Source organism: Myxine glutinosa, chromosome 1, assembly GCF_964187855.1.
Source record: "Myxine glutinosa chromosome 1, kmMyxGlut1.1, whole genome shotgun sequence".
Lineage (NCBI taxonomy): Eukaryota > Metazoa > Chordata > Myxini > Myxiniformes > Myxinidae > Myxine > Myxine glutinosa.
In genome coordinates, this window is record NC_136261.1 from 64,843,355 (window position 1) to 64,987,533 (window position 144,179).

At 44.2% G+C, this 144,179-nt stretch overlaps 1 protein-coding gene across 2 annotated transcripts; it reads left to right on the top strand.

The window, feature by feature from the left end:
* Window positions 1-20,808: 20,808 nt before the first annotated feature.
* On the top strand, window positions 20,809-101,740 carry LOC137424722 (T-cell surface glycoprotein CD4-like). 2 transcript variants are annotated; one of them, XM_078770907.1, is made up of 8 exons: window positions 20,809-21,081; window positions 43,072-43,419; window positions 43,530-43,760; window positions 43,890-44,159; window positions 44,261-44,500; window positions 94,170-94,277; window positions 101,350-101,405; window positions 101,485-101,740. In XM_078770907.1, exons 1-8 carry the CDS (start codon window positions 20,985-20,987, stop codon window positions 101,599-101,601), a joined length of 1,467 nt encoding a protein of 488 aa, XP_078627033.1. In that variant the 5' UTR covers window positions 20,809-20,984; the 3' UTR covers window positions 101,602-101,740. The 2 variants fall into 2 exon arrangements, with proteins under 2 accessions (XP_078627033.1, XP_078627034.1); XM_078770908.1 differs by lacking the exons at window positions 94,170-94,277; window positions 101,350-101,405; window positions 101,485-101,740 and adding an exon at window positions 85,957-86,104.
* Window positions 101,741-144,179: the final 42,439 nt, after the last annotated feature.

The following is a 144,179-nucleotide window of genomic DNA, read 5'->3' on the forward strand; positions in this document are numbered from 1 at the left end:
CATTTAATATGTCCCCCAATTTTGACTGCATATTCAAACTTTCACTAAATATGTTTTAAAACGTGCCCGTAATTGCATTTTTTTGGTATTTGACCTTTGACCCTTCCCCAGGGCCCCATTGGACCGGGCCAAAATTATTCTGCTCCTGAACCTTCGTGCCATGTGGTGATCATAACTACTAAGTTTGGTGAATTTATACACAACTGTTTAGAAGGATATAGCGTGACAGACGGACAGACAGACAGATGAAGCCGATTACAATATCCACTTTTTTTTTATTTCACGGCGTAGCCCACAGGGCAATTTCGTGGAGAACAACATTTGTCTGTCTGTATATTCTCACAAACGTACACCAATCAGAGCTGAGGATTTGATCACATGACTGGGGGGCACATTTAGTAATGATTACAGTTGCATATTTTACTAAAAAGAAATATAATAACCTCTAGTGGAATGTTTTGGGGTCCCATCGGGTGTCATAACATAGGTAGGAGGTTTCAGAAAATTACTCAATACAATTATGATTTTGAAATGCGATCGACACGGATCTTGTTCCCGAATCCGGAAGTGATCAGATGATGGCGGTTTTCTGGTTTGATAATATCTCAATACAATCGTGATTTAACATTATATCTTGATATATTAATACAATCTTACTATAATTCACCAAATGCCCGTCCGTCTGTTCGAAGGTACTGCAAAAACGGCTGAACCGATCGCAACGATATTTTGGGTGGGTAATCCTGGGACCCCTGGGAGTAAAATAGGCTATATTGTTTTTCCAATTTTTTCCCCCCAATTTTCCAAGTTTTCCAATTTTCCAGTTTTTCCAAACACGATGGAATAATATTTACTGATATGAACAGTGTTGTGGCTTTTGTTGAAATTCTACAAATACTGTTTATTCTATGTACCAGGAGAGAGTAGATCGACTCCTGACGAACTCTTCCGATATAAACGTGCAGCTCCGAAGTAACATGGCAGCGTGTGCAAAGCGACTGAAAAACAGGTGTAGCGGCTGCTTCAGTGTTACAGATTTGGTGCGCACTCTTCATACATAAACGTGCGACTGAGAAAGACGCATAGCGGCCACTTCCGTTTTGCAGAATTCAATCTTTTTTCAAAATGGGCGCCATGTACTGCTTAGATTTTGATGATTTGCTTGTGATATGATTCAACGAATGTTTATATGAATCGTTTAAAATTAAAAAAAGCCTTCAATTTCTGGTAATTTGCCTTTTCATTTGGGCTTCCCAATTGAATCCCCGCCCATAGGGCGAGTTCCGTTGCCAGCAGTATTAATCTGTGATTGGAATGATGAATGATGCTGTTTGGAATGAAAATAGAGAGAACGTGTTGTCAATGCCTGACGTTCGACTGAAGGTGGCACACAAATGTAATATTCATTGGTTCATCGTTTGACTTTCGCCGTTTTTTACCCAAGTCATTCACGAACAGGCTGTCCATGCCTGAAGTCAAAAAAAATTAATACTTACATTATATGCTAACTGTTAACTGGTATCCCCACCCAGGTCATACTATCCTCATCAACTAAAGTATCAAACAAGCCCAGCTACGCCGCTATTAAACTTTCGGTCTTGTTTTCTTTAAAGCTCGTGGATCATTGAATACCCTGCATGAACAAAAGAAACATAAATGGGATAAGATGAGCACTTGATGATTGCATATACAATATACATGTTTGTGGCTGTGTATGCGGTGCTGCGGAATTGTCGATTTACCACTTTACTATTGAGCCTTTTGCAAGATTTATGTTATTTTGGGAACTTTGAGGCTCATAATTGCTTTGGTGGCCACCTGTAAGTCTTGAGGTGAAGGATGCTTCCTGTAAGTCTCGTCCAGCCCGGCTGTGCTGGATGTGGGCCGTACGTTGTTTCCTTTCTCTGATACCATTCTTCAGCCAATGGATTTAACTGCAACTCCATTTACAGAATAGCTTCATCTCACATCATCCATCTGTGCTACATTCCTCTCCAACCCTGTGATTTGTTTTTCATCCATATTGTCGACACCACCTTGCCTCCACCATTCTGCTCCTTATCTCCATTCACTGCAAATTCCTCAAACATCATCCGCCTCTGCTACAACTCTTGTCATCTTTACGCTGCCTTTTCTTCTTCACATCACAATGTTTTTGAATATCTGCTGCCTGTGCAATGCCATTGCCAATCTTCTCTTTGGCGCCATAAACCCTCCCTCCCCATTCCCTGCTCCTTCTATTCCCTTGCTCTCCCCTAGTTCCATATTTTCCCATCCTTGCTACTTCCTCCTTTTTTAAACCAGTTTGTTTATTTAAATGCTTTTGGTTATTTCAAACTTGTAGAAAGCTTTTTAATTGCAAATGTTTATCTCTTGTTTGGGCTTAGTTGCAATAGTTAGAGAAGCCTCTTTGGTGTGCAGGGAAACAAGCTATTGCTGTATTGTTTTGCAATAAATTTTCGTATTTGTTCTTTATTGTTCATTTTTATTTTTACCCTGTTCCTGTATCGTTTTTCAGTTTCTTCATAATTACTTAGATATAGCTGCGTAGCAATTTGCTGTCTCGTTGATCTCGCTCCTACCCTCCCTCCCCTCCATATATATTATCAACCCATCATGTAATCCCTTGCATCATGTAATCTCCATTTTCATAATTCTTATCCAGCCCCAGCACCTTACCTTTGTTTATGTTAAACTGCATCTGCTAATCCTTTGCTCAATCTATGAACGTTTCTAGACTTTTCTGAATCTGAGCAAATAACTATGATTATGATTAACACAAGCATGGATCGGCTCTTTGCACTCGCCTAACCACACATCGCTACAGAGGCACAGGCTTGTTTTAACTGAGGATAATGACCTTTCTGAATTTGAGTTGCTATGTTGTCATGATTTAAACCAATCATTATACAAACATTTCTTTTGTACAAATTTTTTTTTTTTTTGTTTTTTTTTTGTATACAAGATCGAGGCTCGTGAAAGAGCGAACATTACTCACACAGAAAGACAAACAGACACATAAAACAAATAACATCGGGAGCGGTAGACAAGATGGGGAGAGAGGGGGAAGGACACAAACACAACATTTGAGAGCAGGGACCGAGAGACATGGAGACATCGAGAGATCTGTGGGAGGGAGAGGGCTTTGGGGGGGAGGCATGTGAAGGGGGGAGGCATGTGGCGGGGGGGAGGCATGTGAAGGGGGGGGGGGGTGGGAGAGGTATAAACATATGGACACTGCCAGGATTTCCAGGAAAGAAGTTGGAATTTCAAACAAGGTGGATCTGGGGTGAATTAGTGGGGGTAGAAAAGATCAAGGTTATGGATGGGGGAAGATAAGAGATGGTGGTGAACAGCTGTTTTAAAGACCTGGAGGGAGGAGAGGGATTGAAGGGAGTGTGGGAGTTTGTTCCACAGGCGGGAGAAAAGAGGAATGAAAGAGTGAAGGTGAGCAGAGAGCCGAGATTTCGGCAGTTTAACCATCAGAGGGTTGCTGGCAGATCTTGTGCGACCTGTAGGAATATTTGGGGGACAGAGCACAGAGAGAGCTGGGGGAGCAAGGCCGGAGAGGAGTCGGTAGAAGACAGAAAGGCCACCTACCTGCCTGCGGTGAGTGAGTGAAAGGCCCTCAGAGATAGCTTCATCGCGGGAGATTCCAATGATTTTGAAAGCTTTGGATTCAACAGCGTGAAGCCGAGCCAGGTGTGAGGCAGGAGCACCAGCCCATAGGGGAGAACAGTATTCCATTGAGCTGCGGATGAAAGCCTTGTATGTGGTGAGGAGCTCAGGTGTGCTGAGGAAGGACTTCGCACGACGGAGGATGCCCAGTCGGCGACTGGCTTTGGAGGCCAGCTTGGAAATGTGGTTTTCCCAAGAAAGATCATGGCAGATAGTGAGACCCAAAAGCTTGAGTGACAGAACTTCTTGGAGAGGATTGTTGAGAAAGTAGATGGGAGGGTTGTCCAGTCGATCTTTTCGGAGAGACATAGTAAGAGAGTGAGATTTGTCAGGATTGAAAGACATGTTCCACTTGTTTGACCAGTCTGTGATTTTGTCCAGGTCTTCAGAGAGTGAGGAGGCTGCAGACTGCCGATCTGAGGGAAGAGGAAAGGAGCGGCAGAGAGTGGAGTCATCAGCAAAGAGATAGAGAGGATTTTCCAGAGAGTCGGAGAGATCATTGATAAAGACCAGAAAAAGCACAGGGCCCAGCACACTTCCTTGGGGAACTCCAGCCTGAACAGGAAGGGGAGATGAGAGAAATCCATTCAGGGCCACACGTTGACTACGACCAGAGAGGAAGTCCGCAAGCCATGCCTGGAGATTTCCATGGATACCATTACCATATTTGTAATATTGGTGATATTGTGGCGGACACAAAAGCCCACTGGCGTGGTGACATCATTCCGCGCACCAAGTGGGCGGTGGCCACGCACCAGGGGTAGGCGTGGCCTCATGATATACACCGGGCGCCCAGCCCGGAACAGTACAGTGTTACAGTGTGCTCTTACAATAAAGACATTTATATGTTACCGCTTGTCCGCTTCCTCCTTGCTCACAAGCAGCGCGCGTAACGCCACGCTTTACTGGTGACCCTCGACGTTGGATCTGCCGTAGCGATCCTTCCGAACACGACGCCATTGCAATGGCCAACGACAAGGCAATGGCGATTAAACTTCCCGAATTTTGGGAGGCCCAGGCCGAAGTCTGGTTCATTCAAGCCGAAGCCCAATTTCAGCTTCGGCGCCTCACCAACGACGACCTGCGCTACTGCCATGTCGTCGCCTCCCTCGGGCCCGGCACGGCCGCTCGAGTTTTGTCCGTCCTTCGCCACCCACCGGACGGCCACAAGTACGAGGCACTCAAGCGGCTACTCCTAGCCACGTTCGGCCTCACGGACGATGCACGGGCCGACCGCCTCCTGGATCTCCCCGAGCTCGGTGAGACGCGCCCGTCGGTCCGAATGGACCATATGCTGTCACTGTTGGGCGACGAAGCCCCCAGTTCGCTATTCCGGGCACTTTTCCGGCGCCAACTTCCAGCGCATGTTCGCCTCGCGTTGGCCGGGACCGAGCTAACGGAACCCCGAGCATTGGCAGCCCAGGCGGACAGGTACTTCGCCGCTTCGGACACGCGGGCGAGCGTCGGCGTGGCCGTCACGGCCCTCGACGCTGATGTTCAGCAGCATGCTGATACGCACCTCGTGAACGCCGCCATGCCCCGCCCACCGCCGCGGCGAAAACCGCCACCGCGGGGAAACCCGCCAACTCCACCGGCCTGGCGGAGCCAGCCGCGCTCCTCCAGCTCCACCACCTGGTGCTGGTTCCACGCCAAGTTCGGCCACGAAGCTCGGCGGTGTCATCCGCCGTGCTCCTTCAATGGGTCGGGAAACGCCCGGGCCGGCGCTCAATAGTGGCGATGAGCGCCGGCCGTTCGAACAGCCTGCTGTTCATAACGGACACCTTCTCCGGGCACCGTTACCTGTGCGACACGGGAGCGCAGGTGAGTGTCATTCCCGCCGGCACGTCAGACAAGCACGCCGCGGGTGGGGGCCCCGCGCTGCTTGCCGCGAACGGGACGCCCATCCGTACGTACGGAAAACGCTGCCTCTCTCTGCGGTTTGGAGGGCAGGTTTTCCGATGGACGTTCGTCACCGCCGACGTGCCCATGGCACTGCTTGGCGCGGACTTCCTGTGCGCTAATGGGCTCCTGGTCGACGTCAAACGCAGACGTCTTGTCCAGGCCGAGACGTTCAGCTCGCTCGCTTGTGCGTTGCCCAGCTCAACGAGCGGCTTGCCAAGTGGCTTGCCGAACGATTCGGTTCCGGCCACGTTGGTCTGTACGCTTCCGGCAGCGGACGCATTCACCCGCCTCCTCGCAGGCTTCCCGGCCCTCACACGGCCCACCTTCTCGGCGGGGGCCGTCAAGCACGGGGTGGCCCATCACATCCCCACCGTCGGGCCACCGGTCTACGCCCGGCACGCCGCCTCGAGCCGACGAAGCTGGCGGTGGCAAAAGCGGCGTTCGCTACCCTGGAGCGACTCGGCATCGTTCGGCGCTCAGAGAGCGCTTGGGCGTCGCCGCTGCACATCGTGCCAAAGCCTGGCAGGGGATGGCGACCGTGCGGGGACTATCGCCGTCTCAATGACGCCACGACTCCCGACCGCTACCCCGTCCCCCACATTCAGGACTTTTCCGCCCGCTTGGCGGGCAGGTCCTTCTTCTCGAAGGTGGACCTCATACGCGGCTACCATCAGGTCCCCGTCAGGCCGGAGGACGTCCCGAAGACGGCGGTCATCACGCCATTCGGACTCTTCGAGTTCCTGCGCATGCCCTTCGGTCTGAAGAATGCGGCTCAGGCGTTCCAGCGACTGATGGACAGCGTCCTGCGCGACTTGGATTTTGTCTATGTCTACCTGGACGATATCCTCGTCGCCAGCGCGTCCCGCGAAGAGCACCTACGCCACCTCCGCACGCTCTTCGAACGCCTGGGCCAGCATGGCCTGATTGTGAACCCCGCAAAGTGCCGGTTCGGCGCCGCCACAATCGATTTTCTGGGGCACCGTGTCACCAGGCACGGAGCCGTCCCCCTGCCGGCCAAGGTGGAGGCGGTGAAGGGGTTTCCGCGCCCCCGCACGATCAGAGGGCTGCAGGAGTTCCTGGGCATGGTGAACTTTTACCATCGGTTCCTGCCCCGTATCGCCCAACTCCTGCGCCCCCTGCACGAAGCTCTCCGAGGTAAGCCGGGCAAAGGCGACGTTACCTGGACCGAGCAGATGGACACGGCGTTCACGGGCGCGAAGCTCGCCTTGGCTAACGCCACCATGCTCGCGCACCCGGCGCCCGATGCACCGATCGCCCTCACCACCGATGCCTCGGACTACGCGGTGGGCGCGGTGCACGAGCAATGGGTGCGTGGAGCTTGGCAACCGCTGGCGTTCTTTAGCCGGCAGCTTCGCCCGCCCGAACGCCGTTACAGTACCTTCGACCGCGAGTTGCTCGGACTTCACTTGGCGGTCAGGCACTTCCGCCATCTGCTCGAGGGCCGTGCGTTCACTGCCTTCGTCGACCACAAGCCGCTGATCTTCGCGATGGGCAAGGTCACCGAGCCGTGGTCGGCCCGGCAGCAGCGTCACCTCTCGGCCGTGTCCGAGTACACGACGGACATCCAGCACGTCGCGGGGAAGGACAACCCGGTGGCGGATTGCCTTTCCCGGGCCGTCGCCCACGCAGTCCACCTCGGCATCGACTATGCCCGGATGGCAGCGGACCAGGCCGCTGACCCCGATGTCCAGGCCTTGCGGACCGCCGTCACGGGCCTCCGCGTCACCGAGGTGCCGTTCGACGGCGCGGGCGCGGCCCTCTTGTGCGACGTCTCCCTCGGGCGTCCTCGCCCCATCGTGCCCGCGGGCTGGCAGCGCCAGGTGTTTGACGCCATCCACGGCCTGTCCCACCCGGGCGCGAGGGCCTCCCAAAGGCTGATCGCCGACAAGTTCGTCTGGCATGGCCTCCGGAAGGCCGTCCGCGGCTGGGCCAGGACGTGCCTCGCGTGCCAGCGCGCCAAGGTGCACCGGCACACCCAGGCCCCGTTGGCCCCGTTCACGGTGCCGGAACGCCGGTTTGACCACGTCCACGTGGACCTGGTGGGACCTCTGCCCCCCTCGCGGGGTTTCACCTACATCCTCACCATGGTGGACCGCACCACCCGGTGGCCGGAGGCCGTGCCCTTGGCGTCGACAACGGCGGCCGATGTCGCGCAGGCTTTCATCGCCACCTGGGTCGCCCGGTTCGGCGCCCCCTCAGACATCTCATCCGACCGCGGCCCCCAGTTCACCTCGGAGCTCTGGGGGGCAGTTGCGCAGGGGCTCGGGGTCCGGCTGCGCCGAACCACGGCCTACCACCCCCAGGCTAACGGCCTGTGTGAGCGATTTCACCGCTCATTGAAGGCCGCGCTCCGGGCCACCCTCCGCGACGGCGGTTGGGTCGACAGGCTCCCCTGGGTCCTGCTGGGCCTCCGGACGGCGCCCAAGGAGGACCTGCGCGCATCCGCAGCGGAGTTGGTCTTCGGGCAACCGCTGCGGGTGCCGGGCGAGTTCCTCCCCGACTCCACGGCACCATGGTCCGCGGCACAGCAGCGCTCCGCTCTGCAAGAGACCGCCCAGCGGTTCGCCCCGGTGCCAACGGCATGCCACGGGCACCCACCGACGCACGTCGCCCCGGAGCTTCGCACGGCGGAGTACGTCTTCGTCCGCCACGATGCCCATCGGACACCACTGCGGCCCCCGTACGACGGGCCTTTCCGCGTGCTGGAGACCGGGGCGAAGCACTTCACCCTGGACATCGGCGGTACTCCTGACCGCGTTTCGGTAGACCGCCTCAAGCCGGCCCACCTCGATGTGGACCATCCACCGCCAGTGGCCCGACCCCCACGTCGGGGCCGCCCTCCTGCGGGCGGACCCCCGGCACCGCCCAGCCCCGCCGCCACGCCGCCCCCCGGTCCTGCACCCATCCCAGGGGCAGCCAGGGGCATCCCACCTGGCATCCCTGCACCCCGGACGCCGCCGATCGCCAGGGGGCGCTTCGGCCGGGTCATTCGTCTGCCCCGCAAACTGGCCCTCCAGGTGCGCGGGAATTCTGGGGGGGCGCGTGTGGCGGACACAAAAGCCCACTGGCGTGGTGACATCATTCCGCGCACCAAGTGGGCGGTGGCCACGCACCAGGGGTAGGCGTGGCCTCATGATATACACCGGGCGCCCAGCCCGGAACAGTACAGTGTTACAGTGTGCTCTTACAATAAAGACGTTTATATGTTACCGCTTGTCCGCTTCCTCCTTGCTCACAAGCAGCGCGCGTAACGCCGCGCTTTAATATTATTTATTTGTAATATATAAGTAATCAAAAAAGGTTCAAGTGGTTTAAAGCTCGAAATGGTCAAGAGTCCAAGCTGGTCTAAGTTTTTATTAGGAGATGTCAGGGTCTAAAGGGGATTTCAAGGAAATAGGGGATTAAAGGGTCTTTGGGATAATAGAGGTCTTTTGGATCTTCAGGGTCTTTGGGTCATCAGGTTATTTTGGGTCTGCTGGGTCTTTGGGATCTTTAGGGGTCTTGGTGGACTTAAAGTGTCTTCAAAATGATACGGGGTGTCGGCAGGCTAAAGCGTCGAAAGGAAATTTAGAGAAGAAGACGTTTTGGTCACAACTATAATATAACTATAAACGTCTAGCCATTCACACGTCTAGCCAAAGGAAATTGTAATACCCTCTGCCACCAACACCAAGTGGCACTACACGGTACACATATACAAAGAGAATTTATGTCCCTATCCCAGTCCCCGACACCCCCGGATGAGGCCGTGGCCACATAGCCAAAGTTACCCTGCAGCCAAAGTTGTATTTTTATTTGTACACCGAGTAAAGTATATACGTATTTATAGCTGGAGTACTCAGCATTGCTCAAGCGAAAAAGAAAAATTAACGTATTTGAAATGAGGGCAAATATAATGGAAAAGCAATTACATCCAAATCAGGATCCACCACAAATGTCAAATCATAATTTCACCTTTTTGTTGAATATCTGCTGCTGAATGTGCCGTTAATCACGTTTCTGAGTTAAGTGTGATGCGGATTAGGAAGAAGAAGAAGCCTTACTACCAACTTCGTAAACTTCTGGAATTGTTTGATTTATTTGTGTTCAAATGTTTGCGAATTGTTAAGTATTTATTTATGCGAATGTGTGCTTGTAGATAACTGTCATTAATCAAAAAGGTTTCGGTACTATAGAGCGATTTTTTAAAAATCCAAAAAATATCTTTTTTTAAAAAATTATTATTATTATTTTTTTTTTGCCTAAAACACTCCCAGGCACTCACTGAAAGTTTGACGATGATCCATTCAGCCATCTCTGAGAAAAATGGCGACACACACACACACACACACACACACAGACAGACAGACCAACGGCTCTCTTATATAGTAGGAGCAGATCACCCACCCACATGAAATTGGGAATTTTGGTGCAAAAAAATAATGTGTACTGACCGAATAAGTGCGGACGTTTTTCAGTGGAAGAGACAGCGATCGGACCAGATAAAATGCAAAACCTTCCAGCCAAAACTCCATTGGTGCGATAATAACACCCCTACCTCCCCTCGGATGTCCTGTTTTGATGTCCCATCGTTCCTGAGGCCAGGCTTCCACGTACAGATCTTAACTGCTCTTTGATTTGTTAGTTGCTTATTAATGTCCTTTTTTGTATACATGGTCGAGGCTCGTGAAAGAGCTAGTACACTAAACGGATCAGGACACAACAGGACAAAAGGAACAGCAGAGAGCAGCGAACCATCAACAGAAGAGTTGAAGGCAAAGAAAGAGGCAGACTTGGACAAACGAAGGGTGTGGTGAGGAATTGGGGACAGGAGAGGTTGCATGCGGTGGACAAGATAAATACAGAAGGAAACTCTTAGGAGGGAAAACTGGAAATTTGGATGGAGGGGGGATTGGGATGGGTTAACAAGGTTAGAAAATATCATGGATTTGGATTGGGGATGATCTGAGATGGTGGTGAACAGCTGTGTTGAAGACCTGGAGGGAAGAATGAGATTGAAGAGGATGTGGAAGTTGGTTCCACAGGTGGGGAAAAGGAGGAATGAATGAGTGGAGGTGAGCAGTGATCATCGATATAGGTAGTTTCACTAGAAGGGGGTTGATAGTGGTCTTTGTGATCCCAGCAGAGACCCGGGAGACCCGGGGGGGGGGGGGGGGGTGGGGGAGTATGTACCTACAAAGCACGGAAAGGGCATAGGGTGTGTTACATATTTATGTGAATGTATGTGAATTACTATTCCGGGCTTTGCTTATCAATGCACATCGGATTTTTATGTGAAAAAATAAAAAATATTTTTTCACATAAAACCGCTTTTTTGCGCGCAAAAAAAATATTTTGCTATTTTCGGAGAAAAACAAATATTTCGCCCTTTTTCGGGAAAAGTTAAATAAAATGCCCTTTTTGGTCGAAAATGTCTGGCAATGCTAAAAAAGATTAGGGAATTTTTCGAAATTTTTAACTGCGATCGAAATGTTTAACTGCGATCGAAATTTTTAACTGCGATCGATCTCAAAAACAAAACGTTGCGTCCACTTGCGTGCGTTGCATCCCCAGCGTGTACAGCAGTGAGGCGGTGTACTACAGTGAGAGAGTGTACACAAAGTGTGAACAAGTCTCCTATCAAGATGAGTGCTGCTCTTCGTGACAAGTGGCTGAAGGAATTCAACGCTGGCGGCGATGGGGCCACCTTCAAGTACGTGTCGAGTGACACGGCTTTCTGTCGAGCTTGTGAAAAGACTTTCCGGGCGAAGCAGAAGTCTGAGCTGGCCCAACATGTCCGAGGAGACCGCCACAAGAACAACTTGGCCTTGAAGAAGAAGAGGACGGTCACGCAAGCCACCATGGAGGACTTTGGTGGCGGAAAGAGGCACAAGTGCGACGTCGTGGCTCAGGAGCTGTGCCAGGCCATGCTGGCCGCTGGCATCCCATGGTCGAAATTGGAAAACCCTGCCCTGAAATTGGAAAAGTCGTTCCTGCAGAAGCACATCACTCTCCAGATCCCCGATGAAAGCTGGATTCGAAAGCACTACCTCGACAAGTGCTATGACGAGGCCTTGGCGGGGATCCGTGCCGACCTCGGACAGCAGCCCATCTGGCTGTCCGTCGACGAGACGACCGATTCGGCAGGTCGATATGTGGCCAACATCATCGCGGGACGCTTGTCCAAGGAGGGGTACTTTCGTCCCCACCTCGTCCAGTGCATGTTTCTGGAGAAGACCAACTCCGGGGAGATCGTGCGCGCAGTCAATGACACGCTGCGCTATCTTTGGCCTGATTTCAAGCCGGAGTGCCTCAAGGTCCTCGTCAGTGACGCCGCGGCCTATATGATCAAGGCCGGCCATGCCCTGAAGGAACTCTTCCCGGACTTGCTGCATGTGACTTGCGTTGCCCACGCGCTCCACCGTGTCTGCGAGACAGTCCGAGAAATGTTCAAGGATGTCAACGACCTGATTGCCACGACGAAGAAGGTGTTCGTCAAAGCCCCGTCGCGTGTTGTCCTTTGGAAGGAGCAGCAGCCCAATCTTTCTCTCCCCCCGGAGCCCATTCTGACTCGGTGGGGGACGTGGATCTATGCCGCGCTGTTTTACGCCGAGCACTTCGAGGCCGTCAAAGACATTGTGGACCAGCTGAACGATGACGACGCGATGGCAATCCGGAGTGCCAAGGACCTGTTCGGAAAGGCGGACATCAAGCTCAGTTTGGTCTTCTTAAATGCCCACGTGTCGTTCATCCCGAAGATCCTTAAGCAGCTGGAGGAGGCCGGCATGGAGCTGGCCAAGGCCTTCCAGCTCCTTGATCAGGCCAAGGAGGAGCTCGAAAAGATCCGAGGCTGCCGTAAGGAGATCCTGCTCACCAAGTTCAAGGCGGTGCTGCAGCGCAATCCCGACATTGGTGTGCTGAGGACAGTGGCTTTGATCCTGGATGGAGATCAGCACGGATCTGAGGTTGGTGTGCCGGCTGGAGTCAAGCTTGCCGACATCCCCCTCTTGAGGTACTGCCCCATCGTCAGTGTCGACGTGGAAAGGTCCTTCTCCGTCTACAGAAACGTCCTCACCGACCGCCGACACCGCCTCACCAAGGAGAACATAACCAAGATAATGATTTCAAACACCTACTTTAACCGTTCCTAAAAGGGTATTGTCAATTTCTTCTAGGCCTCTACTTATCAAACAATGCGGTTGCAATAAAGGTACCTGAACGTCATTTTTTACCTGTTTACTAGCCCAGAGTGCTTAATGTTGTGCAGGAAAAAGCTTACCATTTTTTGTTCTTTTTTTGACTGATTTCTGAAAAACTTGGTAATAATAAAAAATTAATAAAACCGGGGAAAAAAATATTTCGGGATTTTTTCACATTAAAAAAAAAATCCGCTTTTCAAAACATAAAAGGCCTATTTTCTTAACATAAAAATCCGTAGTCTACTTATCAATGTGTAGTCGATTAAAGGTTGTTGTGATTAAAGGGTCAGGAGCCCTTCTGAGAAAAGGAGACCGGAAACGGAAGAAGAAAAGACACGAGGTCCTGGAGACGCGACGATTCTTCTTCTTCCTCGCCAAGCTCGGACGCGAGCGGTATCGATTGAGCAACGTAAGAGAATCGGCGTTTCAAAGCCCGTCTGGCGAGAGGAGTTACCGGGATGTGTAACTACCCTTTGACACGTCAAGTCACTGTGGGTTAGTGCACGGAACCAAGCAGCTGGCACAGTTTGCCTCACCGTCTACAAGGCCGCTTACGGGTCGCCCCTTGGGCCGCGCGCGCTGGGCAAGCCGCGTGTTGCTGTGCCTGCTTTACTTTACCCGCTTGGCTTGGCCAGGAGGTGCGCGCTGCAGCCGTGGTTCCCGGTACGGGACGTGCCCGGGGAAAGCACGTCAGGAAGGGTCCGTTCAACCGCCCACGTGCGGAGATCGAACTACAGGAGTACGGAGACATTGAGAGAGACATTGACCATGGAGGGAGTCGGGAGTGGGGCTCACGTGAGGAATGTATAAGATGGCCATCTCAGAGTTAATGTAGATGAGTTTACATCTTTGTACTATTGATTGCTGATTGTTGATGGTTGATTGCTCGGGGAATATATCATTGATTATTCCGGATCCTTGGTGTGGGGTTTTTTCTTGGTTGGAATTCATATTGATTGCGTTACGAAAGCGCATACATAATAAATCTTTCTGGCGGAGTTCCCCTCACGGTCCGGGGGTCACCGAGACCAGGTAGTCACCGGGAGGACCACGTAACAGAATTGGGGGCTCGTCCAAATTACGATTTGCGGATTCGCAATTGGGTCTACGTCCGGGATCTAAAATTGTATAAAATAATATATTTATTAATTAAAATTTATTAATGTAGTATTAATTGGTAAATTTTTGGGGAAATTGGGGTAAAGTCTTGGGTGAAGGTTAACAGGTGTTAACGATAGGCACCATGGCGTTTGTGGCACAGAACTTTGCGGTAACCCCGAGTGAGGCACAGTTCCGAGCGTTACTAAAGTCGGACCTCTTGAAATTGGCCAAACATTTTAACTTGGAGGTCCGAACTAATTTGAGGAAGGCAGAGTTGCAGACCACGGTGATACAGTCTATGGTGGGATTAGGAACATGGGACGAGTTAGCCTGGCAGTGGCTACCCGAAGAACCAGAAGACGTTGAGCTCCGGAAACTGGAGTTGCAATTACGGAGCCAGGAACGGATCAAAGAAGAAGAAAGGAAAGCAGAAGAGAGGAGAGAAGAGAAACAAGCAGAGGAAAGGAGAGTGGAACGAGAACTCCAGGAAAGGTTAAAAGAAGAAGAAAGGAAAGCAGAAAAGGAAAGAGCAGAAGAAGAAAGGAAAGCAGAAGAGAGGAGAGAAGAGAAACAAGCAGAGGAAAGGAGAGTGGAACGAGAACTCCAGGAAAGGTTAGAAGGAAGAAAAGCAGAGGAGAGGAGAGCTGCAAGGGACCTCGAAGCAGAGGAGAGAAAAGCGGAAAGGGAATTAAAGGAACATGACATGGAGCTTCAGCAAGAAATTAAATTCAAGGAGCTGGAGTTAATGAGAGAACGGGGAGAGGGACCACCCTTGCTGACGGGGTCGACACCTAGCCAGAACACCTGGGATGTGGGCAGACATGTGAGGCTGGTTCCACCCTTCAGTGAAAAGGAAGTCGCTAAATTTTTTCCACACTTTGAGAAAGTGGCTCGACAGTTAAACTGGCCGGAGGAGGCCTGGACCATACTAGTACAAAGTGTGCTGGTGGGAAAAGCTCAAGAGATTTATTCGGCGCTACCAATGGACCAATGTGCAGATTATGAGGTATTGAAGAAGCACATCCTCAAAGCCTATGAGTTGGTTCCGGAAGCTTACCGGCAAAAATTCAGGAATGCCAGGAAGAGGGAGAGTGAGACCCATGTGGAGTTTGCCAGAGTGAAAGAAAACATGTTTGATCGGTGGTGTGAGTCAAAAGGAGTCGGGAAAGAGTTCGAAACATTGCGTGACTTGATCCTGGTGGAGGAATTTCAACAGTGTGTCCACGAGGACATCAAAGTGTACCTGCAGGAAAAGAAAGTACCGAAGTTGTGGGACGCAGCCACCCTGGCAGATGATTATGCCTTAACACACCGGATAGGGGTCCATGAACCTAACTCCTCGCCTAGATCTCCGCAGGGGAGGTGGGGAACAGCAGGTGTGGAGAACGACAATACATGGCGGCGGCCTCGAGAGGATTATGGGGACAACGCGGATACCCCACCTGTTCGAAATCAGAGGGCTGCGGGCCCAAGACAAACTTATTTTTTGGGGGGCCCGAGGCAGACCACGAGTTTTTCCTCCGGGCCTACTTGCGCTTTTTGCAAGAAACCTGGACACTTGATGTCCAGTTGTTACCTCATGAAAAGGGAAAACCCAGAGCGGAGTCCGACTATTACCACTCCGAATGCGATGGCAAACGTAAGAAATCACCCACAGAAGAGTTACCAACCATTTATTTATGAGGGGTTGGTCTCACTCAAGGGAGACTTGACTAACCCAAGACCGGTTAGGGTTTTGAGGGACACAGGAGCCCATCAATCCTTAATGCTTGAAGGCATTTTGCCATTGTCAAAGAGTACCGCAACTGGTGATAGTGTTCGGTTACAAGGGATTGGTGGCTGTGTTAGTGCCCCACTTCATGTCATCCATTTGGAATCCGATTTGCTGTCAGGAACGGTCACCGTCGGTTTACAAGCCACGCTTCCTGTAGAGGGAGTATCTGTGATTATCGGGAATGATTTGGCCGGGGGGCAAATTTATGTTAACCCGAGGGTTGGTAAAGAGCACAGCAGGGTAAATAACACCCCACCAGCTGGGGATGGCGACAAAAGTTCCAAGTTATTTGTAGGGGGACTGAACTTCAACACAGAGGAAGAAGTTCTGACCTCTGTCTTCAACAGATATGGGCCGCTGGTGGAAGTGCGGGTGGTAAAAGACAGGGAAACGCAACGGTCAAGAGGGTTCGGCTTTGTCACGTTTGCAAGCACAAGAGACGCCAGGGAAGCAGAGAAGAATTGGAATGGTAAGGATTTGGAGGGTCGAACCATAACAGTAGGGAAGGCCTTTCGTAGGCGTCGAGAGGTCTACAGAAGAGGACAACTTGGCAGTAGTTTTGGGGTTGGTAGCAGCCGATATTACTATGGAGGCTCCCAGAGTTACGGCACCTCCCGAAAGAATGAATGTCAGAGCACTGGCCGAGAAAGAGACCGCCAGTCAGGTAACGGCTGGGACAAGGGGTCCCACCGTAACGGTTAGGAGTCTGGAGAAGTTGAAGCACTATATACGGGGGAGCCGCCGAGCCGGGGCTCCTACACGGACTAACCGTGAACGCCACGTTCTTAAAGGCGTCCATGTAAAGAACTTTCCTCCCCGGACTAACCGTGAACTCCACATTCCTTAAGGCGTCCATGTAGGGAATATTCCGCTGGGCCTCCCGAAAAAGTGCTATAGAGAGGTTTAAATTTGGGGGCTTTGGTCACCACCTCTTAACCGTCATTCAAGAGAAACTAGAAGTGGTTGACGCTTGGTCCAGAGGGAATTAATCTAGGGGATCGTGTGAAATTTTGTTGCTTTATTTTTAAGTGATGACTGTGCCCGGGGGGAACTGATGAGTTGGGGGGGGGGGGGGTGAGTTACCTGGTTTGTTTATCCAAGTTGGCCGGCAAAGAAAGTTTTCGCTGGGTTCAAACTTTCTTTCTTGAAGGGGGGGAGTGTTACATATTTATGTGAATGTATGTGAATTACTATTCCGGGCTTTGCTTATCAATGTGTAGCCGATTAAAGGTTGTTGTGATTAAAGGGTCAGGAGCCCTTCTGAGAAAAGGAGACCGGAAACGGAAGAAGAAAAGACACGAGGTCCTGGAGACGCGACGATTCTTCTTCTTCCTCGCCAAGCTCGGACGCGAGCGGTATCGATTGAGCAACGTAAGAGAATCGGCGTTTCAAAGCCCGTCTGGCGAGAGGAGTTACCGGGACGTGTAACTACCTTTTGACACGTCAAGTCACTGTGGCTTAGTGCACGGAACCAAGCAGCTGGCACAGTTCGCCTCACCGTCTACAAGGCCGCTTACGGGTCGCCCCTTGGGCCGCGCGCGCTGGGCAAGCCGCGTGTTGCTGTGCCTGCTTTACTTTACCCGCTTGGCTTGGCCAGGAGGTGCACGCTGCAGCCGTGGTTCCCGGTATGGGACGTGCCCGGGGAAAGCACGTCAGGAAGGGTCCGTTCAACCGCCCACGTGCGGAGATCGAACTACAGGAGTACGGAGACATTGAGAGAGACATTGACCATGGAGGGAGTCGGGAGTGGGGCTCACGTGAGGAATGTATAAGATGGCCATCTTAGAGTTAATGGAGATGAGTTTACATCTTTGTACTATTGATTGCTGATTGTTGATGGTTGATTGCTCGGGGAATATATCATTGATTATTCCGGATCCTTGGTGTGGGGTTTTTTCTTGGTTGGAATTCATATTGATTGCGTTACGAAAGCGCATACATAATAAATCTTTCTGGCGGAGTTCCTCTCACGGTCCGGGGGTCACCGAGACCAGGTAGTCACCGGGAGGACCACGTAACAGGTGCAAGATCAGAAAGGAAGCGGTATAAGTCAGAGAGACGACCGACCTGTCTGTGATGGTGCGGTGATAGGCCGATAGACTCAACTTCACCGTGGGAGATTCCAATAATCTTGAAGGCCAATTGGTTTCCACGGCATCAAGCTGAGCAATATGTGAGGCAGAGGAGTCAGCCCAGAGGGGTGAACAGTACTCCATCAAGCTGCGGATGAAGGCCTTGAAGGTCGTTAGGAGTTTAGGTGGGAGTTTAGGTGTGCCAAGTAAGGATGCTACGGTGGAGGATGCCCAGTTGGCGGCTGGTTTTGGAGGCCAACTTAGATATGTGGTTTGCCCAAAAAAGATCATGGCTGATAGTGAGACCGAGGAGTTTGAATGACTGAACTTTCTCAAGAGGATTGTTGAGAAAGTATATTGGAGGGTTTTTCATAGTCATTTCAGAGAAAGATAGTGAGAGTGTGAGATTTGTCAGGATTGAAAGAGATATTCTAAGTGTTTGACCAGCTAGTGATTTTTTTTAAGGTCTGAAGAGAGGTGAGAGGCTGCAGACTGTCTGTCTGAAGGAGAAGGTATGTCACGGCAGAGGTTAGAGTCATCAGTATACAGATAAAGGGGATTTTCCAGAGAGTCAGAGAGATCATTAATGAAGATCAGGAAAAGGAATGGACCCAGAACACTGCCTTGGGATACTCCATCCTTGAGAGAAGATGAAAGGATTCCGTTGAAATCCACATGTTGACTACGAGAGTAGAGGAAGTTAGCAAGCCATGTGTGGAGCTGGCCATAGATGCCATAGGCAGACAGTTTGAGGAGACATGGCCAGAGAAACAGCCTTGATCTCACGTCTGACATTGAAGGCCTCCATTGTTGGGTGAGTATAAGCAGTATGTCTGAGGTGGAGTGACCTTGTCTGAAACCAAATTGGTGCTCTGATGAGGTTATTGGAGAAAAGAAAAGGAAGGATTTCGTATGAATTGTGATGATGCATTAGCCTTGCTGATGATTGGAAGTAAGCTGATAGGTCCATAGTTAAGGGGATCCGTTTTTGCAACTTTTAACCTCTGCCCCCAAAGGTGGATGGAAGTTATGTTTTCACCCATCTGTCTGCCTGTCTGTCTGTTTTTGAACACACACACACACACATATATATATATATATATATATATATATATATATATATATATATATATATATATATATATATATATATATGTATGTATGTATATATATATATATATATGTATGTATGTATATATATATATATATATATATATATATATATATATATATATAATATATATATATATATATATATATATATATATATATACATATATATATATATATATATATATATATATATCTGTGTGTGTATAAAAGCATGTATATTTCTTCGTTTGTGGGTGGAGGTAAAAAGATCCCATAGGAAAGGTAGCACTGTATAATTTATAGCATGGGCCATTTGATGTGTGGAACAAACCTCAATGTCATAAGTAGGGAAACTGTAACTTAGGGTTGTTTAAACGTTCTTCACGGGGGGGGGGGGGGGGGTGGGGGGGTCAAGCAGTGCTAATTAGTGTAGGGATTAAGGATAGTTTTTCCCAGTGCATGCTTTCCCTCTGTAATCTTTCTTTTACGTTTTGAAACTCCTTTAAACAACAGCAACCACACAAACAAAAAGCCAGGCAGGTTCCCGGACTCAGCCTCACCCTCAATGGACCTCATAAGGAAAGGCCCTGTCCACGAGAGGCAGGGAATCAGGGAGCGGAGTGAAGAGCCTGCAGGCCACATGCCCTGAGCGACGAGGGCTGGGGGTGACGTCAGCGGGAAGCTTCGAGAGCAGAGAGAGTGCAGAGCTGAAGGTACAAAATGCTCGCCATTTTGGTTCAGTTGGGTCGTGGAGTTTGTGCGCTTTGGAGGAGAGCGAGCGGAGAGAGCAGATCAACAGCAGCTCTTTTCTTTGTTGGGCTGGAGGCCATGCTGTACATCCCTATGCGGCGGAGGAGCCTAAAAGACAACCTCTTGACTTTCATCTCACGTTCGTGGTGCCGTCGAGCGTGGCGCTGCAGCCATCTTGTGCCAGGTTCCCACCAAAGGGACATCAAACTCTGAGCCTCGTCCCCAGCTGCCAACCTCGCAGAAGGACCCATTTGGGATGCAGAGCTAAGTGCCGGCACGAAAAAGGACATTTTATTTTCCCCTGTGTGTGTGGTTGAGACAGTGTGTGGAGGATCCTTATAGTCGGGAATTAGTTTTTACCACGAGTTTTATTTCGTCTTTGATTTCTTTTATTAAATTGTTATTGTGGGCATTTTACTGTCGTGTTTACTTGTTTGTGGTTTCAGAATAAACCTGTGTGTTCCGTTCAGCGAAACATCTCGCATTCCTTCATTCCACACGAACCAAGAGCAACCCTCATCTACGCCGGTCGCCTCATTAGTTAAAAGCTGTTTAAACCATCCGTCTCGGCTGATCTTCATCGGCTGAATGAAATCGAAATAGAAAATAGAAAAATCGGCTTCATCGGTTAAATTTATATATAATATAAATAAATTGACTCCTCCTATGCACTTCTAGCCGAAGAAAGCTGCATAACTACAACCATGAAAGGCTACACAAGGTCAGCCCTTTGCTGTTTCAAACTCTTCCCAGAGTCCCTCCACAACTGTAATGACATTTACACACAAGAGAATACCAATGATACATACCCCCTTAGCTGCCGGACTGGTTTCATCGCTTCTTGGAGAGTCATCAGTGACAGCATAGACAAAAAGGGGTCCCATCGAGGATCCCAAGCTGTGGTGAATATACAGTATATAAAAAATTATTACACAAAAGCCTGGTGGTGGTTCAATGGTTAAGGTGGCTGGCTTGGAATGTAAAGGTCCTGAGCTCTAGCCCCTGTCGTGTCATTGAATTAACACCAGGTGGGTTGACTTAGCCTACCATCCTTCCGAGGTCGACAAAATGAGTACGTACCAGCTTTCTGGGAACAGGGGGCATTGCATCCGTGATGTAGCGACACAGCTGAGCCTCCAGAAAATGATGCAGCCAAGCAACCGCAGTCTGCATACAAAGCACGACATTACACAAAAACAGAACTGAAGTCGTCCAGCTATATACTTCCTCTAAACTTCCTGGTTGGGCCAAAGCAACTGGTTGAGCAATCATGGAACATATTACATTACAGACTTGATTCGGCAACTGTGTTGTTCTTCCTTTCGTCTGCTCAAACAGGACAGCCGTTGGAATGCCAGGCTCATTTGGAGATCGAAGTCTTCGAATTAATCTGAACCGACGAAAGAGACTCGATTTATGTTCATGTTGAAATTTAAATTTCATGTTCAAGATCTTCTCATGACAAACTTCAACAATCCTCTTGGTCTTCTTGCTTTGACGTTTCTTCTCCCATGTACGTACATTTTCCCTTCCTTGGTTTGCATTATTATTACATGATATGTGATTGTTTATCATAAAGATATCGTGAAGTTGGATAATTTTATATTTAATTTACAATCCATATTGTCATTAGTTACACATAAACCATGTCATACAAACATTTTGATTCATACAATGTTGCCAAGCACAGCACATATTAAAAGTTGTTGATCACGGTTTGAGATAATACCTGATTATAGTTCATACCAATCCTTTACAAATAACGGACATTCACTGTTTTTTGTTTTCATATGGAAAACACCAAGCGTCCAAGGAATGCTGGTCGTACATGTTGGTTTCCCACTGAGTTCTTGAAAACTCTTTTGATTAAAATATGCGAGCTGTTTGTGTGTTTGGTTCCAGAGGAGATCGCTCAATTAATATAGTTTCATTCCTCTTATCGAATACTAGCTGAAGTATCCGGCACTGCCCGGGGCCGGGGGTGGGGGTGGGGGCGGGAGGGGAAAGGGAGGCGGGAGGAGGCGGAGGAGAAGTGAGAGTAGGAGAGGCTTGTACTGGTATTCTTACATTCTCCATGTGGTAAATACGGCACTGGTGTTTTTACAATCTCCATGTTGTAAATACTGTAGGCTACTGGCTTTCTTACATTCTCCATGTTGTAAATACTGTGCTGGTGTTTTTACGTTCTCCATGTGGTAAACACTGTACTGTAGCGGTTACCGCTGGATGCACACAATCGCCTTGCACCGGCCAGAACACGGCCAGACGCGCCTCTCCCGGGCATGCCCGGACTCACTGTTCCCGGGCACGCCCGAACCTCCCGGGCACGCCCGGTCTTGTCTTTCCCGGGCATGCCCGCTTTCGCCTTTCCAGGGCTCGCCCAGAGCGTCCGGGCATGCCCGCTATCGCCTTTCCAGGGCTCGCCCAGAGCGTCCGGGCATGCCCGCTATCGCCTTTCCAGGGCTCGTCCAGAGCGCCCGGGCACGCCCAGCCTCGACTTGCCAGGCCGCAGCCAAACACGCCCGGGCAGGTCCAGACTCGCCTTTCCAAGGCTCGCCCTTGACACCCGGGCATGCCCGGTATAGCTTTTGCCGGGCAAACCTCCCGACATAAATGTGTATATATATTGCTGCCCGAAAAACGGGCTTGTGAGAATACCTGAGCTGTTTTGTTTCAATAAAGCAACTCGGACGAATTCCGTCTTTGGTCGCGTCAATTCTTTCGACTCGCGTTGGAGCGCAGTTCCTTCATTGGTGACCTACCGACATGGATACGGCAGTGACGCTTAAACTGCCTACCTTCTGGGAGGCTCACGCGGCTGTTTGGTTCGCTCAGGCGGACTCTCAGTTCGCCCTGCGAGGCATCACCGCGGACGACACCCGCTTCCACGATGTTGTGGCGGCGCTCGGTTCCGCCACCGCGGCCCGCGCCTTGAGCCTCCTCGAGCACCCGCCGGCTGCTGACAAATACGACGCGCTGAAGACACTCCTCCTCGACGCTTTCGCCCTCTCACCGGCAGCACGCGCAAGGCGCCTGCTCGCTCTGCCCGAGCTCGGCGACACGCGCCCGTCCGAGCGCCTGGACTATATGCTCTCGTTGCTCGGTGAGCACTCTCCGGATTTTCTGTTCCGCGAGCTGTTCCTTCGCCAGCTGCCTCACCCGGTACGCCTCGCCCTGGCTGGTACGTTGATCACGGATTCCCGCGCCCTCGCCAGGGAAGCCGATAAGATCTCCTCGGCGGGCCAGCACATCGGCGTGGTTACCTGGAGCCCGCCGCTGTCCGAGGCGATGCCCACGACACCCGAGCGCCCTGCGCGGTTGGAGGCCGAACTGCCGGTGCAACTGGCGGCCGCCACGCCGCACCGCCCGCTTCCGACACGACGGCCGGGGCCTCCACCTGACCGGGCGTGGTGTTATTACCATGCCAGGTTCGGACACAAGGCTCAGACGTGCCGGCCCCCGTGCACTTTCGGCAGGTCGGGAAACGGCCGGGCCGGCGTTCTTTCCCAGCCATGAGCGCCGGCCACTCGGGCAACTTGCTGTTTATTCGGGACTAAGCGTCTGGGCGGCGTTTCCTGTGTGACACCGGCGCCCAACTGAGCGTCATACCCGCCTCCGAGCAGGACAGGCGGGACGCCGTTTGCGGCCCCTCTTTGGTCGCTGCTAATGGCTCGGCCATACGCACTTTCGGCCCACGCGTCGTCACCCTCTGCTTCGGCAGCCAGCGTTTTCAATGGACTTTTGTGACCGCCTGCGTCCCCATGGTTTTGCTGGGCGCCGACTTCCTCTGCGAGCACGGGCTGCTGGTCGACGTCAAACGTCGTCGCCTTGTCAACGCCGAGACCTTCAGCTCCCTGGCGTGCACGATGAGCAGCTCCGCGCCGACCGAACTGGCGTGCGCCCTCCCGGCAGCGAACGAGTTCGCTCGCCTGCTCGCGGAATTCCCGGCCCTCACGCGGCCAACGTTTTCGGCCGTCGCGGTGCGGCACGGGATCGAGCACCACATACCCACTACGGGCCCGCCGGTCTACGCCAGGGCCCGCCGCCTCGACCCGGCCAAGCTCGCCGTGGCGAAGGCCGAGCACCTCAGCATCGTGCGGCGCTCCGATAGCGCGTGGGCCTCGCCACTGCACATCGTGCCAAAGCCGGGGGGTGGATGGCGCCCGTGTGGCGACTACCGCCGTCTCAACGACGCTACCACCCCCGACAGGTACCCGATCCCGCATATTCAGGACTTTTCCGCCCGTTTGGCGGGACGGGTCATCTTTTCGAAAATTGACCTGATACGGGGCTACCACCAGGTACCTGTCCGGGCGGCCGACGTCCCGAAGACGGCCGTCATCATGCCGTTCAGCCTGTTCGAATTTTTGCGGATGCCGTTTGGCCTCAAGAACGCGGCCCAGGCGTTCCAGCGCTTGATGGACGGCGTGCTGCGCGACCTGCCGTTTCTTTTCGTCTATCTGGACGATATCCTCGTCACCAGCACGTCCCGCGCCGAGCACCTCCTCCACCTCCGAACACTGTTCGGTCGCCTCAGCGAGCACGGCTTAATTGTCAACCCGGTCAAATGCCACTTCGGCGCGACGACCGTTGACTTTTTGGGCCACCGCATCACCAAGACCGGGGCCGTGCCGCTGCCGACCAAGGTCGAGGCCATCACCACGTTCCCGCGTCCCCGTTCCATCAAGGCCCTCCAAGAGTTCCTCGGCATGGTGAATTTTTATCACCGATTCGTGCCCCGTGCTGCTCAGCTCATGCGGCCCCTTTACGAGGCCCTCCGGGGCAAGCCGGCCAAGCATGACATTGTTTGGTCCGCGGCCATGGACGCGGCCTTCGCCAGCGCCAAACGGGCCCTCGCCGACGCAACGCTGCTGGCTCACCCGGTGCTCAACGCGCCCATCACCCTCACTACGGACGCCTCCAACTACGCGGTGGGCGCCATCCATGAGCAATGGGTGGACGGGGTTTGGCAGCCACTCGCTTTTTTCAGCCGGCAACTCCGGCCGAACGAGTTAAACTACAGCATGTTCGACCGCGAGCTGCTCGGGCTATTCCTGGCCGTTCGCCATTTCCGACACTTCCTGGAGGGCCGCCCGTTCACGGCTTTCGTCGACCACAAGCCATTGGTCTACGCAATGGCTAAGGTCACGGAGCCGTGGTCGGCCCGCCAGCAGCGCCACCTCTCCGCCGTGTCGGAGTTCATCACGGACATCCGGCACGTCGCCGGCAAAGACAACGCGTGGCCGACTGTCTTTCTCGGGCCAGCGCGAACGCGGTCCACCTCGGCGTGGACTTCGTGCTCATGGCGGCCGACCAGACCACCGACGCCTTGGTGCAGGCACTCCGTGCGGTGGACACGGGCCTCCGCCTGGCTGACATTCCCTTCGCAGGCACTGTCCTGCTCTGCGACGTCTCCCAGGGCCAGCCTCGCCCCATCGTGCCCGTTTCCTGGCAGCGCCGCATCTTCGCCTCCATCCACGGCCTTTCTCACCCGGGCCGGAAAGCTTCTCAGAAGCTGGTGTCGGCGCGTTTCGTCTGGCACGGCCTTCGATGAAACATCCGCGACTGGGCCAACGCCTGCACGGCCTGCCAGCGGGTCAAGGTCCACCGCCACACCCAGGCCCCGCTGGCACCTTTCGCCGTGCCTGAACGGCGTTTCGACCACGTCCACGTGGACCTGGTGGGTCCCCTGCCCCCCTCGCGGGGGTTCACCCACCTGCTCACCATGGTGGACAGGACCACCAGGTGGCCGGAGGCCGTGCCCCTCGCCTCCACCACCACCGCCGACGTGGCGGAGGCGTTCATCGCCACCTGGGTCACGCGCTTCGGCGCACCAGCGGACATCTCGTCCGACCGCGGCCCACAGTTCACGTCTGAGCTTTGGGGCGCGGTCGCCCGTTCGTTGGGGGTCACGCTGCACCGCACCACGGCCTACCACCCCCAAGCCAACGGGTTGTGCGAGCGGTTTCACCGCTCCATGAAGGCCGCACTCATGGCCGGCCTTCAGGACGACGGTTGGGCCGACCGGCTGCCGTGGGTCCTTTTGGGCCTTCGCATGGCCCCCAAGGAAGACCTCCAGGCGTCCGCCGCCGAGCTCGTCTACGGCCAGCCGCTCCGCGTCCCGGGCGAATTCGTGCCCGATGCTACCAGTCCCTGGTCCGCCGCTCGCCAGCGCTCGGACCTCCAGGAGGCCGCCCGACGATTTGCCCCCGTGCCGACATCCCGCCACGGTGGCCCCCAGTCCTACGTCCCCCCGGCGCTTCGCACAGCGGAGTACATCTTTGTGCGTCATGACGCGCACCGGGGGCCACTCCGGCCGCCGTACGACGGGCCCTTCCGGGTCCTGCGACGGGGCGACAAGTCTTTCATCGTCGACTTCGGCGGCCGGCCGGACCAGATTTCTGTGGACCGCCTCAAACCGGCGCACATGGACGTCGACCGACCACCACGGTTGGCCGTTCCTCCGCGGCGAGGCCGCCCCCCGTCCACAGTTCCCCCCGCTCGACCACCCACCACCACGTCGGACCCCTCCCCACGACCCTCCAGGCGTCGCTTCGGCCGGGTCATCCGGACCCCCCTTAAATTGACCCTGCCGGTGCAGGTCGATTCTGGAGGGGCGTGTGTAGCGGTTACCGCTGGATGCACACAATCGCCTTGCACCGGCCAGAACACGGCCAGACGCGCCTCTCCCGGGCATGCCCGGACTCACTGTTCCCGGGCACGCCCGAACCTCCCGGGCACGCCCGGTCTCGTCTTTCCCAGGCATGCCCGCTCTCGCCTTTCCAGGGCTCGCCCAGAGCGTCCGGGCATGCCCGCTATCGCCTTTTCAGGGCTCGCCCAGAGCGTCCGGGCATGCCCGCTATCGCCTTTCCAGGGCTCGCCCAGAGCGTCCGGGCATGCCCGCTATCGCCTTTCCAGGGCTCGTGCAGAGCGCCCGGGCACGCCCAGCCTCGACTTGCCAGGCCGCAGCCAAACACACCCGGGCAGGTCCAGACTCGCCATTCCAAGGCTCGCCCTTGACACCCGGGCATGCCCGGTATAGCTTTTGCCGGGCAAACTTCCCGACATAAATGTGTATATATATTGCTGCCCGATAAACGGGCTTGTGAGAATACCTGAGCTGTTTTGTTTCAATAAAGCAACTCGGACGAATTCCGTCTTTGGTCGCGTCAATTCTTTCGACTCGCGTTGGAGCGCAGTTCCTTCAGTACTGGTGTTTTTACATTCTCCATGTTGTAAATACTGTACTGGTGTTTTTACGTTCTCCATGTGGTAAACACTGTACTGGTGTTTTTACATTCTCCATGTTGTAAATACTGTACTGGTGTCACCTTAGAAGTAAATTATTTTCTTGAATACATGCTGGTGAATGTGCCGTTGATCACGTTTCTGAGCTAAGTTTGATGACGTTCAAAAAGAAGAAGACCTACCACCAACTTCGACCCCTTCCGGAATTGTCTGGTTGAACATGAATTGTTGTTTTATTTGTGTTCAAATGTCTTGTAATTGTTTTGTATTTATTTATGTGCATGTGTACTTGTATATATCTGCCATTAATCTAAAGGGCTTCGGCACTACAGAGCGATTTTTAAAAGTCTTTCCACACTCCCTCCTTACTCCCAATTTTTTTTTGGTCCAAAACACTCCCTGGCACCCACTGACAAATGTTACGTGCTCCTCCCCAAACCCCAGTCATGGTGTACCTCCGAGCCCTGAGAGGTGTCACGGCAGAAAGATGTGTTATTCTGTATGTCAAAGATCAATGGTGAAACCACACCAATTGTTACCAACAAACAAGTATTGCATTAAGGTCACACAAGAATAACAGTACAATAACAATATTAATCAATTGTCCAACCAATATATCATTCCTATGATGGTACCATCAGTTTCGTACAATATAACTCACTGTGCCCCAAGTGAGTGAAAATAACATTCCCAATGTCTCTGTCCCAGCTTCAAACCAAAGTCGATCCATGCTCCAGTGATCGTCAGAACGATGTTGTATCGAGACCAGAATCCTGCTCGGTTGACAGTCACACTGCCAAAGATAGGCAAAAGTGTCCTCAAGAGGCGGCTGGGAAATCACACCTTCAGGTATGGACGTTCAACGGCTCCCAATCAGCGAACCGCAAATTCACACTCAAAATCCACGTTACACACACACACACCAGGTTAACGTCTGGATGCGGTGAAATGGTTGAAGCGAGGTGAAAAACCTGGAGCGATGCGAAAATCCAGCGTGAGGCAAAATGGCCAACGGTCCATTCTCGAGACGTAATGACACTCCAATGATTCTCTTCGGAATCAACCGCAAAACCTGTCACGCAGATTTATCTGTCACAGCGATAACAACTCTGTCACAGGAATCCCTTTCCCAGGAAACCCCAAAGTTCGCTAGTGACCCCCGTTCGCCAGCGTTTGCTCCAGACCTCAAAGCAGCTCGGATCCTTCTCGACCTCACTCGCTCCGCCTCCTTTTTCCTCTTCTTCTTCCTCTTCTTCTTCATCCGGTTCCCGATCCGGTTTCCGGTTTCTTTTTAAAACATTAATTTTTTTTACCTTTTGAAAACAGTTATCTCCAATTCACTTATACAATAACAATAACAGTACATGGAACCAAAAATGTTTACAGTGGCTGAGAACCACAACAACGGAAGTGACGAATCCGTAACACAAACCCCTGAAAGTTTGACGAAGATCCGTTCAGCCATCTCTGAGAAAAATGGCGACCGACCGACCGACCGACATACACACACACACACACACACACACACACACACACACACACACACACACACACACACGCACACCTCTTATAGTATAGATTATGCAATGTTCCTTTGCATGTTTAATTGAAGATTGCAAAGAAAACTACAATTGGAAAGTATGAAGCGCTAGTTTATAATTGTTAAACTTATCACCGTTCATCCCAAAAAAGCTTGCTAATAGAAAGTTGATTTATGGAGCCCGTACCCTCCACCCCACCTTCCACATACATACTGTACTTTGGAAATTAGTATCCGCAATTTCCTACCACATTGTCAGAACACTCTCTGTAATTATTAAAGCTTGAAGTAACGAAAAACCCAAATTACAATGTTAATTATGTATCAGTCAGCTCTATACCTTGTATTAATGGAATTTCCCGAGTTCTGCCGTTGTGGATGTTTGCATTATACAGAGCGTATCAAAAAAAAGGTAATCAGAATTCAAGGAGTTAATATGCAAAGGTTATTTATTTTGACAATTTACATGTGGTTTACTAATTAAGAGGAGATCCTCAGCTTTCAATTGATACCTTCCATGCATCATTGCTGTCATAGTGTCACACATGACCGAGTACATGTTCATTGAAAATGACAAGTTCAAATCGCATTTTTACAAGTTTGGCTAATCGATGCAAGTCAGGATAATTGGTGCAAAATGAACGTCAGATGTGAACTTTTCTGAGGAATGATTGGCCTTTATGCACCCACACCTTCAACATGTCCACCTCCCCTTTCAACACAAAGCTCACAGCGGCGGAGCATGCCCTGAACTACTCGTCTCACTATAGCCGGGTCATTGCTCAAAGCATCCACTTCATGTCGAATACGGCCCTGCAATTCGTCAAGATCACAGGGAGGAGTTACGACCACCTTGTTCTTTAAATTTCCCCAAAGGAAATAATCACATGGTGTGAGGTCAGGTGATCTTGGCGGCCATTCCATTGCATGGTTGAGGGCGATGACTCGGTCTCCAAAGAGTTCCCTCAGTCGATCTCGGACAGCGATAAGACAATGTGCTGGGGCGCCGTCTTGGGCCCACCAGAGATATCTGAAGACACCACGAACCTGTCGCTCAAAGTTCTCCTCCAGCTGCGGCAAAACTTCATCATTGATCATCTGCAGATACCTGTCACCATTGACATTCCTTTTAAAGAAAAATGGTCCGATCACCTGACCACTTCCACAAAGTCCGAACCAAACAGTTCACTTTTGTCGATTCATGTTGGTGTCAAAATTAAATTCAGGGGGTTGTCCTGTCGGTGCATATTCAAGATCATTATGGGTATTGACCTTGCCGTCCATGGCGAAAGCAGCTTCGTCGCTTATAACGAGATACCGCCAGAAATTGACATCTGCTTCGCAACGTGCTATCAACCATCTGGCAAGCACCAGCCTCCTGGCAAAATTCCCTGGCATAAGTTGATGCCGGATGTGAATCCGACATGGATGTTGGTGGAGGTCCAGTCTTGTGATTCGGTTGAATGTTGCCGAAGGCAATCCTGTCCCATTTCGTCTTGCGCTGGTATCCCTCGGATGCTCCAAAACTTGCTGCCTTACTGCTGCAATGTTCATTTCCGATCGCCCAGTGCGCCTCCTACCAGAATTCCCCTTGTTGCGGTTGAGGCTAGTGCCATGCTCTTGGTATTTTCTAACATTCACCCAGATGGTTTTGGCTGCTGGAGGCTCCCGTTCTGGGAAACGTTCCCTGAACGCATCACGAGTTCGCTGCAAACTTCCGGTTTGATGAAAGGTTGCAACCACAAAGATCCGCTGTTCAGTCGTAAGTTGAACCATCTTTTCAATGACTCAGACTGTCTCTAAACCCATACACTGTAGGCCCATCTTAAATACCCATCTTAAACAAAGAATGACGCAACCGACGATTACCAGGCCAGCTTAACAATTTTACATAATCAATTTGGCAGTCGACAAGTAATGCGTCCATTTAAAACTGTCTTGCACCGATTAGCCAAACTTGTAAACATGCGATTTGAACTTGTCATTTTCAATGAACATGTACTCGGTCATGTGTGACAGCAATGATGTATGAAAGGCATCAATGGAAAGCTGAGGATCTCCTCATAATTCGTAAACCACATGTACAGACTTGGCATTTAATATGGAATATTTTTTTTGTGGGGGTGAACTTACTTTTCAAGATGACTTCGAACCAAAAGTTCATTGGAATTATGTTGAAATTATTCTAGATTTTGTTAATGTGACCTTTAAAAGAAACAAAAACCACATTTGACATTTTGAAGCAAATAAATTGATCCTTGAAAGTGATGTAAACTGATATCGAACTCAATTCACGGACAGTACTATGTTAAACTTCTGTACGTTTTCCAGAAGTATCTCTTTATTTTGCACATTAGCCAATTTTTTTTTCAACAAAAACAAAAGCTAAATCATGACTGGGATTACGGACAGTAAAATTACAGTTCAGCACTTCATGTAACCCTCACGAGCATTCAGGAGAGCACGTACACGTCGAAACATGCTGTTCACGAGATTTGCCAAGGTTTGGACAGGAATCGCTTGCCATGCAGTGACAATAGCCTGCTGCAATTCACGCACAGAGGTCGGCTGCTGGTCCAAGTTGTCGATTTCACGCGTTAATTCTGCCCACAAGTTCTCTATCGGATTCATATCCGGGGACATGGCAGGCCACCCCATATGCTCTACACCACGGTCAGCAAGAAAGTGTTGGATCATGCGAGCACGATGAGGCTGTGCATTGTCATCTTGGAAGACAAAGTTTCCTCGAAAGGCTGCACGAGCAAATGGAAGCAATGTTTCTTCCAGAATGGCCCTGTACTTGAACTGGTTCAGGTTTCCATTCAGGACAACCAGGTCAGTTTTGCCCCCTGCATGAAAAGCAGCCCAAACGGTCACCCCACCACCTCCAGCTTGGACTCTTGGCACTATACAACCTTCATTGTGGGCTTCATGCACTTGTCTGCGCACTCGGACACGGCCATCTTGACGATTGACCAGAAATCTAGACTCGTCACTGAAGGTCACGTGATTCCAGTGTCCTGGCTGCCATTGACGGTGCTCTCTGGCCCACTGCAATCGGTGCTGGCTGTGTTGTCTGGTCAGGCGTGGCTTTCTCAGGGGACGCCTGGCATGATAGCCTGCTTGAACCAGTCGTTGGTTGACGAGCCTTCTGCATACAGGCACATTTGTCAGTTGCTGCCACTCAGCCCTAAGCCGATTAGCTGACTTGGTACGGCCATTGCAGACTAACCGGTGCAGCTGGCGATCATCTCTCTTTGTGGTTCTGCGTGGACGTCCTGGCCACGGTATTGGAGTACGGACACCCCTCTGAGCATTTCGTTTCAGGATCTTTGACACCTGACCTTGAGTAATGCCATACTGCCGAGCAATAGCACGCTGTTTCATGCCAGAATTTCGTAAAGTCACCACTCCATGACAAACAGCATTGTCGAGTTGACGGACCATCTCCAGAGGAAGCGGCAATAACTTTTGTAGACGTGCAGCAGTTGATTTCCACTAATACAGAACGCAACAACCCTTATATACCCGATTGTGAAGCGAATCGTCAAATGTACCTGTCCTTACATTTTGTCATGCCACCTGTGATATAATCCTGTTATTGACTTCTTGCTGCGAAAAACAATCAGTGACATGGTTCTTTCAACAAAGACATCACCAAAGGGTAAAAGAAACTCGCCAGATTGATATACTGAGTTCAGAAAGTAAACCCGTCAAGAAAAAAAAAAATTCCATATTCAATGCCAAGGCTGTAAATTGTCAAACGAAATAACCTTTGCATATTAACCCCTTGAATTCGGATTACCTTTTTTTGATACGCACTGTAGAAACAGGGTTCCCTAAAAGATAGGTTGGTAAAGGAATCTAAAAAGGGTAAAATTAATGGAAGAATTTGTTCACATTCGCATAGATATGTATGAGTAACTGGGACTGATCAACTCTTGGGGGGTGGGGGAGGGAAGTGGAGGAGGAGGACGACAAGACAGGGTTATCACCATAGTGATGTATATTCTTGCAGTTTTAACCCCTATTGGGGGGGGGGGGGGTTCACATATATATATATATAGTACATTCAGAAAGTATTCAGACCCCTTCACTTTTCTCACATTTTGTTATGTTGCAGCCTTATGCTGAAATCGTTGAAATTCATTTTTTCCCTCATCAATCTACACTCAAAACCCCATAATGACAGAGAAAACAGGATTTTAGAAAGTTTTGCAAATTTATTAAAAATAAAAAACTGAAATATCACATTGACATAAGTATTCATACCCTTTGCTATGACACTTGAAATTTAGCTCAGGTGCCTCCCATTTCTCTTGATCATCTTTGAGATGTTTTTCGACCTTGATTGGAGTCCACCTGTGGTAAATTCAATTGATTGGACATGATTTGGAAAGGCACACACCTGTCTATATAAGGTCTCACAGCTGACAATGCATATCAGAGCAAAAACCAAGCCATGAGTTCGAAGGAACTGCCTTCAGAGCTCAGAGACAGGATTGTGTCGAGGCACAGATCTGGGGAAGCCTACAACAAAATTTCTGCCGCATTGAAGGTTCCCAAGAGCACAGTGGCCTCCATAATTCTTAAATGGAAGAAGTTTGGAACAACCAGGACTCTTCCTAGATCTGGCCGCCCGGCCAAATTCAGCAATCGGGGGAGAAGAGCCTTGGTAAAAGAGGTGACCAAGAACCCGATGGTCACTCTGGCTGAGCTCCAGAGATCCTATGTGGAAATGGGAGAAACTTCCAGAAGGACAACCATCACTGCAACACTCCACCGATCTGGGTTTTATGGCAGAGTGGCCAGACGGAGGCCAAACAGTTCAATCTTGGTTTCATCAGACCAAAGAATCTTGTTTCTCCCAGTCTGAGAGTCCTTTAGGTGCTTTTTTGCAAACTCCAAGTGGGCTTCCATGTGTCTTTCACTGAGGAGAGGCTTGCATGTATGTATGTATGTATGTATGTATGTATGTATGTATGTATGTATGTATGTATGTATGTATGTATGTATGTGTGTCCGCTCTTCACCCATTGGATGGATATCTGAGCTAACGCTAACCACAATTGTAACATGAAATACTTAACCTAAAGCACCCAGAGGACCCAAAAGACAACCACCCACCCCAGACCCCTCTGTCCCCTCTGAGGACCCAAAAGACCCCAAGGACCCGAACACCAATAATACACGGAGGACCCAAAGGACCCAAAGAAACCAAAAGGCCCAGAGGACCCAAAAGACCCCAAATACCAAAAAGACTGAAAAGACCCAATGGACCCCAAAGACCCCAAAAATACCCTGACGACCCCGAAGATCAAAAATACCCCAAAAACTATAAAGACCCCAAAAACCCCATAGACCCCAAAGACCAATATGATTCTGAAGACTGAAATAATTTTGAAGCCCTAAAATACCCCAAAGACGCAAAAGATCCCAAAGATCCTGAAAGACCCTGAAGAAACAAAACACCCCAAAATTCCTTGAAGACCCCAAAGACCAAAAGACTGAAAAGACCCCAAAAGATCCTTAAATACACAAAAGACCCTTAAAGACCAAAAAGTCTGAAAATACCAAAATCGTCTCCCCTGTACAGTCTGCACAGTGATGAGTGGAGTGGAGAGGAGTGAGGGGTTGGAGAGGAGTGAGTGGTTGGAGAAGAGTGAGAGTCGGAGAGGAGAGAGGGAGGGGAGAAGAGAGAAGGAGGAGAGAAGAGAGAAGGAGGAGAGAAGAATGAGAGGGGGGGGGGGAGAGAGGAGTGAGGATTGAGAGGGAGGTAAGGGAATGGGAGAGGAGAGGAGTGAGGGGAAGGAGCGGGGAGTGTGGTGTAGAGAGGAGTGAGGGGTAGAGGAGAGTGAGGGGGAGAGGAGAGTGACGGGTAGAGGTGAGTGAGGGGTGGGGAGGAGTGATGGGTGGATTGGGGTGAGGAGGGGAGTGGAGGGGAGAGGAGGGAAGAGCGGAGAGGAGGGAAGAGCACAGAGGAGGGAGGAGAGGAGGGAAGAGCGGAAAGGAGGGAGAGTTGTGTTCCCTACAAGGGAATTAGTTATTTATTATACTTCGTAAAAGTACTGTGCTTGAAAACTGAAGTTAGGGATCTAACTGTAGTGTAATTATATATTTTTTCATATTCCCAGGGTATATATAATGAGTTTATTTCAGGCGAGTTAACTCTTCCAAATATGTAATTAAACAATACTTCAAAAAACTTTGTAGGTAATAAATTGTATACGTGGACTAACTATGGAATACAATCTCTATATATATATAATGGAGCAAGTGTTTGTGATTATGTATGCATGCATGTATTTATGTATGTATGTCCGTTCTTCACCCATTGGTTGGATGGCTGAGCTAACGCTAACCACAATTTCAACCTGAAATACTTAACCTAAAGCACCCAGAGGACCCAAAAGACCACCACCCACCCCAACCTCCCTCTGTCCCCTCTGAGGACCCAAAAGACCAAGAGGACCCAAACACCAAAAATACACCGAGGACCCAAAGGACCCAGAGAAACTAAAAGAGCCCGAGGACCCAAAAGACCCCAAAGACCAAAATGACTGAAAAGACCAGAAGACCCCAAAAACCCCATAGACCAAAAATACCCTGAAGATGCAAAAGACCCCAAAGACCCTTAAATACCCCAAAATCCTTAAAGTCCAAAATACTGAAAAGACCCCAAAATATCCTTAAATACACGAAAGACCATAAAAACCAAAAAGGCTGAAAATACCCAAAGACCCAAAATACCCTGAACACCCAAAACACCCCAAAGACCCTGAAGACCAAGAAGACTGAAAAGACCCCAAAGACCCTTAAATACCCAAAAGACCCTGAAGGGAAACCTAAATGCAATTTTTTTTTTGCCAAAAACCATTGATTAATTAAACACGGTCCAATTTTAAGGGAATTTTGTTTCTCTTTGCCAATCACAAAGTGCCAAAAAAAGCCCTAGAGTGTCGATTTTCGATATGGCCAGTGACGTCACATTGTGAACTCAGTAGGTATGAGATTATTATGAGATGCGGGTGATGCATCACGGGCGATGAAGGTTGTGGTCAAGTTTCATTGAAATTGTGTGTGTAGTTTCAGAGAAGATAGCAAATACCTATTTTGGGGAACAACCCCATGTACACTCCCTTGGGGCCCGATTTTTTTTTAATGCTGTGAACAAACTTTGGTACAAAAAGGGTGTTGAAGGTTGTGGTCAAGTTTTAACGAAATTGTGTGTGTAGTTTCAGAGAAAAGAGCAAATACCTATTTTTTTTGGAGGGGGTGGGGCAACCCCCCAGTAGACCCCCTCAGGGACCGATTTTTTTCTTAGTGCAGTGAACAAACTTTGGTACATCACAGTATTGTTACGTGCTCCTCCCTGACCTTCTGGTCTCGGTATACCTCCGAACCCTGGGAGGAGCCACGGCAGAAAAATATATATTATTCCGTGTCGAAATCAATAAGGAAACCACACCAATGGTTATAAACAAACCAATAATATATTAAAAATCACACAGGAATAACATCACCAATATGATAGCAAATCCAGACAATCAAAATCTTAAGATGGTACCATCTTATCTAGTACTTATCTCAAACTCACGGCACTCCCCAATGTCTCTATAACTCTCCAAGGTGAAGTTGATTCGCTCCAGCGATCGTGGGAACAATGTCCGATCAAGATCAATCGAGGCGTAGGCGGTCGAAGCGGCACAGAAGTCACGTGGTCCAACACCCAGCAAACTCGCGGTAGAATGGAAAATCCCCAAAGACGTGCGCCGACGTACACGTTCGCCGTTCAATCAGCGAACCGCCGTGTAACCTTCAAAACGCCGCTTTCGCACACATGCATCCCCGGCAGACGGCCGGAGGATGAGAAAAGTTGCCGCGTACCAAAACCTTCTTCGGTGGACGCAGCGTGCGGAGCAGAATGGGGGACGACTCTCACTCGAGCCGGAGCCTCTAGGCAAGGATTCTCCAGAACCTCAATGCCGATACCTGACTATGCAGGTTCCTCAATATTCCGGCGATAACACCTATCGCACGATATTCCTTTCAAGGACTCAAAGTTCACTCGCGATGTACGCTCGACCACGCTAGGTACGGAGCTTCGACACGCCTTTTTTTCCCCGACCTTTGCCTCACGACCTCTTCCTCTTCGCTCCCCCTCTTCCGGGTCACGATCCGGTTTCCTGTCTCATTTTTACCATGAGCGCTTTTAACCTTTTAACCACAATAACCATTTCCCTTAAACAACAATAATCGCCGTTTCCTTCCAACCTCGACAAGAATAATAATACATAACCAGCAATGTTACAAGTGGATGAAAGCCACAACCACGGAAGGGCCGAATCCATAACAGTATGATGAAGGTTGAGGTCAAGTTTCATCGAAATGGTGTGTGTAGTTTGACCCCAAAGTGTGTAGTGTGTAGATATAGTGTGTGTAGTTCCAGAGGAAAAAGCAAATCCCTATTTTGGGGGGTCAAACCTGGATCCACTTTGACCCCCGGTCACCCTGATGTTTTTCATGCCATGATCAAACTTGAGTTGCAAGACACCAAATATAATTTGTGCCAAGTTTGGTCACAATCCCATCAGCGGTTTCGGAGAAGAAGTTTCAATTATTTACGGACAGACGGGTGGATGATGCGCCATCGCATAAGCTCCCCAAAACTACGTTCCAGGTGAACTAAAAATCATCAAAGTGGTATTTAGATAGTGGATGTTGGTAAACTACACGTGCATATATACAGCGCCTTCAGAAAGTATTCACACCCCTTGACTTTTTCATATTTTGTAGTGTCACAACCTGAATTTAAAATTTATTAAATTGAGATTTTTTGGTCACTGATATACACATAATACCCAATAACGTCAAAGTGGATTATATATTTTTTAGAAATTTCTGCAAAACAATTAACAAAACATAGGGGCAATACCCCTGGTGCTCACCTGGTAGAATAAACAGTATACTGCACTGACTAAAGGTATTTTAAACCAATTTCAATGCTTGCTAGAAGACAGGACAGCATGTAGAATCATACTAACATAATCATAAGACTAAACAAACAAATGAAAAACCACTTATTTTGGGGGGGCAACCCCCCCCCCCCCTCCCTTCCCACCCCGTGTACCTCCTCAGACCCCAATTTTTCCAATGCTTTGAACAAAGATTGGTACATCATGGATGATGAAGGTTGTGGTGAAGTTTCATCAAAATTGTATGTGAAGGTTCTGAGAAAAGAGCAAATACCTTTTTGGGGGGGGGGGGGGTGGTCAAAACCTGGACCCATTTTGAGTGGGGGGGGGGGGATATTTTGTATTTAAGGATATTTTGGGGTCTTTTCAGTCTTTTGCTATTTTGGACTTTAAGGATTTTTGGGGTATTTAAGGGTCTTTGGGGTCTTTTGCATCTTCAGGGTATCCCCAAAGGGGCAGATTTTTTAATGCCGTAAACAAACTTTAGTCACAACACAACAAATATCATTTGTGCCAAATTTGGTCGTAATCCCATCAGCGGTTTCGGAGAAGAAGATTCAAATGTTTACGAACTGACGGACGGACGACGCGCCATCGCATAAGGTCCCCTGAACTTTGTTCTAGGTGAGCTAATTAAAAGCTGAAATGTCTTGCGTCAATAAGTATTCAACCCCTTTGCTATGTCACTCCAAATAGAGCTCAGGTACATCCAATTTCCTTTGATCATCTTTTAGATTTCTCTACAACTTGATTGGAGTTCACGTGTGGCCAATTCGATTGATTGGACATGATTTAGAAGGAAACACACCTTTCTATTGAAGGTCCCACAGTTGACAGTTCATGTCAGAGCAGAAACTCTACCATGAAGTCCAAGGAACTGTCCATATAATTCTGGTATTGAATTGTGGGGAGGCATAGATCTGGGGAAGGGTATAAAACAATTTCTGGAGTGTTGAAAGTTCCCAAGAGCACAGTGAGCTCCATCATTAGAAAATAGAAAGCATATTGAACTACTCAGAATCTTCCTTGAGCTGGCTGTCCGAACATACGGAGCAACCGGGCAGAAAGGACCTTGGTCAAGGAGTTGACCAAGAACCAAATGACCATTCTGACAGAACTACAGAGTTCCTTGGCTGAGATGGGAGAACCTGCCGGAAGGACAACAGTTATAACAAAATGAGGTGTATGAGTTGGTTAGGTGACAAGAAGAAGCCGATTCCATTTTGATTTAGGTCCAGATCCAGATCCGGCCTCTCAGTGAGATATAAAACGGAAACTGTTCAGCCTGGCGGAGGTATGTGATCTACCGAGTGCTGTCCAGAGTGCGTGCGTTTGTGCGAGTTCCAGACTCCTCTATACCTTAAGACCCCTTGACACCCTGAAGACCCCTAAAGGCCCGAAGACCATTGAGATTCTTAAGACCCCTCAACCCCTCTTGGACCTCACAATTCCCCTATAACCCTCCAGACCCCCAGGATCACAAGACCCTTAAGACTCAAAGACCTCCCACAACCCCAATACCCTTTCAACCCCTAACACCCCCAATAAACATAAGACTCCTAAGACCCCCAAAACCCTTAAGACCCTCAGAGGGTGGGTATTCCGCTGGTTCTTTTTAAAATTGACAAAATTCAAACATAAAAGCCTGTCCCATGACTTTTGATTTTGATTGCAAAATCATTTGATGTGCCACAATACCCAGACATTATTACACACACATACAAGCAGAACACCCACCCTCTTGGATGGGTAAAGTTTCTGCATTACTTGCTGAAAAAAGTATAGTCTGTGTTTTGAAAGAAGACTATAGACTTGTGTGTGAAGTGCATCTAAAAGGTTAAAGATGGTCTAAAGGGTGTAAAGGTCTCCAGGGTCCAAAGGCATATAGACTGACTAAAATGCTCTATGTGGTCTAAAAGGTATAAAGCTCTAAATGGTCAATGGTCCAAGCAGTCTAAGGGGTGTAAATATGTCTAACAAGGCTTAAGGGTCTGCAGTGTCTAAGGGGTGTTAAGATATAAGCCTCTAAGGGGTCTAAAGGGAGTCATGGGACTAAAGCCCCCCCCCCTTCCCACGCCTCCTCCCCCCAAGCCCTCTCCCTCTCACAAATCTCCCGATGTCCATGCTCTCAAATGTTGTGTTTGTGTGCTTCCCCTTCTCTCCCCATCTTGTCTACCGCTTCCCTTATTATATGTTTTGTGTGTCTGTTTGATTTTTTGTGTAATAAATCTTAGCACTTTCACGAGCCTCGATCCCGCATACAAAAAAAAAAAAAAAGGTGTGTAAAGGTCTAAAGGGTCTGTCGGGTTTAAATGTGTCAAAAGTATCTTAAATGTATAAGGGGTCGAAAGGGGGCAGAGTCTAAAAGGTCTAATGAGGTCTATAAGTTTGAAAGGGTCTGAGGGAGTCTATAGGCCATGGTGTTCTAAAGGGTCTGATGGAGTCTATGGGGTGTTAGGGTTCTTCAGGGTCTCACCAGGTTTAAGGGGTTTAAATGGTCTGGTGGAGTCGATAGGATCTTAGGGTTCTAAGGATTATATATGGTCGTCGGGTTCCTTAAGTTCTTCTGGGTCTTTTGGGTCTTTCGGGTTCTTTGGGTCTTTTGGGTTCTGAAAGTCCTCGGGGTATTTTGGGTCTTAGGAGTCCTCAGGTTTTTTGGGTCTTCGGAGTCCTAAGGGTCTTTTGGGTCATTGGGGTCTTTTGGGTATTTAAGGGTCTTTGCAGTGTTTTGGGTCTTAGAGGTGTTGGGGGGAATCTTAAAGGGTCTTCTAAGGTCTAAGCGGTCTCAGTAGTCTAAAGGGTCGAAAGGTACAGTAGAAGTAAATAATAGACGTACGTAATTAATAGAAGGATGCAACTGAGGTCAAACAGTGCGTAATTAATAGACATATAGTCCCACAGCTTCACGGAAAGACGGACGCCAAGACCGAGCTCCTTTTATATTATAGATGTCCAATCAATTTAATTTGCCACAGGTGGACTCAACTCAAGTTGTAGAGACATCTCATGGATGATCAACGGAAATGGGATGTACCTGAGCTCTATTTGGAGTGTTATAGCAAAGGGGTTGAATACTTATTGACTCAAAAAATTTCAGCTTTTCGTTTTTAATTATTTTGTTGAAAATTCTAAAAAAGGAATTCCCCTTTGACGTTGTGGGTAGATCGGTGTAGATCAGTGTGATGTGTAGATCAGTGACAAAAAAGTCAATTTAATCAATTTTAAATTCAGGCTGTGACACAACAAAATGTGAAAATGTCAAGGGGTGTGAATACTTTCTGAAGGCCCTGTATGGATGTGCTAAATATTGTTGCGGATTTGAGAATCCTGTATTTGTAAATATCACCCTCTGTAAGTAATGTCATTATCTTTGTAAATACCTCCATTTGTGTAAAGGTCAAAGGTCGTCCCCTTAGTTAGTCCATCGCATGCACATAGAAAATCATATACCCTTCTAAATAGTTATTTATTTATTATGTGTTCCAGTTTAAGGCTCTGTTGCCCATTAGTTGACACTGCATTGCACCGAATCGAATAAGACAGATCCCCTTTTTCAAATTCCCCCAAAGCCTTCATTGCCAACTGCATTATTGCCAACTGCATTTGCCGCCATTACGGCGTGGTCAGCTCGGGGAAGAAGGGCGTGCCCGCCCATCATCATCAAGGGTGGAGCCAGAGAGCCCGTGCCCACCAATCGGCACTGCGGAGAGCGACCCGGTAGGCATGCCCTCTTAACCCGCGGTAGGCATGCCTTTGCTTGATCGTGGGAAAAGTCATAAAAGGAGGTTGGGAGGGACTGCTTAAAAAGATGAGCTCAGAGTTGGACACGAGGCAGAGCAGCTCGTTTGAGGGGAAGCTGAGAGGGGTTTTTGAGGGAGGTGCGCTGGACCGCAGACAGATTCTGTGAAGTAGTAAAGGAGCGTCGGAGATGCAGGAGGCGGAGGACGCATGAGACAGCTGACGGTGTGAAACCGAATACGTGGAGCTGCCGGCTCCTCGCTGCCAGCCCGAAGCGGAGCTGTGTGCCGGGTTTCGCCTCGAACCCACAAGCGTGGACCAAAGCGCGAGCTTCGAGCCGAACCTCGACGCCTACCATCTACCTGGACCCTCCTCTGCCGTCCCGTACCATCCCTGCCATACCATCCTTTTGTGTACGTGAGTTTGTCTTGTTTGTTTTGTCCCTGGGGTTTAAGTAAGCCTGTATAGAAAAGTAGAATTGCACTGTGTCTCCTTCTTCTGTAAATTGCTTTCGTTTTCTTTCCTTCTCCCTTGGTTTCTTTGGTTTTGTACAATAGTTAGTAATAAATACCTGTGTTCTTCCTACCTTCATCTTCATGCTCGTCCGATCGTCTTTGTGATTTCCCCCATTGAGTACCTGTGGCGCGATTTCGGCCAACGCTTCGGAATCGGGTTAGTGACTGTTAATAGCTCGAACTCCGGGTTGCTAAAACCGCTCGGCAATTGGAACATCTAAAACCGTGGTTCGAGCGGGAGTCCCTCCCCTGCTTCGTGGTCAGGAGTGGCACTCAGGTCCTTGGGACTTTTCGTTGACCAAATACCCTGGCTGCTCCCGACCGGAAGGAGCGTTGGGACCCCCAGGATTCACGTCGGTCAGTCGCAGACAAGGGGATTAATCCCCCCTTGGTAAGGGGAAAAGGGGCCGACATTGAGATCCGCAACAATATGAAAGGAATAGGTCCAGTCATTGTCGATTGGAGTATTCCGATGGAAGGATTCACATGACTCATAATATCCCACCTCCTCCCATAAATGAGGTCACACCTGTTTGGGACTAATAACGGTCCTCATACTAAACCCTAAGGTACCAAACTACTTACAACCTACCAGCGTGGTGTCCTCCCATTCACTGTTTGCTTCATAATGTCCACACATGTGGGAATTGGGGTTAATGATCTTTGTGACGTGGCAAACGAGTAATCAACACAAATAACCACTCCATTCACGTCTTTATTCACCCGTCGACCTTTTAATATAAATATACAATACTTACTGTTCGAGGAGGTACAGAGAGCTCGTTCGTTCAATCAGAGGAATCGGGTTCTATATTTTTTTTTTAATGCAGAATCGAGGCTCGTGAAAGAGCTAACATTTATCACACAAAAAAAAAATCAAACAGACACACAAAGTATACAATAAGGGGAGTGGTAGACAAGACGGGGAGAGAAGGGGAATCACACAAGTACAGCATTTGAGAGCAGGGACATCGGGAGATCTGTGGGAGGGAGAGGGCTTGGGGGGAGGAGGCGTGGGATGGGGTGTGGATATCTACGCTTCTAGATATTTTGTATCTACGCTAGATATTTTGTACCCATTGAACCACAAGTACCATCGACTCTGCAAAGCTGTTATATAATTACTTGGAGTGGGGAAACAAGAGGGGTTGGAGGGGGTGACATCTTCCAATTTGATCACTTTACATGCACGATTGTGAAAACGATAAAAGAAGAAGAGGAGGACTGTGAATGGTCAAATAATACTTGATTCGTCACATTTTGCTTTCCCGAATAGCGGATGAGGGGGTGATTGGGGTGGGGATTCGTACCTGTTACCCTCCCCCCTAAATGCTGCACTCTTCCATTGGGATTTAAATGTTTTGTTAACTTCGGTGGTTGATATCGATCCGATGATTCAGTTATATTGAAATAAACAAGATTATCAAATCTGTAAATGTTTATAAACAATTATCTGAATAACTCACAATGTTTTCTTGTGTTTTCAGGTGTTGAACACACACGAGCTGTGGAAGAGAAATCCGTGTTTGGAGTTGTGGGTGACGAGGTGACGCTGCCATGTTTGTTCAACAGATCATTGTGGAGAAAAGGGGCTCGGGTGGAATGGTGGAAATACAGCGGCAGCATCATGCACCAAGACTTCCCGGATGAAGGATTCACTTGGCGTGGATATGATAATATGAACATTACCGGTTATGGAGTCAAAGAAGGAGATTTTTCTCTCCTTATCTCACCTGTACGTTCTTATAATTATGGAACATTCACCTGTAACCACGTTAATCGTTCCACTGACAAACGAACCAAACTCGCTGAGGTGAAACTCGTCACTGCTGAAGGTGAATATTTATCATTATGTTTATTAATAAATACAATCATTGAATAAACACATGTGATTAATATAAATTAACGAAGTATTTAGTTAAAATATAATGTTTGTTCTGCACAGTGACGAGGCCGAAGTTCCCGGTAGAGGAAGGTCGTGAAACCACCTTGAGGTGCTCGATCTATGGTGCTGATGGTGACGTGGAGTGGATGAGGGGGCACCTGTCGGTAGGAAAGGGACAGGTAATGAAAGTTTCACAAATGGGGATCACTGATGGGGGTAAATGGACCTGCATCCTCTCCACAATGAACAAAACTCGTCTCACCATCAATCACTTTATCAACGTCTATAAAAGTGAGAGAATTATTTAATTATTGACTTATTATATAATTTATCTTTAGTTTCACTTTTATTCACATTTGTTATTTAACATTAAACATTCAATTTCTCGTGTTATTAAACATCCCATTCCCTCTTTTACAGGATCACGTGATGGTGTAAAGAGATGTATTTTTATAACTCCAGTTAACAGTAACATCACCTTACCAGGTGTGAATCATCACAGCACTCGATGGTATAAAGTGAATGAATCAAAATCTCTGATGAAGGATCGAGATGAACAAACAAATGGGAAATCCACAATCACCGAGGATTTCTCACTTAGAATCTCCGATGTTCGTCCTGAGGACACCAGACATTACGAGTGTCGATCTGATCGGCATATTTATTATATATCGATCATCATCGTCACAGGTAAGCTGCTCCACCTGTAGTTATTGTAACAGAAACATGATGAGTTTCAAATAGGTTTTTATTGTAAAAATAAACAACAACATCTTTACTTTCACCTCCAGCCACAGTGACTCCAGGGAAAAGAGTTTCCAATGGAACTGCAGTGACTTTCAACTGTGAACTTTCACATCCTGTACCTGGTGTGACGTTCGGGTGGCGCCATGTAACGTCTGATCGTGACGTCACAAACCAGCCCAGTTTCACTTTCATATTTGTTCCTGAAGATGCAGGAAAATGGATGTGTGTTCTGTATGGAGAATCAGGAAGAGTTATCACAACAATCTCACAAACAATTACAGAAGGTACGTTTATGGATTTATTGTAAATGGTATAAACACGAGTGTGAACGAACGATTTGTTTATTACCTGCACTCGTGAAGCGAAAAGCAGGGTTCGGCATTCGGGTGCGTGCATTCCGTACGTACGTGTCTGTATGTTTACGTGGTTTGTAGTCGACACAACTACAAACTGTTATTTTTAAAATTGATTTATTCATTCAGTTGGTCCGACTGACACGAAATTTTATCATGTCATCAGTGCCTTCATTATGACGTCATGATTTGACAAGTATAACGCTTCATCCGATCAGATGAATTTTTTTTCTCAGCAACCGTTGGTCTGATGAACACGAAATTTTCACCATAGAAGCACCTCCTCCTGTAGAATAATTTAATGATAATCATGACGTCATAGGTCACGTGGTACAGGCACCATCTTCGAAAAACTGAAAAAAGTTGCACATCTATATCTCCACAACCGCTCTATGGGAAAAAATTGAAACGTGGCTCATTGTAAAGAACTCCGCATGGGGAATAGGTGTTGTCAACGATGACGACATTGGTGTGGTAATTATGACGTCATAATTTAAAAATGTTTGAAATACCCGCCGAACAAAAAACGACTCCTGCGAACAATTGACGACGCTTCCGAACCCCCGCGCATGTTTGGCGAACTTTTGGAGCCTAAAATACGAATGTTGGACTTTGCCATTTTTTCGACATTCACATCCTTCGCGAACCGTTCGCGTGTCCCGTGAAAACCCACCTTTAGCCTGATCCGTTTGAAATTTATTGAGCATGATCTGTGCAACAATTATATTAGAGAATATAAATTTATGATGTAATAATCGCTCACGTGGTCTGGCAGTCATATTGGATCAAAGAAAAAAAAAAACGTTCACAAACAAAAGAGTTGGCTCGCACCAAGATGACTGCACAGGGCAAGTATTCTATGAATATGTGAAGAAATTCAAACCATGTAACATCCACTATATACATTATAAGGTTTGTTATGTATCTATATAAATAAAAACGAAAAATACGGTGAAGCCAAAGTGACCAATGTGTGTACATCTATTAAGTACGTACTATTTGAACTGAGTAATGTACTGCACTTCTATCAATTTTCAATCACATCGTAATTGACTTGAGTACATCCATTCATTATATATTGTTAGGCCATAACTATTCCTCCATTTTCAATTTGGCCGTTGGACATTTCAGTTTATTAGAGATAAAATACCGAGTTTATTAAAGATTTCGACCTTTCAGACCCTGTGGACTCTTTCGAGTTTAAACCTTTAAAGATCTTCAAACCTTCCATTTGCAATCAATGAACCTTTCATTTCGTAAATTATTTCATTTATTGGTAAATTAGATTCCGTACTCAATCCCAGGGATTGACAAGATCGCCGAGACGTACACACACACGTCTCTTCGCTGTTTAGCCTGGGTTTGGATCTCGACCCAACTACAAACTGTTATCCCAGTGTGTCACAGGTAGGGTGATGTCATCAGTGTGTGTCGTCCCTTGAACCACCTTTAGAACCACCTTTGGAGGCCATTTTTTCCCACAGAGCAGGGGATGGCCTTTTTTGAAGCAATGTTCTCTGGCCGGATGCCCTTCCTGCCACCAACCCTGTTAGTCGCCTCTTGCGACACACAGGGAATTACCAGTGAACTTTTTTTTTTTTTTTTTTGTATACAAGATCGAGGCTCGTGAAAGAGCGAAAATTAATCACACAGAAAGACAAACAGACACATAAAACAAATAACATCGGGAGCGGTAGACAAGATGGGAAGAGAGGGGGAAGGACACAAACACAACATTTGAGAGCAGGGACCGAGAGACATGGAGACATCGAGAGATCTGTGGGAGGGAGAGGGCTTTGGGGGGGAGGCATGTGAAGGGGGGAGGCATGTGAAGGGGGGGAGGCATGTGAAGGGGGGGGGGTGGGAGAGGTATAAACATATGGACACTGCCAGGATTTCCAGGAAATAAGTTGGAATTTCAAACAAGGTGGATCTGGGGTGAATTAGTGGGGGTAGAAAAGATCAAGGTTATGGATGGGGGAAGATAAGAGATGGTGGTGAACAGCTGTTTTAAAGACCTGGAGGGAGGAGAGGGATTGAAGGGAGTGTGGGAGTTTGTTCCACAGGCGGGAGAAAAGAGGAATGAAAGAGTGAAGGTGAGCAGAGAGCCGAGATTTCGGCAGTTTAACCATCAGAGGGTTGCTGGCAGATCTTGTGCGACCTGTAGGAATATTTGGGGGACAGAGCACGGAGAGAGCTGGGGGAGCAAGGCCGGAGAGGAGTCGGTAGAAGACAGAAAGACCACCTACCTGCCTGCGGTGAGTGAGTGAAAGGCCCTCAGAGATAGCTTCATCGCGGGAGATTCCAATGATTTTGAAAGCTTTGGATTCAACAGCGTGAAGCTGAGCCAGGTGTGAGGCAGGAGCACCAGCCCATAGGGGAGAACAGTATTCCATTGAGCTGCGGATGAAAGCCTTGTATGTGGTGAGGAGCTCAGGTGTGCCGAGGAAGGACTTCGCACGACGGAGGATGCCCAGTCGGCGACTGGCTTTGGAGGCCAGCTTGGAAATGTGGTTTTCCCAAGAAAGATCATGGCAGATAGTGAGACCCAAAAGCTTGAGTGACAGAACTTCTTGGAGAGGATTGTTGAGAAAGTAGATGGGAGGGTTGTCCTGGTACTCAAATTGCCGACATCGGAAGGATAACAGGCTGAGTCAATCCCTCTGGCGTTAATTCAGCAATCGACCGGCATTGCGAACCCAGGATCCGAGGATCCCAAGCCGGCACCCAAACCGCAAAGCCAACACCAGGCTTCGTGTGTGTCGTCCCTCGGATGGACGTTGAGCCGGGTAGATCCCACCATGTCCTTCATGAAGAGTAGGCAAGTTATCACCGACATTCTGGTCAAATTACAAATTATTGTCCTGACTAACTGCTGGGAAGGTAATGGCAAACCACCCATTATCACCCTTGCAAGCAGCTAATGACCTGCCTTCAGGTAAATCACCCAACCAATCAGTCTTCTCAAGTTTTTATACACCGCTCCTTTCCTATTCCATCTCCAGGCGCTCCATGACGTCATCGCCAGGCACCGAAGTACTCCGTTTTCACTGTTTGTTTGTTTGTCCGGACGATATCTCGGCCATCCTTTGAGATAGGAAGCTGAAATTTGGCCACAATAATGAGCAAGTACTTTGGCAAAACGGTATTTTTTTATTTATTGATGAATCAATGAATTGATTAATTATTTAATTATTGGCGATTTATTAAGTTCATATTAATCTTTTCTTTCTCATCTTTGCAATATCTCAGGTACCTTTTGAGTTAGGAAGCTGATATTTGGACATGACAATGACCAAATGATTTGGCTGCAAAGGATATTTTTGATTTATTGATGAATAAATTACCCATTTAATTATCTGATGAATTACTTAATTCGTTTTTTTAAAGTTACAGATTTGGATGGAAGGTCGTGGTTTAGCTATTATATTAGCCAATTGTTTAATAATTTAATTCTTTTACGATTATCATTTATTTATTTTCATTATTAATCACTTATTTATTTTCTTTCTCGTCTGGGCAATATCTCAGGCACCAGTAGATGATAAATGTTGTTCCTGGGACAGCCCCAAATCTCCATTCACTTACATGTAAATTTTCCTCACCATCACTTTTCTTCATTTCCCCTTAACACCCTCATTACTGCTACCCCCTTGGCCTTATGGACCTTTTAACCTTTTACTCTAATATCAATGATCATTGTTGTTCATTAGACAACTCAAACAATGACCCTACAAATATTTGTTTATGTGTGGGAAATAATTTAATTCTCCTCCAACTTCCATCACCATCTAATACATTAACAAAGTATATGTTTGAGTGTGGTTCTTTGTCAAGATATTTTAACTGAGCTGAGATAAAATGATAAACCTCCCTCAATGTTCTTGTTTGAGCGCCTCCTGTGCCACACACTATTTTAAAATTAAAGTATATATTATCCTGACAACCATCAAAGTTTTCCGTCCACTCAAAAATATTTCCATCTTTTTCACCCAACTCACCAGTATTTAAATTAATTCTCTTATTTGTTTTGTGATCTTTTTTTACCAGTTGCCTTTTCAATAAGTCTTATTTGATATTTTTCACATTCATTATGTTTTCCATTTATATACCAAGGTTGATTACACCTCCACTCTTTAGTCTGGTTGATACTTGGTTCTATCATTTATATAATAGTAAAAAAAGGTGGCCGTAGCCCGTTAAAATCCCTAACCCCCTTTTTAGCTTATCACTTATATATCTTTTAACACTTATAACCATAAGGGAGACTATCAATTCCATTTTCTAAAATAAACCTCTTATCATCAAAAGCCCCCAATGCTTTCTTATTCACCTCTTCTGAATATAATTGATGTTTATAACTTCTTATTCCATTAATCTTTCTAAACTCTTCTTTCTTTGTTGTTTTGTATACTGAATCGAGGCTCATGAAAGAGCTAACATTTACTTCACAAACAAATCAACCAGACAAACAAAATATATAAAAAGAGGGAGCGGAAGACAAGATGGGGAGAGAAGGGGAAGCACACTAACACAACATTTGAGAGCAGGGAGATGTGTGGAACGGAGAGGGCTTGAGGGGAGGAGGCGTGGGAAGGGGGGGGGGGGGAGGGAGAAGTATAAAACACAAGGACACCAAGGACTTCCAGGACAGAAGTTGGTATTTCAAAAAAGTGGAATTGGGGTGAAATTAGCAGGGGTAGAAAAGATCAAGGTTTTGGATGGGGGAAGATAAGAGATGGTGGTGAACAGCTGTTTTAAAGACCTGGAGGGTGGAGTGGGATTGAAGAGAGTGAGGGAGTTTGTTCCAGAGGCGGGAGAAAAGAGGAATGAAGGAGTGAAGGTGAGCAGAGAGTCTTGATTTTGGCAGTTTGACCAGAAGAGGGTTGCAGGCAGATCTTGTGCGACCTGTAGGAATATTTGCGGGACAGAGCCCCGAGAGAGCTGGGGGGCAAGGCCAGAGAGGAGTCGGTAGAAGACGGAAAGACCACCAACATGCCTGCGGTGAGTGAGTGAGAGGCCCTTGGAGTTAGCTTCATCGCGGGAGATTCCAATGATTCTGAATGCTTTGGTTTCAACAGCGTGAAGACGAGCTAGGTGAGAGGCAGGAGCACCAGCCCAGAGGGGAGAGCAGTATTCCATTGAGCTGCGGATGAAAGCCTTGTATGTGGTGAGGAGCTCAGGTGTGCCAAGGAACACCTTATAACTGTTGTTAAACAGTTATAATAATCCTTAAAGTTTATTGTTTCTTTAATAACATTTTTCTTTACACCTTTTAACTTCTTAGTCTTTTCAATGTTATTCACAATGTATTTATAAGCATAAGCCTTAGACCTCAATCCCACAAATTCACTCATAACATTTCCTCCTAATTCATCCTTGAACTTTCCAATCACATTTTTATTTTTAGAAGAGAACAACTCACTCTCTGGACTGTAATTACTTGTATCATAGATATTGTTGCGGATTTGAGAATCTTGTAATTGTTGTAAATATCACCCTGTGTAAATGTAATGATCCTTGTAAATACCTCCGTTAATTGTAAAGGTCAAAGGTCGTCCCCTTAGTTAGTCCATCGCATGCACGTAGAAAATCATATACCCTTATAAATAGTTATTTCCTTATTCTATGTTAGTTTAAGGCTCTGTTCCCCATTAGTTGACTCTGCATTGCATCGCATCGAATCGAATAAGATAGATCCCCTTGTCCAAATTCCCCCCAAAACCTCCATTTCCAAATGCGTCATTGCCATTCGCATTGCCAACTACATTTGCCGCCATTATGGCGAGGTCATCTCGGAGAAGAAAGGCGTGTCTCCACCTCGTCATGAGAAGGAGGAGTGAGCCAGCCCCCGATCAACCAACCAAGCATGAGCGGTTTGGCCTGAGAGGGCGGAGGAAAGAAACTTCAGGGAGGTTCAAGAAGATTCTAGGGCGTGGTTATATAACCCGTCATGTGGAGCCCCCACCTCAGTCCAGTTGAGGAGGAGCTGAGAGTCTAGTTGGAGCAGATGACGGAGGAAGCCCCACGAGCAGATGACCGAGGAAGCCCCCACGAGCAGATGAGTGAGGAGTCCACCGCAGCTGAATCCACCGCAGCTGAGTCCACCACAGCTGAATCCACCGCAGCTGGGTTGAGTTGAGAAGGAGTTGAGCTTTAACGGCAGTTCGACCCGCGGCCGCAAAGCAACGCCGCCGTACGAACGAGAGTGTGGAGAGTCGGCGGCTGCTCACTCCCGGCCCGGCCGTTCTCCTGCGTCCAGCTGAACCTTCCAGCCCTGTGGTCCCACCTCCTCATCTGTCCAGCCATCCACCTCCTGCCATTCCTGTCATCATCCGCGTGTAAGTCTGACTGTCGTCTGTTTGTCCGTGTTGTCCCTGTGAATAAGTAAGCCTGTATAGATAAGTAGAATTGCACTGTGTCTTCCTCTTCTGTAAATTATTTTCATTTCTTTCCTCCTCCTTGGTTTCTTTGGTTTTGTACAATAGTTAGTAATAAATTCCTGTTCTTCCTTACTCTGCTTTCTTTTCTTCACATCCGTTCGTTTTAGAGGTTTCCATCATTGAACACCTGTGGCACGATTTGGCCAATGTTTAGGATTGGGTTTAGTATTGCTAATGGTTCGAGCCGCAGGCTGCTAATCCGCTCGGCAAAATAACATCTTGTCCGTGGTCTCGAACGGGGTTGTCCCCCTGCCTTGTGGAGCGGGGTAGCTTCAGGAGCGGAGACGGCCAGTGAGAATAAAAGGGGGATTAACCCCCCTCTTGCTAAGGGGAAGAGCCATACTCCGTTTCCTTAACAATTGGTGTCGGGAGCGATATTCGGACCTGAAGTGCGCTTAGCGCACTCAAAATTACGAGTGGCCAAAATTTTATTTTAACACCCTAAATTTAAATCGTGCCATGGATAATCAAGGCGATCGGGTGCCGGTGGGGGAGATAGAAGGGGTAGAAGCGACCCAGGACCCCAGGGAAATGTATATGGGGGAGAGAGAGGAGGAGAGCAATGAGGATGTGGTTGCGGGGGTTTCATGCGCACAAAATGGCGGCTCGCACGTGGTTGCGGCAGCCGCGCCCGCAGCACCGATGGACTGGGGCCTATTTATGGAACAAATAAGGGCCTTTATGGTTAAGTCGGGTGAAGAAATGGAAGACAGAAGGAGGGCTTACAGTGAGAAAATGGAAAGCAGAATGATCAGAGAAATGAGGGACAAAGCGAGGGGTACCAGAAACCAAATGAAAGAAATTAGTGAGGAGCTGGTGAGGGACAAAGCCCAGTATGAAGCAAGGCGTAGTACTGAAAAAATAGAGGGGGACAAATTAAGGGCAGAAATGAGGGCCGATGGAGAGCAAATGGGAAATGATTGGAAAACCAAATTCGGGGGATTGAGTAAGGAGGTGGAAAAGATGGATGCAATGCCAATGAGGGAAGAAGTAAGGGCCAACACCAATAACTTAGGAAGCAAATTGGAGGGACTCGGAAGCAAATTGGAGGGACTCGGAAGCAAATTTGAGGGATTCGGAAGCAGGTTAGGGGACAAACTGGGGGGCATGGTTGGCCAAGCCAAAGAAATTAATGAGGGGTTGGCGAGGGGGCAAGCCGCATATGAGGTGAGGAAAGCCGAGAGGGAGGTTGACCGCAGGTTGAGCGGGAGGGGCACACGGGTGCACGATGAGGTAACGCAACTCAAGGAGCGCAGGTTGAGCGAGTCGGAGCAAGGCACAGGTAACTGGACCGGGCTAGACATCGCGACCCGGGGTATGGAAAAGCCGGCGACCGCTGAGGTAGAGGGAATTTAAATACAGCCAGCGGTCGTCGAGGTGAATAAAGAAAAAGCAGTAGTGGGAATCGAAATTGGAGAGACCGGGGGCTTAGAAAAGCACTCGCGGCAGGGAGAGATGGGAAATGTGCAAAGTCCCTGCGCACATCACGATGCTGTGCTTAATAACACCAATGAAAGTTTGCAGGTGGTGTTGGAGCGAGGAGGAAGAAGAATCCCCCAGGTGAGAAGGGCTGTGTATGGTGCGAAGAGGTTTTGCAGGAAGATGTTTGGCACAAAAGGATTTTTTGTGCGCTTGGGATCGTGAAAGCACCCGTGCGTTCGTGGAAGGTCCTTTTTTTTGTTTTGTTTTTTTTTGTTTTGTTTTGTTTTGTTTTGTTTTGTATTGTATACAAGATCGAGGCTCGTGAAAGAGCTAACATTAATCACACAAAAAGACAAACCGACACACAAAACACAAAAAACAAGGGGAGCGGCAGACAAGATGGGGAGAGAGGGGGAAGGACACAAAAGAGAGGGGGAAGAGGGGGAAGGACACAAACACAACATTTGAGAGCAGGGACATCGGGAGGACTTGGGGGGAGGTGGGAGAGGAATAAAACATATGAACACTGCAAGGACTCTGGGGTGAATTACCAGGGGTAGAAAAGATCAAGGTTTTCGATGGGGGAAGATAAGAGATGGTGGTGAACAGCTGTTTTAAAGACCTGGAGGGAGGAGTGGGATTGAAGGGAGTGGGGGAGTTTGTTCCAGAGGCGGGAGAAAAGGGGAATGAAAGAGTGAAGGTGAGCAGAGAGCCTAGACTTTGGCAGTTTAACCATAAGAGGGTTGCAGGCAGATCTTGAGCGACCTGAAGGAATATTGGGGGGACAGAGCACAGAGAGAGCTGGGGGAGCAAGGCCGGAGAGGAGTCGGTAGAAGACAGAAAGACCTTTGTGTGCTGTGTTAAAGCGAATGGCACGCGTGGGAGGAAAAAGTGTGCGTCAAAGATTGAGCGTGTTATAAAGTGTGGGGGTAAAACCGAGTGCGAGCAGGAATGCACGTCGGAGTGTACGGAGTGTGACACAGAGAGTGAGAGCGATACGGAGTGTACGTGCGAGGGTGAGAGTGACCCGGAGAGTGAGTTGGTGGAGGAGCGGGTGTGAGGATGCACGTTTGGGATGGACGGCGAGAGTGTGCAAGAAAGCACACCTAGGTTGGTTGTGGCGCGGGTGTGGGAGAGCCCATGGAAGCGCGTGAGTGGGTGGATGCAAGAGTGCATGCCCATGGTGATTGTTACGGAGGACGTAATGGAGGAGAGGTGTGGAACGAAGTGTGCGAACGTCGAGTGTGCGCAAGAGGGTGCGCGAGAGGTGTGGTGTGTAACAGGGAGTACGGTGGTGGAATTGGCGAAGTGCATGGGATGTATGAGCAACAAACGGAACGAGTGGTGTGAGCATGTCCGGGGGGGCATCGACGTTGACCAGGGCAGCGTTTAGGGCGATGGATAGCGTGTGCGGTGTGCTTTGTTTGCAGCGAGGGCCAGCCGGGACCGTAAGCGCGTCGCTCTTCGGAGCGTCGTGTGCGATTCAGGCCGGGTCCCCCACTGAATGGTCGGTGCCGCGTCAGAGCGGCGATCGGCGCGATTCCGGGGGAGGGGAGCCAAGGGGACCTTCGCCCCCTGGTGGGGACGGGGTTCCGACCGGGCGAGATTGAGCCATCGGGCCGGAGACCGCAAGGATCCGCGCCGAGATGGTGCGTGGAATCTCGGCCCGACCAAACCGCCTCCCCTGAACCGAATGCCAGACGGATTCAACCTGCAGGCGACCAAACCACCCGAATTCATTGCTCGGCTTTGCGAAGCCGAGTTTTAATAATGTAACAACGCACCGAGGCTCACATATAGCGGACTGTGATGATAATAGTGTTTTGGATCCGAAATTGAGAGTAGTGAATAGGATTGGCAGAAATGATTGGCAAATTGATGATTGGTATAATGATTGGCAGTGATTGGCAAATTTTGATTTGCAGGAAATTGGATGGGCCAAATTGATAGTAGAAGATGCCCAATGTGGTGGGATGGCATCTCTGCCATCCCTCACACACAATGGGGGCACATGAGCTATAGTTTTATGGGGTTTGGCAGTGAAAACTAGCCCGGGAGGGTTAGGATAATGTATAGGGACCTAGAGATGACCAAAGGTAACGGTAGAGGTAAGTAGCGACATTGGACAGGTAGTCGGGGACATAGAGAGGTTAGAATGGTTGTTAATGACGTGGTATGTGCTTAGTTTAAAGGGAAGACGGGGAGCACCAAGTTAGAAGGAAACCAAGTAGCCAGCTTAGATGATGCCGTGTGTGTGAGAGTCTTTGCCGGTGAGCATGTTGAGCAAATGAGGCAATGCTCGTGAATGGTGCCGTGTGTTTGTGTTGAAAGTGTATGGAGCAGTGTATGAGTGAGTGAGGTAATTGTGAGTTGTATTGAGCGTGGAAGTGTATGGAGCAGTGCATGAGGAACAATTGTGGTTGTGCATTGTATTGAATGATTGAAGAAGCCTGGGAGGAAGGAGGGTGCAGGTGGCACCAGGTGTGATTGCACAGGTGTGCAAATGAACAGGTGTGTGGAATACATGGAGTATGGAATACATGGAGTATGGAATGGATGGTGTGGAGGGAGTATGGTGGAAACTGTGGAGTGGACGGTGCGAAGGTGTGAATGGGGGAAAAGTGGACCCCTATCACGAATACCCAGGGAGGGTAGTTTAAGAGTTAGGTAGAGGGAGTAGGTAAATTGTGGTTGGATATTGGCATCTGTGGTGCGTGGTGGAAGAATGGTGTTTGGATGGGTGCATTAGTGACGTGGATTGGCTGGGCATGTGGCCTGTTAGTGTGTGTAGTTAAATGGGCACTCCGCCACTGTGAGGACGTCGGCCAGGTGAGGCCGCAGGTGGGCTCTGGGAGCCGGTAGAGTTGTTGTGGATGGGGCCCAAGGATCCAAAGGACGGACCCGGGTAGCCCAGTGCCAGAGAGGGCACTGAGGGGGGTAAGTGTCAGAGAGGGCCTTCCCCAGGTAGATAGGTTAGGGTAAGGAGCAGGTAAGCTCAGAGGCAACTGCAGTGGTGGAGGTGTGCAGGTGGGTAGACCTGCTGGGAGAGCCACACGACCCAGTACTGAAATTGTGCAAAGGCACAGGGAGTTGAATCGGGGGAGTGAGACCGCAAATTGATGAAGCACCACAGTTTCATCAATGGGAATTGGTTCTTAAAACCGCATAGAGTGTAAGATGGCCAATGGATTGGCAGGGAAAGACCCCGGGTAGTGTAAAGTGTATTAAAGTCATTTAGAGGATAGTTAGGATTAAGAATCTCCTCGCACCATCTACATTCACTCACCTGAGGTGACAAAACTCCACACCATGCCATGTTTTTATTATTTTTGTGTAAATGTTTGGAATGTGAGACGCATCATGACGTGGGTGTGACATTGTGCTGATGTTCCATCTCTCCCTCCTTATGAGGATTGATGATGAATTGGTGATGGCAAATTTAGACAATGGGATTGTGACGAATTTGGTATTAGGGGAAATATGGGGAGGACGAGACGGTAGCGACGGATTTGTAAATTGTAGTGTAATGTGTAAATTGTTGTAAATATGGGTAAGGGCAAGGGTGGAGTAGGTGACGGGGGGGTGGCGTACGGTAGGGACGAGCTTTCTCACTTCCTTCTCCGTACGCACCTCGTTCTGCATTACCTGGTTTGATGTGTACCCTTGCGCCCTTACCCCTCGCTCACCTGTCTTCTCTGTCTTCCTTCCCCAACCCGAGGATCGTGCTCCCTGGGCACCGAGGGGAGCGTGCGGGGGGGGGGGGGCCGCATCGGTGTGCCCGAATCCTCGCAACCAGCTGCCTGCATCCACGCACCACTTATGGACCACAGTCTGTGGCCAAGCACCACTTATGGACCACAAGCTTTGTGGCATGGCCCCTCCGCTGGAACCGGCCACGATGGCCCAAGATCTTGCTTGCGGACCCGGTGAGGTGGCACCAAGCCCACAGGTGAACAACCATAGTCGGCCCCTGTGGGCCATAAATAAAAACAGTGGACACGGTTGTGCTTTTGTTTTATATCCACCAAATAGGCCACAAGAAAGACAACTGGAAGAACGACAACGGCCAGCAGAGGGAGCCGAAGAGGAAGACCAGCATCAGCTGTTGTTTTTTAAAATATAACTATGGTGACTGTGCACTCTGGTGCGTTTTGGTGAGTAGTGCTTTGGTGATTATTGGTGCTGGTGCGTCGATGCAGTGCATGCTGTCTTCCCCCCCCCCCCCCCCCCAAAAAGAAAAATCGCAGGTCCTGGGTTGCAGTGTAAATACAATCAGCGTCACTTGTAAATAATGCTCCCCACCGTTCCTGTGTAGTTTGAGAATCAATTCCGCAATTCGGTTATCCTGTGGGCATGAATCTGTTAGGCAGGGTGCAATGCAGCAGAAGGACATACTTATTTGTGTTTTAAAACTGTCGCACTCGGGGTCAGGTTAATTGTAGAGGGAACTACACCTACGTGTCACACTAAGTAAAGTTTTATAGGCCCGGGACGTGCCTGGAGGATGAGGGTGCAGTGTTGCGGATTTGAGAATCCTGTAATTGTTGTAAATATCACCCTGTGTAAGTGTAATGATCCTTGTAAATACCTCCGTTAATTGTAAAGGTCAAAGGTCATCCCCTTAGTTAGTCCATCGCATGCACGTAGAAAATCATATACCCTTCTAAATAGTTATTTCCTTATTCTATGTTAGTTTAAGGCTCTGTTTCCCATTAGTTGACTCTGCATTGCATCGAATCGAATAAGATAAATCCCCTTGTTCAAATTCCCCCAAAACCTCCATTTCCAACTGCGTCATTGCCATTAGCATTGCCAACTACATTTGCCGCCATTACGGCGAGGTCATCTCGGAGAAGAATGTGGGAGGAGTCAACCAAGCGCCAGGAACAAGGCGTGGCTTTGCCAAAGCCTCAAAGGGGGTGGGATCGGTGAGCCCTCGCGGCCAATCCAGGCCGAGGCGAGCTCACCGATGGGCGTTTCTAAGAGCCCGGCGGCTTGATCGCCACGCGCCTTATAAAAGGAAGTTGGGAGGGACTGCTTGAGCAGATGACCGAGGAAGCCCCCACGAGCAGATGACCGAGGAAGCCCCCACGAGCAGATGACCGAGGAAGCCCCCACAAGCAGATGACCGAGGAAGCCCACATGAGCAGATGACCGAGGAAGCCCCCACAGCAGATGAGTAAGGAATCCACCGCAGCTGAATCCACCGCAGCTGAGTCCACCGCAGCTGAGTTGAGTTGAGAAGGAGTTGAGCTTTAACGGCAGTTCGACCCGTGGCCGCGAAGCAACGCCGCCGTACGAACGAGAGTGTGGAGAGTCGGCGGCTGCTCACTCCCGGCCCGGCCGTTCTCCTGCGTCCAGCTGAACCTTCCTCCCCTTCCAGCCATTCGTTCCTGCCCTCATCCATCCTTTTGTGTACGTGAGTTTGTTTTGTTTGTCTTGTCCCTGTGGTATAAGTAAGCCTGAATAGATAAGCCAGTATTGCACGATGTCTTCTCCTTCTGTCATTATTTTCGTTTAATTCCATCTCCTTGGTTTCTTTGACTTGTATATAATTAGTAATAAATTCCTGTTCTTCCTTACTCTGCATTCTTTTCTTCACATCCATTCGTTTGAGGTTTCCATCATTGAACACCTGTGGCACGATTTGGCCAACGTTTAGAATCGGGTCTAGTTTTTGTTAATGGTTCGAGCCGCGGGCTGCTTATCCGCTCGGCAAATAACATCTTGTCCGCGGTCTCGAACGAGGTTGCCCACCTGCCTCGTGGAGGGAGCAGGGCGGCTTCAGGAGTGGAGACAGCCAGTGAAAAGAAAAGGGGGATTAACCCCCCTCTTGCTAAGGGGAAGAGCCGTACTCCATTTCCGTAACAATATTAATGTCCTTTTTCATGTCTGAATAAACATCATCAGTATTAATTTTCAAAATAAAACTATCTGTATTCATATAAAGTAGATTAACATCATTTTGATATTTCTTCCTCAAGTTATTATAAAAGTAATCATACATTAATGACTTTGATAAATCAAGAATTGATGTTCCAATATAAATAGGTTTGTCCATTTCAATACTCTCTTTAACCAAATGGATCGCACAAAAGTTTTCAGTAAAGACCTCGGCTCTTATAAAACTCGGTCGATTAATTAATTTTGATGCTTGTTCCCAAGATGTTGATAGTATGATATTTTGTCTTTTCCTCACATTCTCCATGGTCTTACCAAAGACCGCATTATTCATCGATTTAGAAAAGTCTTTCTCAAAATCTGTTTTTGACTCTGTTCTTCTTTGTGTATTAAAATCAATGTACTCCTTTAGCCAATGACTTTGATTGAACTTTCGAACCCGATGGATCTTCTCTACTCTTAGACCTTTTGATAAATATTGTCGCAAATTTCTTTGGTGTAGAACATAATTTTTCTTGTTATATAATGTAGTAAGTAATTTTTCTGTTGATTCACCTATATCAAACGATCGTTGATAATCACTCAACCATTCTTTCTTTGGACTTTCTTTCTCACAAGCAAATGGAAGATCTTTATGTTTGATATGAAGTTCTTCAGGATATTTTAAATTGACCTCAAAATAATAACCAACCTTTGAATCATCCAATTCTTTTTGTGTAGAGATACATACATCTTGTAAAACCTTTTTGTAGTCTTTTTCCTTTACCCATCTAAGTTTTCCATAAGGAAGAGCTTGAGACATTGCCCAGCCATACAAGTTGTTTGCGTCATTGTACATCAAGTAAGAACTCTCTTTCGTTGAATCATAATTTGGAAGATATTTGTTATTTGCTTTTGCATATCTGCTCGAGCAGACTTGTGAAATTCCACCTCTTTTTGCCTTTTCAATCATCAAAAGCATATCAACATCGGTTATCAAATCCAAAACTTGTTTTGTCATTTTCAACATTGCGGTCCAAGCCAATCCAGGTGCTGTGTAGTAGTGAGCAGGATCCAATCCATATCCAGTGCGACAAACATATCTAAAGGCTTCAATCAAATACATCGGCCAATAAAAGCACATCAGTTTTGAGATACAAATCGTGATACTCGCCAAGATTCTTGATGTTATATTTTTCCCAAACATTTTGTGCGTGTACATAATCTTTATCAGATATATGACTGTTGTTTAATTTGTTATAGAAATTTCCTTTTAAAGGAAGTTGTGTTTCATTGAATCTCTCAAATGAGTCCATATAGTCATAGGGGTAAATTCCCTTTTGTGTTAGTAAATCTTTATCTGAAAAATACTCTGAAAGACATGGAAACTCTTTTAGTATTTGAACCAAGTTAGCCAATGGACTTGCCATGAATTTAAATGTATCAAGAAATCTGATATGAGTAATAGGAGCTGTGTGAATTGTTTTTGTGAATGAAATGTATTTCTGATCCGTGTTAGGAATTGCTGAAATGTTTCCAGATGTCTTTGAAAGTTCATTAATAAATAGATGCGTATCATAATGAGCATTGTTATGAAGAAAGACAGGAATGAAAGAGGGGAGTTTATAATTAATATTACAACTTTGATGAGCCGGACCTCTATATTTACCAGTGAGATGACAATGATCTCTAACCTTTGGACCATCACCAATTTTTTCCTCACAAATATGGCAAACATTGTTTTTTCTAAATTCCCTTTTCTCTTCACTCGTCAAGGACATTGGTTTATTGGTTTCTCTCATTATCTTGGTTAATCGTGTACAGTCTTTTTCTAGTCGTTTCACGAACTCCTCTGGGGTATTTGAGCCTCTATACTCCTCTAACTTGTTATATTTATCACCAACGGATGATTTGATATAATAACAAAAACCGCAAGGAGTATGTTTTTGATATTTGTTTGTGTATGATTGTTTTGGATCTGGAGAAGCAGTATCTATTTTTTCTAGAATACTTTCAAAATCAGCATATATTACAAACGGATGTTTGATCGTTTTCTTTTCATCTTTGAATGTGATATTTGAGCCTTCTTTAGGCATATTGATTACCGTTGATTTATGATCACCACAATAATTTGAATGTTTATCTAATCTTTCTTGTGAATTGAAGAAGTTAAGACAACGCAAACAAATATATATTTTATTTGTTCTTTTACATACTTGTGGTTTTATTAATTTAGCAATATCTTTGATGTATGTATAATGTGAATTTTCCTCTGAATTAAAATATAGAAGATTAATATGAGTTTGTTTACAATTGTCAGAAAGCTTTAAAACCTGAATGTTGTTTGTTTCTGTTAGACCATAAACATTAACTGATAAATTATTCATCTTTTCAAATTTAGGAATATCATTTAAAGCCATAGGAAACTTTAGATCTTTCATATTTAATGTATTCTCATATTTTTTATAATGAGATACTCTTTCATCATGAAAATGTGGAGGATGTAAGTGTGCTAGAATAGACCAGAGAAAACATTTATTGTCTTTATTTTTGATATTGATAACTGCTTTTCTATTTTTGATAACACTAGGTAAATCAATGTAAGAAGAAGCTTTTAGAGGATCTGATTTAAGAATATGAATGTCGATGAAAATAATTTTTCCTATATTGAATCCACTTCCTACGATTGAATTATCCACATCTTGCTCTTGTTTAATAAGTTCATCATAGACTCCTGATGTTTTAAAATCTTGATATGAAGATATAAAGTGTGGCTCAGTTCTCATGTATGGTGTATCTATAACTCCTTCGTCCTTTGTCATTTCTAATTTTACTCCCATATAAAATTTAAGTGGTTTCATTTCTTTTAGTGTTTTTTCAATCAACGTTTGAACAGCAGGTTTAACTATTTCTACAGCATCAACTATAGACTCTGGTTCAGGAGGTTTGAAGTTAAAGACTCTTATTTTAATATGTCCTTTGAATGCGCCATCAGAGTTTTTAGTTGTGATAAAATTTGATAAATGTAGATTTGTTTTAAGATGAATTTCGAAGCCTTTCTTGAGGATATTTTTTATGACAGACAGAACAGTGTTTTGTTTCCTTCTGAATAGGAGCTAGTAGGTGAAGTAGATTAAATGTGTTTGTTAGTTTTAAGGTGTCTTTTGTATTGTTTATATTCTTGTTCACAAACGTCGCAATACGTTGCTTTGATCATATTTATATAGTAAAATTATACTTAAAACAAAGCGCCTTTTTACAGGCTTTTTATATACTAGGGCATGCCCGTACTATATATATATCTAAAATTATATCCCCCCCCTCTATTTACATGAAATGGTTTGGTCCATTCGCAAAGCCAAAGCGAACGGCTTGCGAGTACGGTGACAATCCCCCCCCCCCCTCTATTTACATGAAATGGTTTGGTCCATTCGCAAAGTCAAAGCGAACGGCTTGCGAGTACGGTAGAACCCCCCCCCCCCTCTATTTACATGAAATGGTTTGGTCCATTCGCAAAGCCAAAGCGAACGGCGAACGGCTAAATCGCCATAGCTCGGTAACTACTTGTCCGATTAATATGAAACCTTGAAAAGGCACATCCTCAGGTCCCCAGCAATATACCTGGCAAGTTTCAAGTATATCGGACCCGTGGTTGTCGAGAAACAGCGGTCACAGACACACAGACACACAGACACACACACACACATACACACAGAGATTACTGGAATTATAGATAGATGAAACTATACTTAAAGTAAAACACTTATAGAAGAAAGTGCCTTTTTACAAGCTTTTTATATATGAAACTATACTTAAAGTAAAACACCTTTTTACAGGTATACTAAAAGTAAAGCGCTTTTTAATCACAAAATTCAACACTAAAATCATCATCATCACTATCATCTAAGTTCAATGAGAACACAGTATCATTTGTGTACACTGAATTATCATCACTAAAATCACTACACTTTCACTATCACTATCACTCATTGATTCACTATCATCATCAATAAAACTACTCTCATAACTATCATTTGAACACAAACTATTAGTATCATAACTATCTTTAGATCCTAGACTCTCAGTATCATATTCAGATCCTAGACTCTCAGAGTATTGACTGTCAATATCACTCATTTACATACCATTAAACTTCCATCAATTTCTATATATTTTCTTTCATTAGAACTAATAACCACAATATTTTTTACATTAAATGTTATTTTCAAATAATCTCTAATAATCAGGGTACGGAATGATAGTTCACCACTAATATTCATATTATTAATTTCACCCACATCTTTGGGTCTATTAAAGAATATACAAATGTTTCCTCTAGAATCGTTGATGGTCTTAGCATTCATTTTCAAAGCTTCTTTATCAATGATCTTTTCAAGCTTTGAGTAAATTGCCAGTAGTAGTGGAGAAACTTTTGTCAAATTTACTTTAATAGAGTTATTAATTAACATAGCTTGTCCCGTAAATTTAATAAAAGGACACATGTTATTCTCCATTATGGGTTTAACCCAAAAATTTCCATATTTATCTTTGTTCAATTTAACATCTTTGACATATTTTTCTGCTGGTACCGAAGTAGAGATTGATTGAAATTTGTCTTTTGTGTTTTGAAACATTGTATTTATTAGCTAATAAACTTGCGTTTAGTTTAAGTAAAAATTTACTATATAAATATGATAGAAGGATATTTAGAATTTCCAGACTCTCCATATGATAAATTAGAGAATTGTCCGGCTAGTGATAGAGTGGGGCTTAATGATGAGGATTCATATAAACAATGTTTATTCTGTGATTATCTTCTAATTAATGATAATAAAAAATATATATATATATATAACTTTTAAATTAGAACCAAAAATGAATTACTTTACAAGATTAATAAGAGAGATGAATGTTAAGTATTGTGATAATAATACACCATTTATTTCAAGAGAAGAGACTCTTTGTATTGAGGAAACTAGGGCATTGCCCGTACTATATCTATATCTAAAATTATATCCCCCCCCTCTATTTACATGAAATGGTTTGGTCCAAAGCGAACGGCTTGCGAGTACGGTGACAATCCCCCCCCTCTATTTACATGCAATGGTTTGGTCCAAAGCGAACGGCTTCCGGAGTTTGGTAAAGAAATCGCCATCGCGTGCACAAACGCGCAGGAAAGCGAATGAATCGCAAATTCGGTTTTATTAGTTTTAAAACATAGTTTAACGCCAACATAGTTTGCAAACGTGAAATAAATGAATACGCTCTCAAATGTGCCATCCGAGGCAGAGTGTGTCCTCCACGTTCGGCACACGCGATCGTTCGCTGCTCTCTGATTGGTTGAATCGTTTTTTGGACATAGCTCGGTAAGTAATTGTCCGATTAATATGAAACCTTGAAAAGGCACATCCTCGGGTCCCCAGCAATATACCTGGCAAGTTAAAAGTATATCGGACCCGTGGTTGTCGAGAAACAGCGGTCACAGACAAACAAACAAACGTACAGACGTACAGAGATTACTGGAATTATAGATAGATGTATAAGGGTTTAATGATATTTATTATTCAAAATAATTTTAATTGGAAATGTTAATACAAGATACTATATGAATAAAATAATGAATTATTTTGAAATTAAACCTGAACTCAGGATAAAATATAGAGTTTCTAAAATAGCTCAAAAAAAGTTAGATGACTTGTTTTCCAAATATATAAATGAATGATTTTTTACCCGTTTGGGGAAACAAGATAAAATTTAACAACCATAAATATCTTCCAAATTCATTAAGATGTCTAATAGTCGGTTCAAGCGGATGTAAAAACCTGTTTGCTTTTAAAGATGCTCCTTACCCCCAACTTTTTAGATTATGATAATTTCATAATTTTTACAAAGTCAAGTTTTCAACCCGAGTATCAACTACTATCACAAGGTTTTAATGCTGGTCTTAAAAAGGAAGACGTTATCAGTTTATTTAAACTTCAAAACAAACTAAATGATTATAATATTGAAGATATAATACAATTATTTTGTGATACACAGAAATCAAAACCGAAACCAAAACCCATAACTTGTATTCTCAGTGATAATACGGATGATATACCTTCACCTCAAGATTTAGATAAATCAAAAAAGAACCTCGTCATCTTTGATGATTGTGTTAATGAGAGAAACCAAACAGTAATGGATAGCTACTATACAAGAGGGAGACATTCTTCTTGTAATTGTATTTATCTTAGTCAGTCATATTTTCAACTCTCTCGGTGCTCAATAAGAAACAATGCTAATACTTTTATTTAAGTTGAATTCAATAGATACAAATAATTTTTGGAGAGATAATTGTTCTACATTATGTAGTAAGAAGGAATTTGAAAATTATATGAAACATGATTGGAAAATATAAAAATATTGTTATGAAACAAGATGAGATACTAACTGATATTTTACACACGTAAATGACAACAATTATTATTAATCTTGTGGGTAAATCTGCTTCAGGAAAAAACTTTCATAAATCTAAACTCTTGAATAGTAAAAATGAAAAGATTGTAAGTTTTTGAAAAAAACACTGATTCGTTTTATAGGTACTACAACCAGGGCAAAGCGACCAGGAGAAGTAGAAGGGAAAGATTATTACTACATTTCAATGGAGGAACATATACGATTGAGGAACGAAAGTCAAATATTTGAGGAGGTCTCTCTTGGTTCTACAAAATATTCATATTGAAGAGTGAGTCAAATAAAGTAAAATCTAACGGTCTTGGGATTTTAGAAACTAATCCTGAAGGAATGAGACAAATTATTAAACATTTGCGTGGTGATGGAGTTAAGATTTTATCATTCGGTTTTGATATCGATGAGGAGACTCAACACAAACGTATGAAAAGCAGAGATACAAGTATTAGTGAAGAAGAAATAACAACTCGTATTAATACTAACAAAGAATTTGATGAAATATTTAAAGAAAAGGATTTATTTCAACACATTTACTATAATGATGAAGAAAAGGAAAATTTCCACATTGACCTTAACAATTCAGTAAATGATATTTTTCAATAAATAAATACAGAAAATGAATACCGAAGAAAGAGCAAGAAAGTTTAAAGAACATCAAGAGTTGGTTTCAAAAGTTGTAAAGCAACAGGAAGACATAAAGAAGAAAAGGAGACAGAAACTGACAGGTGAAGAAGCCTTTGAAAGAAAACAAGAGAAATTTTTTTAACCACTTTTAAAAACTCAACAAACGATTTCACCTACAGTTCCCACGGTAGAATTTACTCCGAAAAAACTTCAAATGCTCAAAGATTTTAGTCAAATGACAAAGCAAGAACTTGGAGAATTAGAATATGATGAGGGATTATTTCGGAAACTTGAGGAGGTAAATCAACCACCTAATTATGTTGTGGAAGCTCTTCAAAACAATGAATATTTGGCGGATTCAAAAACCAGAGCAGGTCTCATTCCAACAGAAGAACCAGCATAGTTCCATCTTGTGAAAGAAAAGTTATTGATATTTAATGATAAATTGGTGTTCTTAAGTTCTGCTCAACCAAATGTTAAATTAACTCCAACATTAATGTTTCTTCTAACAAACTCCGGATTCAGCGGTTTAAAATATTTTAGGGAACCACTTGATATGGAAAGAGAGGAAGATAGAGAGTATATTGAGTTGCTAAACACACTTGATTATGGAGTTTCTGTTGCTGGTAAAAGTAAGAAGAATGAGAAGGAGAAACATATTATTGATGCTTTAAGTAAGCTTGGTTCGGGTGTTAGCTTTCTTCCAAATGACCCATCACAATTAGTTAATAGACTATTATTGTTGTTAGGTAGTAAGAAGGCTGGAAACAACAATTGTTTTAATGAAACATCCGCCATTTTAGACCAGTTGATGAATATGAAAATAATTAATAAATATCAATACAAAGATATTTTATTAGACATTAAATAAGATGAGAAGCACAATTCTTAGTTTTAATTTCACAACGAGTGATTACACAGCATCATTCCCTTACCCACTACAACTTGACCCCACAAAAGAATTTGAGGCATCTTTATTGTCGATGGAAACTTATAATACCCTTTTTAATATCACAGAGAAAAATAACAAGTTTAGTTATAATCCAGGAAGTGGATATAAAACTATAACCGTTTCACCCGGAGCTTACGAGATTTCTCAAATATCTTCTGAAGTCTCTCGCCTTATGAAAGAACAAGGTGATGAACCAAAAAATATGGTAATAGATATTCAAAAACACACTTCAAAATCAACTATTAAACTTAAAAATAATTATAAAGTTGATTTCATGATTGAAAAATCGTTTAGAGAGCTATTGGGTTTCTCTTCAAAAAAGATTGAAACTAACGGGACGTCTTACAGTGATAATGTCATTCAAATATCCTCCGGTATAAATTCAGTATTAATTCATTGTGATTTGATCGATGGTGCTTATAACGATGGAATAAGAACAAATACAATATTTTCATTCAGCGCATACCCAACCCCGATTGTTTATAAATTTAATATGGAACCAAAAAATCTTGTCTATTTACCTGTGTCAGGAAAAACCATATACAGAGTAAATTTTAGGATAACCGACCAAGATAATCGTATGATATCCTTTAATGATGAAATTATATCCATCAGAATTCACCTACGTGAAGTTTTAAAATAAATAAACAATGGTTATTGTGAGAAAACACGAGTTGGGAAAATATAAAATAATTACAGGGGATGGGATGTTCCTTTCACCATACTATAAGGGTGAATGTATGTTTCTTGGTAGAGGATACTATAAACCAAAGAGACAACGGGGTGTGTGACATCAATTTAGAAATAAAGGAGATGGGATAATTGATACTCTAATGGGTATTGGTTCAACCATCCTTAAACATAAAGACCGAATTGGTTCAACTGCTTCTGCCGTGGGCTCAGTTGCGGGTGCTATAAAGAGTATGAAAGATGCTCAAAAGGAGTCTCATAAATTACAAGCAATCAAATAAATTTAAAAAGGGAAAACTCAACTATCTTCACAAGAACGACAAAAAATCATTAAAATACTTGGGTCAGGGTTTCAACAATTTTAATGCTATATAAATACAAGTGTGGAAGCGATTGATAGTATCTATGATTTGGATGATACGATTATCATTTCAAACTCCACTAAAAAGGAAGACTATTTTAAGGTAAATGCTATAACAGGAATAGACTGGAATTTAAATGGAACAAAAAGTTTTGAAATAAATAATCAACAAACTTACTTGAATCTAGCTGATAGTTTCTTGCTGTGTAAATTTAAATTCACTAAGGCTGCGAATAACACTAATGCTACACTCGTAAATGATTTCTTCTGGAAAATGTTTGATCGTGTCCGCCTATATATTGGAACACAAGAGGTTGAAGCGGTTGATTATGTCTCTGCTACATCTGAAATGATGAAATTTACACTATATTCGTTTAGTGATAGAATGGGTAAGGGAGCTGTTGAAGGTTTTATTCCTGATATGTCAATGGGAACAAATGCTGACCCTGGTTATAGTCAAAGGAAGGCAATGTATAATGATGATACAAAAACAGAGAATAATTTTACCGTAGCAGTACCTCTGAAAGGTATATTTGGATTTTGTGATTATGATAAAGTTTTGTATGGGCTTAAAATTAGATTTCAACTACAAAGGAATGACAATGTAAATAGGTTGCTTTTTGGGGCCGAAAATGCTTTTGGAGACAATAATAAATTTGTTATTAATGATTTGTGTTGGTATATCAGTGAATATACTCCTAATCTTAAAACGGAAGAGATGTTGAATAGAAGACTTAACTCAAAGAAACCGCTAAATGTATCATACCTTAAAAGAAGATGTCAACACGTTAAACTGGAACACACTACCTACACTTGGAATTTGGGTGTTCTTCAAGGAAAGCCACGATACCTATGGCTCATTTTTTAAAAACCAGATGGAGAGGACGGTACTGATAAGAATAATGCACTGAGTGATAATGCTAAGGTGAAACAACTTCGGGTTTCTCTTGATGGCACATTTTATCCGCGAGATAGATTGGAAATTGATTGGGAAAAAAATGATTATGCGGAGGCCTACAAGTCTTACCAAAAGGTATGTGAAAGCAACGGTAATAATGATCCTATTTTGGATATGGTTGCGTTTCAAAAACTTTATATGATCTATGCAATTGACCTGAGTTCTCAAAAAGAAACTATAAAGTCTAATAGAGTGGATACTTCTCTATACATTGAAAGAGGGGAGAGTGAAGAGGTTAATACATATTGTTTGCTTTTGGAAGAAACAGAATTATAGATTAATACAGATAATGGTGTTATGATTAATATCACATAGATTTTTTTTCTCATAAATAAATGAGTAGGAAAGAACCGGTATATGTTAATCAAATCAATCTTAATAAATTAACATCTTGTATTCAAAATCAAAAGCCTTGTATTATTAATGTTAATACAATTCAAAGAAAAGGAGCAGTAAGAATTGATGTTTTACTCACAAGAGAGCAGGTAAAAACACAATGATGCTGGTTCACTTAAAATTAAAATGACAAAACCTATGTTGAAGAAATATTCAACAAGGGAAACGAGTGGAGGATTTCTCCCGTTTCTAATTCCTTTATTTGCTGGTTTAAGTGCGGCGGGAGCATTGACTGGTGGTATTTCAGCAGCGGTAAAAACTGCTAACGAAAGGAAGGCACAACTAAAAGCTCAAAAAGAATGGGAAAGACATAACAAGGAGTTGGAGAAACAAATTAGTGGAAGTGGTGTAATTGTGGATTTTGCTCAAAAACTTGAAAGTTTACCTGATAAAGCTAGATTGTTGGTTGGAGATATGCTTTCCTCTATCGCTCAAGAGGGTGTTAAACTAACTAAAAGGGGTAATGGGTTATATCTTTCTCATAAATAAATGGATAAATGGTTTAAACAATTTGGAAAGAATACAACGTCAAATATAGAACTTGCTAAGTATTGTAAAAAACAAAAAATTGATAATGTGGTTATTTGTATGAGAGATGAATTAACAAAGTTGACCAAGAATACTAAGAATATTATTATGAATTTAGACACACAGAATGGTTCTCATTGGGTTTGTATTCATAATAGTCAGGATAAATATTATTTTGATAGTTATGGTATACCACCACCTGTTGAAGTAATACAATTCTTACAGAATGGTGTTTATCAAACATTTCAAGTTCAAGAAATTAATTCTAAATGTTGTGGTCAATTATGTTTATATGTATTATTTCAACTCAACAATAATGAAAATTTTTATGATGTCATTTTTAACCTAATATAAATGACTTATGTTGGAAAAGATGGTTCTATCTTTGGAGAATCCTCTCAGGATATTGATTTATCAAATTATTATACAAAGACACAGGCTGAACGACAAAAATATAATATAACAAAAAATATTGATATGAAAAATACTTATAAATTAATCAATTATCCAAACCCTACAGATGCGAATGACTTAATTAGCTTCAGTGATTTATCACAATATATATATTTAAATAAAACAGCACGTTTTGTTAAACAAGTAAAATTTACAACCACAACACCTGGTTATACTGACCATACACCTTTCCTCATTCAATTTAACTACCTGCTTACAATTGAATTTTATAAAGAAGGACATATAGTTAATATGCGAATTAATAAATGGGGGTATGATATGCCTGATTTAGGGTATAATTGGTCTTTTTCAATAAACTTAGAAGACCTACATGATTTGAATCAGTCTCGTAAAGAAGAATATTATCCACTTGGTGAGGATAAGGATTTATGTGGAAGTACAATTCGTAAACAACAAATACATGATTTTAAGAAAAGAAAAATATATGATAGTATAGCGATGGTTAGCATGACAAAGAAGGATGGTAATGAGATAAGGATAGAAAGCCGAGGAATACAAAGCGATTTGGTAGTGGGAAGATGGGGTGGTATTACCTGTCATAATATTAATCTCACATATATTTCTGATACATAAATGGCAGGAAGAAGACTACAAGAGAATTATAATTTTTGTATTTAGGGATACTTACAAGAAAAGGGTGCTCGGTATTACATACCTTGTGATTTGGAGCATATACATGGAAATTTTGTCATTAAAAACTGGCCTTATACTGATATTGCTAAACCCACAAATAGAGACTTGTTTAAAATATTATATAAAAATGAACTTCTCAAAGTTATGAAATATAAAACTCTTTTAGAAATCATCAACAAATCTTATTGGTGTCCTATTATGAGAAAAATAATTATTGATACAAGAATATCTCAAAATCCAGATGAGTATATGTATAATATTATTTGGGGTTCAAACTCGAGGGTAGCAAGGGAAGGAATTGAAGAAGAGAAGGAGGAAAGAGAGGAGGAAAGGGAGAAAAAGGAGAAGGAGGAGAGGGAGAAAAAGGAGAAGGATGAAAGGGAGAAAAAGGAGAAGGAGGAAAGAGAGAAAAAGGAGCAGGAGGAGAGGGAGGAAAGAGAGAGGGAGGAAAAATATAAAAAGATAAAAATCAGTGAGATTAATAAAAGATTGAATGTATTACAGCAAATACATCAATCTCAATGCACCGAAGAGGAAAATAAAGAATTAATGACTCTTTCGAAGATATTGGTTTTTTAATTTGCTGAGATGAGTTTGGGGATAAGATATACATGAAGAAGAGGAAGGTCATATAGTTGATGATGTTGGTGTTATTGACTTTAGTTAGTTTTATTTGTAAATAAATGGAGGAGAGAGTGAAGGCATTCCTTAGGATTCTTTATGTTTTAAAAATAAAGATTGAAATGTATATGTTAAAAACCAAAAAGGTTTTGATACTCTGTCGGAATTTTTCTGATAAATAAATATGAGTTATTGTCTCAAATGTAAAAAGAAAACTAAATCTAAAAATATCTCTTATGTTAAAGCTAAAAATAATAGAGTTTATCAAAAAGGATAAACAGCTGTTCACCACCATCTCTTATCTTCCCCCATCCAAAACCTTGATCTTTTCTACCCCCACTAATTCACCCCAGATCCACCTTGTTTGAAATTCCAACTTCTTTCCTGGAAGTCTTGGCAGTGTCCATATGTTTTATACCTTTCCCACCCCCCCCCCCCTCCCATGCCTCCCCCCCAAAGCCCTCTCCCTCCCACAGTTCTCTCGATGTCTCCATGTCTCTCGGTCCCTGCTCTCAAATGTTGTGTTTGTGTCCTTCCCCCTCTCTCCCCATCTTGTCTACCGCTCCCGATGTTATTTGTTTTGTGTGTCTGTTTGTCCTTCTGTGTGATTAATGTTCGCTCTTTCACGAGCCTCGATCTTGTATACAAAAAAAAAGAAAAAAAAAAAAAAAGAAGGAATATGTCAAGTGTGTGGCTCTAAAAAGTGCCAATTCATCTCTCCTAAAAGTGGAGGAGACATACAAAAGTTTTTGGCAGGAAGTAAATTTACAACAACTGGAATTCCAGGGGAACTACATATACCTGGATATTCTTTCTGTGGTCCAGGAACAAACTTGGATAAAAGATTAGATGAGGCTGACAATCCTAAACCTTGGTCTAAACCTATAAATAGGGTTGATGAAGTGTGTATGAAGCATGATATTGCTTATGGGAATACCACTACATTGGATGAAAAACATGAAGCAGACAGTGAAATGTTGTATAATTTGTCTTTGATACGAAATCCTACGTTGAGAGAGAAAGTTGATAGGTTTATTGTGAAAAAAATGATAAGTGCTAAATTGAAACTTGGTCTTGATTATTCACCCTAAAAAAACTATTAGGCTCTAATGATGTCATCAAGACTGAGGAGCTTTTGGCTAATGAATTACACAAACCTATAATCACAAAGTTTAAAAGAAGGAAAGTTTATTCTAAATACACCGACCACATATGGTCCACTGATTTAATCGAACTAAATAATGATAAGGGATACAGGTATGCTTTAACCGTTATTGACTTGAGTAGATTTGCCTGGGTTGTTCCTTTAAAAAATAAAAAGGGTGGTACTTTAATGTTATCCTTTAAGCTAATATTTGATAGGGATAAAAGAAAACCAAAGAAACTGTGGACCGATGAGGGAACAGAGTTCTATAACAAAATATTTATGAAATTTCTTAAGGGGGAGGATATTAAATTATACAGCACCTTTAATGAAGGAAAGGCAGTTGTTATTGAGCGTTTTAATCGTACTTTGAAAGAGAAATTATATAAAAAATTCACACAACTCGGTTCTGAACAGTGGGTATATTTAATTCAAAATATTGTAGATAATTACAATAATACCGTTCATTCATCAACAAAATCAAAACCATCAGAATCATTTACAAAATTAGAATATGAAAAGGAGATTAATTTGAGAAAACCGAAGTTCAAAGTTGGTGATATTGTAAGAATATACAGATGGAAAAGTCATTTTGAGAAAGGTTATACCAAAAAATGGACTAAAGAATTATTTATAATCGTTGATGTAATGGATACAGTCCCTTGGACCTACAAATTATAGGATTTAAATGGAGAAGAAATCTTGGGTTCATTTTACTCACAAGAATTACAAAAAACACAAGTAAGCAGTTAATACCCTTGAAAATAATAAATAAATAAATAAAATGTAATGGGGATACGTTCTTGAGATCTGTGAACCCCAAACACAGAATCCCTCAACTTTTCAGTTGGGGCTTAACGTGTGTGTGTGTGTGTGTGTGTGTGTGTGTGTGTGTGTGTGTGTGTGTGTGTAATGGGGATACGTTTTTGAGATCTGTGAACCCCAAACACAGAATCCCTCAACTTTTCAGTTGGGGCTTAACTTTTGTGTGTGTGTTCAATGGGGATACGTTCTTGAGATCTGTGAACCCCAAACACAGAATCCCTCAACTTTTCAGTTGGGGCTTAACTTCTGAACACAATTTTGTTTGTTGGTGTGTGTGAGTGAGTCATAATAATATAGAACCCTAACCCAACCTCAACCCCAACCCTAACCCTAACTGAACCCTTAACCCCCACATTAAAACACCAAATTTGTTAGTCTAAACAACTGTGTCCATTACATCAACTATTAAAAAAGTTCTTAACTCCATCTCTTTGTATAACCTTCCAATTATATTCATCTTTTTTCCAACTTTTTAAAAACAATTCAATGATATAATATAAGATAAATGAGTCTGTGAGGTATGACATTCATTCAAAAATTCACCTCACATCCAGAACCCTAACCCAACCCCATCCCTTACCCAACCCATCCCTAACCCTCACATTCAAAATCCCAACCCTAACCCAACCCGAACCCTCACATTCAAAATCCCAACCCTAACCCAACCCATCCCTAACCCATTAACCCAACCCCATCCCTAACCCTCACATTCAAACTCCCAACCCTAACCCAACCCATCCCTAACCCATTAACCCAACCCCATCCCTAACCCTCACATTCAAAATCCCAACCCTAACCCTAGCATAATCTTTTTTCCTTTAATTTTTTTAAATACGTATTTCAATATATATTTTCTTTTTTTAAATACGTATTTCAATATTTATTTTTTTCCGCTTCTCCCAATTCTGTCTTTCAAGGCTTTCAAGTTGGAAAAAGTAGAAATGGGAAGAAATTATTTTCCAGCATCTTCTTCCCCGAACTTTCTTGATATTGCTGAAATACATGTAAAAAAACAAAAAAAAATTACTTATCTAATATTGAATGAAATAACATATACTTTAATTGATTATTAATCAACTGAACTTACCTTAAATCAAATGTCATTAAAGAAAGAACATTGTTCATTGCTTTAGAATCCAAAGAGCCTCCAAGGTAAAACTCTTTCGTTGGATTATCAAGGTAGAACTCGTTCTGTGGGTCTTGGTTGTTCAAAAGGTCTTCAAATAAATCGATCATTTCACTCCAGGTTGTGGCAAAAGTGGTATTTTCATTTTGTATCTCAGTTACAATTTCCTGTGAGAAAATAACAACGTATTAATTTAATACATTATTATTTATATAAATCAAGCTCTGTGAATATTAAAAGAAACTTTGCTAACTCTTACACGAGTCTTATCTAAAAAAAAAAAAAAAAAAAAAAAAAAAAAATTTAATAATTAAATAAATAAATAAATAAACAAACTTACCTCCATTGATAAGAGGTTCGAGTCCAGTTCATCAATCTGGAGGTTGAGTTCTACACAGGTAGTAGGACTCCAAGGGATACCAAAGTTATCCCATTCCATGTCAGTCGAGTCCATTCTCAGGAGAAGCAGAAAGCATGTTTTAAAAAGCCTGTGTGGTCGGTGCCTTTTATAAGAAGGGCTGGGTGTGTCTCATTTCCTGTGGAAATTCCCTGGGCAAGTCTGGGCATGTCTCAACAGAAAATGATGTAATGTTTCAACAGAAAATGATGTAATGTTTCAACAGAAAATGATGTAATGTTTCAACAGAAAATGATGTAATGTTTCAACAGAAAATGATGTAATGTTTCAACAGAAAATGATGTAATGTTTCAACAGAAAATGATGTAATGTCTCAACAGAAAATGATGTAATGTTTCAACAGAAAATGATGTAATGTTTCAACAGAAAATGATGTAATGTCTCAACAGAAAATGATGTAATGTTTCAACAGAAAATGATGTAATGTTTCAACAGAAAATGATGTAATGTTTCAACAGAAAATGATGTAATGTCTTAACTGAAAATGATGGAATGCTGGAGGGTTTATAAAGTGGGTGGGACGTAACAAAATGGGTGGGGATCAACAAAAAGGGGGCGGAGCTTAGTGAAAGTGGGCGGGACTTAGTAAAAAGTAGGTGTGGCTTAACAAAAAGTGGGCGGAGCATAACAAAAAGTGGGCGGCGCTTAGTAAAAAGTAGGTGTGGCTTAACACAAAATGGGTGGGGCTTAGTAAAAAAAGTGGGCGTGGCTTACCAAAAAGTGGGCAGAGCCTACCAAAAAGTGTGTGGCACAGGAGGCGCTCAGACAAAAACATTGAGGGAGGTTTATCATTTTATCTTAGCTCAGTTAAAATATCTTGACAAAGAACCACACTCAAACATATACTTTGTTAATGTATTAGATGGTGATGGAAGTTGGAGAATTAAATTATTTCCCACACATAAACAAATATTTGTAGGGTCATTGTTTGAGTGGTCTAATGAACAACAATGATCATTGATATTAGAGTAAAAGGTTAAAAGGTCCATAAGGCCAAGGGGGTAGCAGTAATGAGGGTGTTAAGGGGAAATGAAGAAAAGTGATGGTGAGAGGTAAATTTACATGTAAGTGAATGGAGATTTGGGGCTGTCCCAGGAACAACATTTATCATCTACTGGCACCTTTGAGTTAGAAATCTGATATTCGGACACAAGTGTTTTTTCTTTGTATGCTCAGTCAAGGCTCGTGTAACAGCTAACATAGAACATATAATAAAGGGAGCAGGAGACAAGAGGGTTGAGAGAGGGAAGCACAACACCAGTAGAAAGAGGGACATTGGGGTCCACGGTATAACCAAATGGACACTACAAGGACTTTCAGGAAAGAAATTGGAATTTAAAGGAGGTGGATTTAGGGTGGATTAACGAGGGTAGAAAATATCAAGACTTTCGATGGGGAAAGATAAGAGATGGTGGTGGACAGCTGTTTTGAAAACCTGGAGGGATTGAAGAGATTGTGGGAGTTTGTTCCAGAGGTGGGAAAAAAAGAGGAATGAAGGAATGAAGGTGAGCAGAGAGTCTAGATTTTGGCAGTTTAACCATAAGAGGGTTGCTCACAGATCTTGTTCGACCGGTAGGAATATTTGGAGGACAGAGCCCAGAGAGAGCTGGGGGGGGGGGGGGGAGGATGGGGCAAGGCCGGAGAGGAGTCGAGACAGAAAGACCACCAACCTGCCTGTGGTGAGTGAATGAAAGGCCCTCAGAAACAGCTTCATCACAGGAGATTCCAATGATTTCAAAAGCCTTGGTTTCTACAGCGTGAAACCGGGCTCGGTGTGAGGCAGGAGCACCAGCCCAGAGGGGAGGGAGAGCAGCATTCTATCGAGCTGCGGATGAAAGCTTTGTATGTGGTGAGGAGCTCAGTAGCTTTGTATTTGATGAGGAGCTCAGTCGCTTTGTATGTGGTGAGGAGCTCAGTAGCTTGGTATGTGGTGAGGAGTTCAATAGCTTTGTATGTGGTGAGGAGCTCAGTATCTTTGTATGTGGTGAGGAGCTCAGTAGGTTTGTATGTGGTGAGGAGCTCAGTAGCTTTGTATGTGGTGAGGAGCTCAGTAGCTTTGCATGTGGTGAGGAGCTCAGTAGCTTTGCATGTGGTGAGGAGCTCAGTAGCTTTGCATGTGGTGAGGAGCTCAGTAGCTTTGTATGTGGTGAGGAGCTCAGTCACTTTGTATGTCGTGAAGAGCTCAGTAGCTTTGTATGTGGTGAGGAGCTCAGTAGCTTTGTATGTGGTGAGGAGCTCAGTAGCTTTGTATGTGGTGAGGAGCTCAGTAGCTTTGTATGTGGTGAGGAGCTCAGTCGCTTTGTATGTGGTGAGGAGCTCAGTGGTGCCGAGGAAATTTATCATTCATTATCTTCATTAATAAATACTCGAACAGGTACAGAAAAGGTACAGTGGTATTGCTAACTATACATCACGTTCCATAAATCGAAGTCGTTTCAAATCATCTTCATAAAATGACTAATTAAGGCAAAACAATCAGCTCAATTGTTTTCAGAAAATAACTAATTAAGGAATTACAATCTGTGAGTTTGGCATAAATAGGATATCTGACAAATGAAAATGAATGGACATGCACACACCAGTTCAAATAGTATCACGCAATAGCTAATTAAGGGGGAGCAGTGGAAGCAATTAGCTGCTACAACATTGAGATACGTAGTCTGAAATCAGCAGATTAGTCTTTCTCATCTTCATCGTCATCATCATTCTGCACATTCGGCCCTCAAATAATTCATTGGTGGGGGTTTTCGAGCTATTCTCACAATTTTGGCACTTACAGATATTCGTGCAGCACAGGGTAGAGGAGCGACATTAATACAGCCCCGTTTTGCATTTTGACATTCCACCTGCGCAGTTGACGACCTGAAACATCATTTCTGGGGTGAATCTTGTGTCATCCACAGAACTGACAATTAATTACCGTAACTCGCCAGACGTGACGAATTGGAGAAGGAGCATTGATGACGGGGGAGAGGGCCCGTCTGCGTATGGCGGCTTGATAGTTGGCCTGCAATATATGTTGGTGCAGGTCGTCTGTTATAGGTGGCATACACTGTTCTCCTGGTGACAAAGCCAAACAAAATAATCGGTACCGTGTATCACTGACGTCAGGTGCCAAGTCTTGACCATAAATAGCACAAACAAACCTCTCCAGTGCAGCCTCCAATACAGGTTGCTATGTTAAAATCAGCCAACAATTGTGTCAAGCCTTGCACTAAGTCTCACTTTAATACAGTAGCGAGGTACCCATGCTACGCACGGGTGGGAGGCCAGAAGCAAACAGACATTGCAGAAACGGCGAATGCTAAAGCATGAAACCAATAAATTCCACATTCCTGTAGCACCCTCAGTCGCATGTCAGACATGGACAGCAAGTTCGTGAAAGACTTCCATGAAAAACGTACCCGTTGGCAAACAAACGGGTACGTGTGTTCCATTCCTAGTCAATGGCGAATCTGCATATGGCGATCCGCGAATTTCACATTTAGAAAGGAGAAACCCTCACGGCATTTCATCATTCACTTGAACTAGATATCTCTTCTTCTTTTTTTTTTTTTTCTTTTTTTTGTATACTGAATCGAGGCTCGTGAAAGAGCTGACATTTACTTCACAAACAAATCAACCAGACAAACAAAATATATAAAAAGAGGGAGCGGAAGACAAGAGAATGGGAAGCACACAAACACGAGAGCACACAACATTTGAGAGCAGGGAGATGTGTGGGAGGGAGAGGGCTCGGGGGGAGGAGGCGTGGGAAGGGGTGGGGGGGGGGGGGGGGGTGGGGGGTGGGAGAAGTATAAAACACAAGGACACCAAGGACTTCCAGGTCAGAAGTTGGTATTTCAAAAAGTGGAATTGGGGTGAAATTATCGGGGATAGAAAAGATCAAGGTTTTGGATGGGGGAAGATAAGAGATGGTGGTGAACAGCTGTTTTAAAGACCTGGAGGGTGGAGTGGGATTGAAGAGAGTGAGGGAGTTTGTTCCAGAGGCGGGAGAAAAGCGGAATGAAGGAGCGAAGGTGAGCAGAGAGTCTTGATTTTGGCAGTTTAACCATAAGAGGGTTGCAGGCAGATCTTGTGCGACCTGTAGGAATATTTGCGGGACAGAGCCCAGAGAGAGCTGGGGGGGCAAGGCCAGAGAGGAGTCGGTAGAAGACGGAAAGACCACCAACCTGCCTGTGGTGAGTGAGTGAAAGGCCCTTGGAGTTAGCTTCATCGCGGAAGATTCCAATGATTCTGAATGCTTTGCTTTCAACAGCGTGAAGACGAGCTAGGTGTGAGGCAGGAGCACCAGCCCAGAGGGGAGAGCAGTATTCCATTGAGCTGCGGATGAAAGCCTTGTACGTGGTGAGGAGCTCAGGTGTGCCAAGGAAGGACTTCGCACGACGGAGGATGCCCAGTCGGCGACTGGCTTTGGAGGCCAGATTTGAAATGTGGTTTTCCCAGAAAAGATCATGGCAGATAGTGAGACCCAAAAGTTTGAGTGACAGAACTTCTTGGAGAGGATTATTCAGAAAGTAGATGGGAGGGTTGTCCAGTCGGTCTTTTCGGAGAGACATTGTAAGAGTGTGAGATTTGTCAGGATTGAAAGACATGTTCCACTTGTTTGCCCAGTCTGTGATTTTGTCCAGGTCTGCAGAGAGTGAGGAGGCTGCAGACTGTCGATCTGAGGGATGAAGAATGGAGCGACAGAGAGTAGAGTCATCAGCAAAGAGATAGAGGATTTTCAAGAGAGTCGGGGAGATCATTGATGAAGACCAGAAAAAGCACAGGGCCCAGAACACTGCCTTGGGGAACTCCAGCCTGAACAGGAAGAGGAGATGAGAGAAACCCATTCAGCGCCACACGTTGACTACGACTAGAGAGGAAGTCCGCCAGCCATGCGTGGAGATTTCCATGGATACCAACAGAGGAGAGTTTGGTGAGCAGGGCGGGGTGCCAGACCGTATCGAAGGCACATGCTATGTCAAGGGAGACAGCTCGAATTTCCTGTTTGGCATTGAGGACCTCCATCCATTGCTGAGAAAGCAGAAGCAGCATGTCCAGAGTAGAGTGACCAGGTCTGAAACCAAATTGATGATCAGAGATCAAGCCATTGGAGAAGAGGAAAGATTTCATATCTGAAGCAATGATGGATTCCATGACTTTACTGATAATTGAGAGAAGGCTGATTGGTCTGTAGTTGCTAGGATCTGTTTTTGCACCTTTTTTGTGCAAAGCGGTGATGTTGGCAGATTTCCAAGCAGATGGCAGATGACCTTGAGCAAAAGAGAGTGTGAAGAGAACAGAGAGAGGGAGTGAAAGAGCGGAAGAACAAGATTTTAGGACCCGTGGGCTGATGCCATCACGTCCAGTTGCAGAATCAGAGTCGAGGGTTGACAGAAACTTTTCCACCTTGTCAGGAGGAAAGGACACAGAGTCCAGGAGCAGCTGGGTACGACTGGGTACGGTGGGTACAGAGAGGGATGGGTTTGGGACACAAGATTTAGAGGCAAACACAGAGTTGAGGCATTCAGCTTTTTCACGCGCGGAGTCAGCCGTGTGGCCGTTTGAGGTGAGGAAGGGGATGGAGGGGGAACAAACACCAGAAACAGATTTGACCAGACGCCACCAGGATTTGGAAGAGGGAGACAGATAAGAGAGTTCTGTCCTGAGAACGGATAGATATTGTTTCCTGGCTCTCCTGAGGGTGGACACACACTTGTTTCGGGCTTTGTGAAAGGAAATGAGATTTCCTTCCGTTGGCTTTGCTTTCCAGGAGACGAAAGCAAGTTGTTTCTGGGCAATAGCCTCACCACAAGATTCCGTGTACCATGGATGGGAGGAAGGGTATGACAACTGAAGACGAGATGGGATAAAGCTGTGCATGAGAGAGAGCAGTTTACTTTGGAAGAATTCCCAGGATGAGTTGATGTCAGAGGCGGTAGAGATGGGAGACCAGTCCAGATGATTGATGGCTGCTTGAAGACCATGCCAGTTGGCCTGAGTGAAATGCCAGACTCGTCGACGCTGAGGAGGCTGAGGAGGCTCTCTGAGAATGGTCAGAGAGATGTCCACTTTAACAAGCACATGATCAGATGAGCCGATTGGAGCAGAAGAAGAGCAGCAGACATTTTCAGGGAAGTTAGTCATAACCAAGTCCAGAAGAGAAGATGCTCCATTGATTGAGATCCGGGTCGGGAAATTGACAGATTGTGTCAGTACCAGTGAGTCACAGAAGTCCTTTGCTGAAGAGCCATGGCTGGTGAGAGAGGTACCCACACCCAGCCAACTGGCATGGTGACAATTGAAATCACCACATATGAGGAAGAGAGAGTTGGGATGGGTAGATAGAAGTTGGTCCATGTTATCAGACAGCGAGATGTGGATGGAGTCATCACTGTTTGGTGGACGGTACAACACACATATGAACAAAAGGTGGGAGCGAAGGGGAAGCCGTAGCCAAAGGTATTCCTGGGGGTGAGGTTGAGAGAGGGCAGTGCAGGGCGAGTGAGGAAGAGAGTTTTTTATAAAGATAGCAACCCCCCCTCCAGGACGAGGCTCAGGTCTATCATACCGGAGGAGGGAGTAACCTGGGAGAGATACCAAGGAATCAGAGACATCATGAAGGAGGAAAGTTTCTGTTCAGCAGATCACGTCTGGTTTGTCAGAAGCAACCTGTATGGAGAGATCAGTCAAGTTTGAGCGAAGGCCCCGGATGTTTGAGGTCCATACTGTTAAAGAAGAGGAAGGGGGAGCATCGGATACAGAACAGGGGGGGGAGCGGTATGGTATGATGTGGAAGAGGAGGAAGAGGTAGGGAGAGCTGTTGAAGGTGCGTCAGAGATTTCAGAACAGCTTGGAGAAAGGGAAGTATGGGGCGGACAAAAGGTTTGATGGTGATTGGGTGAGGCGCAGTGAGGTGTTGTTTGAGGAGGGGGAAGAGTGAGGCAGAAGGTTGGGGGAGGTGAAGTGGAGAGTTGGAAGGGGGAAGAAGCGGGGAGGATGCTTTGAGGAGGAGGGGTGAGAGGGGAGTCTAGGACGGGAGGAGTGAGGGAGGGTCTCAGAGGGGAGGGGTGTGGGGGGAGTTTAGGAGGGAAGGGGCAAGGGGGGAGATCTGAAAGGGATGGGTGATGGGGAAGATTTGGAGGGGAGGGGCAAGGGGGAAGATTTGAAAGGGATGGGTGATGGGGAAGATTTGGAGGGGAGGGGTGAGATTGGATTTTGAAAAATGTACGATTAATGGGAAACGAACATTTCTTGCAAAATGAGATTCTTGCGACCTTCGAGTCAAAAATACGTTTGAGGATGCTGAAGGATGGGTGGAGTTCTGGAGAGTTTCGGGAATGAATGAAAGATGCACTATAAGAGATGGAATTTTTTTTTGGAATGAATAGATTTGGTGAGCAAGCCGAAAGCATCCTTTTATAGAAGAAGAAGAAAAAGGTGTTATAGAATATGACAGAATACCATTCTTCAGGGGACAGATGGAACATTTTTTAACGACGTGAACAAAGAACGAACGAACAAATAAGAACGAAACGGATAAGAACAGAGAAGGGAATATATATATATATATATTTTATTTTTTTGAGTTGGGATGAAAACAAAGACAGAGACCGAACGTGGAACGTGAAAAATAGAGACCGAAAGGAATTGCGAGCGCCGAAAGGAAACCGACGATTCTGTACACAGGTATGAAAAACCAACACCAAGAATACTATTAGAGACACACCATTAGTTACATACACACCGAAAGAAAGATAAAGTTTCGACCTGTGGTAAACCCGGCCTTTCATTCTTTCATTCTTTCATTCCAAACAGCATAACTCCAATCACAAATTAAATAACATCAATATAAAAAAATTAACTTTTCACAACATTCGTGACACAAACAAATATTTAAATCCTCATGTGAAGTTCCATACGGTTGGGTGAACACAATTACGATTTCAAAATCGTAATTGTATTCACTCAATTCCAATCATCATTTGATACTTTAACAAAACGATTAACACGATTAACGTTTAACATTACGATCGAATGACGGTTGTATTTGTATATTATCAAACCAGTGCATTTCCGTCATCTGTCCACTTCCGCATTCGCGGCAGGTTTATAATTCTCATCAAAATCTAAACAGTATTTGTAGAATTTCAACAAAAGCCACATCACTGTTCATATCGGTAAATATTATTCCATCGTGTTTGGAAAAACTGGAAAATTGGAAAACTTGGAAAAACAATATAGCCTATTTTACTCCCAGGGGTCCCAGGAATACCCACCCAAAATATCGTTGCGATCGGTTCAGCCGTTTTTGCGGTACATTCGAACGGACGGACGGACATTTGGTGAATTATAGTAAGATGGTGGTAAATGTTCTCCTTTTACCATCGCCATAAAACGAATTTGTGGCGTCACACTTGGTTAGAGTATGAAACTCATTGAGACTTTGAGACAATGGCTCCCCAAGGCCATCTTTGATGCGCCCGATATCAATCACATGGGCACATTTTTGACGCCAGTTGAAAAAAAAAAAATTTGCTGGTATTTGTGGACTGAGAGCAGCAGCGATCACTGTGACATCATTATCTGGACTGTGAATGTCAATATCACGATGACTGGAACTGGTGAGCTTTGCATGGAGGAGGAGACGGGTGTCAGTCTCCTCGTGATCGCACTGCAACTCATCCACGAACTGGATATATAGCTCACCTGATGACACTTTCAACACGTGACATTGGTCAGAATGTGTCACATAAATGCTGTATTCTCGCCCAGATCAGGCAGTTTGCTTGACCTACAAATGGCGAAGATGAAATCAATCAGTGCTTCGTTATCTCACCCCTAGGGAGAAATTGATTTCACCGACTTGAACTTTGTGATCGGGTCTGTAATGTTCAGACGATGGAGTGTGATGTGCAGTATATGGAGGGTGATGTGCAGTATATAGTGTGATGTGCAGTTTATGGAGTGCGATGTGCAGTTTATGGAGTGTGATGTGCAGTATATGGAGGGTGATTGCAGTATATGGAGTGTGATGTGCAGTATATGCAGTGTGAAGTGCAGTATATGGAATGTGATGTGCAAAGTGCAGTGTGATATGCAGACTATGGAGTGTGATGTGCAGAATATGCATTGTGATGTGCAGAATATGCATTGTGATGTGCAGTATATGGAGGGGGATGTGCAGTATATGGAGGGTGATGTGCAGTATATGGAGGGTGATGTGCAGTATATGGAGTGCGATGTGCAGTATATGGAGTGTGATGTGCAGTATATGGAGTGTGATGTGCATTGTATGCAGTGTGATGTGCAGTATATGGAATGTGATGTGCAGAGTACAGTGTGAAGTGTGGTATATGGAGGGTGAAGTGCAGTATATGGAATGTGAGTGCAGTATTTGGAATGTGATGTGCAGACTGCAGTGCTATGTGCAGTATACGGAGTGTGATGTGCAGTATATGCAGTGTGATGTGCAGTAAATGCAGTGTGATGTGCAGTAAATGCAGTGTGATGTGAAGTATATGGAATGTGATGTGCATAGTGCAGCACATGTGATGTGCAGTATAATAAGTGTGATGTGCAGTATATGGAATGTGATGTGCAGAGTGCAGTGCATGTGATGTGCAGTAAATGCAGTGTGATGTGCAGTAAATGCAGTGTGAAGTGCAGTATATGGAGTGTAATGTGAAGCATTTGGAATGTGATGTGCAGAGTGCAGTGCATGTAATGTGCAGTATAATGAGTGTGATGTGCAGAGTGCATGATAATTGTGATACTGCAATCAGGCGGTCACCACTTACCCGTCTAAATCTAGCATCTTAAACCTGACCCGTCTAAATCTAGCATCTTAAACCTGACCCGTCTAAATCTAGCATCTTAAACCTGACCCGTCTAAATCTAGCATCTTAAACCTGACCCGTCTAAATCTAGCATCTTAAACCTGACCCGTCTAAATCTAGCATCTTAAACCTGACCCGTCTAAATCTAGCATCTTAAACCTGACCCGTCTAAATCTAGCATCTTAAACCTGACCCGTCTAAATCTAGCATCTTAAACCTGACCAGTCTAAATCTAGCATCTTAAACCTGACCCGTCTAAATCATTTCTCGAAGCAGTCACGATACTTATTCCATCTTACATTAGAGAACGGAGAACGGACATATTCTGTGCTTTTACCAAGGCCAGATGCAAAACACAGAATAAGAAAGACTTCCCATTATATTTTGCCTCAGACCTGACTCACCTCACACCGACATGGGGGCTGCCATTGGAAGACAAGTCGTGCAGGTGTTTACAAAAATACGGGTTCTGATTGGCCAAGTGCTATTACTATGCCAACTGGCCAAATTACTCCGCCGCTCAAGCCCCATGACGCGCTTCCACAAAGAGAAATGAGTGCTTGTAACTCGTACCCAATGCGAATCATTGGGCTTTGTTCACTCAGAGAACTTTAAACACACAACAGGAAATACCATTTTATCTATATTCTCAGTTCGACAAGTCGCACCTCTTCCACGGATCAAAATGATAGCAGCGGACTGCCCACAGCCCACACGCGCTCTCGTCTGGTGTGACTTTTAATTGAGATGGAACCTACCAGTGGGTTCACTTCTAACGCAGGCCAAAGATAAACTTCAGGTTAGTGATGACCCGACTGCAAAACTTTGACATTAGCAGTTCTACCTCCGGATAGTTGGAGAAATAGTCCATAACCAGTAGATACGGTTTACCAGCATAGAGGAAGATGGCACAGCCAACCTTGACACGTTTTCTTCGTCCTCCATGTGGCTGTTGGAGTTCTGCTCATTGAGCACTGCGGTGTTTCAGGCAGACTTCACAATGGCTCTCATAGTCTTCACTTTAGCCATTCATTGCTGGCCATTACATGGCCTTCGGTGCCCTTCATTTGCACTTCTCATTGCATAGGCAGAGGTCGTGGATTCTACTGAGCATGCCACTGTGCATGTTGAAGGGAACGGCTATCCGTTGACCTTTTATCGGCATTCCATCTACCTCCGCAGTTCATCCTGAAATGCAGAGTATGGCTTTTATTTTATTATTATTTTTTAATACAAGATCGAGGCTCGTATAAGCGCTAACATTAATCACAAAAAAAAACGGACACATAAAACATAATAAGGGGAGCGGTAGACAAGATGGGGAGAGAGGGGGAAGCACACAAACATAACATTTGATAGCAGACACATCGGGAGATCTGTGGGAGGGAGGGCTTGGGGGGAGGAGGTGTAGGAAGGTAGAGGCATAAAACACATGGACACTGCAAGGTCTTCCAGGAAAGGGGGGTAGGGATACTTTGGGCACTGTCTACAAATTTCCTTGATGCTGTTGGTCACCTGTTGTTTATATCGTTTTGGATTGGATAAAGTCTTGTACGATGAACAAACGCATTTTCTTCGTATTTAAAATGTAATTATTCTGAAACCTGATTTTCAGCGTCATTATTGCTGGTCGGTGTTTTCACGGGATGAATGGAGCTGAGTTTCCTTTGATTCAACACCGCCAATATTGAGCTGTAAAATGATGTTTTCCACAATTTGATATCGTGATTAAAAGTCGTGCGACACTTGTTCTGCATTAACCAAATGAGTCGTTCGTTGTCAATCGATTTAAAGTCCGAACGTCGGTTTAACTTCCTGTTTATTCTCTTCACCCTAGTCATCTGTTTAATGTAATGGGATTTAATGTTTTTAAAGAGCATTTATCATTTTAAAAATAATTCGATTCATACAACTTTACCTACTGCCTTTACGTACTCACAGGTTTTAACATATTGTCGTGTCGACCCTGTAGTGAAGACCTCAGGGTAAGAGATGACCAAACGAGCCAGAACTCCGAGGCGTATGAGCCGAATCGATGGCGATTCCTTCGTATGGCGCGCGAGGGAAACGGAGGTCCCGTGCTCTTATCTGAATGGAAGGACGTGACGGGTGGTTATCCAAAATCACGAACACAGAAACGAACAAAACAGGCACGACAACGGAATGCAATAAATACGGGGTTTCGTAAAATAATGCAAAGTAACAGGGAAGGTGAGGTGAGATAAAATTCCGAAATGAGGGACCCTCCAGACAGACTCGTATACAGACACAGGGAGAAATTAGAATTGCACTCAGTAGAGAGCATAGCTCTACCTGGTTGGCCATATCACTCAATGGTGAAGAATCACTTGAGATTTTACTTGCCGGATCCGAATCTTCACCAAAATTGAATTGGTTCTTCCTTGTCACACATACAACCTGTCCACCATGTTTTGTCCAAATCCATCCATAACCTTTTGAGATATCCCGCTATGTATCGTTTTTGGCCCTATCTCTCCATGGTGAAGAATCACTTCAAATTAAATAAATCTAATATCCAAATCCACATTCAGATCTTCATCAAAATTGAATTGAATCGTCCTTGTCAGACACCCAACCAGTCCACCAAGTTTCGTCCAAATCCGTCTGCAACTCTTTAAGATATCCCGCTATGTATCGTTTTTGTCCCTATCTCCCAATGGTGAAGATTTACTTAAAATTAAATTAATCTCATATCCAAATCCATATTCAGATCTTCACCAAAATCTAATCATTTCGTCCTTGTCACATACGCTACTTCTCTGTCAATTTTCGTCCAAATCCGTCCACAACTTTTTGAGCTATCTTGTTCACAATCTAACAAACGGACAGACAGGGGTGAAAACATAACCATCCACCTTTGGTGGTGGAGGTAAAAATGAAAAGAAAATGTGTTTGTGTGGTGCATTGGCCAGTATTCAGCCTGGCGTCTTCAAATGGCCCTCAAAAACCTGGTGGTCGTCGAATGGGTCCTGAGTCACTGCATGGGAAAACACACGATGGCGCGAAGTCACACCGCAGCCAGCCGCCCAAGCGAGGCAGCGGGTAGAATCACCACCCTTGGTCCTGCACATTCGACTGCACGAAGCTTCAGCTGTCTCTCAGGCGCACCCAGCACGAAGCGCAACACGATTGCGTCCTCCCTCGTCGGCGGCGACCATGCACGAAGAGACTAAAAGGGAGAGAGAGCAAGAGAGATCACCTCCGACCAAGCCAGAACCACAAGAGAGCACAATATAAAAGGCCGTCGCTCACCACTAAGCCCAGGACAGAGAGAGAGAACAATCATGATCCCTTTGCTTTTCTTCCTCCATTCTTGAAGGTTCCCGTTGACCAAGCGAGGCAGCGGGGTGTGACCCTTTAATCACAGCACTCACTCCAATCACGATTCAATCACCCCCATCGTTCTTCAACCAATCCTCCTTCAGGGCGTGACCTCACGGCCATTCTTGACCACCCATAGAGAATGTCCGGCTGGGCAGGGTGTACTTGTCGGTCGTAATGTCTGGGTACTGTCGGCGATGATGGTTGTTGTTGTAATGGCGGTCTTTTTTAGATGAAATAAAACATAAGGGAAAAATCACAGTGCAATTACACACTGGGGATTATTCTTAAGCCCTACCTAATCAGCATAGCTCCACCCCTCGTATGGAGACACATAGACGATCTTACCCAGACAGTCGGCCTAATGGATTCCTACTTATTTACATGAAGGTGGGCTTCTTTTTTGCTTCCTCAGAGCATTCTAATGTATACAGTTCTATCTCGACTGAGGTATTTCATTACCTACCCCCACACACATCAGATATATGTAGGGTGCCCCTTCATATGAATATTTCTAGAGCATTACTTGGTTCCTCCTAAGAATACAAGGGTCATACAGCATGCATGAGATTTTTTGAAAGTCCCTTATTGTCTATTGTCTGGCATTTTCCACAAGCCATGGAGTGTACCTTCTTTTTTGTTGTTTGGCATTTTCTACAAGCTATGGAATGTCCTTTCTTTTCTTTGCCACATGGCACATACCATATAAAGGGGTTGTTTTTATGCCACTGGCATTTTCCCAAAAATGTCCTTCATTTTCTATGGCCATCACAATGATGGATGAAAAAAATGCATGCTGACATCACATACATCAATTAAAAACTAACCTATTTTCCACGGTCTGTATGGGGGTCCTGCCCGATACTGCAAACCATCTCTCCCATTGCTCGTCATGAAATATGGTATCAATCGTATCCTGGACAAAGAAAAAATTGTGCCGCCATTCTTTTTGTTCTTCTTTCATTCTTTCAGCACACAATTCATTCTATAATGATTACTACCTGTGTCGAAATTTTTTCTGTGTCCAACTTTTTGTGGTTCGCCTCTATGAGCAAAGCAAAATGTAGGGCACTTAGGTGGAATTTATTTAGAAAGCCATTAATTAGACACATTGGGCGATGTATATTCCAAGTTTCAGCGAGTTTCAATGTATAGCCTTTCAGATATGAGCGTCAACACATTTCGGGCGGAAGGACGAACGGACTGATGGACGGACAGACAGACACCAACGTGAATACGAGGGTTTTCTTAATAAAACTCAAGAATGAGTAAATGGACGTTGCTGAAATTTGGAACATATTACCTCGATATACAAAGTATTTACTGAAATTTGCAGCCGATTTTGTCCAGTAGAAGCCGAGAAACGAATTTTCAGTCCAACTGTTAAAGCTGCATACAGAGAAACGATCCCATATATATAGGGAGGGGAACTTTGCACCTCCCTTGATAATGTGCATATGTATGAATAATTTGTGTAAGAAATGAATAAAGTTCGTATGTACTATGTACCAACCAATTGCAAACATGCTGGGAGTGATTTATTATTTGTGACAAGCACGATGTGTGTCCACATTATAGGCCACAATTGGATTAGATGGACGAATTCTACACATGTGCAGTGCAGACTATTTTACCAGTCCCTCTTGGACCATAATTGCACATTACATAAACTTGCAAGTGTTGACATTGCAGACATATTGGACAAACGCGATATGTACATGATGAATACTGATGATAATTAGAGATGATGGATGAATAGCACATGTACACCTACTTCTGCAATAGAATGGAAAACTAATATAATGTATGGCATTTCAATTATTTCCAGAAAAATGAAGGACCGTGAAGCACTCCCCTTCAATCCAGTTACAGTATCTTGGTCTTTGCACATAAAACACAAACCATCTGAAGGGGATAAAATCAAGCTGATGGAGTGCAAAGCGAGGCACTGCAAAATATTCAGATAACACCTCAGCATGGAGACAAGTTTCACAAAGAGCAAGCAGATCCAGAGAATTCAGTTTCAAGAAGGATTGGATGGCAGAAAAATTGCCACGAACCCCCCTAATATTAGCATAGCAGATACTTAGAGGCATCTACAGTCACGTGAAAAAGTAAGTACACCCCATGTAAAGTTTTGACTTTTTCAACGTATTTCAACATACAGCTATTTGATCTTCATTTCAACAATATTGACAGATAAAGGTGATATAATATAACAAATATCATGAAACATTTACACTTTGTAGTCCATTGTATAAAACATAAATGCAAATTTCGCATAAGGAAAAAGTAAAGGGCCTATCTCATTGGCCTGGAGACTAGGTGGCGACCTGGTGGCGGCTCGAGTCTCCGCTAGTTGCGGAGACGTCTCCGTAACGTCTCCTGGAGACTAGCCGGGTCTCCGGGAAGTCGCGGGAAATTCAAACATGTTCGATTTTTCGGCGATGTCGCGGAGACTAATTTTGTCCGCGACTGGGGAGACGTCTCCGCGCCCTGCTGGAGACCAAGGAGACTGAGGAGACGTTGCGGCGACGTCTCCGCGACGCTGCTTGACCCACTTTAGAGACCACGTGACTGAGCGCGTGCTGGCATCATCGAGACGCCTTCACTCCTGGTCCAAGTCAGGTACAGGATCCGGTCAAGGTCTTCATCATTTGGTACTTGTTCATGCTACTGCTGCTGCTCCTTGTACTGGCCTTGGAATAGGCCCCACCATCTTGTCTTGCCAGGGGACAGCTCCAACTCCAGAGTAGTACTGTCCTTCCACCATGCCACCCAAGGGCAGTGGGGGCCGGAAGGGCAAGAAGGAGGATGAAGCAGTTGTAGCAGCTTCAGCACAGTTTGTGGATGCTGAGGCAGCAGTTGATGCTAGAGAAGATGAGGAACATGGTTCCAGCGGCGATCCGACTAGAAAACAATATGATTGGAAAGAGGGGCATCAAGAGGCAATGGCTGACTTCTGGGAGGATCATCCGGAATTTTACGATAAATCGTATGCAAGATACAAAGATAACCAATACAAGAAAGCAGCGGTTGAAACCTTCCTTGTTGATATGCAGAACATCTTCGAGGAGATCAAGAAGCCCATACCTACATGTGAGTGTATATTTAAATTGCATTGAATTTATATTTAATTGCATTAAAATAAATACATGCAAAAATATGTAAAAAATGTAGCAAAAGGAGTAGTGATGAATATCATCGCCCTGGTGTAGACGTCGCCCTGGCGTCGCCTTGGTGAGAGCGCAAGCCATTTTTTGGTCTCCCGAGTCGCCCGAGTTGCCGCGACTAATTAGTCGCGGCAGTCGCGGCGACGTCTCCGCCAATGAGATAGGCCCTTAAGTACACCCTTGGCTCTAATATGTGGTATTGCCCCCTTTGGCGGAAACAACCTCAAGTATGCGTTTCTTATGACTGTCTACCAGTCTCTGACATCGACTGGCAGAATTTTTTGCCCACTCCTCCATGCAGAATTCTTTCAGCTGTGCGATGTTTGAGGGGTTTCTTGCATGCACAGCTCGTTTCAAATCCACCCAGAACATCTCGATGGGATTTAGATCCGGGCTTTGACTTGGCCATTCCAGAACCCTCCATTTCTTTCTTTCAGCCATTCCTTGGTGGATTTACTGGTATGTTTAGGGTCATTGTCATGTTGCAAGGTCCACCTTCGGTTGAGCTTCAACAATCCGACAGATGGCCTCACATTATCCTCAAGCACCCTCTGGTACAATGAAGAATTCATAGTGGATTATATGATGGTGAGCTGCCCAGGCCCTGATGCAGCAAAGCTGCCCCAAACCATAATATTTCCACCACCATGCTTTACAGTTGGTATCAGGTTCTTTTTGCCAAACATGTCTTCTGGTAATGTGGCCAAATATCTCTACCTTTGACTCATCTGTCCACAGCACATTGTTCCAGTAGTGCTGGTCTTTGCCTAGGTGTTCATTGGCAAACTTTAGTCTTGCCCTGATGTTCTTTCTGCACAGCAAAGGTTTCCTCCTGGCCCACCACACCTCCCATGTAGATCAAATTTGTGCAGCCTCTTTCTAATGGTAGACGCGTGCACTTTGACATCAACAGTGGCAAGAGCTACCTGAAGGTCCTGTGATGACATTCTGGGGGTTCTTCGAGACTTCTTTCAGCATCTTGCGGTCTGCTCTCAGGCTGAACTTGCTGGGGCGGCCTGGCCTGAACAAGTTGGCAGTTGTTTGGAATCTTCTCCACTTGTAGATGATCTTCTGGACAGTCGAATGATTGATTTCAAATTGTTTGGAGATCTTTTTAAATCCCTTCCCAGACTCGTAGGCATCTATTACCTTCTTTCTGAAGGCCTCAGAGAGGTCTTTTGATCTAGGCATGGTGACGCCGCACACTTCAACAACAAAGAGCAAACCAAACTAAATGTCTGAGGTTGAAATAAGACAGGTTCCTCCAAGATCCTCTCTAACGATGTTCTAATTATTTGCACCTGAGCTGGTGCACCTGATTCTAATTTTAGGTATTTGAAGTGGTGATAAATGTAGGGGTGACTTACTTTTTCCACATGCGAAATTTGCATTTATGTTTATTTAAATTATACAATGGACTACAAAATGTAAATGTTTCATGATATTTGTTATATTATATCACCTTTATCTATCAATATTGTTGAAATGAAGATCAAATAGCTGTATGTTGAAATATGTTGAAAAAGTCAAAACTTTACATGGGGTGTACTTAATTTTTCACGTGACTGTACTTAGGTGCCCTTGGTGGCGGGACCTGTAATGCAGATTGAAACCGAGTTTCATTAGATTGAATAGTCATAGTGTTACATTATATAGAGAACGAAAGAAGGGGAAAAAAGGATCGTTAGTTCACCAATCTACATGTCATGTGCAAGGCCACAATGGAGACAAAACATCAAGACAAAAGAGCTACGGGTGGAGGCTGTCAGAGGTTCAGTGAGGATTCTCAAAGGAGCCCTTGGAACAAAGCTGTGAGAATGAAGTTTCACAATCTGGTTCATGATTAACGATCATTCACCAAAAAAGGAGGTGGAGATTTCGATTTCTGGGAGCACTTCATCCCACCTCCTAAAACCGGCATATGGGGATACCAACCAACGAGAGACGTCAAGACCCTAAATGAACCCCAAGCCGGAGCAGAGGCACCCTGATGGCCCGGGAATGCAACCGGAAGTAGATGTAAGGGCCACCATCCATGCATGTCCATGGCAGTGCAGCTTCCCTGGCATTTTGCAAACGCGGATGGATCAGCCGCTCAATGTATTACCATTGAGTTCGGGATCCTATACTATCGAGTGCCATGACCTGCAGTATGTCTTTAACCTGCACCCTTCAGAGTGATCAGACTCAGGTTGTGAAACACAGGGCTATTAAAGTTTGCATTAAGTGCTGGGGGTACTAAGTGTCAGGTACATGAATGTAACGACAAACTAACCATCCCCAAAAATGGAACAACTAGCCCCTAAAACCGAAACAAGACAAACATAGAAAGTTTGGCTCTTCACAGTACAAAAAGGGCTGGGATGGGTTATTAGTCTGCTTCAAGACAACAGATAGTACATTTACCCCCATTTTTGGTTGACTGCCGACCAAGGCTAACAAGCTCGACCCGCCCAGAGTACCCGGTCTTAAGGTGCTGGGGATTTGCCTAAACCATCTGCCTTTAGTAAGAAACAGGGTCGGTCGGAGAAGCCAGGCAGTAGGATTTGGTTGGGCTCTTTGAGGCACTGCGCTATATTTAGGACTTTTCAGAGGAGATGGAGATGCTCAATCAACCAACCCAATCCCAGCACATTCCCCAACCCATTATGACCACCCTTCTTGAAAAATCTCTTTTCTGTCGAGTTCTTCTTCTAGCTTCTCCCTTCCGAGCAATTGGTACACACCTGGGTGCAGGAATGACTGGTACTGCATCCTCTCGGAGTTGGATAGAATGCACTGCACACCTGGCATGCATCCGATCTCTGCAAACAGTGATGGGTGAGTCTTTTGACTCATGGGGCTAACTACAACAAAAAGCAAGGCAATTATTTGTGGGTCTGTGTCTGTCTGCATGTCATAGGGAAAAAAACACAAGTGGTCAATCTCTACTAAAGTTTGCATAAGTGCTGGGGGGTACTAAGGGTCAGGTTATGGGCACAACCTCCCCTCTCTCTGTGCACCCCTGGCACTGTGCTCAGAAGGGGAAAATGGCTTTTGATCTTGCCTGTACATGTGGCACAGTACAAGTGGTTCACTGAACCCTGCTGAAAATGGGGATTAATAGCCACAACCCAAAATATATTTGCTCCAACTCCCCCAATATCTCTCCTTCAATATCTCCTCGACTGCTCCTGTGGTGAGCAGGTGTTTCTAGTGTTAAAAAGTATACAGTTCCTCAATTTTACCTTCATTCATTCTTTCAATATGTGTGGTACATACAAGATTCTTCGAATACACGCCTCACCGTTTTGTTGTAAATGTTTTTCTGCAGTGAAACAACAATTGAATTGGTTGCAGGTGGGAATTGGCATTGCAGTGTTTGTACTCCTAGTCATGATCATTGCCATGCTTCTGTTTTGGAACAAGCAGAGGAAGAAAGGTACGAACCCTGCATTGTAAATCATTTTTCTTTCACAATATACATTTACTTTAGGGTTTAATATACAGTATCTGAGGAAGAATCTCGTATTGTTAAATACTCCAACATATGTTTGTGGACTTTACTACATTCGGTGCAAATTGATATTGTCCTGTCCACAGCTGGTTACCACCGAGCCATGGACAGATGAGCCAAACCCAGCTTTAATCCCCGAGGCAATCCAATTATGGCTGTTCTGACGGTCAGGGACCGAAGAACCACGAAGCGTTTATTCTCATGAACACACGGGTTTATTCCGAACCCACCAATAACACAATAAAAACGTAACAATAATTATTCACAGCAAAAGAAGGTGCGGAATGAGAATAAATAAAAGAAGTACTGAGGTAAAAATGCGACGGCAAGGATTCTCTCACACAGACACAGTCACACACAGGGTGAAGTAAGAAAATAAAAGACACGCTCCGGCACTCAGCTGGACCAAATTTATCCTGTGGCAAGTCAGCAGCCGTTGAAACCTGAAGCCACACAGGCGGGAAGCCCGGAAAATGGTGAACCAAAACCGCGCGTCGAGAACGCCGCGGTCGCCCGGGATTGAGGCGAGTGGTGTAGACAGCCCTCTTTCTCTCCAGTCTCAAGGTTCCACAATCCTTTTTGAGTGATAACTGGTATTAATAGCCTCCTCTAGGGGAAAGGAAAATACGTCCTGCAGCACCCCCGGGACAGTAGAAAAAGCTTTTACATGGGCACACTAAAAACACTCTTCTCTCTCGAACCTTCTTTTTCCCCGTTGCTTTTTTGCTCACGCTCTCCCCGCCAACGTTATCGGGCCACGTCACACCGGGGAGTGGGGGAGGGGAGGGGGGAGAGGAGTTGGCTGCCGGCCCTGTTCCCCACCCATCAAACCATTGTAGCTCTGTCTCTCACAGGTGGGTCTTTGCCTTATCATGTCCATTGGAGCGTGAATAGCTTGGTCGGCTGATGTTATAAATGTTACGGATGGCCACAGGGGGTATGACGAAGAAGGGAAATTAACCGTAATCCTTACTACTAAGTAACACGGCATCACCCCCCATATGATGCACAATTAAATGCAATCTTAAGCTGCATTTTCCCTACTTATTACATCAAAATGCTCCTCCTACATGTCGCACGGTCCGGTCCATCCTATTCTTAAGCAATCCCACCTTTACTATGATATTCTCAAACCTCCCCCCATAAACGTAACAATATTCACACTATATAAGATTACAAATCAAACAAGATGTTCAAAATGTTCTCAGAGCGTGGCACAATTATCCAAGAAATGCCAACGTTTTATATCTTTCAATATGCAATTTATAAATGAATAGTCAAAAGATGTTTCTTTCTTACCAGCTCTAGATACCTCTCTGTTGATAAATTATAGAAAACCCTTGGCTTTTCGTTGACTATTGCAAGTATCTCGGTCTAAGGACTTATAACGCCATAAATACATAATTTGTTGGTATTTTAAAAGAAAGTCGACTGTTTGAAAGGAGGTGGACCATGACCTCTTAATTTCTACCTACATCACTGTCGTGAAACTAGAATGGCATTCGGTAGAGCGCATACCTCTGCTAGGCTGAAAAGTTTCCATATCATGGGTCAGAATTTGAGAGGACAATAGATGGCTGGTGGTACACTGCGTGTTTGAAGTCCTCGAGGGAAGAGTGAGCAAAACAGCCTGCAGTGTGATTCCATAGATGAGAGAAGCAAGGAATTAAAAAAAAAGTCGAGGTGTGCAGTAAGCCTGGATTTTGGAAGTTTAATCAGGAGGGGGTTTATGGAAGAATGCATGTGTAATAGAATATATAAGGAGGGTTGCAGGACTGATAGAGAGGAGGGAGCAATGTTGATGAATAGATGTTAGAGAAAACAGAGACCAGTATTTTGTCTGCCATGTGACAGCAACAGACCTATTACTTTGGCCTTAATAGGGGAGATTCCAATAGTTTTGAGAGATTTGGATTCCACAGACCGAGTAGAGACAGATGTGATGCTGGAGCGCCAATCCATAGTGGAGAGCAGTACTCCATTGATTGTGCTTTGGACAAAGGCCTTGGAAGATTGAGAGTCGCTCTGATTTTCCAATTAAGATTTGGATTGACGTAGGATACCTAGTCTGTGGCTGGCTTTGGCAACCGGCTTTGCTGCTGGGTCGGCCCATGAAAGGTCATGGCTGATGGTGAGACCTGGATGTTCATTAGATTGAACCAAGACCATTTCCTTCACTTTTCCTCCTCCAAGAACATCAGTGTGATACAGAAAACAGATTGGCATGGCAAGGTTACCATATTTCGAGTTCTCAGTAAATCTGCAATTATCACAGCTTCCATGTGCGCATTTGTGACTTTCAGAATATTTTTTGGAAGAAAAGGGACAAGTAAATGTCAGAAACTAAAACTACAGAAATTACTTTTTAATCAATCCTTCAATTACAACAGAAGAGATATAAAATGCTTGCATTGTATGAATTCAGGAAAAGGCAGTGGTGTTGATATTACATGTCCCCAGATTTTCTGAAAAACCCTTTGCCCTAAGTGTAGAAAATAGCTTGCCAAGTTTGTCTCATATTATCTTGGATTATGGGATTGCAAATGTATGACCGAAAGCCAAAGTGATTGCAACCCTAAAACCAGGGAGATATCATTCTCACGTTTGCAATTACCGACCAATAACTCTGCAAAGCTGTAGTTATCAACGGCTTAAGCGATTAATCCTTCTGTGAAGAATTCCTACAGTGGAATATGTTTTGAGTGACACTCAAGCAATCTTTCGCCGAAGCCACAGCACATGTGATCGAAAGCCAAACCATCGCCACTGAAAATGAAAACACTGGGATAAAAAGAAGTCCTTCGACACTGGGATACACAGGATATGCATCCAACCTTCTGAAACAGAAAGTTTCAAGTCGTATTTGACAGCAAATTGAGCTCATGTATGTACTATATCCAGATTCTGGGGAAATCAGAAAAATGACCAATCACAGAGATCTGTGCGAGCCCCCAACACTTTTGTCAATGACCTGCTAATCTTATGGTTGGATAGATGTTGTTGTCTGGCTCTCCAGAGTGGACACACTCTTTACTTATTTCAAGCTTTGTGGAATGATCTGAGGTTGTCTTCGGTTGGATTTGCCTTCCAGGAGAATGCAAGTCGTTTTGAAGCAATTGCCTCTCCACAGAATTCAGAGTACCAAGAGTAGGAGGATGCATGGTTCAGTTAATTGAATAGATGCGATGAATCTGTGCATAAAAGAGAGCAGGTTTCTGGAGAAGAAATCACAAAACTGAATGAATATCAGCGGCGGTGTATATAGTAGACCAGTCCTGAAGTATTTATAAAAAGTGTTTTTTGTTTTTTATTCTGTGAATACGTGAAGCACAAATGTAGAAGCAGGTCACATGTGATGAACTGCAAATACGCACGGGGTCCGCGAATGATGAGGATCGATTGTACTTCAAAACTGGAGGTTCTTGGAAGTATTATGACAGGTGATTTGTGTTCTGCAGTCTTCAAGTATGTAATTCAATTTTAATAAAATAAAGATTGTATATGTCATATTCCTGGTTATTAGTAACTAACAGTAAGTTTCCTGTTTGGAATGATTTTCAATTTTGTTTGAATATCAGATTGGCAAACAGAGGACAAAATCTCACTCTCTGCGCTTGTGCGATTGGGACGAATTCAGAGCCAAAAGCAGACTTGTCTTCCGATTCATGTTCAAAATATAACATTCAATTTTAATAAGTTGTTCCTCGTTCATAAACTGATAAGACAAACAGACAGACGGACGGATGGACGTGAACCAATTGCTTAATGCCGCTTTTCGCTTTGCGTATGCGGGGTAGAAATCCACCATCAATTCAAACACTAATAAAAAATACCACTCGGCCCATCCTTCACAAGGAAGTGTTCAAAAACAGCAGCAAGAAACGATGTGAACAAGGTTGGTGCAAACACAGCCCTGCTTCACGCGCTTCTCAATTGCGAAAGGAGCCGACAGCCTATTATTAATTTTGATGTGACCATTCATATCGTGCAGACTCAAGCAGTCTTTCGCCTAAGCTACAGCACATGTGATCAAGTTCTTGCCACTAACCATCGCCACTGAATGAATCAGTGAGGTATCTGCCCTACCAGTGAGATACAAAGTGTGAAATTGTTCAGCCTGACAGAGGTATACGCTCCGAGTGCCGGTGTAGGAGGATAAAATCACTCCCCAGGATGAAATCACTCCCCCTAGGATTTTAACACTCCCCGTTGCAGGATCAAATGACCCCAGGATTATAACACTCCCCCTATATATTTTGTGATTTAAACAATATTTATTGCATGGTAATGACATACAACCATGACAAAGTTAATGAATACTAGAGCGTGCCCGTACGTGGGTGCAAAAAAACATGCGTGCAAACAACAACAACAAAAAAAAACTTTGAAACCACGTGGCAGTAACGACCACAGAACCCCCCCCCCTCTATTTACATGAAATGGTTTGGTCCATTCGCAAAGCCAAAGCGAACGGCTTGCGAGTACGGTAGAACCCCCCCCCCCTCTATTTACATGAAATGGTTTGGTCCATTCGCAAAGCCAAAGCGAACGGCGAACGGCTAAATCGCCATAGCTCGGTAACTACTTGTCCGATTAATATGAAACCTTGAAAAGGCACATCCTCAGGTCCCCAGCAATATACCTGGCAAGTTTCAAGTATATCGGACCTGTGGTTGTCGAGAAACAGCGGTCACAGACACACAGACACACAGACACACACACATACACACACACAGAGATTACTGGAATTATAGATAGACTAGGGCATGCCCGTACGTGGGTGCAATGCCCGTACGTGGGTACGTGGGTACGTGGGTGCGAGTACGGTGACAATTCCCCCCCCCCCTCTATTTACATGAAATGGTTTGGTCCATGAAATGGTTTGGTTCATTCGCAACGCCAAAGCGAACGGCGAACGCTTTACATGAAATGGTTTGGTCCATGAAATGTTTTGGTTCATTCGCAACGCCAAAGCGAACGGCGAACGGCTTGCGAGTACAGTGACAATCCCCCCCCTCTATTTACATGAAATGGTTTTAATTAGTTTTAAAACATAGTTTAACGCCAACATAGCGGCAACATAGTTTGCCAACGTGAAATAAATGAATACGCTCTCAAATGTGCCGTCCGAGGCAGAGTGTGTTCGCCACGTTCGGCACACGCGATAACTCGCTGCTCTCTGATTGGTTGAATCGTTTTTTGGACATAGCTCGGTAAGTACTTGTCCGATTAATATGAAACCTTGAAAAGGCACATCCTCGGGTCCCCAGCAATATACCTGGCAAGTTTAAAGTATATCGGACCCGTGGTTGTCGAGAAACAGCGGTCACAGACAAACACACATACACACATACAAACACACATACACACATACACACAGAGATTAATGGAATTATAGATAGATGAACATAAAATGATAAATGAATTTATAAACAGGGCAGAATGATGTCCTTTGTAAATGTCTCTCCCTAAAAATAAAAATACAATGTTTTTCGCATCCCTGTATTAAACTGGGTAAATCAAATAAAGAAAAGTATAAATTTAACATTCAAATAACTATATATTTTGATATTAGAGCATTCGCAGTAATCATTACGATACATTTACGATGTTTTATACGAAAAGGATATTTTCATTTCAACATATAATATGTCATTTTAAGTTACGTTCAATAACTTTACTTTGCTATAACTTTACTACCCCTAACCCTAACCCTATACATATAGATATGAAATGAAGTACACTGCATGATATAAAAAAACAAAAAAAAAAGCATAATAACTCTCATGTGAATATAAATGAACGGGAGTATTGATTAAATATACGGGGAAAACGGGACTCATGTCTTCTTTTGTTGTATTGAAATAATGATGGGCTCAAATATAGTACATGTATTCAACAATTTAACATTAAGATCCGACAATATGATGCACATGCTCACACGGTATACACTAAAATACATAGTAAAAGCTCTGTTGATCATTGCAACGACATCTAACATCCTGTGAGTTATATTTCCAAAGTAACTAAATATATCTTTCCATTCTTTCTGGGGGATTGACTTTATCCTAAAGGGGAGTGCTTTGATCCTGGAGGGAGTGTGTTGATCCTGACAGGGGGAGTGATTCTGTCCTAGGATAATTACACTCTAGAGTGTGCCAGTCCTAGGAATAGTTCACTCTAGAGTGTTTTATCCTTGGACAGAATCACTCTAGAGTGAGATTTTAGGGGAGTGAGAGAATCCTGCTACACCTGTAGTGAGATTTTAGGGGAGTGAGAGAATCCTGCTACACCGGTCTGGTTACCTCCGCCACTGGAGGTGGGCGGATGTTGTCTTTTTCCCACTGTCTGTTTTGCTGTGAACAGGATATTAAAAAAAAATGGAGGACAGATTCGGACGAAACTTGATGGACAGGTTGCGTTGGTGACAAGGAAGAATTGATTCAATTTTGCCGAAGTTTCGAATCCGCATCCGCATCAGATAATTTTTAAAAAGTTAATCTTCACCAGCGAGTGATTGGGCTAAAACCGATATATGGAGCAATATCTCAAACAGTTATGGAAGGATTTGGACGAAACTTGGTGGACAAGTTGGGTGTGTGACAAGGACGAATCATTGTGATTTTGGTGAAGATCCGAATAGGGATGCGGTCATTTTTGGTGATTTTGTACCCATACGAGAATTATATATATATATATTTCAGTGATTCTTCACCATGAGTGATGGAGTCAAAAACGATACATAGCATGATATTTGAAAAAGTTGTGGATGGATTATGAAAGATGGATGAGGTGGTTAGGGGACAAGAAAAAGCAATTAGATCTTAGTTCAGGTCCGGATCCAGATCCGGCCTATAAGTAGGATACAAAACATAAACTCTTCAACCTGACGGAAGTATGTGCTCTCCCGATTGCCATTCTAGTTCTTCCTGCCATCACTTTATTTCCCCTTGTATCTTAATTTTACATGCTCAAAACGTTTTTTTCTTTCCGCCAGATGCAAGACAGAATGAAATAAAAACAAATGAAACTCTGAATGGGGGAAATATCCCAGTAAGTATTTTTCTTTTCTTTAATATTTTATCTGATGGGAAAAAATAGTAAATAAAAAACTGCTTGTTCGGATTTTCAGGAGAATGAAGAAGAAGAAGAAGTGCAATACTCCACGGTGCACATCAAGAGTATAACAGCAGAGGCGGTGGAAGATTCCGATGACACAACTGAGTATGCTACACTGAAAAAACGTTAGAAAGAAGTTGCTGAAGCAAGATACGAACAACGCATTTTGTTACTTGGACTTATTGTTTAATAATTTCACGAATTAAATAATGAATCTCATTTATTGGCTGAAAATGTATGAACATTCCATTGGGTGAACACCATGATGATCTTTGCAGAGGCCCTTTTCTTAAGTCAGATGATATTGTGTAAAGAGATAAGTGTAGTCTTTGATACCTTTTTTCAAACTAGGGCATGCCCGTACTATATATATATCTAAAATTATATCCCCCCCCTCTATTTACATGAAATGGTTTGGTCCATTCGCAAAGCCAAAGCGAACGGCTTGCGAGTACGGTGACAACTGACAATCCCCCCCCTCTATTTACATGAAATGGTTTGGTCCATTCGCAAAGCCAAAGCGAACGGCAGTTACGAATCGCAGTTACGATGAATCGCAAAGTAGTTTTAATTAGTTTTAAAACATAGTTTAACGCCAACATAGCGCCAACATAGTTTGCCAACGTGAAATAAATGAATACGCTCTCAAATGTGCCGTCCGAGGCAGAGTCTGTTCGGCACGTTCGGCACACGTGATAGCTCGCTGCTCTCTGATTGGTTGAATCGTTTTTTGGACATAGCTCGCTAACTACTTGTCCGATTAATATGAAACCTTGAAAAGGCACATCCTCGGGTCCCCAGCAATATACCTGGCAAGTTTCAAGTATATCGGACCGGTAGTTGTCGAGAAACAGCGGTCGCATACACACAGACACACAGAGATTACTGGAATTATAGATAGATGGTATCCATGGGAATGTCCACACGTAGCTCGCAGACTTCTTCTGCTGTTGTCGTTAACGTAAGGCGCCAAATGGAATTCTCTGATCTCCCCTTCCTGTCCAGGCTGGAGTTCCTCAAGGCAGTGTTCTGGGCACTGTGCTTGTTCTGCTCTTTATGATCTCTCTCACTCACTGGAAAATCCTATCTTTATGCTGATGACCCCACTCTCTGCCGCTCCATATCTTAACCCTCAGATCGGCAGGCAGCAGCCCCATCACTCCATGCAGACCTGGATAAAATCACAAACCGGGCAAACAAGTGGAACATGTCTTTCAATCCTGACAAATCTCACACTCTCACGATATCTGTCCGAAAAGACCACCTGGACAACCCTCCCATCTACTTTCTCAACAATGCTCTCGAAGAAGTTATGTCACTCAAGCTTTTGGGTCTCACTATCTGCCATGATCTTTCCTGGGAAATCCACATTTCCAAGCTGGCCTCCAAATCCAGTCGCCGACTGGGCATCCTCCATCGTGCGGTCCTTTCTTGGTAATTCTCAGCTCCTCAACACATACAAAGCTTCATCCGCAGCTTGATGGAGTACTGCTCTCCCCTCTGGGCTGGTGCTCCTGCCTCACACCCAGCCCGGCTTCACGCTGTAGAAACCAAAGCTTTTACAATCATTGGCATCTCCCGCGATGAAGCTGATTCTGAGGGCCTTTCACTCTCTCACCACAGGCAGGTTGTGGTCTTTCTGTTTTCTACCGACTCCTCTCCGGCCTAGTTCCCCCTGCTCTCTCTGTGCTCTGTCCCCCAAATATTCCTGCAGGACACAATATCTGCCAGCATCCCTCTTATGGTTAAACTGCCAAAATCGAGAATCTCTGCTCACCTTCACTCTTAGGCTATCAGCTAGGGGGGTCAACCGGTACCAAATTGAGGGAGTAAGGCTAATAATGATTTTTGACAAGGTTTTTACCTCTAGAATAAGAAAATATGTGATAGCAAATTCAACGATGTAGCTAAATGTGTGTTATCACCCATTGATACATTTCAATGGGTGAAATGTATCAATTCATTGATACATTTCCACTATGTCGAAAATACGTGGTGGTGCGATACTTTTTTTCCATGTGTATACTTGGAAATCTACTGAATGCCAGTTATTTTCGTGCATATTTTGTGCATAAAGTTGTTGCTATGATGGCAGCCATTTTGTGAAATTGGGCACCATATTGGATTCTATCTTCTTGGATTAAAGTTCAGATGATGTATTTCATACTTTAAGAGAGTTGTAAAGTCTTAAACATCTCAAAACGCAATGCTATTTGTTACAAATTCCTACAAGAATATGAAACATGGTGTTTTTAATAGAAAAACATGCATTTTGGCGGCCATTTTGAAAATGAGGTGATAACACCCATTTAGCTACATGGTTGAATTTGCTATCACATATTTTCATATTCTAGGGGTAAAGACCTATCCAAAAATCAATATTAGGCTTACTCCCTCATTTTGGTACCAATGGACCCTATTTTGGGGGTCTGGCTGATGGCCTATCTTTCATTCCCCTTTTTTCCTGCCTCTGGAACAAACTCCCCCACTCCCTTCAATCCCACTCCTCCCTCCAGGTCTTTAAAACAGCTGTTCACCACCATCTCTTATCTTCCCCTTTCCAAAACCCTGATCTTTTCAACTCCCATTAATACACCCCAAATCCACCTTTTTCAAGTTCCGTTTTCTTTCCTGAAATTCCTCGTAGTGCCCATTTGTTTTATCCCATGTACCCCACCCCAGCCCTCTCTTCCTCCACAGATCTCCTGATGTCCATGTTCTCAGCTGGTGTTGTACTTCCCTTTATCTCCCCCTCTTGTTTCCCACTCCCTTTATTATATGTCCTACGTGTTAGCTCTTACACGAGCCTCGACTTATTATACAAAAAAAAGGAAATTCAGTTAGACCAAACCAACAGTGGCCACTGCATCGACAGCGGAGCCGCACTCCCAAGCAATGATGCAAACCCATAGGGATGTGCTTCCAGAATAAAGAAAAAAAAGTGGGATTATTGGATGTTTCCTTGTTATAGGTATCATTTTGGTGCCCATCCAAATTTGCCTTGATGGTAATAGGAGTCAACCCTGAGGCATTGCGTGGCATCACAGAGACAGACCTGGCAACACTTGTGCCCAGCTTAACTCACATATTAATATGATGTCCCAAAGGTGGTTATAGACATTTTAGATGTTTGGAGGTAACTTCCACTTCGGTTGGCATATTAATAGACAAAGAAACACACAACCCTTCTCTGGAAAGGATTGACACTTCCTCAAATTTTTGATCGCTTGCACATGTAGCAAAATTTATCCAGTTTCTTCTTCGAGGAGTTTGATTATCAGGTCTTCATTAGCACCTTCAGCCATACGACAGCAATGTTATTTCATGTATCCAACATCAGCTTGTCCAATTGTTTTTAACTACTGTTTCTCCCCTAATCTTAAATGCCAAATGTTAATGTATTGGTCAGTCATCATTAATCCTGTCTCCACAGGAAGTGTCGCCATTTTTATTGGCCCATTAATGAGTAACACATTCGGTTCCTGGAATGAAAGACGGAGTTGTGTCGAAACAGTTGAATTCATCTACTTCTGCTGTGAGGACAGTTGATATAACTCCATATAACTTCAAAGTGAAAAGAAAGTAGCTTAGCTTGGAGCGAAAGAGGTGGCACATTTATATTAGAAAAGCAGTTCACTCCTGTAACAAGATTGTGCATTAAATAAAAATAATTTGCCATTTTAAACCTTTAAAAAAAAGCATCTCACTCTCTGAACATCGCGACTATTCACGATCCATTTCCCAACACCGCCTTTGTACTTATCACTCGTTCAACTTGTATACCCTTAAATACAACATGAGTGTGGGGGTGATTCCCTAATATCATTATGTAACTATTTTATTAGGTTGTTTCATCATTTCATGTTATAATTTGGATGAGAAGGTTCATTCAATCTCCCTTGTATACTAGGAATGAAGTCCTTCATCCAGCTTGTTTTGCTTTGAATCATAGAAGTGGAGGTTATTTCGTCGATTTAACATTAACCGCCGCCGCCTTCCATCTGCTTGATCTGCCTCATTCACAACATCTCAATCACGATGTGTTATAGTTTGTCGCTCCACTGTATAGCAGCTTTGCATTTTGCCAAATGCATCTGCAAGCTTCTCTGGTTTCTGACTGTTACCCTGCACACGCGAAGCGAAAGCAATTGGTTTATGTCCATCTTATCAGTTTATGATTGGGGAATAACATATTTAAATCGAATATTGTATTTTGAATGCGAATCGAAACTTGAATAGTAAGACAAGTCTTTGTTTCACCATACCTTGGCTCTGAATTCGTCCCGGAGTGATAATATTTTTACTCTCCCTGCCTGGTAGTCAAACAAAATAGAAAATCATTCCAAACAAGAAACTTACTGTTTTTAAAGATTGTATAAAGGCCAAAAACAGCAGGCATGTAGAACTCATGTCATGTGTTAGATAGGGTGATGTCATAGATCCTGCGGAAAATGGCGGTAACACCCAAAATTAATTTATTTATATGACTTTTACAATCTTTATTTTATTTGAATTAAATTATATACTTCACGACAGTAGAATACAAATCATCTGTCATAATACTTCCAAGAACTGCCAGTTTTGCAGTGCTTCAATTTCAACAATGGTGCAATTGGGGCGGTGTATAATGTTGGTGTCCGAAACTGCTTCTGGTCTACTTCAATAGCATGAAACATCTGGATTTTTTAACGATCGTTAAAATTGTTCTTTTAAAATTGAAGTACTGCATATACCTGAACACTGGGTGGGATATCGTGTTCTATGAACTCTCCGGTTATTTTGAAGTACAAGGAAATTTCCTTTGAATATTGTGAGAGGACAGTTGGTGGGAAGGGGAGATGAAATTGGTACAAAGATGAGTAAAAACCAAAGATTGGCAATGTGTAGAGAGTTGTTCTATTTGATTCAGTGGTTTTTGTTTTTCATGTGATGAAAACTGCAAGTTCACAATATTTGAGCAGGAGCACTTTTGCATCACAAACCTTCCTGGGAGTTCCCTGAATCCACCGTCATTTGTTTAATTGAAATCCGTTAATCTTTTCTCAAGTTATAGCACGACAGACAGACAGACAGCTTCCTTTTATCATAAAGATGCAAAATTGTGATTGTAAACTTCCGGTATATATTTTTGTTTATTTCATGCTTGGTCTATTGGATGAGTTTTACAAAGTTTTTCCTTCATGTATCCACATGTGGAAATAAATTCCATTTTATTGTATATTTGACATTGTGTTTTGTCAGTTGTTCCTGTTCTGTGAAAATATGCTCATGAAAATATTGATTGACTGGTAAAAAGCCCGCCAAAAATGACGTGTTGGAACAGTTTTTGACAGTCCAGCTCCAGCCCCGTGAGCATGCTGAAGTCTGAAGCCTGGGCCTAGTGCCAGGTGTGCTTGTATCTTCTTTATTTATTAGACATCCTACAGACATAAATTGACACACTCAGTTTACTCTGCACGGCGCGTTGTACATCACATGCAGGAAATTTCACCACCCTGCACCTTGTATTTATTGTGATAAAAAAACAAAAACGCTTCTGGACACAAACCTTGAGGCTCAGTTTGCAAGCCATCGTCTATATTCCAATAGAAGAGACATAATTACTCTTCTTTTGGGTGCTCAGGGTCTTTTGCATCCTTGGGAATTTTTTGCGACCTCTGGATCTTTTGGTTTCTCAGGGTCTTTTGGGTCTTTTGGGTCGTTAGTGTATTTTGGGTCTTCGGGTTCTTTGGGTTCTTTTTTGGTCTTCTGGGTCTTTTCAATCTTTGGAGTTTTTATGGTCTTTGGGGTCTTTTAATGGTCTTTGTGATATTTTGGTTCTTCCCAATCTTCAGGGTATTTAAGAGTCTTTGGGGTATTTGGGATCTTTGGGGGGTATTTTGGGTCTTCATGGTTCTTTTCGTCTTCAGAGTCCTTGGGGTCTTTTGGACTTTTGTGGTCTTTTGGGTTTTCATGGTCATTTGGGTCTTTAACGGTCTTCAAGGTCTTTTGAGTCTTCTGGGTCCTTGGGGTCTTCTGGGTCCTCAGGGTCTTTTGGATCCTTGGGGTCGTTTGGGTGTTTTGGATCCATGGGGTATTTTGGGGCCTCAGAGTCTTTTAGGTGTTTTAGCTGGTGGACACATCGTCCTGTTCAAAGATTTCCCATTAAAACGCCACTCAAATCCCGCCTAAAGCACTACTCAAAGCCTTTAAAACCTACCATTATGAAGGGGGACAGACATCACACAAATACACAAACACCCTTTTTTTTTTTTTTTTTTTTTTTTTGTATACAAGATCGAGGCTCGTGAAAGAGCTAACATTAATCACACAAAAAGACAAACCGACACACAAAACACAAAAAACAAGGGGAGCGGCAGACAAGATGGGGAGAGAGGGGGAAGGACACAAAAGAGAGGGGGAAGAGGGGGAAGGACACAAACACAACATTTGAGAGCAGGGACATCGGGAGGACTTGGGGGGAGGTGGGAGAGGATTAAAACATATGAACACTGCAAGGACTCTGGGGTGAATTACCGGGGGTAGAAACGATCAAGGTTTTCGATGGGGGAAGATAAGAGATGGTGGTGAACAGCTGTTTTAAAGACCTGGAGGGAGGAGTGGGATTGAAGGGAGTGGGGGAGTTTGTTCCAGAGGCGGGAGAAAAGGGGAATGAAAGAGTGAAGGTGAGCAGAGAGCCTAGACTTTGGCAGTTTAACCATAAGAGGGTTGCAAGCAGATCTTGTGCGACCTGAAGGAATATTGGGGGGACAGAGCACAGAGAGAGCTGGGGGAGCAAGGCCGGAGAGGAGTCGGTAGAAGACAGAAAGACCACCAACCTGCCTGCGGTGAGTGAGTGAAAGGCCCTCGGCGTTGACTACATCACAGGAGATTCCAATGATTCTGAAAGCTTTGGCCTCAACAGCGTGAAGCCGAGCAAGGTGTGAGGCAGGAGCACCAGCCCAGAGGGGGGAACAGTATTCCATTGAGCTGCGGATGAAAGCCTTGTATGTGGTGAGGAGCTCAGGTGTGCCAAGGAAGGACTTCGCACGACGGAGGATGCCCAGTCGGCGACTGGCTTTGGAGGCCAGCTTGGAAATGTGGTTTTCCCAAGAAAGATCATGGCAGATAGTGAGACCCAAAAGCTTGAGCGACAGAACTTCTTGGAGAGGATTGTTGAGAAAGTAGATGGGAGGGTTGTCCAGTCGGTCCTTTCGGAGAGACATTGTAAGAGTGTGAGATTTGTCAGGATTGAAAGACATGTTCCACTTGTTTGACCAGTCTGTGATTTTGTCCAGTTCTGCAGAGAGTGAGGAGGCTGCAGACTGCCGAACTGAGGGATGAGGAATGGAGCGACAGAGAGTAGAGTCGTCAGCAAAGAGATAGAGAGGATTTTCAAGAGAGTCAGAGAGATCATTGATGAAGACCAGAAAAAGCACAGGGCCCAGAACACTACCTTCTGGGCCCTGTGCTCTGGGCCATTGTGATTTATATGGTAGATTCTTTGGGAAAATCATGACGTGGCTGTTCCAGTGACCTCATAACGAGATGGAATGGTTTTCCTATTAAAGGTAAGGTCTTTGACCATCTTACAAAACAAACGTGACAACCATTGGAAATATCAACCCAAGTTGCAGTTTATTTTTCAAGGTTAATTTACGTTTGTTGTTTGCATGTATTCAGTTAAAACAATTCCCACGCAACTGATTTAAATTCGGTGACATTCGTCTGAACATTTTCCTTTGTTGTCTGAAATTGGTTCACAACCGTTACATGTCCCATCATTTGGTTGGCCTAACTCTCTTGTCCATATTTTCTCTGCATTGCTATCATCCGGCATTTATAAGATTCGTTTTTCTTTCCAATTTGGTCAGAGTTCACATCAAAACAGTTGAAGGAATCTTTGCTATTCCGTTTAAGGAATCTTCACCTTCACATCAAAACCTTTGCTTTTCATGCAAGAGAAACTGTGATGTTGTGGCGGACACGATGGCTCGCTGGCGCGATGACATCATTCCGCGCACCAGGAGGGTGTCAGCCACGCCTACCCCTCGGGATATACACGGGGCTCACAGCCCCGAGCACGGCAGTGCTATAGTTTGATCCGTGGAATAAAGACACTTGTGGTTACATCGTTGTTGCTTCCTTTATTGGCAAAACAAGTCGTGCGCATAGCACCGCACTACATTGGTGACCTCGACTAGTTCAGCCGACGCTGAACTACAGAACGCGCCATGACGAGCAGCAACGCGGTAGCGGTGAAACTCCCCGAGTTTTGGGAAGCTCAGGCGGAGATATGGTTCATGCAGGCCGAAGCCCAGTTTCAGCTTTGTGGCATAACGGCGGACGAGACGCGCTATTTCCATGTCATCGCCGCCCTCGGGCCCGGCACAGCCGCCCGAGTCGTGTCCGTCCTGCGGAACCCACTGGCCGACCACAGGTACGAGGTGCTCAAGCGTCGCCTCATCGCCACGTTCGGCCTCACAGAGGACGAACGGGCCGACCGTCTCCTGGACCTCCCCGACCTCGGCGACACGCGACCATCGGTCCGAATGGATCACATGCTGTCGCTACTGGGGGACAAAGCACTGGATTTTTTAAATTCCGGGCGCTCTTTTTACGCCAGCTGCTGGCACAGGTACGCCTCGCGTTGGCCGGTTCCACGATAAAGGAGCCCCGCGTGCTGGCCGTCGAGGCCGACAAGTTTTTCACGGCGTGTGACACGCGGGCGAGCTTCGGTGCGGCCGTCGCGGATCCCGGGGCTGACGCTGATGCTGATGCACCACACCTCGTGGATCTCGAGGCTGATGCACACTGCGTGGCCGCCGCCACGCCCCACCCACCACCACCACGAAAACCGCGGCCTCCGCCTTCGCCGCAAACCTGGTGCTATTTCCACGCCAGGTTTGGCCACAAGGCGAGGAGTTGTCGCCCGCCGTGCTCGTTCGGCAAGTCGGGAAACTGCCAAGCCGGCGCTCGGTAGCGGCCCTGAGCGTCGGCCATTCCGGCAGCCTTCTTTTTATAATGGACACCTTGTCCGGGCGCCGTTTCCTATGCGACACGGGTGCACAGGTGAGCGTTATCCCTGCCTCTGCGTCCGACAAGCGAACCGCGGGCCAGGGCCCCGCATTGATTGCAGCCAACGGAACACCCATACGCACATTCGGGAAGCGCTGCCTCTCCCTGCGGTTCGGAGGGCAACGCTTCAAGTGGTCGTTCGTAACCGCCGGAGTGCCCATGGCATTGCTCGGTGTGGACTTCCTCTGTACAAACGGGTTGTTGGTAGACGTAAAGAACAGACGCCTCGTCCAGGCTGAAACGTTCAGCTCGCTTGCTTGCGTGCTGAGCAGCTCGTTGAGCGGCTCACTGAGCGGCTCACTGAGCGGCTCACCGAGCGGCTCGCCAAGCGGCTTGCTGAGCTGTTCGGTCCCGGCGAGGTTGGTTTGTATGCTCCCGGCAGCAGACGAGTTCACCCGCCTCCTCGCCAGTTTCCCGGCCCTCACGTGGCCCACCTTCTCGGCAGTGGCCGTAGAGCACGGTGTGGAACATCACATACCAACCGTCGGGCCACTGGTCTACGCCCGGGCCCGCCGCCTCAAACCAACGAAGCTCGCGGTGGCGAGAGCGGAGTTCGCTACGCTGGAGCGGCTGGGCATCGTGCGGCGCTCCGAGTGCTTGGGCGTCGCCGGTACACATCTTGCCAAAGCCTGGCGGGGGATGGCGGCCGTGCGGGGACTACCGCCTCCTCAACGATGCCACCACCCCCGACCGTTACCCGGTCCCTCACTTCCAGGACTTTTCCGCCCGGTTGGCGAACATGTCCTGCTTCTCTAAGGTGGACCTCATACGCGGCTACCACCAGGTCCACGTCAGGCCAGAGGACATCCCGAAGACGGCCGTCATTACGCCATTTGGCCTTTTCGAGTTCCTTTGGATGCCCTTCAGTTTGAAGAATGTGGCTCAGGCGTTCCAACGTCTGATGGACAGCGTCTTGCGTGACCTGGATTTCGTCTATGTCTACCTGGACGACATCGTCATCGCAAGCGCATCCCGTGAAGAGCACCTCCGCCATCTCCGCACGCTCTTCGAACGCCTGGGCCAGCATGGCCTGATCGTGAACCCCGCCAAGTGCCGGTTCGGCGTCGCCAAGATCGACTTTTTGGGGCACCACGTCACCAGTGTGGAAGTGTAACTCAGTGTAACTTATTAATTGGCACTGGTAACTTATTAATTAACCTGGTAACAAAGCAGATACATTTTACATGCAAACTCTGTGAAAAACGAGTTTGTAAATGAGTGTCAGGAATGCGCCCGAACATGATAATCTCTTGTCCACCTGGTCACAGCCCCTGGCTGAAGCACCCCCCTATCGTTTGGTAAATGGAACTCACAACAGGAGGGGAGCGAGCTGATACCAGGACTTGGTACATGCATGACCTCGGGGCATTAGCGGAGAGGGGATTAAGTCCAGTTTGTCCATATAAACGAGAGCAAACGTGGAGTCGAGAGGACATGCTACGAGGAGCTCTGACCAACGGGAGTGGCGGAGGAACATCAGCCGAACGAGAAGGACCATGCGAAAAGAGTTAATCTCAGCCATTGAATTATGCGGTATTATTTGGTAAATGGAATGAAGTGAATAACCAGTTAATAAACCAGACCTTTTGTAAACCTGTGTCCGGTCATTGGAGTCTTGAGTCTCTCAGCTACAAATTCTCCGACAATTTGGAGGCACCGCTGACATCAACTGGACACAAACAAGTCTTTGAAAGGTGAGTATGTCTTGTTTTGTCCAGTATGATTTACGAACTTGGGAATAGTTATGTTGTATATACATGGAGGATTTGTGTGGGACTGGCGATTGTCCATAGGTAATACAAGGATGAAACGTGTTAAATGATTCTATTTATTCGTGTTTTCCTAAATGATTTCTGTAAATACGTATTTTTGCGCTGGTCATTAAGGGTCTTACTGTGACCTGGGAGCAAACGGAGCAAGCGTGCACCTTGCGACCATTTGCTTCCAGGACGTGTAAGGCCGGTACACTCGTTTACCCACCCGAACACGTATAAAGTACTTTTTTTTTTTTTGCACTTGTTCAAAGCACTCGACTTGCTCGGCGAGCGAGCGACTTGCTCGGCGCTCGGCGAGCGACAGGGAACCGGGAAAGGGAATTATATTTATATATATATATTTTTTTACCTCATTCCAATTTATGGTATTGCGACAAAAAGGCTTATATCTTTGGAACGACTGGTCGGATTTAGACAAATTAAAACTCGTTCGATCAACAAATAAATTCATGACAGACAATCCCACCTCATGCCGGTCCAGAATTACTGTGAAAGATGGCGGTTGGATAAAAATTGCATACCAACACTCCCTCACTGTCCCTCATTGTCCCTCATGTCCATTCCGGCACCCTGTCTCTTGCTCCCGCTCTTTTTCCCTCCCTTTACTTCCCATTGGCGGACGTTTTGCGAGAAGCAAAGCGTTTTGCAGGACGCTTCCAGGAAACAAAACCAGTGCTGTTGTTTTTTTTTGACGAAATTTGCCAGATAAATAGCATGGGTGACACGGAACCAGTGCTGTTGTTTTTTTTGACGAAATTTGCCAGATAAATAGCATGGGTGACACGGAACCAGTGCTGTTGTTTTTTTAACGAAAAATAATTCTGTATTATTTAGTTAACCAGTTTGTGTGAAACCTCAACCTAAATATAAAAATTGATCTGCTTGGTGTTAGTTTAAGGGCTGTTCCAAATTTATCCTGATTATGAGAGATAATTACAGGAAATGTGTACTGTTCTTGTTTGGTGATTATGAGACAAAAACAGCAGAGTGGGAATCGGCAGACAATGGAACAGCTAGCGACGAGTGTTTGTGAGTAACAACCACCCTCTGGTCGAGGCTCATAGAAGGGGTGATGCTTACTGATTCGGCACGCTTACAATAGGTGTTAATGGTGGGGTGTCAGAGGTTTTGGTGTGGGTTAATGTTCACACTGTTTTGGAAAATAATGCTCGATGCAACATGATCCTAAAAAGAACCCATCCCTACATCGACAGATCAGGAAGGGAAGGAATGGAAAATTTGTTAAGGTTTGAAATTAATCGGACAAGTGGGTCCCAAGGTATGGTCACCGTACTCGCAAGCCGTTCGCTTTGGCTCTGCGAATGGACCAAACCATTTCATGTAAATAGAGGGGGGGGGTTCTGTGGTCGTTCGTTTTGGCTCTGCGAATGGACCAAACCATTTCATGTAAATAGAGGGGGGGTTCTGTGGTCGTTCGTTTTGGCTTTGCGAATGGACCAAACCATTTCATGTAAATAGAAGGGGGGGTTCTGTGGTCGTTCGCTTTGGCTTTGCGGATGGACCAAACCATTGCATGTAAATAGAAGGGGGGTTCTGTGGTCGTTACTGCCACGTGGTTTCAAAGTTTTTGTTGTTGCTTGCACGCATGTTTTTTTTTTTTTGCAAGCATGTACGGGCAAGCACGTACGTGCGGGCACGCCCTAGTATATATAAATAGAGGTACTATTGAGTTATGGAATTAATTGCTTTCAACAATGCAAAGGGTGACAAGATATGGGATTTTAATGGGATTTTAATGGGATTGCATTGTGATTCATTGGGATTATCCATTGGGATAATCCACAACGTTTCACTATCGTTGTTGCAACGTTTTGCTCCAACGTTTTGTAAACATTTAAATGTTGGGTTTTGCTAACGTTTCCACAACGTCGCTACAACGTTTCACTTTCGTTGTTGCAACGTTTTGCTCCAACGTTTTGTAAACATTTAAATGTTGGGTTTTGCTAACGTTTCCACAACGTCGCTACAACGTTTCACTTTCGTTGTTGCAACGTTTTGCTCCAACGTTTTGTGAACATTTAAATGTTGGGTTTTGCTGACGTTTCCACAACGTCGCCACAACGTTTCACTATCGTTGTTGCAACGTTTTGCTCCAACGTTTTGTGAACATTTAAATGTTGGGTTTTGCTAACGTTTCCACAACATCGCTACAACGTTTCACTTTCGTTGTTGCAACGTTTTGCTCCAACGTTTTGTGAACATTTAAATGTTGGGTTTTGCTGACGTTTCCACAACGTCGCCACAACGTTTCACTATCGTTGTTGCAACGTTTTGCTCCAACGTTTTGTAAACATTTAAATGTTGGGTTGTGCTAACGTTTCCACAACGTTGCTACAACGTTTCACTTTCGTTGTTGCAACGTTTTGCTCCAACGTTTTGGGGACACTCAAATATTAAATAAATCGGATAAGAATTCACGAGTTATTTAATTATGAGCGATTAATGAAGTACTTATTTAATTAATTACATTTCTTATTAAATTACAGTAATTACAGTTCCGGTAATTACAGTAATTACAGTAATCATTACTCAGGCACCTTTTGAGTAAGGAAGCTGATATTTGGACATGACACTGACCAAGTGATGTGGCTGTCAAGGAAAATATTGATTTATTGATTAATCATTTAATAAATTAACTCGTTGATTTATAAATGACTTATTTAATTAAAAGTCCTCAGAAATACATCTTCGGATGAAATACTTACAGATTGGTTATGCTATGAGCCAATTGATTAAGGAAAATATTTTGTGATGGCCATATTGGAAATTTCGTGGCCATATTCGTGGCAACTCAGTTAGTGCCACTGCACCTTTAAAATGCATCCCTGCGTTCATTTTTCGATCGATTGAGTTGAAATTTTGAACAATCGGATCTGGACTGTCGTTGTTAACGACTCTAGCATGCACTCGTCCAATCTGAATGGAGCGGTATGGTCCCCGGATCATCACTGCCCGCAGTTTTTAATTAATTTTACTTTTTCTCTTGGTCATATAATTTTGAAGACATGCATGTCATGATAGAGGAAATGTTTGTTCTGTTGAACGGAATAAATGTTGTTTATTTGTGTGGGTGTGTATTTTTGTGTATTTTGGATATATTTTTCACGACTAATTCCAGTTAACATCCTGCAAAATTTGCTCGTTTGCTGGCCGAGTCGAAATTGCGTTGAGTTTCTATGGCATGCGCCATTAAAAGCGCTGTGTAATGGTTGAGCTCCCTTTATTTCGTTTTGGTCATGCGGATGAGCAAACAAAGTGACAAATGCTGCGGCTGGAGCAGTAGAAGCGATGTTTTTTAAATGGAAACGATGTAATGAGTAATTAAAAGTGGGAGGGGGCAACACCACGCATACCTCTTTTAAGGTGTGTATAAACCCTGGAATAAACGTGGGAGGGGGCAACACCACGCATACCTCTTTTAAGGTGTGTATAAACCCTGGAATATTTCAGCAATCAATACAATGCTGAAACTATGTAAGTTAAGTTAATGAGTAATTTAATGAGTAATTTAATAAGTAATTTAATGAGTAATTTAATGAGTAATTTAATAAGTAATTTAATGAGTAATTTAATGAGTAATTTAATAAGTAATTTAATGAGTAATTTAATGAGTAATTTAATAAGTAATTTAATGAGTAATTTAATGAGTAATTTAATAAGTAATTTAATGAGTAATTTAATGAGTAATTTAATAAGTAATTTAATAAGTAATTTAATGAGTAATTTAATGAGTAATTTAATAAGTAATTTAATGAGTAATTTAATGAGTAATTTAATAAGTACTTTAATGAGTAATTTAATGAGTAATTTAATAAGTAATTTAATAAGTAATTTAATGAGTAATTTAATGAGTAATTTAATAAGGAATTTAATAAGGAATTTAATGAGGAATTTAATGAGGAATAAACGTGGGAGGGGGCAACACCACGCATACCTCTTTTAAGGTGTGTATAAACCCTGGAATATGTCAGCAATCAATACGATGCTGAAATGATGTAATTTACTGTGTAAGAGGGTCGACCTTGGGTTTGTTTGGGTTTTGTTGTTTATTTTTTGTGGGTGTGTATTTTTGATATATTTTCACGACTAATTCCAGTTAACATCCTGCAAATTTGCTCGTTTTCTGGCCGAGTCGAAATTGCGTTGAGGTCCTATGGCATGCGCCATTAAAAGCGCTGTGTAATGGTTGAGCTCCCTTTATTTCGTTTTGGTCATGCGAACGAGCAGACAAAATGACGAATGCTGCGGCTGGAGCAGTGAAAGCGATTTTTGAATTGTTCAATGATTATTCGATATTGTTATGACTTATTGTCAATAGGTATACTAAGTGGCCATGAGGTAGCCTGTTGCTATGTACAGTTTTATTCTATTGTTGATTATACCACATAGCTGTGGTGATAAAGGAAATGTTCGTTTTAAATAGATGATTATGATTGGACCATGACTATAAAATCATGATGATTATTATGAATGATATCATAGGGTTCAAATGCAGAATGATTGCATGAACTTGGGAAAGAACTTTCGAGCCCTATGGGATAAATTGGGTGGTACAAGCGATGGAGTTTCAAAATTTAGCATGATTGAAGGAATTTTACAGTCTTATTTCAGGAGTTTTACGAAATTTATATTGCCAAGAGATTTTGGGTACTATTAAAAGAAAAAAATGATGAGATATTTTTCCCAATGAACTTTAATATCTGCCATCCATTTTGGCTGTCTCACGAATGAAGGATGAGTTGCCTTTAGTGGTTGCAAAGAAAATTTGTGGAGACCAGGCAAAATGGGGAAATATGTCAGATATGACCCAAGGACAGGACGGTGATTCATCAATTGACATGAGGTACGAATCCGAGGTGACGACCGATGAAATTCGATCTCAGTCAATGGATGGACCTGTCCTGACATCATTGGGGAAAGGGCTTATGCAAGGAGACATCCAAAATGATTAATTTGATTTATTGATGAATATTGATGAATTAATTGAAATTGAATAATTGATTGAATTGTTGATTGATTGAATCTAATTGATTGAATTTAATTGAATAAATTTAACTGAATAAATTGAACTGAATAAATTGAATTGAATATATTGATTGTTTGATTGATGAAAATGCGGTCTCAAGAAAGAAGCTTTGATATCTTTGCGAGATATTATCAATGTGGAGACAACCTGGGAAAATTGAGCAAGGTGGTGAGTTTATATACAGATATATATGTGCGGTTACCATTGTGTGATTTCCCCGTCAACAGAGCGGACACCTGAGGATTCACCCATTTCATACTGACCCTCCGGCTCATCTGCAAATACTGATCTGTGAGATTGGATTGTGCAAAAGCCACAGCTGAGGGAGATTCTCTGGAAATCACCGTGTGAACAGGTGGAGAGATCCTTCCTGGAGGTACGAGTGAAGCTTTAGAGGAACCTGGAACAAGCTACAACACATCCAACGCTACTTTGATAAAAGGCAGAATGGGAAATGGAGCCTGCAAGAATACACAAGGACAACCAGAAATTCCACAAAAAGCTACTTGTACACATCATATGTACGACCGTTATGGTGCCGAAGCTATAAAACAGGTCGAGAATTGGTATTTGTGGACAAAGGGACATGATGAGGAGTTTCCAAGAGATGGTACATTTGAGCGAAGTCGATTGGAAAGATTGGAACAAAGATTGAAAGCCAGGAAGAGACAGAATCTAACGGTAGACTGGCTTGCATTCCATCTTTGGGATGGTGAATCCAGACAACGGGAACAGCAAGAACGGATAACGGATCTAGAACTTAAAATAAAAAGGATACAGGATACAGTGGAGGAGACAAATGCACAACTGCCCTCGAAATTAGGAATGAAAGGGACAGTTGTCCCATCTGATTTCCAGTTGTCTCCCCAAAAAGGACGGTACAGAGAATTTTTTCGTGTTTCGGGAGATAAAGAGAGATTGCAGTGGCAACTCAGGGATGTAGAGATGCAGCCCAGCAATACAAGTGCACAGGTGCACAGACCAGGCAACGACAGAAACCGGTGTTTCAAGTGTGGACGGATGGGACATTGGAAAAGAGGATGTCCGTATACCAAAAGGAAGACAAGTTCATAGGGTAAACTAAGATCAAGGGTACCAGTGCTGACCGATACCTCAGACAATGATTAGGCCTTCATTGCGACAAATCCCAAATGACGATTGGCCTCAACAAATTAGATTACTGGACAAACATGAATAACTGTCGATGATTCTTGGGTCTGAAAAGTTTTCGGAGCAAGAATTATTCATTTTTCTTTTGCTTGTAAGCAAATTAGTAATTAATTGATCACATGCCGAAAGTGGATCTTTTATGTTGGGCACACAATTTTAAATTTACAAAGTTGGAACAATTGCTTTGCAAATTTTTGAAACTAAGTGACAAGGGTCACATGATGATCAGGTGAGAATTTCGGACTAGTGTTCCGCATGATTGATAAGTCAGTGGTCGACTGACATGTAAATGGGTGTGTAGTCAAATTTGGATAAATTATTGTGGGAACTGAAAGGGTAATTTCAATGTGACATCATAGGGGTTTTCTAAGAATAAACTTTTTGGTCCATTTGTGTATTAGCATTTCTAAAAAATTGAAGGACAAATTTTATGAAATTGAAATAAAATTGACACCCATCTTGATCTGTAAATAATAGTTCCAACGCAAACAAATACGCATAATGCATGTGTGTGTGTATTTTTTGTGTGTCAATGTTAGTGTTTTTTATTGTTTTGTGTATCAATCTTACAAGATTGTTGACACCGACAGTGTGCCTGTCTGGAAATGGATAGTTTTATGTGGATGGGATTGAATATGCAGAGAATCCGTAAAATAAAATAGAAAGAAAATTTGATTATGAACATTATCTCTTTTGTCAAGGGAGATGGAATATAAAGATTTGATGTGCTGGGTTATGAGCAGCCATTAATTAAATAGTAAAATTGTGAGTAATTTGGGGATTCCATTTTTGATAGAATTTATATGAGAATAACAGCTATTTATGGATATGAGCTTCATAAAAGGAAATGAGGGAGTACAAAATTATCCAAATTTGGGAGAGGTCTTACACTGACTTCCCAGAATACTCTGCTCATGGATTTATATATATATATATAAACTTGAATTTTATCAGCATATAAATTGTGCTGCATGTATGGATGTGTATTAGGCATAGATGATATGGGAAAATAGTAAAGAAAATCTTGCTGATTTGAACTATTGTGAGTTTTAAAACGGAATGCATTGTGCATCTTAAACCAAGGGGCAGACATGAACGCGCTGTTACGTTATTTATACTCAGAACGCGCTGTTACGTGTACCTGCAACATATTTGTTAATCTCGCACACCTATATTGGCATACGGGTGTCAGTAGTACTCACTGGGTGCATAGAAATGGATGAGCAACAGTTAAGGGGGTGTAAAAAAAAAAAACACTTACTTGGATATTTTCTACAAAAGTAGGGGTTTCAATAAGTGGTACCATACACATGGGATTCATCAAATTAAGTTTTGGAGTTCAAAAAAAGTCACTGGTTAACAGATGGGAATGGATAGTAAATAAATTCTTCGATGCTGGGTAAATGAAGTGAGATATTACAAAGACTTATTAGAGCTATTGTTCTTCCTTGCAGCAGTGGGAGAAAATTTAGATCCAACATAATGAATCTATAAATGAATGTGATAGGGATAATATCCTCAATTTGTACTAATTATTTGATTGTGGGTAAAGGAATTAATTAATAGTAGTGGATTGTTAACAAGCAGCCTGAAATGTCCTGAGAGTGTGCATCCATGTAATCAGAAATCCCAGATTTGTTTTTACAAACAACATTTTGGTAGAGATCTTATGTGGACGAATACTTGCTTGGTAGATAAAAACGGTACTGCATGTTGGCAGCCACTTCAGTGGCCATTTAGGCCGAACAAATAGGGAAAAACTGTAATTGAATATGTAATTTACAGATGAGTATTTGGGAAGTAAAAAGGGAATTTATTGATTTGGGAGACATTTTTCGAAGGTTTATTAAAGTGTTGCAATATGACATTTGGCAAGGAAAATTATTGGATGGGAAAATTAGATCTGTTTATAAAATGAGTTTGTTGACCCATTGAAGTTAATTCTTTGAATTGTTGTTTAATTAGCATTTTGAGTTCAAATTGGAAATAGTTTGGTAGAGCTTTGGATAAAACCTTTGGTTGCAGTGTTTTGGAACAAATTGATAAACCGTAGGAGGTTGATAAGAATATAAACAAATATGGACCTAAAATAGAAAGATTGTTATGATGATATGAATAAATACTGAGATTAAAAGATTAAATCAAGTGATGTTGCAAATGAAACAGTAGAATTAAGATAATGGCATAACGACAATGTTATGAGTTGTGTCAATTACAATATCAGTGAACTCATATCACCACGAGTGACACACTGTTAGGAAAAAGAGGGAAAAGAAAAAGTGGAGAGGAATTATGGTAATAATACATTATGTTTAATTTGTTGGTTTGGGAAAATTGTTGTTGGGAATTAGGTATTCCCATTTGTGATTGTAATCATATACAATGCTATTCTTAGTTTAGTAATAAAATACATACCTGATTGAATATTATTTGTGTGACGCATATAAATGAATATAACTTTTGTGTTAAGGAAAAACAACAAATTGTTGAATGTGAAACTGTCGGAAGATATACATGATTATGCTGATTTCATGGTAAGATGTACCCTATCTGATCCAGTGTGTGCGGAAAGCAGATTCAGATGTGACTGAGCATAAGGATAAGACGAGATCACATTTTGGAGGGATAGCTAACGGAATTGGGAAGAAGTTCGAGAAAGAAAATTTGTGGCTAAAAAAATGAAGTTAATCGTGGCATACACCCTCTTTCTCAAAGAATGATGAAGACATTCTCCCGTGTAACTTGGAGATGAATGCTTACCTTCACCAAGGAAATTTATGTGACCATTTGCCTGGATCACACTGCAACATATGAAAGAAAGGCGATCACTTACTCTTGTTCGAAGGCTTCGAACATTCACCACATCAGAAGTTGCAGGACAACGACATTTTACCTGCAACCTCTGTGAAATGCGGGGACATATGTTATTACTTCACCAACGTCCGGGGAACCAGCATGGAGCTGCAAACAAATGGCTGAGCCCTTGTCACAACAGCTGTGCACGATTCTGCTGGTTGCTCCTGGTAAGGACCATGAATGACCTGAACACCATGGTCCCAACATCAGTGTGGATGCATCCGGCATCCCTGTTCCACATCTTGCTGGCCAATCAACGTCACACCAATACTTGCTGCCCACTCACAATGAGGGAGGAGGCAAGTCGACTACAACTGGGTGAAGGCCTTGTTCAGGAATTACTATGGTTTACAGCAAAAAGTGGCAAGAATGCTACAAGGAGAGCAGGGTCAGTCTATGACTCCGCAATGTTACCACAACAGCGAAATCCTACACGAAGTAGTGCAGGAGCTATGAAGACATTAGGAGAAAATGTTTCATACCAGGATTCAAACACAAGTGATCAGCCCTTCCTTTCAAACAAAGTCAACATTTGTGTGGAGGCAAACGTTTTTGCCAGATGGTGCAGATGCTTTACAAAACTTGAAAATGAAGTGAAATTGTTGTATCTTGGTGATGGTGAAGTGTTGTTTTGAAAATATATTTGTGATGCAAATGCAATAGATTGAACAATATGGAAGGAGTCAATGACCAACGAAATGTTTTGTGATTCTTGCAGGATGACGGTGTATGCCCAAGGGAATTTGATTACCAAAGTGATTGATTATTTACTTATACTTGTAATGATGTTTACTTGTAGTGATTGATTGTTTACTTATATTGATGTTTAGATTAATGGTTAATATAAACAAAAAAACAAAAAGATGAGGGAATTGTGGAAGTGTAACTCAGTGTAACTTATTAATTGGCACTGGTAACTTATTAATTAACCTGGTAACAAAGCAGATACATTTTACATGCAAACTCTGTGAAAAACGAGTTTGTAAATGAGTGTCAGGAATGCGCCCGAACATGATAATCTCTTGTCCACCTGGTCACAGCCCCTGGCTGAAGCACCCCCCTATCGTTTGGTAAACGGAACTCACAACAGGAGGGGAGCGAGCTGATACCAGGACTTGGTACATGCATGACCTCGGGGCATTAGCGGAGAGGGGATTAAGTCCAGTTTGTCCATATAAACGAGAGCAAACGTGGAGTCGAGAGGACTTGCTACGAGGAGCTCTGACCAACGGGAGTGGCGGAGGAACATCAGCCGAACGAGAAGGACCATGCGAAAAGAGTTAATCTCAGCCATTGAATTATGCGGTATTATTTGGTAAATGGAATGAAGTGAATAACCAGTTAATAAACCAGACCTTTTGTAAACCTGTGTCCGGTCATTGGAGTCTTGAGTCTCTCAGCTACAAATTCTCCAACACCAGGCACGGGGCCATCCCCTTACCAGCAAAGGTGGAGGCAGTCAAGGGGTTTCCGCACCCCCACACGATCAGGGGGCTCCAGGAGTTCCTGGGCATGGTAAACTTTTACCACCGTTTCCTGCCCCGCATCGCCCAGCTCCTGCGCCCCCTGCACGAGGCCCTCCGGGGGAAGCCGGGCAAAGGTGACATTGATTGGACTGAGCAGATGGACGCGGCGTTCGTGGGCGCGAAGCTCGCCCTGGTTAACGCCACCATGCTCGCGCACCCGGCGCCCGATGCACCGATCGCCCTCACCACTGATGCGTCGGACTACGCGGTGGGCACGGTGCACGAGCAATGGGTGCGTGGAGCTTGGCAACCGCTGGCGTTTTTCAGCCGGCAGCTTCGCCCGCACGAACGCCGGTACAGTACCTTCGACCGCGAGTTGCTCGGGCTTCACCTGGCGGTCAGGCACTTTCGCCATCTGCTCGAGGGCCGTTCGTTCACGGCCTTCATCGACCACAAGCCCCTGGTCTTCGCGATGGCCAAGGTCGCCGAGCCGTGGTCGGCCTGGTAGCAGCGTCACCTCTCGGCCGTGTCCGAGTACACGACGGACACCCGGCACATCGTGGGGAAGGACAACCCGGTGGCGGATTGCCTTTCCCGGGCCGTCGCCCATGCGGTCCACCTCGGCATCGACTATGCCCGGATGGTGGCGGACCAGACCACCGATCCCGACGTCCAGGCCTTGCGGACCGCCATCACGGGCCTCCGCGTCACCGAGGTGCCATTCGACGGTGCGGGCACGGCCCTCTTGTGCGACGTCTCCCTCGGGCGGCCTCGCCCCATCGTGCCCGCGGGCTGGCAGCGCCGGGTTTTTGACACCATCCATGGCCTGTCCCACCCAGGCACGAAGGCCTCCCAGAGGCTGGTCGCCGACAAGTTCGTCTGGCATGGCCTCTGGAAGGTCGTCCACGATTGGACCAGGACGTGCCTTGCGTGCCAGCGCGTGAAGGACGAAGGTCCACCGCCACAACAGGGCCCCACTGGTCCCGTTTACGGTGCCCGAACGTCGGTTCAACCACGTTCACGTGGACTTGGTGGGACCTCTGCCCCCCTCGCGGGGTTTCACCCACGCCCTCACCATGGTGGACCGCACCACCCGGTGGCGGTGCCTTTGGCGGCGATGACGGCGGCGGACGTCGCGCAGGCGTTCATCGCCACCTGGGTGGCCCGGTTCGGTGCCCCCTCGGACATCTCGTCCGACCACAGCCCCCAGTTCACCTCAGAGATCTGGGGGGCGGTCGCGCGGGGGCTCGGTGTCCAGCTGCACCGTACCACGGCCTATCATCCCCAGGCCAATGGCCTGTGCGAGCGTTTCCACCGGTCCTTAAAGGCCGCGCTCCGGGCCACCATCCGCGACGGCGGCTGGGTCGACAGGCTCCCCTGGGTCCTGCTGGGCCTCCGAACGGCGCCCAAGGACGACCTGCGTGCATCCGCGGCGGAGTTGGTCTTCGGACACCCGCTGCGGGTGCCGGGCGAGTTCCTCCCCGACTCCACGGCACCATGGTCCACGGCGCAGCAGCGCTCCGCGCTGCAGGAGACCGCCCAGAGGTTCGCCCCGGTGCCGACAGCGCACCATGGGCGCCCACCAACGCACGTCGCCCCGGAGCTTCGCACGGCGGAGTATGTGTTCGTCCGACACGACGCCCACCGGACACCGCTGTGGCCCCTGTATGACGGGCCCTTCCGCGTGCTGGAGACCGAGGCGAAGCACTTCACCCTGGACATCGGCAGTACTCCTGACCGCGTGTCCATGGACTATCTTAAACCGGCCCACCTCGACGTGGACCACCCTCCGCCAGTGGCTCAGCCCCCGTGTCGGGGCCGCCCCCCGGTGGGCGGACCCCCGGCACCGCCCAACACCGCCGGCACGCCGCCCCCCGGCCCCGCACCCATCCCAGACGCCGCCAGCCGCCAGAGGGCGCTTCGGCCGGGTCATCCGTTTGCCCCGCAAACTGACCCTTCAGGTGCGCGGGAATTCTGGGGGGGCGCGTGTGGCGGACACGATGGCTCGCTGGCGCGATGACATCATTCCGCGCACCAGGAGGGTGTCGGCCACGCCTACTCCTCGGGATATACACGGGGCTCACAGCCCCGAGCACGGCAGTGCTATAGTTTGATCCGTGGAATAACGACACTTGTGGTTACATCGTTGTTGCTTCCTTTATTGGCAAAACAAGTCGTGCGCATAGCACCGCACTATAATGTCATCATGATGACAACACGACTGCAAGCCCAGAGGGGCATCTAGCAGTTCAAGAAAGCAAAGTCGAGGGTGGCACTAAGCAGATGAAAAGCGAAGCTGCTGACCTGGTTTTGTCCTTGTTGGGGCTCGTCAGGGCAACATATCGCTTTTTCCTCCCTTTCGTGACTTTGAAGCCTCCCGGCTCATATAGTGGCTAATGATGCCTCACTAACTGTGACTGAATCTCCCGCGATAAAACTGATTCTGAGAGCCTTTCACTCTCTCACTGCAGGCAGGTTGGTGGTCTTTCTGTCTTCTACCAATTCCTCTCCGGCCCTGCATTCCCTGCTCTGTCTGTGCTCTGTCCCCCAAGTATTCCTTCAGGACGCACAAGATCTGTCAGCAACCCTCTTCTGGTGAAACTGCAAACATCAAGTTTCTGTGCTCACCTTCATTCTTTCATTCCCCTTTTTCCCCACTTCTGGAAAAAAAACTCCCATACTCTCCTGAAAGTCCTTGTAGTGTCCATCTTGTTTATACCATGCGTGTACCCCACCCCAGCACTCTCTCTTCCACAGATCTCCCAATGTGCCTGTTCTCTCCTGCTGTTGTGCTTCCCTCTCCCTCCCTTTATTATATTGTTACGGATCTGGGGTCGGCACGCCCCCTACCAAGGGGGGGGTCAATCCCCTTGTCTTTTACACTGGCCAATTCCCCCAGTCCTGGGGGTATGACGTCACGCCCGGTCAGCACTGAATAGGGTATTAGGCCTATCCGTCCTATGACCTAAGTACCAGCGCCTTCCGGTACGCAAGGAAATACTCCGCCCGGACCTCAGTGTAATTATGGATTACACCGAGCGAAGCACGCTGCGGAATCCGAGCCATTTAACAAGGGACTAAACCCAATTCTAAAGCGTTGGCCGAAATCGCGCCACAGGAACTCAATTGACAGAAATCACGAAAGCGATCAGATGAGAATGAAAACCCAAGAATAAGGAGGAACAGAGATTTATTATTATTTACAATGAACCAAAGAAAGAAGAAGAACGAAGTTATTTACAGAAAAAGAACAGAAGACACAGTGCAATTCTTAGCTTATACAGGCTTACTTACTCCCAGGGACAATACAGACAGAACGAACTCACGTACACGAAAGGGGAAGATGGATGACAGGGATCGATGGCATAGGATGGCAGCAAGGGTGGGTCCAGGCAGGAGGAACGGCTCGGGGCCTCAGGACTCAGCGGGACGCGGGAAACAGCTCCGCGGCTGCGTCGTCGCAGCGTGGGCTCAGCGTGGTAACTCCTTCAATCGACACAGCTTCAGCACAGCTTGTAATTCCTTTGGTCAGCCCAGCTCCCGCTCACGACCTTGCCTTGGAATTTCAAAGTCTCTCAGCCTGAACCTTCTTAACTCAGCCTTTGAACGCCAGCTTCGTCTCCAACCTTTCTCCTAAGCTTGGCACTCTCTCTCCACAGAACTCGACTCGGTTCGTGCTCCCTCACGCATCTGCATAAGCAGTCCCTCACTCACCCTTTTATGGCCCTCCCCGAGATCAAGCCGCGGGCTACGAGGGCACGCCTACCGGGTCGCTCACCGCAGTGCCGATTGGTTGGCACGGGCTCTTCCTGGCTCCGCCTACGATGACGAGGTGGGGGCCACGCCCTTCTTCTCCGGCTCGACCATGTGCGTAATGGAGTCTTGGGGCAATCGAACGAGCCCCAGCCAAAGGGCAGCGAACGCTGCCTTACTGGCACTTTTAGGAGGTCATGGGGATATTGCAGGGGATCTATCTGATTTGATTGATGCAACGCAAGGTCAACTACTGGAAACACATCCTTACCTGACACACATAATAATGAAATAACTGTTAGAAGGGCCGATGATTTGCTACGTTTTGCAATGTGGACTAACTAAGGTGCACTCATTTCAATTAACAGCCAATTAAGGGGAATGTACACAGGGGTTATTTATAAGGAAATTTACTACTAAATTGACAAAGTGGAGGTTGTAAAAACCGTAACAATATGTTCTACATGTTAGCTCTTACACCAGCCTTGACTGCGTATACAAAAAAAATAGCATAATTGGGGTCCTGATACCTCACCATGTGTGCACTGTTATGCAAAACATGGATGGAAATGAGGATGGATTTATACTGTGTTGCTCCAAGGGGTAAGTTCAATTACCTCTACTATTTACCATACCTGCTCGACTACAACAACTTTCTTCAGGTGATGATGGGAAATGTCGCAACTTCTGAAACAACATCCGAAGTTACAATTCGGCTTTAGCTTTTGCATCAATGGGTGCTCAGATCTCATCTCTTCCAGGAAATGGACCATACTGTTTCAAAATCCACGGTCAAAATTATCGCTGTGGTCCATTACATCCATCACATGTGGATGACCAACCAAAGCACAATTTATCCAGGTACGGACGCTATCTTGGAAAAACGTTACACCTCTATATCTCTGAAACTGCTCCATGCAAAAAATTGAAACGTGGCTCATTGTAAAGAACTCCGCATTTTGAATAAGTGTCGTTAATGATGACGTCATCGGTGCCTTAATTGTGATGTCATATTCGAGAGGTACGCAGCTTAGTCTGGTCAGTTTGAAATGTATTGAGCGTGACCTACGCAACAATTCTATTGGAGAATGTAAACTTATGATGTCATCGCTCCCGTGTTCTGGCAGCCATATTGGATCAATGAAAAAAAAACTTTCAAAAACAGAAGAGTTGGCTCGCACGAAGTTGACCGCAGTTTAAGTATTCCATGAATACCATCTCGTATCTCAATGAGTTGATGTTGAACTCTAAGTGAGAATAATTCTAAATTTAAAAAAACTTTCATCTAATGGACTGTCAAAGAACATTGTTTAGTGACCTCTTGGACACTCAATGAGACACATGGAAAGTTACTCAGTCTAAATATAGATTTATTAATCTCTTGCAATGAACAGTTCCACGAAAATATAGTTATACTCTAAAATCAAACACATGACACGACAGTCTGCTCTCTCGCGCTCCTGCTTCCTCCGATGATTCCCCGTCCAGTTCTCTCGATCTCTCCGAGCCTCTCATTAAATAGAACTTGCTCCTTTTCATGTCAGAGCATTGGTATTCAGAGTTCAGCCCAAGGCCTATAGCCCCAGACATTGAGGCACCCCAAGGCATCTGTTGCTATTTTAAAAAGCCCCAATAAGCCCCGGAACAGCTGCTTATCGCTGAGAACCACAGAACACTTCATTCCAGTTCATGGGAGAGGTCATTCTCTCATGACCTCAGAGAGAAGGAATTCGCCCAGCGCCCGGGTTTGTCAGAGAGTTGACAGCAAGCCATTTTCCAAAAGGCGCCTCCCCCTCCAAGTTCCATTTCCACAAGCGTTACACAGGAAAAACACCTTCTGTCCTTAGAAGGATATATGAGAACATATATAAAATATATATACTTCCACAATCCCTCACTTTTTCTTTTTGTTTATATTAACCATTAATCTAAACATCAACTTGTTAAATATTCAAACCACAAACTTTGTAATCCAATTTCCTAAGGCATACACCGTCATTCTGGAAGAATCTGATTACAAAACATTTCTTTATTCATTGACCCTTTCCATATTAATAATGCAATTCAATTGCATAAAGCATACAACCCTTCACCTTTACCACAACTATTTCAATTCACCAAAATAATAAAGCATCTGCAACATTTGGCAATATGTTTTGTTTCAAAACAAATATTGACTTTTTGTTTGAAAAAGAGAAGAGGCTGATCACTCGTGTTTGAAATTCAAATATGAAACATTTTCTTCTGATGTCTTCATTCGCACCTACACTATTTCGCTTAGGATTTTCCGCTGTTGTGATAGCTGGGTGGAGTCATAAACTGACCCTGCTCTGCATGTAGCATCCTTGCCACTCTTGCTGTGAGCCACAGTAGACCCGAACAAGGCCTTCATCCAGTTGCAGTCGACTTGCCTCCTCACTCATCATGAGTATGGAGCAAGTGTTGATGTGATGTTGATTGGCCAGCAAGATGTGGAACAGGGATGCCAGATGCATCCGCAACGATGTTGGGACCATGGCATTCAAGTTGTCCATGGCCCATACAAGGAGCAACCAGCAGAATCGTGCACAGCTGTTATGGAGGAAAAGGCACAGCCGTTCGCTTGCAGCTCCATGCTGGCTCCCCGGAAGTTGGTGAAGTAATGACACACGTCACCGCATCCAGTAGAAGTTGCAGGTAAAATGTCGTCATCCTGCAATTGCTGACGTGATGAATGTTCGAGGCATTCAAACAAAAGTAAGTGATCGCCTTTTCTTCCATATGTTGCAGTGTGATCCAGGCAAATGGTCACAAAAATTCCTTTGGTGAAGGTAAGCATCCATCTCCAATTTTACAAAGGAGAATGTCTTCATCATTCTTTGAGAAGGAGGGTGTATGCCAAGATTAACTTCATTTTTAGACACAAATTTTCTTTCTCAAACTTCTTCCCAATTCCGTTAGCACTCCCTATGAGATGTGATCTGGTCTTATCCTTTTACTCAGCCATATCTGAATCTGCTTTCCACACACACTGAATCAGATACGGTACATCTTATCATAAAATCACCATATTTTAACTAATCATATATTTCTTATAATAGTTTCACATTCAACCATTTGTTGTTTTCCTTAAAACATTCAAAAAAATTATATTCATTTATATGCGTCACACAAATAATATTCAATCAGGTATGTATTTTCTACTAAACTAAGAATAGCATTTAAAATTGCTTTCAAATCAATATCGTTTGAAAATTAAACTCATGCAGTTATTTTAACACTACTCAAAGAAAATAAATGCATTAATAATGAGTGTATATGATTAAAATCACAAACAGGAATATCTAATTCCCAACAAATCTTGCAAACCTGCAAACTATGCATAATGTATTATTATCATAGTCCTCCTCACTTTATTTTTTCTTCCCATTTAACAGTGTAACTTATGGTGATATGAGTTCACTGATCTGATAAAACTGACGCAATTCATAACATTTTCATTATGCCATCATCTTAACTCTACTGTACTCATTTGCAACATTACTTGATTCAATCATTTAATCTCGGTATTATTCATATCATCATAAAATCTTTCTATTTTGGGTCCATATTTGTTTCTATTCTCATCAATCTCCTATGGTTTATCAATTCGTTCCAAAATACCGCAAACAAAGGTTTTAACCAAAGCTCTACCAAACTATTTCCAATTTGAACTCAAAATACTGGTGAAACAATGATTTGAAGAATTAACGTCAAGGGGTCAACAAATTCATTTTATAACCAGATCTAATTTTCCCATCCAATAGTTTTCCTTGCCAAATGTCATATTATAATACTTTAATAAACCTTCGAAACATGTTTTCCATCTCAATAAATTCCCTTTTCACTTTACAAATAGCCATCTGTAAATTACATATGTAACCACAATTTTCTCCCAATTTGTTTGGCCTAAATGGCTGCAAAAGTGGCTGCCAACATGCAGTACCTTTTTGTTATCTACCAAGCAAGTACTCATCCACATAAGACCTCTACCAAAATGTTGTTTTAAAAACAAATCTGGGGTTTCTGATTATATGGATGCACACTCTCAGGATATTTCAGGCTGCTGTTAACAATCCACTACGATAAATTAATTCCTTTACCCACAATCAAATAATTAATACAAATTGAGGATATTCTCCCTATCACATTCATTTATAGATTCATTATGTTGGATCTAATTTTTTTCTCCCACTTCTATAAGGAAGAATAATAGCTCTTAAAAGTCTTTGTAATATCTCACTTAATTTACTCAGCATCGAAGAATTTATTTACTATCCTTTCCCATCTGTTAACCAATGACTTTGTTTGAACTCCAAAACTTAATTTCATAAATCCCATGTGTACAGCTACCACTTATTGAAACCCCTACTTTTGTAGAAAATATCCAAGTAAGTGTTCTTACGCCCCCTTAGCTGTTGCTCATCCATTTCTATGCAACTAGTGAATACTACTGACACCAGTATGCCAATATAGGTGTGCCAGATTAACAAATATGTCGCAGGTACACGTAACATCGCATTCTGAGGTTAAATAATGTAACAGCGTGTTCATGTCTGCCCCTTGGTTTTACGATTCACAATGCATTCCATTTTAAAACTCACAATAGTTCAATTTAGCAAGATTTCCTTCACTATTTTCCATATCATCTTCGCCTAATATACATCCATACATACAGCACAATTTATATGCTGATAAAAGTCAAGTTTATATATGTCAAAAATCCGTGAGCAGAGTACTCTGGGAAGTCAGTGTAAGACCTCTCCCAAATTTGGCTAATTTTGTACTCCCTCATTTTTTTATGAAGCTCATATCCATAAATAGCTGTTATTCTCATATAAATTCTATCAAAAATGGAATCCCAAGATTACTCACAATTTTACTATTAATTAATGGCTGCTCATAACCCAGCACATCAAATCTTGATATTCCATCTCCCTTGACAAAAGAGATAATGTTCCTAATCATATTATATTTCTATTTTATTTTATGAATTCTCTGGATATTCGATCCCATCCACATGAAACTATCTATTTCCAGACAAGCACATTGTCAGTTTCAACAATCTTGTAAGATTGACACACAAAAAAAACAAAAACACAAACATTGACACACATTATGTCTATTTGTTTGCGTTGGAACCATTATTAACAGATCAAGATGGGTGTCAATTTTATTTCAATTTCGTAAAATTTGTCCTTTAATTTTAGAAACGCTAATACACAAATAGACAAAAAGTTTATTTTTAGAAAACCCCTATAATGTCGCATTGAAATTACCCTTTTGGTTCCCACAATAATTTATCCAAATTTGACAATACCTCCATTTACACGTCAGTCGACCATTGACCTATCAATCATGCAAAACAATAGTCCAAAATTCCCACCTGATGATCATGTGACGCTTATCACTTGGTTTCCAAAAAATTTGCAAAGCAATCGTTCCAGCTATCGTTCCAAACTTTGTAAATTAAAAAAATTGTTTTGCCCACAATGCTCCCTAAAGTCACATTTATAATTGGCAAATATGAGGCTTCCAGAATGAACTCTAATTCTGGATCTTTTAAATCATGTTCCAAAAATAACCAATTTTGGCATTTGATCAATTAATTATTAATTCACTAACAAGCAAAAAGTAAAAATCATTCTTGCTCCGAAAACTTTTCAGACACAAGAAGCATCGACAGTTATTCATGTTGGTCTAATGATTTAATCTGTTGAGGCCAGTCGTCATTTGGGATCTGCAGCAATGAAGGCCTAATCGTTATCTGAGGTACCGGTAAGCACTGGTACCCTTGAGCTTGGTTTGTCCTATGAACTAGTCTTCCTATTTGAATATGGACAATGACGTTTCCAGTGTCCTATATTTCCATACTTGTAACATCGGTTTCTGTCATTGCCTGATCTGCCCACCTGCTCACTTGTATTGGTGGGCTGCATCTCTGGATCCCTGGGCTGCCACTGCGATCTTTGGTTATCTCCTGAACCATAAAAAATTCTCTGTACTGTTCTTTTTGGGGAGACAAATGGGAATCAGATGGGGCAACTGTCACTTGTATTCCTATTTTCGAGGGCAGTTGTGCATTTATCTCCTCCAATGTATCCTGTATTGTTTTCATTTTAAGTTCTAGGTCCGTTATCCGTTCTTGCTGTTCCCATTTCCTGGATTCAACATCCTAATAATGGAATGCAAGCCAGTCTACTGTTAAATTCTGTTTCTTCCTGGCTTTAAATTATTGTCCTAATCTCTCCAATCGACTTCGCTCAAATGTACCATCTCTTGGAAACTCCTTAGCATGTCCCTTTGTCCACAAATACCAATTCTCAACCTCTCTAATAGCCTCTACACCATAATGGTCATACATATAATATGCACAAGTACCTTTTTGTGGAATATCTGGTTGTCCTTGTGTATTCTTACAGGCTCCATTCCCCATTCTGCCTGTATGTGAATAACACTCAGTATTCACTCAATGTACCAAGGTAAATTACTAGGATCTGCGCTTTGGAATACACCTATACACACCTGTACTATATGTACTGTAAATAAAATCTACTAGGGTTTGTTCCACCTTTTATCAAAGTAGCGTTGGATGCGTTGTTGCCTAGCTTGTTCCTATAAAGCTCCACTCACACTTCCGGGAAGGATCTCTCCACCTGTTCAAACGGTGATTTCCAGAGAATCTCTCTCACCTGTGGCTTTTGCACAACCCAAGCTCACAGATCGGTATGGCAGATGAGCCAAATGGGTCAGTATGAAATGGGGGAACCCGCAGATCTCCCGTTCTGTTGAAGGGGGAATCACACAATGGTAACCGCATATATATCAAATATAGACTTACCACCTTGCTCAATTTCCAAGGTTGTCTTCACATTGATAATATCTCACAAATATATATCAAGGCTTCTTTCTTGAAACCGCACTTTCATCAATCAATTTATTCAATTAAATCAATTCAATTATTCAATTTCAATCAATTTATCAACATTCATCAATAAATCAAATTAATCATTTTAGATGACTCCCTACATAAGCCTTTTCCCAATGTTGCCAGAACAGTTCTATCTGTTGACTGAGATCTATGATCATTGGTCGTCACCTCTGACCCACACCTCATGTCAATTAACGAATCACTGTTCTGTCCTAGGGATCATATCTGACATATTTTTCCAATCTTGTCTGGCCATTGTATCACAAAATTCGACTTTTGCAACCACTAAAGGCAACTCATCCTTCATTCGTGAGACAGTCAGCCAAAATTGATCAGACAGATATGGACCAGTTCATTGGGAAAAATATCTCAATTTGAATGGTACCCAAACGTCTTGACAATTAAAATTTTGTAAAACTCCTGAAATGTTCTACCAACGGATGACAATTAATTCATAATATTAGCCAATTTTAATCCAATCATGCTCAAATTTTGACACTTTATTTAACTCTATTACTTGTAATGCATCATTAATCCTACAGGGCTCAAAAGTTGTCCTTTAAGCCCGTGCAATCATTTTACACTGAAAACCTCATGATCTCATTCCTGTCAAGCATAACATCATGATTTTAAAATCATTATCATAATGATTATCATTATTATCATAATCGTAGTCATACCATAATCATCCATTTGAAAAAACAAACATTTCCTGTATCACCACATCCACGTGGTATAATGAACAATGAAAAAAAAAAAAAGAACTGTACATAGCAAAAGGCTACTTCCTGACCAATTAGTATACCTATTTACAAGAAGTTGTAACAATATCGAATAGTCATTAAAAATTTTAAAAAGAGGGAAAAAATCGCTTCTATTTCTGGTGCCGCAGCATTCATCATTCCATGCACTCCCCCACCGTGACCAAACCGAGATAAAGGGAACTCAACCATAGGAATACCATAGAAGCCTCAACCATAGGAGCTCAACGTAATCACGACTCGGCCACAAAAACTAGCAGATTTCGCAGGACGTTACGCTAAACGTTTCAAAAAATAATTGGACGAGCACAGCACCTTTTCTCTAACGGCCAACGCAGTCCATTAGTGGTTCTTTGGACTCGTGGAATTTACCTGAAAAAAAATTGAAAAAAATTGGAAGAAAAAAGAAAAGTAAAAAAAATACATGACAGGGACGAGCACATCACCCTTTCTCTAATGATCAACACGGTCTATTCGTGGTTCTTTGGACTCGTGAAATTATTCCGGGGCTTTCCACACACCTCAAAGAGGTATACCTTGTGGTGTTGCCCACCTACCACATTTAATTAATCTCAAATATTTCTTCCATTCAAATCATAAAGCAAAAACCAAAAAGTTAAATAAAAAATGAACTCAAAAATCCAAAAAAAACTGAAAAAAAATGAAAACAAATGAAAAAAATGAAAACAAAAAAAGCAAAAAAAAGGCAAACAAAAAATGAAAAAAAAAGGAAATTAAAATCACAAATCATCTCCCTCTAAAAAAAATCACGTTTATTATCACAATCTTCTGATTTCAATTTAAATATTTCAATGCTCCCTTTTTAAGAATTCACTTTTAAACCAATTAAAAGACAACATGCATAATCCCTTTTCCAATTTGGTCCAACTTTAATTTTGAAAACTAACTCAAAAGTTCGGCCAAAAGGTCTAACCGATGAAAAAGTATTTGTCCACTCTAATCCATTTCCCTATCACATCTTACAAAGGAGCCTGGAAGAGAATGGAAAATCACAAGTTCTATCAAAGGAACAATAATATGTTGTTCCAAACCCACAACAACAAAAAACATCAGCCAAAAAAAAAAAATCCTAATAAAATTCAATAGAACACCATTTAGCTCAATACAGCCCGATTCCTCATTTAATAGGTAGGAAACACAATGCCGCTTCTTGGGGGTCCTCCAAGGAGCGAAAATAACTTCCCACTCATCCTATTACCTCCATCAAAAAAGAGGATATTACATTTAAACCCGTATGGTTGTCTGTCTGCACAGACCAATTTTGATTTTCTCTACATTTGTTGCTACTAGGGCATGCCCGTACTATATCTATATCTAAAATTATATCCCCCCCCCCCTCTATTTACATGAAATGGTTTGGTCCAAAGCGAACGGCTTGCGAGTACGGTGACAATCCCCCCCCCCCCCTCTATTTACATGAAATGGTTTGGTCCAAAGCGAACGGCTTGCGGAGTTTGATAAAGAAATCGCCATAGCATGCACAAACGCGCAGGAAAGCGAAAGAATCGCAAATTAGTTTTAATTAGTTTTAAAACATCGTTTAACGCCAACATAGCGGCAACATAGTTTGCCAACGTGAAATAAATGAATACGCTCTCAAATGTGCCGTCCGAGGCAGAGTCTGTTCGCCACGTTCGGCACACGTGATAGCTCGCTGCTCTCTGATTGGTTGAATCGTTTTTTGGACATAGCTCGGTAACTACTTCTCCGATTAATATGAAACCTTGAAAAGGCACATCCTCGGGTCCCCAGCAATATACCTGGCAAGTTTAAAGTATATCGGACCCGTGGTTGTCGAGAAACAGCGGTCACAGACATACAAACATACAAACATACACACAGAGATTACTGGAATTATAGATAGATGAATGACAGAAAACTTCCATCACAGGTGCAACATCACCTGTGCAAGTGTGTAAAATCATAATCATGTCATTGATGACATGGTGTAGGCATCATAATTGTTTTAACACAGCAATCTTAACATCACTTAGAAAAAATCCTAGCAAAAATCCACAATCCTGATTTCTGTGTCAATGATAATATTACCTACATAACATATTAATATTGATTTATAATATACAATAAAATGAAGACATAACATCTCATGGCAAGGGGTTCAGGGAAAAACAATAACGTTTACCTGCAAGACATATGTCCACCCCATGCATCAATTGGAACAAACGAAGCATTCCGAATCCCAAATAAATTTTCACAGCATGGTACATGGTGCTTAATTACGTTAGCTCTTGTACCAGGAGAGATGATCTCTAATAATATTGATGACAAAAGACAGGTGAAAATATGAAACGATCAAATTTACATTCGATGGCTCTGCCTTCTAGAAATTCTATATCCCCGTGACATGGGATTGCCTCTCATCGATTTTCATATTGATCGAATAAAATTTAGCTGTCATCCAAGATGGCCGCCGCAATAAAAATCCTTTAAAAACGTATATTTTCCTCTTCGGGATTCAAATATAGGGATGATTACAGGTGAAAATGTCATATTACAGAACGGGAGGATGGTGGGGGGAAGGGGGTGGGGAGGGAGGGGGATAGGGATGCAGGAGGGAAGGGGGGGGGGTGAGATGGGAGGGGGTTAGGGCCAGGACCAGGGTTAGGCTGGAGAGGGCGGGAAACGGAAGAAGGGAGGGGGGGTTGGGCGGGAGCACAGAGGGAACAGAGAAAGAAAGAGAGGGGGTGGGGCTGAAAGATTAAGGAAAAAGGGGAGGGAGGGGGGGAAGGACAGGTAATGCAGGTAGATTAGAATAAGAAGAAGAAGAAAAAAAATAAGTAAAAACAACAACAACAACACTGGCGATTATTTGCTCCATGAAAGCATTTGCTACCTGGAACCTTTCAAAACACATACATACTGATCCCAAAGAGGCACAATGCATGGATCATACCATTGGCCCACTCCTCAATAGGAGTGAGTCCACTGACATCTAAAAGAGCTGATGCCAACGTAGGTTTTAGCATTCTCCAACAAACACGTCAGCTTTTCCCTTACTCAAACGACATAACATCGGTGGTGATCATAGAATTATGACTTAAATTGATACCCATTTAAGAGGGAACATTAAATTATATCGCATAGAGTATTTACTTACCAAAATAATACATATTTATTATTTTGGTGAATTGAAATCGTTGCGGTAAAGGTGAAGGGTTGTATGCTTTATGCAATTGAATTGCATTATTAATATGGAAAGAGTCAATGAATAAAGAAATGTTTTGTAATCAGATTCTTCCAGAATGACGGTGAATGCCTTAGGAAATTGGATTACCAAGTTTGTGGTTTGAATATTTAATAAGTTGATGTTTAGATTAATGGTTAATACAAACAAAAAGAAAAAATGAGGGATTGTAGAAGTATATATATTTTATATATGTTCTCATATATCCTTCTAAGGACAGGAGGTGTTTTTCCTGTGTAACGCTTGTGGAAATGGAACTTGGAGGGGGAGGCGCCATCTGGGAAATGGCTTGCTGTCAACTCTCTGACAAACCCAGGCGCTGGGCGAATTCCTTCTCTCTGAGGTCATGAGAGAATGACCTCTCCCATGAACTGGAATGAAGTATTCTGTGGTTCTCAGCGATAAGCAGCTGTTCCGGGGCTTATTGGGGCTTTTTAAAATAGCAACAGATGCCTTGGGGCGCCTCGATGTCTGGGGCTATAGGCCTTGGGCTGAACTCTGAATACCAATGCTCTGGCATGAAAAGGAGCAAGTTATATTTAATGGGAGGCTCGGAGAGATCGAGAGAACTGGATGGGGAATCATCAGAGGAAGCAGGAGCGAGAGAGAGCAGAATGTCGCGTCATGTTTTTGATTTTAGAGTATAACTATATTTTCGTGGAACTGTTCGTTGCAAGAGATTAATAAATCTATATTTAAACTGAGTAACTTTCCATGTGTCTCATTGAGTGTCCAAGAGGTCACTAAACAAAGTTCTTTGACAAGTGGTGGCCATACATGGTTGCAATGCTGGGGGAGAACGGCAGCGGAACGGCGAAGCAGAGGTATGAAAATTCGAGAGGTACAAAGCTTAATCTGGTCAGTTTGAAATTTATTGAGCGTGATCTACGCAACAATTATATTGGAGAATGTAAACTTATGTCATCGCTCCCGTGTTCTGGCAGCCATATTGGATCAACGAAAAAAAACTTTCAAAAGCAGAAGAGTTGGCTCGCACGAAGTTGACTGCGCAGTTTAAGTATTCTTTGAATACCATCTCGTATCTCAACGAGTTGATGTTGAACTCTAAGTGAGAATAATTCTAAATTAAAAAAAACTTTTATCTAATGCACTCGAAGCACAGGTTCAACCTAAGCTCCAAACAGTTATTTCAGATATCTGGGATTTATAAAGAAACTATTTCTCCCATGTGCATGGACATGTATTGATATATTATATGAAGTAAATAAATTGTGAAGATTACATCATTTCTGTATTTGATGAGATGCCAGTACCCATTTTGTAAAACGCTACATATAGTATCCAACTCAAGATGTCCAAATGTCATACATGTCTGTGCCTGCAGGTTCCCCATGAGTGCTCTACTAGTATATTCATATATCTTTAAACGCAAAAAGAGAACCGAAGTTATGGAGCTGTATCCATCCTCGAAACCTACACTAGAGTCAAACAAACCAGTTTAGCAATTGTTTCGTGACACAGTGTTGTTCTTCCTTCCTCTTCCTCCACTCGAACAGGAGAACCGTTCAATTGGCAGGCCCATTTGGAGGGGAACGTCTTCAAAAAAGACCCGAGCAGATGAAAGAGAATTGATACATGTTCAATTTTAAATTCATTTTCAAGATCTTTCCGAGGATTTTCAAACCTCCCATGGCAAACTTCAACAACCTTCGTGGACTGCTTCCTTTGATGTTTCTCTTTCCATGTATGTACATATGTCCTCCGATCATTTGCATTACTATTATATGTGATGCGATTTTGTATCATAAAGATAATGAATGGTAAGATGTATAATTTTAAATAGCATTTCAATTCATTTGGTGATCAGTTATAAAGAAAAACCTCGTCATGCAAATATTTTAATACAATGTTTTCATAAACACAACATGTTGTATAGAATATATTCTCAAGGTGATGCTCACAGTTGGAATTAATACCAATCTAGAACAGCACTTGATAGCGATCAAACCTCCACCATGCTGAACAGTTAACGGTTTATAACCCACTGATATTTTGGATCGGGAATCGGACCTGAACCAAAATCTAAGTTTGCTCTTGTCACTTACCCAACTCATCCACCTAGTTTTTTCATAAGTCGTCCAAATGTTTTTGAAATATCATGCTATATACAGCAGGGTGGAGCTTATTTTTGAACTTTTGAAATATGATCTTCTTACCTTCTCAATTTGTTCCTATATATGAAATAAAAATTCAGGCAAAATATGAGCACAATTGAACAATATTTAGGGGTAGCTCAATGATGGTAAAATTTCTGATACCCCAAAGCTGCGGCCGTCCTGTTATTTCGCATACTACTGATAAATAGATTAATTCTGTTGATAAATTAAGAACCCAATTTTAACTACTAAGTAAATTGACACTCTCCTATCATCATACACACAACATGCAATCATTGTGGTAAAATTAATTACTGGGAACACAGATAAAACCTTTAAGTTATAAAACTCTGTGCTCCATTAAATAAATAATTACAGTAGTAATATGTACATTGTACATACACAATATCTGTTATAATAAAAGAGTAAAATGTTCGTTGAGCTAGAGTCTGCTAGACAATAAATGCTAAAATGAGATGTAGCGCTGACCTGGGAACGCTTATCACCATGGTATCTAAAAGTAAACACTGTACATAGGTGTATCACAGAACACTATTTGAAAATAAAAACGAAGTTATCACAGGCTTTGCAGAGAATCACAGACACAATGGGTGTATAAACATGGTATAATATTATCACAGATTATAGAAGCATAATCATTGTGGTTCAACTGGTTCATATCTATTATCCAACCAATCATCCTAATCCCATTGTTTTGCTGATAAATTGATAATGCAAATTTTCCATGAATTTATATTCCAGACATGTTCAGACTTGTTTACTGTTTGGACTCAATGGACTGACTATGCTGACTAAGCAACAGCTGCAACACTGTTGCAGCAGTATGTTTGTGTAATTGCTTGAGGCATTGTGCTCACTGCTCAGTTATTGATAGAACTGTTTGAATTTTCTTGATTCTTAATTTCTTAATGCTATGTTCTATTTCTTTCAGATTCATATCTGATTGAAAATGTCATCTGTGGAAAAAGCAACAAGATCTCAAACCAAGTTGTATCTCCTTGGCGACTCTGTGACTGAATTAAGTGGCAGCAAGTTGCCATCATTGCGTATGGCTCTTGGATTCTTCCTACATCACCATCTCGATCTGAAGGAGACCGTAAGACAATCGTCGGATGTTACCATCACGGAAATAGCTAACTTTTGGAAGAAAGCTAGAATCCCGATGAGAGCTCATCAAAACTGCCAAACCAAGCTTGAGCAGACATTTGAAGAATGGCGTCTTCTGAAAAAGAACAAAGCGCGAACGTCACCAACTCAACTCGCGAGAGAGTCGGCTTTTGTTTCCAGGCTTGAAGACCTTTTTGATGTCGCTCACGCTGATGCTCTGACCAATACGTCAGTATTACAAGAAGACAAGGATTTCTTGTTAGCCCAGCGAGAAAAGGGAAGAAGGGGGTCGCTGGCTGGAGTAGATGTAAAGCTTGCTGCGAAAGAGAAAACGGCGTCCAAAAGAGAGGAGGAAATGCTTGCCAGGCGACAGCGAATGGAGCAAATGAAACAGTTAGCAGCTTCTACAGCTGAACTGATTTCATCTGGTTCTGAATCTGGAAACAGCTCAGCAGAAGATAGTGAAAATATGGAAACTGGGGACAATGCAAGTGAGGGAGCTGCTGGAGGCATCACATTTCAGACACGAAAAAGAAAGAGGGGGTGAAAAACTGTCGTTACTGAAGAACTCGCAGCCGCTCTAGATCGCACAAAAGTGTCAGACCGCAAAGCCGTTTTTGTTATAGCAGAAACTGCCAAAAGCTTGGGACAGAACATTGATGAACTTGCTCTAAACAGAGACTCAATTCGCCGACAAAGAGTACAACACCGAGTCCAGAGATCTGCAAATATAAAGGCGGAGTTTTAAGGTAACGTTCCCCTTGTTGTTCACTGGGACGGCAAACTGATCCTTGATCTAATTGGAAAAGAGAAGGTTGATCGCCTGCCAGTATTGGTTTCAGGGAAAGGAGTTTCTCAGCTACTCACAGTTGCCAAGCTTCCATCTGGAACAGGCGAGGCTCAGGCTGCTGCTGTCTTTGAAGCCATTGAAGACTGGGGCGTAGCCGACAGCATCCGAGCTATGTGTTTTGACACGACCAGCTCAAACACTGGTCGGATCGCTGGTGCCTGTGTCCTAGAGCAGAAGCTTGAGAAGGAGCTCTTGTCACTAGCTTGCAGGCATCACATTATGGAATTGATAATTGGTGCAGTGTTCCAAGTGTGGATGGGATTGGGAGCCAAATCTTCTCCCGAGGTTCCACTCTTCAAACGCTCCAGGAATAATGGGGATTCATAGACACGGCCAAGTATGAACCAGGGATTGCAGCTGATGACGTGGCAAGTCTAGTGGAAGACATAAAGCAAGGCACTATCGATTATGCCAACAAGCATCTTGAACAGAGTCAGACGAGAGATGATTATAAAGAATTCTTGGAACTTGTGATTGTCTTTCTCGGTGCTGCTCCTGCCAGAGGAGTGCGATTCATGTCACCCGGAGCAATGCACCACGCCCGCTGGATGTCCAAAGTAATATACTGTCTCAAGATCTGGATGTTCAAGGCTCAATTCAAACTGACTCCTGCAGAAAAGAGAGGATTACGTGATGTGTGTGTATTCACAGTACGTGTCTACCTGACAGCCTGGATCTCTGCACCTCAAGCATCAGGTGCTCCTTGCAGTGACCTGCTGCTGCTGAAGTCACTGCTTGAATACTCATCAATCCATCCAGCCATCTCAAAGTCAACATCACGCAAGTTTTCCAATCACGTGTGGTACTTGTCACAGGAACTTGTTAGCTTGGCTTTCTTCGACAGTCGGGTCAGTTCGGCAACCAAGAGACTGATGGTGAGTGCCATGAAGAATGAAGAAGACCAAGATCAGGATCATTCCAAGCGAATCACTGTTGCTCTTGATTCATTCAAGGAAAAGAACTTGGAAGATTTCGTCACAGCAAGGTCAATGAAACTTCTGCGAATGATGGAATTTCCAGATGGATTTCTCGCGGTTGATCCGGACTTGTGGGATGACAGAGACGACTACAAGCAGGCTGCAGAAACAGTCAACTCTCTAAAAGTTGTCAATGACTACGCTGAACGTGGAGTGGCACTCATTCAGGAGTACAGTGGGTTGATAACCCGCGATGAAACTCAGCTGCAATTCCTGCTGCAAGTTGTCGAGGACCATCGCAGAATGTACCCTGATAGCAGAAAACATACACTGTCCGGGATGCCATGAAAATAATAAATTTGGGGTTTGCTGGACATTGTCAGACTGATACTATGAACTCTGTCAGAAACTGAACAAAGAATTCACTATTAACGTGTTCAAAAATAAATACTGTGTTCAAGTGTGTTGTTTAAAATAAATTAAGATATAGTCTGATATACTCGTAATTCGTTGAATTTTTATAATTTTCATAATCTTTGCGGCCCTTGAGATACCCCTAAACATAATAATTTGGTGCTCAAACTTTTTATACAGTGTTTCTATATTATATGGAACAGATTAAGGGGGTAAGACTTTCAAAAATAAAAATTTAGTTTTTTAAATTGTTTTAAGCTCCACCGTAATATACAGTTCTTGGTCCTGTCGCTCAATGGTGAAGAATCACTTAAAATGAAAAAAACAAACTTATATCCGAATCCAGATTCGGATGCGGATCTTCACCAAAATCTAATCAATTCGTCCTTGTCACACACCAAACCGGTCCACCAAGTTTCGTCCGAATCCGTCCACAACTTTTTGATATATCGTGCAAAACATATTTTTTATGTATCGGTTTTAGCCCAATCACACAATGGTGAAGAATCACTTTTAAAATTCTCTGATCTGGATCCGGATTCGGATCTTCACCAAACTTTTATCAATTCGTCATTGTCACATACCCAAACTCTCCACCAAAGTTCGTCCAAATCCGTACACAACATTTTGAGATATCCTGTTCACAAACAAACAGACAAACAGACAGGGCTGAAAACATAACCTCCATCCACCTTTGGAGGTGGAGATAATAAACACAATCCAAGACAAGTTATATATGATATATATATACTGCATATGATATATATATACAGTGGAACCTTGACTTACGAGTTTAATTCGTTCTGTGACCAAGCTCGTAACTCAAATTGCTCGTTTCTCAAATCAAATTTCCCCATTAAAATGCATTGAAATGCTATTAATCCGTTCCAGCCCGCCAAAAACCACACCAATTTTTTTTTAAATATACAGTATATATAAAAATATCTCGCGCTTTATATTTCACCTGTATGCAGCATACAAGTTGGCAGGATGGCCTGGACTGGAGGTACGCACACTTGACTCTAAAGTCTAAACTGTCCAGCCTGGGTTTGAATCCCGACCCAGCTATAACCTGTCATGGGTGAATCACAGGCAGGGTGATTCATCAATGTGTGTACCGCTAAACTGGGCGCCCCGTTTGCGTCCCATTAGTTGTTGGATGTTAAGGATCTCACCGTGTTTTCCACAAAGAGAAGGCGAGCTATCGCCGGCACTCTGAACA

Bases quoted from the DNA above. Each gene is read 5' to 3' on its own strand.
- LOC137424722 (XM_078770907.1), top strand. From the start codon at position 20,985: ATGTTCATGTTGAAATTTAAATTTCATGTTCAAGATCTTCTCATGACA. The intron at 44,160-44,260 runs GTAAGCTGCTCC...TTTCACCTCCAG, and splicing joins ATCGATCATCATCGTCACAG to CCACAGTGACTCCAGGGAAA. The intron at 101,406-101,484 runs GTAAGTATTTTT...TCGGATTTTCAG, and splicing joins TGAATGGGGGAAATATCCCA to GAGAATGAAGAAGAAGAAGA.